Here is a 144,179-nt window from a genome sequence, read left to right as displayed (position 1 = left end):
GCACACACATGCACACACATATACACACATGCTCCAGAGAGCACAGGGGACAACAGGCATGAACCCATCGGTCTTCCAGTGGTGACAAAGGGAATGTTGTGTGCCCCACAGAGGCGGCCTGTTTTGTTCTCAGACCTTGGGGATCAGGGCCAGCCTGTGGCATGGTTCCCATGTAATGGGGATGATACTTGTGAATATATATTAAACTGGTGTGTTTTCTTTCCGATTAAATCATGGTGTTCTGTGGCTCTCCACCCATTTAATCAACAGGTTTCCATGCTTCAGGGAAAGGGAGATGCCAAAGAGAACAACCAGGTCATTGCTCAGCTTTGGCCTGCCAGATTCTTTTTTTTTTTTTTAATCCCTTGCAAGACAACAGTAGTGAACAGTGGCCTCAAAAGTGGGGTGTGCCAACACATCGGGTGAAGGAAAAAATATTAACACTTCTATTTTCGTTTTTATCTTATCCTTTAGAATGCCTATGGTGGGGGGCACCTGGATGGCTCAGTCAGTTAAGCACCTGACTTCGGCTCAGGTCATGATCTTGTGGTTTGTGGGTTTGAGCCTCGCTTCAGGCTCTGTGCTGACAGCTTTCCTGGAGCCTGCTTTGGATTCTGTGCTTTCCTCTCTCTCTTCCCCTCCCCCGGTCATGCTCTGTCTCTCTCCCTCTCTCAAAAAATGAATAAAACTAAAACAATTTTTTTTAGGGGCGCTGAGTGGCTCAGTCAGTTAAGCATCTGACTTTGGCTCAGGTCATGATCTCGCAGTTTGTGGGTTCGAGCCCCCCCATCAGGCTCTGTGCTGACAGCTCAGAGCCTGGAGCCTGCTTCGGATTCTGTGTCTCCCTCTCTCTCTGGTCCTCTCCTGCTCACACTCTGTCTCTCGCTCAAAAATAAATAAAGATTAAAAAAATATTTTCTTAATTTTTTAAAATTTTTAGATAAAATACCTATTGTGGGATATGTTTTATAAAACACAGAATACATTAGTATAGTATCACATATATAAAACCATAAACATATGTATGATATACACATATATCAAATATATACATATTCAAAAAAAGTGTTGCTTAGAGTTGTATATGTTGACTTTTACTCCAAGCCATAGGGAGAGAGAACTTAAATATTCATTCATCTAGGGGAGAAGCAGATCACATTTCCAGTGTGAGAAAGTGGGAGAAAGAAGAGGAAGAGAGGCAAATAGTGTGAGGAAGGGGGACATGTCCCACTCTCTGTTTGGGCTTGGGACCCTGTTGGGTCAGTCTAGGAGACTCCCAGAGCAGTGGGCTATTCCTTCTTTCCTCGGGCACCTTAGGGAAAGTCCGCATCCAACCTGGGTGGCCAAGGCTGACGATGGTGAAGAGGTAGGTGGGCTGCGAGAGGGTCTCACGGAGCCCTAAACTCTGCAGTTCTCTGTAAGTACTTACTTGGAACCAGTAGAGCACAGAAAGTTGAGGGAGAGTGAGAGGCCACAGAATGTTACGAACCAAATGACCAGAAGGACAATTGATGCGGGAGCCAAAGAGCCTGCTGAGACCAGCTTCACCTGAGTGAGCACTTGGCAGGCACTGGATATTCAAAAACCAGATCAAACCAGTCACCCTACAGAGAAGACCAAGAAGGACGAGGAGGATGGCTTCCAGACCCACCACCCTCATGAGGACATGTGCACAGCCATTCCCACTCGGACGCTCCTGCCACAAAATATCATTTGTTATGGGTTGAATTGCGTCCCCCACCAAATTTATATGTTGAATTCCTAACCCTTTAATAAGATTTCTGCACCCAATCTCAGTGTGGCGAGAGGGGTTTTTCACACGCCACCAAGCAATTCTCCGACACCAGCTGGGGGTCCCACAATGTAACTCAATTCTGACGCTGTCTACCCAGCGATAGCATCAGGTTCCACAGGTAAAGGGCTCAGTCCTACCAGACTGCCCTTCCTCCGATACTTCAGATGCCAATTGTAGGCCCAGGTTATCATCCGTGCTTCTTATTGGAGGTTCCAGTGACCTCCCACACACACACCACCCCACCCCCCGCTTTTGGATTTGATTAATTTGCTACAGTGGCTCACAGAACTCAGGGAAACATTTTATTGATGGAAGACATGCGTACAGTGAGGTATGAGCAAAGGGCACAAGGCTCCCATGCCCTGGCTGAGCATGCCACTGCCCTTGAATCACACCGTCCTGAACGCACTGTGAACTCCATCCTTTTGGGTTTTTACACAGGCGTCTTTACATAGGCACAATGGATTATATCATTGGCCATTGGCAATTGAGTCACCCTGCAGCCCTGCTCCTAGTGCCAAAGATGGGGGCGGGAGGGGGGCGGGGGGGGGGGGGGGAAGCAGACTGAAAGTTCCAGCCCTCAAATCACAAGGTTGGCTTTGCTGGCAACCAGCCCCATCTTTAGGTGTGGTCCAAGGTTAACTTCATTAACACAACAGAGGACACCTTTATTGCTCTCATCACTTGGGAAATACCCAGAGTTTTAGGAGCTCTGTGTCAGAAATAGGACAAAGGCCAAATATAAACTTCTTACTAGAAATCGCAGTATCACACCCCTAGTACCTCACAATGTGACCTTATTTGGAAATCAGATTGGTGCAGATATAATTAAGATGAGGTCATATTGAATAGGATGAGTCCCTAGTTCATGACTTGTACCCTTATATAAAATGGGAAAGTGGGAGACATAATCAATCCTACTAACACCTTGACTTTGGACCTCCAGCTTCCAGAACTGAGAGATGATCAATTTCTATTGTTTCAGCTACTCAGACTGTGGTCCTTTGTTACAGCGATGCCAGCAAATTAATACACCATCTTTCCTAAAGGCCCAAGGTGTGTGGGGAGAAATCTGAAAGACTAAATCTATAGCCAAGAGGGGCTGAGAGAGCCTGGAGAGATTATTCTAAACTAAAAGAAAATGAGGTCTTTTGAATTCCCTTTCAAAGAGACAAGTGGAAGTCTCTGCACCCGCCAGAGGAAATAAAGTCCGTAGAGGAAGGTAAGAACAATCACAAGGAATGTTGCCCTTTTCTGTACATCTGAGTATACTAAGATTTCCACCCAGCTCCACTCAATCTCTCAGAGATTTTGGCCTCCTGTTCCTCTGTTTCTGGGCCATCAGAGCCCAGCCTCCTGGATATTTTATGTTTTCCAGTCTGGTCACTTATGATATTATAGTCTTATACTAAATCCCAGCCTCCTTGTTCCCGGCTTAGGCCCAGGCAGCAGCTTCGTAAGTTGTACGGGGGCAGTGACCCACTGGAGCGGTCTGGGCAAGCTCACAAGATTTTGAATTTTCAGGAAGCTTAGGAGCCAGTTGTTAAATACAGGCATTATTTAAAATTAAATTACAGGGGTTCCTCGATGGCTCAGTTGGTTGAGCATCTGACTTTGGCTCAGGTCATGATCTTGTGGTCCATGGGTTTGAGCCCCATGTTGGGCTCTGTGCTGACAGCTCAGAGCCTGGAGCCTGCTTCGGAGTCTGTGTCTCCCTCTCTCTCTGCCCCTCCCCTACTCACGTTCTGTCTTTTTTCTTTTTTTTAAATCTTTTTATTTATTTTTGAGACAGAGACAGAACATGAGCAGGGGAGGGGCAGGGAGGGAGACACAGAATCCAAAGCAGGCTCTAGGCTCTGAGCTGTCAGCAAAAAGCCCAATGCAGGGCTCGAACTCATAGACTGTGAGATCATGACCTGAGCCAAAGTCTGACGCCCAACCGACTGAGCCACCCAGGTACCCCCTTTTTTTTTTAATTTTTAAAATGTTTTTATGTCTCTCTTTCAAAAATAAATAAACATTAAATTTTTTTAATAAAAAAAATAAATTACAAACACAGTGAAATAAATTGTAGAGTTTTCAAAAAGTAATAAATAGAAGCGTAGCTTGGCAGATACATTATGTTTTCTTACAAATTGAAGGTTCGTGGCAACCTTACACTGAGCAAGTCTATCAGCAGCATTTTTCCAACTACATTTGTTCATTTCCTATCTCTGTGCCACATGTTAGTAATTCTTGCAAGATTTCAAAGTTTGTCATTATTATAATATTTGTTATGGTGACCTGTAATCAGTATGATTCACTGAAAGCTCAGATGATGGTTAGCATTTTTTAGCAATAAAGTATTTTTATTTTTAGCAATAAAGTATTTTTTATAATTTTTAAAATGTTTATTTACTTATTTTTGAGAGAGAGAGCACAAGCAGGGGAGAGGCAGAGAGAGAGAGAGAGAGAGAGAGAGAGAGAGACACAGAATCCGAAGTAGGCTCCAGGCTCTGAGTTATCAGCGCAGAGTTATGTGGGGCTCGAACTCATGAACCCTGAGGTCATGACATGAGCCAAAGTCAGATGCTTAACCGACTGAGCCACCCAGGTGCCCCAATAAAGTATTTTTATTTATTTATTTATTTATTTATTTATTTATTTATCTATTTTTCTTATTTTTTATTTTTTAATTTACATCCAAGTTAGTTGGCATATAGTGCAATAATGATTTCAGGAGTAGATTCCAGTGATTCATCCCCTACATATAATACCTAGTACTCATCCCAACAAGTGTCCTCCTTAATGCCCCTCACCCATTTAGCCCATCCCCCTTTCCATAACCCCTCCAGCAACCCTCAGTTTGTTCTCCATATTTATGAGTTTCTTACATTTTGTCCTCCTCCCTGTTTTTATATTATTTTTGCTTCCCTTCCCTTATGTTCATCTGTTTTGTATCTTAAATTCTACACTAGGAGTGAAGTCATATGATATTTGTCTTTCTCTAATTTTGCTCTGCATAATACCCTCTAGTTCCATCCACATAGCTGCAAATGGCAAGATTTCATTCTTTTTGATTGCTGTGTAGTACTCCAGTGTATATATATATACCACTTCTTCTTTATCCATTCATCCATCGATGGACATTTGGGCTCTTTCCGTACTTTGGCTATTGTTGATAGTGCTGCTATAAACGTTGGGGTGCATGTGTCCCTTCAAAACAGCACACCTGTATCCGTTGGATAAATACCTAGTAGTGCAATTGCTGGGTTGTAGGGTAGTTCTATTTTTAATTTTTTGAGGAACCTCCACACTGTTTTCCATAGTGGCTGCACTAGCTTGCATTCCCAGCAGCAATGCAAAAGAGATCTTCTTTCTCTGCATCCTCCCCAACATCTGTTGTTGCCTGAGTTGTTAATGTTAGCCATTCTGACAGGTGTGAGGTGGTATCTCATTGTGGTTTTGATTTGTATTTCCCTGATGATGAGTAATGTTGAGCATTTTTTCATGTGTCTGTTAGTCATCTGGATGTCTTCTTTGGATATTTGTTTTATGCCCAATAAAATATCTTTAAATTAAGGTATGTACATTGTTTTTTATACATATTGCTGTTGCACACTTAATAGACTACAGTATAGTGTAAACATAACTTTTATATGCACTGGGAAACCAAAAAAATTCATTTGACTCGCTATATTGTGATACTCGCTTTATTTCAGTGGTCGGGAACCAAACCCACACTATCTCTAAGGTATGCCTGTATTCAAAAATCAACATTTCCTAATTATTTTGGTGAGGGAAACAAAGGCAAGAGAAAGTAGCTTAAATGAAATTTCCTTACAGCTTGTAGCCCACTGATCGACGCCTGAAACATGCAGAGCGTGACTTTCCTCAAGGAACTCATGGCTGCCTTACTTCCTTAATGTATCTGTTTCATTAAAGACTGAAATTAACCTTAACAGTTGCTAGCCTGTCAAGGTCCCGAAAGCCTTGCTTCCAAATTCCTTAGAGACTTATGCTATCCCTAACCCCCACTAATTAAAAAGCGTATGATCAGTCACTCTTCACAATCCCATGCCGCTCTTTCTGCCCACAGGTCCTGTCATAAAAATCACCTTTTTGCACCAAAACAAGTCTCAAAAATTCTTTCTTAGCTTTTCACTCATGAACCCCACTTCAAATTTCATCAGTTTCACTCTAGTTTATGATTACCTGTGCTTCTGGGGTGTCTGCGTGGGTCAGTCGGTTGAGCATCCGACTTCGGCTCAGGTCATGATCTCATGGTCTGTGAGCTCAAGCCCTGCATCAGGCTCCGTGCTGACAGCTGGGAGCCTGGAGCCAGGAGCCGGGAGCCTGGAGCCTGCTTCTGATTCTGTGTCTCCCTCTCTCTCCGCCCCTCCCCTGCTCACCCTCTGTCTCTCTCTCAAAAATAAATAAACATTTAAAAAAAAACCTGATTATCTGTGCTTTAGAGGTTGTTTGTATCTATTGCCTCTGTATGGTGGAAATAACTTTATAATGAATTGCTACTGTGCATTTCTTGCCTATTTCATGTTCAGTGAAGTCATGCTGGTAGCTTGAAATCGACTATGGTGGCAGCATTTACACCCTGGAAACTGGCAAATGCTTCAGCACCACCACCCCCTTCCAGGAGTGCCCGCTGGATTTTACCAGCATGCTAATGCATAGATGCTGACACGGGTGTCTTTGTTCTGATAAAGTAGCAGATGAACCGAAAAAAGCTTGAGAAACAACTGTTATCAGGTGTGCCCTGGTCTGATTTGGGGTTGAAACCATCGAGAAGCGATGAAAACAAACCCAGTCTTTCACAGCTCCACAGAGGAGGGAGATACCCAGTGAGACCACCCCTGTGTTCCCAGACTTGGTTGGGACCCTGAACAAGTAGCTACTGACCTCAGTATCTGTGTTCTCTTTTGCCACTATCGAAGATTCACAGTGCTGAGCGGGGAACCTCTGAGCTGGCTTCTACCGAACCATTTCTAGTCCGGCTTCCCTGCAGCAAGAGAATGAGGAAACTGAGATGGGCCCCAACCTCCAGGACCGAATCACGGCACTCTGAAATCCACTCTGTAAACAACCCTCCTCCGCTGACCAACAGGGTATTTTTACTAGCTGGCGGAGCTGAATCCTTGGGAAGACTGCTCTCTTTACAGAGTAACAGGTATAAAAATAGCAGGTGGCCCCACTTCGGTGATAAGTGCCAAGCACAGTGGTTCTGGGACCACAGCAAGTCACGGCAGCGCTCAGCGCTCTGGGGCTGAGCGGGGCTTGTAACCAGATCCGCCACTTAACCAACTATGTGGCCCTGGGCGAGCGATGATCTGTCTAAGCCTCCCATTTCCTCATCTGTAAAGCAGGGAAACAGAGACTGTCAACAGTTGAATGAGCCAGATCAAGAGATTTAAGTATATATTTTCCAGAGTTATAACGTTAACCAGTGAATGCAGCAGAGGAGAAGTAGTAGTTTACATATACATAAATGGGAAGGGGGTGTCATAGAGCTGGTGACATAATCTAAACCGTTGCTATGACAGCAGAACAACAGAATTCAAGCATATCATTTAGAGAGAAGGGGTAACTCCCAGAAGCAGTAAAAAACAGAGCAGGTAAATTAGTTACCTTTAGGCTCTGGGACTCAAGGTGGGAAGAGTCACAGCTGTTGCTTTTCATTGCTGGATTTTCCAATTTGGGGTGTTTTTGTTTTTTTTTTTTTTTTACTTCTTAATCCTATTCATGTGTTCCCTCAATTCAATTTTCAAAGAAGAAGATAGCTGTGTATTATATTAGCTAGAATTGTAGCCTCTTGAAAAGTGAGTTGATTTCATTTGTTCTTTTCTCCGGAGTTGAGTTTACATGCCTTGCAATGGGAACACTGGAAATAGTTTGTTTTCATAGTTTCTAGGCTTTGTAAGTTTCTGTAGCTCCTTTAAGTCTGGTTTGCATGTCTCTTGATTTATATGTTGGTGAATCATTCCAAATAAAGCCTTCTTTTCTTGCAGAAATGTGTGAAGAAATGGCACCGGATGATTCAGAGTTTGAAATGAATGCTTTCATCCCCAGAGCACTAAGCCGGGCGGCCGGAGTCTGCCTCGGGCTTGGTGTCTCCAGCAAACCCCACGCCCACCCCCAGCCCCACCCCCATCTCCAGGCCAAATAGGAAATCTTGGCCCTGTCAACCCCCAATTCACAGTCTTGTAAGGGGTGTTTGGAGAGGCTTCAGGAGACCCACAAACCCCCAGAATTACATACGCAACCGTGTGCTTTCCTGGGAAGAGCCTGTAGTCTTCAGAGTTTTAGTCTCCAGGACCCTAGAACTGAGGGTTAGACCCTAGAACTGTAGGTCTCTGATACTCCTGCCGAAACAAACTTAAGTGGTTTTTACACCCATAGAAACAGTAAAGACTGTGATTCTCCACCCCTCCTTGTGTTTGTAACTAGAGTGGTGGCTAACAGCTCCAACTCTGGCCAGACTGCCTGGGTTCGAAGCCTACTTCCACCGTGTCCCAGCTGTGTGGCCTCAAGCAAATGACTTAACCTCTCTGTGCCCCTCCTCTCTCAATTAGAGCATGGGGCCAGTAATCGCACCTACCTCGCTGGCTTGTTTTTCTGAGGGTTAAATGAGTTAGTACAGATAAAGTGCTTAGAACGGAGCAGAGTTAGGTGGTCTTTGGCTCATCCTCCAGGCAGACTGACAGTTCCAAGAGGTCACCCCCAGCTGAACTGTGTGGGTAAATCTTCTGTGTGCCTGCAGATGTAGGTGAAGCGCATCCTGGTAATCATGCCTTAGAAGGCCCTAAATGCACAGCTGACACCACAGAGCTCCTTGGAAAAGAGCAGAGCCTTCCAGTTGATGGACGCTGTGTGTTGAGGGGTGGGGGTCAGAGGTCGGGGTGATTCCTGTATTAAGCACCCCTTCCATGGCCTCCTGGGACCCCTTTATTTGCTGGGCTAGAATGGCTGGGTACCATCCTTACCATCATCCCATCTAACCGCCCTCTTCTGAGCTCACCTGGCCGACATGCCCTCATCCTGAAAGACCCAGCTTGAGTCCCTCCTCTGAGAAGTCTTTTGTGAGCACCTCCTCCCTGCATGAAACCTGTTGTTCTTCCTTGGGGACCCCCTGCACCCTGTGCCCCTGCGTGCCTTGCCCTGTGCCGAGCGATGTTCCCACATTAGCTCATTTACTCCTCACGACAACCCCTGGAGTAAACAGAAGAGATTATTATCCCCCCATTACAGATCAGGAAATTTAGGCTGGGAGAAACTTCTTTATAAAACATCTCTTGGAGGCCAAGACCAGGCTTCAATCCCCTTCTACAGACTTCCTCTGTTTCTACCTAATTCCAGCAGCACTTTTTTTTTTTTTTTTTTTTTTGCCATTAATTTGTTTCAAATCTCCTGTGACCCTCCTGAAGACAGATCATATCTGATTCATTTCTGTACCTCAAACATCCATCACAGTGTGTAGCACACAGTAGGTATTCAATAAATGGATGGATGGATCTTGAATTCAGGCTCTGCAAAATTTCTGCCCCAGCTCTCCCCAGATTACAACCTTGAAAAAAGGCCTCCAGCCTTGGGGCACCTGGGTGGCTCAGTCCATTAAGCGTCAGACTGTTCACGTCCACTCAGGTCACGATCTCACGATTGGTGAGTTCAAGCCCCTGTGGAGCCCTGTACTGACAGCACTGAGCCTGCTTGGGATTCTCTCTCTCCCTCAAAATAAATAAATAAAACATTTTTTTTTAAAGCTTCCAGCTTTGATCTCGTGACTTTTAAGCAATTAATTCAATAAACAAGTATTTATTTAGTGTCTACTACGTGGCAAGCAGGGAGGATACAGCAGGAAACAAAACAGCAGAACCTCCTAGAGGTGCTCGTGTTCTCTTCTCACGGACAGAACCTTCGTGGGGACCTCCTCTCGGCAGCACCATCATGATGCCTCTTGCTAGAAGACTGTGGTGAACAGTACAGACATGCCCTCTTGGAGTTCCAACCCTGATGAATATATACACGGATAGCAACAAAAAACTACTCCCACACTCAAACCAAAATACCGCCAGCTCCCAAGCAGGTTAACAGTCCCGGGGCCCCTGTGTCAGGCACAGGCCTCCTGGTGTCCTCCTCTGGGTTCACTGTTCCCACTTCCTGGGCTGCTGCTTCCCCCGCCTCCCTCCTCCCGGGTGCTGACCCAGGGGAAGAGCCTGGGCAGGTCCAGGACGCTGCCTTCTCGCCTGGGCTGCTGTCGGCATAGGGATCAGGGGGAGAAAGTGCTGCCAGGAGCGCAGGGTGGGGAAGCCAGGAGCTGAGGCGAGAGCTGGCTCTGGGTTGGTGGCAACTGGGACACTGGAGGTCACTTGCAGGGACATACTTCAGAGGCGCTGAGACTGACCAGGGGCCCAAGGTCACGGGGCTCACCACATAGGTCTTTCCTGGTATCTTCCTTACAGGCACAGATTTCTATGAAAACCCCTGTAGCTGTGGGAGGGATGGCAAGTATTGTCTCCCGCTGCAAAGAAAATCTCAGATTATGAAGGCTCCGTGCAGAGCCCAGAAGGTGAGTCAGACGAACCCTTGAGTCTTTCCTTCCAGTTGCCCCTCTATCCACCCTACAAGACAAACACAGCTGTGAAGCCATCGGACCTCCTTACACAATGCGACAGGGTCTTCAGCAGCCCTTTCTGGGTCTCCCGCACGTGCTCACCTTCCACCCGACTAACCCTGGGCACCATCGGTCTAACACCCTCTTCCACACACCCCTGCAGCTTCCGTAATCAGCTATTTTCACTTCAGTGACTCTATATACGTGCATTGGGTTACTTGGGGTGGACTTGGGGAGGCTGGAATTTAGAGGCTTCTTCACCTTCCAGGGTCCAGATCACCTCTTGATTTGGAGGTATAGGGCTGCAGCCTAAGAGGATTCTCTTATTCTATTAAACCAGTTGAAGGAGAAAGCCCGGAAGGAAATCAGAGTAAAGGAGGGGGTCACAGCATAGGTGCCTGGACGTACTGGGTTTGCCCTTACTTTTATGCAGTGTGGAGCCCCTTTACTTTCTTCCCTCCTTTTCCCCCTGAATAACGCTTCCTTGATTTTTAAGATTCAGTTTAAGGAGCCTCTTCTAAGTCACCTTCCCAGAACCCTCCAGTCCACAGTGACCTTAAGTTGCTGTGGATATGTAGCGCTGTCACTGCACATGCAGCACATTCAATCACGTGTTGCCGCTGCGTCTTCTCCTGGGTTGAAAACTGGATCTGTTCAGTTTTGGCCACTGGGGTCTGCATGGAGAATACCCTTGAGTGCACGGTCTACAAGGCAAACTCCTTGGGGGCAGAGGGCGTGCCTCTACCTCTGGGAACCTCCCTCGCCCTCTGGCTCCCTGACAGGGTACGTAAGGGCACACCTCCTTGCTGATCGATGACTGATTCAAGGTGAAAACTTGCTTCATCATTTGATTTCACTCTCGATAAGACAGGGAGGTAGCTGGCACGTTGGGAAGGTGCCCATACCTTGTCTGTTCTTTAGCTCATGTGCTGTTTCAGCAAAAACCAAGGCTGAAGAGAAATCCAGAGGAGTGGAAATTACAGGGAACACTGCTTTTCTCGGCATGTGTTCCAAAGCAATGATAAAACATCCAAGTACACTTCCATTCCTAGCTCAGAAACCACAACAGACGGAAGCAAGTGTGGGTAGTAATTAGAGGCCAAGGTGAGGGAACAGAGTCATCCATCAGGCCCTGGAAAACCTCATCAAAGGAAATCAGCAGAGAGAATAAAAGCTCCTTGGGTTTGTTTTGGAAGAAAGGACGGGGGGTTATGTCCTGGCTCCTGCAAGTACAAGAGACTTGGCACTGGCTCGGACCATCCAAAGATCAACCCAGTAATTATGTGTTGTGGGCAGGGCCAGCCTGGTTTCTCAGTGCCACAGCCACTTCCTGTGGTGGGTGGCAAGTCTACGAGGCACAGTGATGCCAAGCTTTCTCGGCTCTCTACTCTGTGGAGAAGTTAGAATAAGGCCAAAGAGCATGGTCTAGAAACACATAGGGAGCCACTGTGAAGGTCATTTGAGCAAGATGCACCAGGTTTCAACCAGAACGGCTAGCTCTTTATGAACAGAAGCTAAGCCTCGGAACGTGTTCTGGTGGCGAAACCAGTCTGGGAGAAAATGGATCTCCTGGATGAAGAGGCACTCGCAGGCAGGAAGAGAATGAGGAAGCACCTTCTCTGACCTGGGCCAGCGGACAGTGTGGCCAACTTCATAATCTTTCCCTAGAACTGTACAGAAGCATCCAGGGATTTCTGACCCTGTGAGAAGTTTAGGATCATGGTTGCCACTCTCTCCCTTAGCCCTGGTGTTGGCACCCTCTCTTAAGGGAGACGGCTTCTTTCCCTTCACCCCACCAAATCAACTAAATCAAAATGACCTACTTTGGTGAAAGTTAGTACTTGGGTACCTTCACGTACAGGAGCTTAGGGAGTGGGAGGTACCCCAGAGGAGGAAGTCGTGGTTCCCACAATTTTGGAGGGGAAATGGACTCAAAGGAGGGAAATGGCCATTGGGGATGACAGCTTTGGGAGTGTCTCTCCAAAAAGGAGTCCTTCCCAGGGTAATGCACCCCATGGAGTAACACTCCAGGGTGTCCATCCCTTACGCCCATGTGACTGGGTGGCCCAGGTCCGGGAATGAGGACCAGCCACAGAGCCCCTTTGAGGTTAGGGTCTCCAAAGGACCAACCGGAGGTCTCATTAGCTCCACCTCCGTGAAGATCGTGGAATAAAGCCTTGCCCATAGTGAGTGCCAATGATCTCGATAGGACATTTGTGCAAAATCCGCTTACCTCGTGTAAACCCTTTAAATTTTTAGGAGGTGCCCATACTGAGATGTGTTACTCAGCATTATAGGAGTTACTTCCTCACATGCTATGGTTGGCATGCAGTTCACCGACTTGGTAAAGATAGCTAGTAAGCTAGAGAACAACATGCCTGCTGTCTCTTTTTTAGTTCTCTACAGACATATGTCACCACAAAGTCTTTGAATTTTCTTTCCCAGCTGTATTGAGATATAACTGATTGAATATAAAGATGCAAAAAATTAAGCAATTAATTTAAATAATAATTTCAACAATTATTTTTATGTATTTGCTAACGTTTATATTAATATTTGTTCATGGGACAAGATCTAGAAAAACCCAGAAAATTATTAAAACAATCTCTTCATCTTTTTTTTTTTTTTTTTTTTTTAAACGTGTGTTCAACGTTTATTTATTTTTGGGACAGAGAGAGACAGAGCATGAACGGGGGAGGGGCAGAGAGAGAGGGAGACACAGAATCGGAAACAGGCTCCAGGCTCTGAGCCATCAGCCCAGAGCCTGATGCGGGGCTCGAACTCACGGACCGCGAGATCGTGACCTGGCTGAAGTCGGACGCTTAACCGACTGCGCCACCCAGGCGCCCCATTCATCTTTTTTTTTTTTAATTTTAGAGAGAAAGAGAGCAGAGGAGAGGGGCAGAGGGAGAGAGAGAATCCCAAGCAGGCTCCACGCTCAGCACAGAGCCTATAGGGGACTTGATCCCATGCCCCTGGGATCATGACCCAGGCCGAAATCCAATGCTTAACCAACTGGGCCACCCAGCTAAATAATCTTTTTGGTTAAAATAATCTTTTAGGGGCACCTGGGTGGCTCAGTCAGTTAAATGTCCGACGTCGGCTCAGGTCATGATCTCACTGTTCCCGAGTTTGAACCCTGCACTGGGCTCTGTGCTGACAGCTCAGAGCCTGGAGCCTGTTTCAGATTCTGTGTCTCCCTCTCTGTCTCTACCCCTCCCCCACTTGTGCTCTCTCTCAAAAATAAACACTAAAAGTTGTTTTAAATAATCTTTTAATCTCTTATAATTGCACAAATCAGAGTTAGCCACCACTACCTTGCTGTAAATATGCTTCCAGTATTCTCTCTGCCCTCCTTTCTACTTTTATCTTTATTGATTTATTTTTTAACTTTATCCATTTTGAGAGAGATAGAGAAAGTGTTGGTGTGAGCAGGGGAGGGGCAGAGAGAAACAGAATCCCAAGCAGGCTTCTTGCTGCCAGTGCAGAGCCTGACATGGGGCTCGATCCCACGAGATCTCATAATCTCAATCATGAGATCACGACCTCAGCCGAAATCAAGAGTTGGATTCTTAACCGACTGAGCCACCCAGGTGCTCCCCACCCCTTTTTATTTTAAAAGTTGAGATCCTATGATGTTATATCTGGTATACATCTGTGTGCACACGCACACACACACACACACACACACACACCTTTTATTTAATCATATTGTAAATACTGGCAATGAATATTTCTTCATGTACTTCTAGAACCCCTACCACAATCAAGATACAAAATATTTCCATTACCCCAAAAAGTTCTCTGGGCCCTTTCCCAGTCAGTTCCCTCAATCCCCAGCTCCAGGAAACCACCCATCAGCTATCTGTCATCATAGATTTGTTTTCCTAGTGTTCATATAAATGAAATCATACGGTATGTATTCTTTTGTGTTGCCTTCTTTCACTCAGCATAGTGTTTTTGAGGTTCATCCACATTTTTGCAGGTCTAAGTATTCATTCCTCTTGATTAAGTAGCACTGTTTATTCCATTGTACGGATACGCCACAGTTTATCAACATTCACCTGTTGATAGATATTTGGATTGTTTTCAGTTTGGGGCTACTATGAATAAAGCTTCTATGTACAGGTCTTCGTGTGGACATATGTCTTCATTTCTCTCGAGTAAATATCTAGGAGTAAAGTTGCTGGACCATAAGGTCTTATTTTAAATAATCATTTAAGTTTATATATTCCATTTATACATTTTAGGGGCGCCCGGGTGGCTCAGTCAGTTAGGCATCTGACTCTTGATTTGGGCTCAGGTCATGATCTCACAGCTCGTGGGATGGAGCCCCATGTCGGGCTCTGCTCTAACGGCACGGAGCTGGCTTGGGATTCTTCCTCTCTCCCTCCCTCTCTGCCCCTCCCCTGCCTGCTTGCTCTCTCAAAATAAATGAATAAAACTTTAAAATGTATACATTTTAAAAAGTCAAAGCGTTCTTCAAAGTATTTGTACTGTTTTATAGTCCCACCGGTAGGATATGATCGTTCCAGTCCCTCCACACGCTCATGAATACTTGTAGCCATTTGATTGTGTCATTACATATACTGGTTTTGGGTTTTGTTTTTGCCTTTTTTACATAGACTGTTTTTTTTTTAATTTCACATTCTATCATGAGTGTTACCCACGATATTAAAGATTCTTTATAAACGTCACTCTTTGTGGATGTATTATATATCATTATATAGGGGAATTGTACTTCTGTTTAGTAATTCCCTATTGGTGAACATGTAGGTTGTTTGTAGTTTTCTCCATAAATAATGCTGTGAAAACATCTTTGTCAGAATAAGTGGTTACTTCCTTAGGACAAATTACTTAAGTAATTCTTTCTAATGGTAGTGAAAAGGAACAAAATCATCTGTAATTTTACCACTTTGAGATAGCCAAACCACACCTCCAAGTAAAGTCAATTTTTAAAAAATCTACCTTGGGGTGCCTGGGTGGCTCAGTCGGTTGAGCATCCGACTTCAGCTCAGGTCATGATCTCACAGCTCGTGAGTTCAAGCCCAGTGTCGGGCTCTGTGCTGACAGCTCGGAGCCTGGAGCCTGCTTTGGATTCTGTGTCTCCCTCTCTCTCTCTGCCCCTAACCCACTCACATTCTGTCTCTGTCTGTCTCAAAAATAAATAAACATTTAAAAATAAAAAAGGTATCTTCATTTGGAAAAATAAAAAGAATCAGAGCAGAGAAAAAAATGTATTTAGGACTCTTAATACCTACTATCAAGAGCTCATTTCTGGGCATTTTGGTGCCAGGAGAAGAGATTCTAGCATTTCAATCTGCCCAATGGGCAGCTTTGGATTCTTCCAATGGAAGGGGTCCAGACCTTGAAGATAATTCCCTACAGATCTCAGAGCAAACTGTAGAGATGCTATCTCTCAAAATGTCAAGTGGAGCCCTAACCCTCTCCAGAAGAAGCGGAATGTACAAAACTCAGAAGTGAAATAACAGGCTCTTTTTTTCAGGCACTCTCATCCTCCCCTGTCAAATATATATATACATATTCTACAAAGCATTCTCATAGAATCCTCCCATTTCTGGGCTTTGGAAAGAATGCATTGCTAGACACACCCTCTCTAGATCCAGGGAGGAACTTCCTAAAAGCTGGGTGGTGTGTGTTCAAAGAAAAAAGAGGCTCTGAGTTGGACTGTTAGGACAGGACTTGACAGGCAAATGTCTCAAAGCCCCAGGCAGGTAGGTGAGCACCTGAGGAAGACTCACAGGTAGAAACCATCACTCTCAAGATGGTAAGAAAGGAAGAGAAAAACAACTTTTTTTTTTTTCCATCCAGAGGTTATAGTTATAGGAGGGTACACTCAAGCAATTCCTAGGCAGACTGAAGAAGCAACACTTGGAAAATGTGTGCCGAAGTCGCCTTGGCACTTTCTATGCACCACACACTGGATTGAGTGCCTTATGTGCATTAGCTCTAATATTTAATATTCACAGTGACTCCATGAGGTTGTTAGCACTATTAACCCCAATTTTGTAGACAAGGAAATAGAGGCTCAGAGAGCTCATGTGTGACCTGAGCCTCTCTGACCAGATCCATATTATATGGATCCACATAGCCCAATAATTCCCAGTCCTTTCCCCTTCTCCCACAGCAAGCAGCTCTCAGAAGAGTGCCCACGAATATTACCTCTGCTCTGTTCATTATATCCACATCTTCATCTACAGCTGGTCGCACTGCTGCTTTGGAAAGTATATACACCAGGATAGAACAATGAATGATCCTCCTGGGGCACCCTGGTGAGGGAGACGGCCTGTGTAAAACAAAAGGCACTGGTCTGGGGATTAGAATGGCTGAGTCCTAGCTCGAGATCTGCCATCAATAGCCTAACAACCATGGGTAAGTCATTTGACCTCTCTGGGTCTCTGTTGGTTCCTCTGTACGGGTACTGACACGCCCCCAGCATCCTTTTCCCCATTTGATGATAAGGCTTCTGTCAGGGCTCCTTGTGGGCATTGAGACTGTGTACGTTAGTATGAAACCTCTTAGAGCCCTCAGCTACTAGAGCAAACAGCCTGGATTCCATCTTCCAGCTCTGCCACTTACTGGCCTTAGTCTCTCCTCTGCAGAATGGACCTACTTCATGGGGTTGCATAAAGTTCAAAGCGACAATGCCGGAATAAGCAGTACCTATGTGTTATGATTACTGTTAGTGGCATGGAATCTACATATCCCCACACCTCAGTTGATTTTGCTTGTTGTCTAAGTCCCATGCGTCAGTTCCTATGATGAAGAAATGAATTTCAGACAGGCCTCTGGTTCTCTCCAGAAGGTTGCAAGAGGCAGGACATATGCTTGGTGCTGTTATTTAAAGGCATTTAAACCCAGAGCCACTAAGACAGCTGACTCCTTATTGAGGAGAGAGCCTCCTGCCTCTTGGTTCACTGCACAGTGATCTTATCATAGGCAAGATGCTCCCCCAGAAGGAAACAACACTAGTATGGTGTCTGGAGTCAAATTCCGTTGGGGATGTGTTCACCTGGGATCTGCAACCAGGGCAGAACCAGGAATACAGGAAGACGGGGAACAGGAGGGGAGGGCCTTCTATAGACATTACCCATCTGCTTTTCATTTTAGGGACTGATGAGACTGCAGTGTCCTTGCTCCTGTATTTTAATAAAATTGTCCCAGTGGCACATCGCCTTAAAACCTGGAGGCACATCACACTAATTCAGACCAGGTGGACTTTGCAAAATGTCAGCACTTTAGACTATTTCATTCAACTCAAAATATTTTCTAATTTCCCTTGTGATCTCTTCTTTGACCCATCGGATATTTAAGTGTGTTGTTTCATTTCTAAATATTAAGGGATTTTCCAGATATCCCTTCTAGTTTATTCACTTCTAGTTTATGATTCCATTGTGGTTAGAAAGCATACTTTGATTTCAATTCTCTTAAATTTGCTAAGGTTTGTTTTATGGTCCAGATTTTTAGTGGGGCACACTTTGTGTGCACTTGAAAAGAATGGGTATTTACTGTCAGGTGGAATGTCCTATAAATGTCAGTTAGGTCAAGTTGGTTACTAGTGCTGTTCAAGTGTTCTCTAAACTTACTATTCTACCATCTGCTTTGTCTACTCACTCCATCTTCCTGAGGGAAAAGTGTTGAAATCTTCAACTATAATTATGAATTTCTCCATTTCTTCTTCCATTTCTATCATTTTTTTATCTCAGATATTTTGAAGCTCTGTTATTAGGTACATTTATATTTAGGATTGTTATGTCTTCTTGGTAAAATTATTCTTTTATCATTATATAATGGACTTCTTTATTGCCAGTAATACTCCTTGTATTTAAAGTCCACTCCAGCATTCTTGTGATTTACTGTTAGCATGATTTATCCTTCTCCATCTTTCTACTTTTAATTTATTTGTGTCTTTATATTTCAAGTGTGTTTCTTATAGGCAGCATCTAGTTGGGTCTAGCCTTTTTTATTCAACCTGATAATCTCTCCCTTTTATTAGGGGTGGTTTAGGCTATTTACATTTAATGTAGTTATGGATATGTTGGATTTCATCTACCTTCTTGCTAGTTGTTTTCCATTTGTCACATCTTTTCTTTGTTTCTTTTTACTCTTTCCCTGTCTTCTTTTGAATTCATTTAGTATTTTTTATTATTCCATTTTACCTCCACTTAAATTTATTTATTTATTTATTTATTCATTTATTTATTTATTTATTCTCTCTCTTTTTTTTTTTAAGTAATCTCTACCCCCAACACAGGGCTCAAACTCATAACCCCAAGATCCAGAGTCACATGCTCCTCCAACTGAGCCAGCCAGGTGCTCCCTCCACTTAAACTTTTTAAATTGAAAGTGTTGCCATAAATACTGAAACCTTTTAATGTACTGAGTCTTTTTTTTTTAAAGTTTATTTATTTTTGAGAGAGACAGAGACAGTGCAGGTGGGGGAGGGTAGAGAGAGAGGGAGAGAGAGAGAGAAAATCCCAAGCAGACTCCACACTGTCAGTGCAGAGCCCAATGTGGGGCCTGAACCCATTAAGCCACAAGATCATGACCTGAGCTGAAACTGAATCAGCTTAACCTACTGAGCCACTCAGGCACCCTATACTGAGTCTCTTAATGTATTTTTAACTAGAAGTCCTTTTTATTTTAACTGAAAGAGCATAGACTTTGGAGTCAAACAAACCTTCATCTGTAATGTGGCTCCACTAACTGGCTATGTGACTTTTGTCAACTATAGGACTCAACTTCCCCATTTGTAAGATTGAAATAATCATTACTAATTTTCAGAGTACAATGAGAATCAAATGAAAAAAATAATTATGATAGCTAGCATAGGTCTAAAACATAACAAATGCTTAATTAATGTCATTTGCTTTAATTTTATTTGTTTTCTTCACACAGCTGTTTCTAAAAGAGGTTTGAATGCTACCAAGGAAGCAAATACCCGGCCTATTTCCTACCACTTCTGATATCCTTCATGAGCCCAGAGCAGACATTGCTAATCAACCACAGCACTGTTTTATTATTTTATTTATTTTTTTAATGTTTATTTCTGAGACAGAGACAGAGCATGAGTGGGGGAGGGGCAGAGAGAGAGAGGGAGACACAGAATTGGAAGCAGGCTCCAGGCTCTGAGCTGTCAGCACAGAGCCCGATGCGGGGCTCGAACTCACAAACCGTGAGATCATGACCCAAGCCGAAGTTGGTGGGTCAACCAACTGAGCCACCCAGGCACTCCAGCACTGTTTTAAATAAACTCAGACATAACATCATGCCAACCAAATGGAAAAGGGCCAAAATAGAAAACCTATCTACCACCAAAGGCTAACATATCAACCCTACTTAAAGTTGTTTTTAATACATTTATTATTGTAAGTGGGTTAAATCTCCCTTTCCTCTAACAACTTTTTATGTTGCTTGCTTAATCAAATCCTTCACTAAAGGTGTTGCAAGGGAAAACTTCAGTTTGTTCAGGTCCAGTGATCCCAAATGCTGAATCAATGAGGTTTGTATTTGGCATCTGTGAAACCAGATACCAAAGAAGAGAACAGGGTGAAAGCAGAGACATTGGCCAGACATCAGGAGCAGGACCGCAAGGCCGGCTCATCGCCTCTTAGTTTAGAGTCTGACACAAGCATGTGATGAGGGCCTGGCGTCTCATGACGGGCACCAACTATTCCTCCTGGGGCCTCGGGTGTCATTCAGCAATGGATGGACAAAGGACGATCTGTCATTTGTCATTTGATTTGAAAAAGGCCTTGACCTTGTACCATAGCAAAGCACTGAACACTCCTTGTGAGCTGCCTCTCTCCTGCCCAGCCCTGAAAATAAAGACTTCCTGTTAATGATGCTGGGGCCATTGGCCATGTCCAGAGACAAGCTAGTGCTCAGGAACATGTATGCAGCTTTGTCTCCTCAGGATCCTGAGCCTGCTGGGTGGGCACTGACTTGGTCAGTGGCACCACGGCTGCCCTTCTTGTAACCCCAAGAAGGACTGATTTATAATAGAACTGCCTTCTTATTATTTAGGAAAACATCAGTGAGAAAACAACCCCAATGTCTGAAGGGAGATTAAAAGAGGTCCCCTAACCTACTCTAAGCCCGGATCTGCAAGGACATCTGTGTTCTCCACCACCACCCACCTTGCTCTCGTTTCTTTTTTAAATTTAATTTTTATTTATTTATTTATTATTTTGAGAGAAATAGAGAGTGCAAGTGGGGGAGGGACACAGGGAGGAGGAGAGAGAGAATCCCAAGTAGACTCTGCACTGTCAGTGCAGAGCCCAACGCAGGGCTTGAACTCATGAACCACAAGATCATGACCTGAGCCAAAGTCAGATGCTTAATCAACTGAGACACCCGGGGGCCCCTACTATTTCTCCTTATTGTTCTTATTATGGAAAGTTTCACAAAAACATCCAGGGCGTGGGTGGGGTTTCTTAAATTTTCCCACATTACCATAGAGTGTTCTATACTTGCACCAATTTGAAACATAGAAATAAACTGAATGAGTGCCTTCTTCTAACATACTTCTGTGATTTGGGCAGATATTATCAGAATCCTTAGAAACAGAGTTGGAGGAAGGGCACCCAGGTGGCTCAGTCCGTTGAGCTTTCGACTTTGGCTCAGGTCGTGATCTCATGGTCTGTGAGCTTGAGCCCCACATCGGGCTCTGTGCCGACAGCTCAGAGCCTGGAGCCTGCTTCAGATTCTGTGTCTCCCTCTCTCTCTCTCTCTCTCTCTCTCTCTCTCGGCCCCTCCTCCATTCGCACTCTATCTCTCTCTCACACACACACACAAATAAACTTAAAAAAGAAACAGAGTTGGAGGAAAAAGTTCCTTCTACTCCATTTATCACAGATAAAATGTCTTACTCTGGCATTTACTATTTACTGTTTTGAAAATGATTTGGTCCAAATGTGTAAGAATGGTTAAAAATAGATGATAGATAGATAGATGATAGACAGACAGATAAATACACACACACACATACGATTCTTACTGTGAGTTTTCAGTGGAGGAGGTGCAGCTTAAACCCTTAGCCTCGGAGTTCTTGTTGCCCCTAATACTGCTTCATGTTCATGATCATTTGGAAATGTCATAGCTCTATGGCAACATTACTTAGGCAAAATAAAAACAGTAACAATATCAAAAAATCACTCAAATGTCAATGGAACATCTACTTTAAGCTGGCTGCTTTCATATGCACTCTCTCATCTCATCCTTATCAGGGTCCTCTGAGCTGAACATATTAAGCCCTTGTCCAGAAAAACTTGAGTGCCAATGAACGGCCTACCCCGAATAGACAGTTACATGACAGAGCTGGGATTTTTTTTTTTTTTAAGATTTTATTTATTTATTTATTTTTTTTAAATTTCCAACGTTTATTTATTTTTGGGACAGAGAGAGACAGAGCATGAACGGGGGAGGTGCAGAGAGAGAGGGAGACACAGAATCGGAAACAGGCTCCAGGCTCTGAGCCATCAGCCCAGAGCCTGACGCGGGGCTCGAACTCGCGGACCGCGAGATCATGACCTGGCTGAAGTCGGACGCTCAACCGACTGCGCCACCCAGGCGCCCCTTAAGATTTTATTTTTAAGTAATCTCTACACACAATATGGGGCTCAAACTCACAACCCTAAGATCAATAACTGCGTGTTCTTCTGACTGAGCCAACCTGATGTCCCCAGAGCTGGGATTTGAACCCAAGCCTAGAACCTGACTCTAAATCCAGTGTTTGTTCAACTCTTCCTTATATATAAAGAGGGGCATTACTTCCCTGAGACCACAATGTTGAAATGTGGACTTTTTTTTCTCTATTCAGGATATGGAGTCCCTACAAGTTACATGAATTTCTTCCCAACACAGAGGGCAGGAGAGGAACTGGGAGAGGCCACCCCGTCCATTCCCACGATTGGCCACTAATGGACCCCGAGGCAGGGCAGGGTGCCAGCAGAGCCAGGAAGTGTCGCTCAGTGCTATCAGCCCCTGGAGCAACAGCTCCTGTCCCCTCACGATGCCTCCTCTTCCTCATGCCGCCATGTTCCTCACTCTGCGTGCCAAGTGCGGTCCCTGGACCTGACAGAAGCTGTCACTCCTAGATCTCCTCTCAGCTTCACCTCAAGAAACACTCTCACCTCCCCACTTTCTTCGAAGTTCAGTTCAACGTCTGAGCTTCTGTGAGCCTTTGGTGATTCCCAGGCAAAAGTCATCAGTCAGGCTCTATGCTTCTACATAGCAGTTGGCATCTGAAATGTGCCATCTATCACACGATATTAAAATGAACTGTTTTTCTTTCACCCTTTTCTTGATAGACTATGCAGTCTCTAAAGGCAGGAGACAAGCATTACTAGTCTTTCTAAGGGCCTAACACAGGTCTTCAATAATGGTTACTTAAACTGAATGGAATTTAATTAAATTGAATTAAACTGGTTCATTGAGACAAAATTCAGGGAGGAACATATTTTATGATTTGTTATGAAGACTATTTGCTAATGTTTCTGCAATATCAAAAGATTAAGGAGCAAATGTTCTCACGAACATATTCAGGCTTGTAATCCTGACTGAATATGTGATTGACTATGTATATCGTGTGCAAGGCAGACACCGCTGGGTATATAAGGTTAATAATTTTGTGAGATAAGAATGTGATAGAATGAGGCGATTTTGAAATTATGACTAAACCATGTGTCCTTCACAGAGTTGACTCAAATTAGCACTACAGATTTAACCATTAGTTTGAGATAGTCTTTCAAATGCCTAGGAAGAGACTCAAGATTCACTTCTAAGAGCCTGTTCTAGAAGTTTTCCTATCCGTAGTCATCAGCCAATAACCACACACTTCTTGGGGCTTTGCATAATCATCTCATGCCATCCTTCCCATGATGTTATAAGGCTGACGCTCTTGGCCTCCCCACTACTCACATGGAAAAGTGAGGTAGCTTGAGGGAAAGTAAGGCCTGCCCAAGGCCTCACAGGGGGTAAGTGGTGGAATGGGATGTGAACCCGGGCAGTCTGGCTCCAGAGTCCATGCTCTGTGCTCTCCAGCTACGACACACCGGCCCACTAATCTACTTCAAGCAAACTCATCCTTAGACCTAGCTTAATCTGAATTATTAATATTCACCTCTTGATTTCCAGGTGTGCCCTCTGTGGAAGAGAGAAAAAGATATTCAACACTCTCTTTATAATCACACCATGAATATTAGAAGATAGTTTTTAGGCTGTTTTTGAGTTCTCTTTCTGTTATGTTTACTAATTCCATTTAGCTTAAAATGTCTCTTAGAGATTCTCCACCCCACCCCTGGTCATCTCAGCCACCCACAGTTCTCAGGGCCCACTGAATTGTTTTTAGATAGTCTTCCCAAATTATGAAGGCCCTAACTGGATAGGCGTGTTCTCTAGCTAAGGCCCTACGAAGGCCATATGTGGGAAAGTATTCAGAAATTGTGCTTATCTTCTCCACATTAACATTCCAGCATTATGTTCTTTTGTTCTCCCAATATTTTCCCTATTGCTGACTAATTTTGGAGTTGCGACCCAGCTGTTAACTTTGAAACTTTGTAACATTTTATTTTTTACTATAGTGCTTGTGAGCCATTTCTCATCTTGTATTTATGGTGCGAATCATTTTTTTTTTTTTTTTTTTTTTGTCAAGGCCAATCTAAAAGGGTCATATTGAGTTTAGTTCTCAGTGTTGGGATGTTGCCAGCTCCACCTAATTTGGTATCATCCACCAAAAGCAAGATATTTATTCTCAACTCCATCATGTGGGTCACTGAAGAAAGTATTTATATAAACCTCTTTTCCCATAAATATACTTTCCTGGTTTCCAGATAGTCTGGGAGTGGTGAACTGAGTTCACATTTTAATCTTTGCCAAGAACTGCAGTTGATTATCTAAGCATTATGCCGACTTATGAAGAAACAATCAAAATTCATTTCCAAATCTGAAGAAATACTGATGTTTGGCCACTGCTCAGTTCCTGGAGGACAATCAAAGTTGAATTTATTCTAAATACAGGAGGGACAGCAGTGTTCTTTGGAAGAAGCAAAAGCTTGGCCTCGATATCTGGAACTTACTGAGAGGTCTCTGCCCCTCATCTTGCTTCCAGAATGGCATTCCTTTTAGTTATTGCTAACCAGAGAAAATTTACAGTCTGGTAGCAAGCCAGGGCAATGATGAACTGAAGTATTGAAAGCCTTTAAACACAGGTTTTTATATTGTTTGTTTTATATCTTGTGCCCCAGAGAGGAGAAGGTAGACCTTCTTTAAAAAAATGAAGCTTCATGGCTTTTTGTGGGCTTTCCATATTTGTAGGGTGAACTGATGCATTGCTTCTGCCAAAAAAATCCCAGACCTGGCCGATAATCAGAACCACCTGGAAAGTTTGGAAAATTCACAGAGTCAACCCTTTCCTAGTCTTCCTGAATCTTCATCTTGAAGTTGGTGTTAAGAAATGGGGGCAGGGCATCCCTATTTTTTGAAACCTCCCCAAACTGATTAAATCATTTATGGTTAAATCCACGGAATGGATTGCCAAAGAGCCGTTTGAAAAGGCTACAAGTGCTGATATGGAAAGATCTCACATTAGCCATACAGAATGTGTAGTAGTATGTGTGTGTAGTAGGATTCACCCCATTGGGATGAATTTGTCATGAATATACACCTTCCACATACTTACATACATCCACCTATATGTGTATACTGCATACATTCAGGTGCTTCACCAGAAGCACCTGTCAATCAGGAAGAATGCCACCAGAGCACCTCTGCCTGGTGTAACCCCTTGAGATGACAGATCATAGGGGACAGGGAATGAAGGGAGGGACCAGGGAGTTTGGGGTCCCATGGGGGTAGAGCCAGTGTCTATTTACCAACTGACATGGAAGTATTTCAACATTTTATACCACATAAGGCTTCGTCCTGCATTTACACGCAAAAAACAAAAACAAAAACAAAAACAAAAACAAAAACAAAAAAAACAATTCTGGAAGTTTTCCTAAGAATCTGAGACCAGTGGCCTATCTCTCCATCAACACTGTCTGGTTGATTTAAGTAGACAGATAATTTACTGGGAATATACTGGGTAGAATTATCAGGAAAGCTTAGAAAACAGACAAGAATAAAGGGAGGGCAGACGATTAGTCACAACAACAGGCAAGGCCACATTCCTGCACCCAATGCTGACGCCACCCCCTCATCACTGGAGGCTGCTGCTGTCACCACTGCTACTTGCAAACTTTAGAATAGCACTTGGTGCATCATGTCATGACTATCTGAACATTTATCTGCCTCTCCCACTGGACTGTGAGCTCCTTGAACTTAGGAAGAACATCTTAATTCCTCAGTTTCCAGCCCCCACCCGAACCGGGCACCCAGTGAGCAGAGTGTTGAGTGAAATAAATGAGCAAATAAAATTTGGCTTCTAGATATTATGCTAGTACAGCAGAGTGAGGGCCATATCTAGCTGTATGTGTCACTTTATTATTTATTTACCTATTATTTATTAAGTAGGCTTCGCACCCAGCGCAGAGTGCAACACAGGGCTTGAACTCATGACCCCAAGATCAAGACTGGAACTGAGATCAAGAATCTGACCCATAACTGACTGAGCCACCCAGGCACCCCTGTATGCGTCACTTTAGACCGTTCTAGAAAATGAACTGGTGCACGTGCTTTCCCATCCTTCATTCCTCCATCGATGGTCTATCAGACGTGGCTTCAACAAAAATATTGGGTTGGGTTTCATGGTGGATTCATTCTGTCTCTTTCTTTGAATCCAGCATTCTTTTCAGCAGAGATGGTATAAACCGTGGTTCCATGAAGTGATTATCTTAATTTCAAATCTTACACCCAGCCTGAAGTGGGGCTAGGGGGTCAACTGTGCTTCCATCTCCTTTAGGACTTTTGTTTTGATTGCCTACATGCATGAAAGAATGCCCAACCACATCTCTGAGCCTGTTCTACACAAGCCACTTGAAACCAACATGGTTGCTAGAGTCCAGAATCCTGGAGAGAAGAATAAAAATAAACTGTATCTTAAGAACTGCAGCAGCTTTCATATAAAAGCCAGGAGTTGAGACCATATACCAGAACCCAGGCTCCACTTGACCCACAAACATGCTACGTAACTCTTCCAACTTTCATCTGCTTTTTTCCAGCCCATGAGAGGAGTCAGAGACTGGGAAGCTGTGAAGATAGAGGGTAATAGCATGCTAATAGCAATCACGAAGAAGAAAGTAGATGGCCTTTGTTTATTGATGATTATATACTATTCATTCACAGAAAAAGACCTAATACAATTCACTAGAAAAGATAGAAGCTCAGAAAAGTGAAAACTTACATTCACACCAAAATCTGTACATGAATTTTTTTTTTTCAACGTTTATTTATTTTTGGGACAGAGAGAGACAGAGCATGAACGGGGGAGGGGCAGAGAGAGAGGGAGACACAGAATCGGAAACAGGCTCCAGGCTCTGAGCCATCAGCCCAGAGCCCGACGCGGGGCTCGAACTCCCGGACCGCGAGATCGTGACCTGGCTGAGGTCGGACGCCCAACCGACTGCGCCACCCAGGCGCCCCTGTACATGAATGTTTGTAGCAGCCTTATTGGTGATAGTCTCCAAACTGGAAATGACCCAGATGCCCTTCAAAGGATGAATTAAATAAACTGTGTTACATCCACATCACAGAGTACTACTCATCCACAAAGGAGCAAATCACTGATACATGCAACAACTTGAATGAATTTCCAGAAAACTATGTTGAGTGAAAAAAAGCCAATCCCCAAAAGTTACATAATATATATAACATTCTTGAAATGACGAAACTATAGAAATGGAGAACAGGTTAGCAATTACCAAAGGTTAAGGAGACGGTGGGGACAGAAGAGAGTGGCTATAAAAGGGAAGCATCATGCATTCTTGGAGAGATGGAATGTTCTGTATCTTGACTGAATCAATATCAATATCTGGTTGTGAAACTGTACTATAGTTTTGTAAGATGTCACCATTGGGAGAAACCAGGCAAAGAGTTCACAGGATCCCTTGGTATTATATCTTAAAACTGCATGTGAATCTGCTATTATTTCAAAGTAAAAAAAAATAATAAAAAATGAAACAAAAGAAAAGATATAAAAATAGAAAATAAAAACCTAAGAGGTCAAAATTCTTAAGTTCTTGTGATCAAGCATTACATTTATTTCTGAGAGTTCTTGTAGCAAAAGAAAAAGGAAATCACGATTGGTCAAATATTCTTGTTTCCTCATGAAAGTAATTACAGTAAAGTTTTGGGAGACACAATCTTTCCCCTGGGAGTCAATTCTAAAAGGGCAATGAACTTAGTCTTAAAATACAACCCCAGGGCACAAAATAAATTCTACAGGTGGGGCGCCTGGGTGGCTTCGTCGGCTGAGCATCCGACTTCGGCTCAGGTCATGATCTCATAGTTCGTGAGTTCGGGCCCCGCATTGGGCTCTGTGCTGACAGCTCAGAGCCTGGAGCCCGCTTCGGATTCTGTGTCTCCCTCTCTCTCTGCCCCTCCCCCACATGCGCTCTGTCTCTCTCTGCCTCTCAAAAATGAAGAAAACTAATAAAAAAAATTTTTTTAATAAAAAAAAATAAAAAGACCTACAGAGGTGAAGCCAGCTCAGGGCTCAGGTGCTATTCCTTTTATTATTTTTTTTTTTTAATTTTTTTTTTTAACGTTTATTTATTTTTGAGACAGAGAGAGAGCATGAACGGGGGAGGGTCAGAGAGAGGGAGACACAGAATTTGAAACAGGCTCCAGGCTCTGAGCTGTCAGCACAGAGCCTGACGCGGGACTCGAACTCACAGACCACGAGATCATTACCTGAGCTGAAGTCGGCCGCTTAACCGACTGAGCCACCCAGGCGCCCCTCAGGTGCTATTCCTTTTATTTATTTATTTATTTATTTATTTATTTAACGTTTATTTATTTTTGAGACAGAGAGAGACAGAGCATGAACGGGGGAGGGTCAGAGAGAGGGAGACACAGAATTTGAAACAGGCTCCAGGCTCTGAGCCATCAGCCCAGAGCCCGACGCGGGGCTCGAACTCACGGACTGCGAGATCATGACCTGAGCCGAAGTCCGCCGCTTAACCGACTGAGCCACCCAGGAGCCCCTCAGGTGCTATTCCTTTTAATGCTTGAGGACTCATGACTTGGTTAAGGGATCCTATGGGAAAAAATGATGCAACTTCCATGGCCAGTCTTATACCTAATTGGCATAGGTGATCACCCAAAAAGTGTGGCTTCAGGGAAACCAACAAGACACTCTTCACAGCCCAGCTATGTCTTTCCAGTGTGGTGTCTGAAAGTCCATCATTAGCTATATGCACTCCTCTGGGCTGAGAATTTTTGGTCTCTGGTTTCCTCTACTGACAATTCAGAGAGCGGGCCTTGCTCAAGTGGTGCACACACAAGGGGCCTCTGAGCGTCAAAGAGACTTGGAGAAAGAATGTCACACCTTCTGCTTTCCCTGCTGTGATGACAGATGTCTCTTCTCTCTAAGGGCAACCCCCAACCTATGCTTCCCAACCTTTGGTTCTCACCTCCTACAAGTATCCCTTCTCTCTCTCCTGAATCATCAGTTCGCCCTGTGTCAGCACAGACTCGTTCTATTACCTCGGATCTCTAAAAGCCAAAGATCCAAACAACCCAACACTAAAGCTTCACCTCCTTGACAGCATCTTCCCCTAGTTCCTGCGCCATTTCTTACTTTCCCTTCACGGCAAACTCTGCACTGGCCAGAGGCTTGGTCTCCACTTTCCCGCCAGCCTTTCACTACTCAGCCCTCGTCAAGGGGGCGCCACACTTGGAGCCCACACAGTTGACCTCTATGTTCCCAACCCTGGCAGTCACCTCTGTTATTATCGTACCAGTTCGTCCTGCAGCATTTCTGCCCAGCTGCCACCCCTACTTCATGGCAGGCTCTTTTCTCTTGTCTACCATGACTTCTCTCTGTCATGTGTTTCTTCGTACCTCACTGGCTTGTGGCACATTCTGAAGGCGGGGTGAGCTGCTGGAGCATGTAAGGGATTTGCTGCGTTTTGTTTGCTGCTCCTCTGCCCCCTCTTACATGTAAAGTGTCCTTTGTCTTCTGTATCTTTAGTCTCCTTAGGTAATCTTAACCAATCCGAGAGCCATTGACTCCCAAATCTGTATTTCCACCTCAGGTCTCTCCCCAGAACTCCAGATCTCTCTATCCAAACACCAACTCATCTCCACAGGGATGACTGATTGACGTCTCAAAGTTAACAGTCCAAAAATAGAAGTGAAGATTTCTCCCTCAACCTGTTTATCATCCATTCTTCCCTATGGAAATACCAAACACCCAATTGCTCAGGCCAAAAACTTTAGAGACTTCCTTGCTCTCTTTCTTCCCTTCCCCAACAGCCAATCCATCAGCAAATCCTGCCAACTCTACCTTATCCAGAATCCATCCCTGGTCCAGCTTACCACTTTCCCTCTCCTGGGCCACCTCTGTAATCTCTAATTGACCTCCAGCCTCTATTCTCCATCCCTCCAACCCTAACCTCAGCCCATCTTCCACACAGGAGCCAGAATAATCTTTTCAAACATAAATGGGATCGTGTCACTCCTTTGCCTACAACCCTCCACCGGATTCCCATCCAATTAGACAAAATCCCTACAACCTACAAAGCTCAAACCATCTAGTCAGTCCCTGTTAACTCCCTCTCGTTCCACCCTCTGCCCAGAGAAGCTCCAGCCATGTGGAGAAGCACAGACCATGTCTGCCTCGTAATGGGAGTCATATTCTCAGAACCTGGCCCAGCAGGTGCACAGTAATTATTTGTGGATTCACAAACGATTTCATAAGACAAACATAATTCTAGACTGGTAACAACAGCTCTGTATCTTAGGGTCCTGGCTTGAAAAGCCAGCAACTATAACTACCACTCTTCCTGGTTTGCTGTGAGAACTAATGGGGGAAAAAAATTCTAGCTCTAAAAAATCCACTCAATTGTTCTTTAATGGGTACATGTTCAATGTGAGTCCTGCGATGGCAGATAGGGCTCCTCCTCACTTTCTTCTTTGTGTGCAATGACACAAGGCTCTCGAGTCCTCAAGCAAATGCTCCATTTGTGCCTTTTACATCTGCTTCAGTGTGTGATTATCATGGCATGATAAGGGATGTGGGTGAAGGGAACAGGGTGCATGTGGAGAAGGAGATAATTATTTCCAAGTGAAGCAACAGTGTCTGGGTAGAAAGCAGCAGATTTATCCAGGCGGTGGGCTCAGCGAAGCCACACAAAAGAACACAGTCCCTGAAGCAGGAAGTGTGCTATCAGCCGGATCCGCGTGAGGCCTGACCGCCTCCGCGGGCACGGTCTGAAGCGGATTCCAGTTTTCTGCACGTGATGGAAGTACTGCATTTTTCTAGTGTGTTCTTTTTCTCGAGGGCACATTTTGTTCAGTTGACAGTCTCAGGCATGCTTTAGTCGGAGCTTGTGGCAAAGGGAAAGGATCGGGGAAGAGGGTGTCACACTCCCCAGGCAACCTGCAGTCACATCCGGTAGTTCAGGAGAATTAATACCTACTCATTTATTCTCATCTCCCTTTCCATCGCCAGCTTTTCTTCCTTTTTCCATCTGTAAATATTTAAGTTTATGCCTCTAAAAAGCGGGGTGGTGGAGGGCTTACAAAACCACAGCAACATTGTTATGTCTGACAGATTCACCAATAATTCCTTAATATCAGATAGCCCCCTTAGTAGTCAATTGCCATGATTATATATATATATATTTATTTATTTAATAATTTAATTTAATATATTTAATTTAATTAAATAATTTAATATATATTTAATTTAACATAATTTATAATTTATTTTATTTTTTATAAATTTAAAATAAATTTATTTATAATTTATAAATATTAATTTATAATTAATTAATTATATTTATAATTAATTTAATTTAATATATTTAATTTAATTTAATAATTTTATATATATATTTAATAATTGGTTTGTTTAAATCAGGATCCAAGCAAGGTCCACATACTGCATTTGACTGATATGCCTAAAGTTTTAACCTAAAGTTTCCTCTTCCCTCCTTTCTTCCTCCTTGTTACTTGTTGAAGAATAAGGTACATTTTTCCATAGAGTTCCCCCATTTTGGATTTTTCTGATTGAATTCCTCTAGTATTATTTAACATGTTGCTCCTCCCCTGAATTTCCCATAAATCAAATGTTAGATTTAGAGGCTCAATCTGATTTGGGTTTTGTTTTTTTGGGGGGGGGGGGGGGTTGGGGAGAGCGGTTTGGCAGGAATATTTCTTTCTTTCTTTCTTTCTTTCTTTCTTCCTCTCTTTCTTCCTTTCTTTCTTTACATTTATTTTTGAGAGAGAGAGCACAATCAGGGGTGGGGCAGAGAGAGAGAGAGAGAGGGAGACACAGAATCCGAAGCAGGCTCCAGGCTCTGTGCTGTCAGTGCAGTGCCTGATACGGGGCTCGAACACATGAACCGTGAGATCATGACCTGAGCTGAAGTGGGACACTTAACCAACTGAGCCACCCAGGCACCCATGCAAGAACGTTTCATAGGTAGTGTTTCATATTCCCATTGGCGGCACTTGATGACTAGATATCCCTCACAATGTTAACCACCACCGGCAATCAGTGCCTAAACGCACTATTCCACGGACGTTTTGCAAGATAGTAAGATTCTAACGCTATCATTCCTTCTACATTTATCACCTGGAATATTTTGACACAGAAACTTTCCCTCATCAACTATCTGGGTTGCCCTGGGCTACACTTGAAAGAGTTCACTGCCTGCCAGGGAAACAAGGCAAACTCAGATGCACCCGCCGTGCTGCGTGGTAAGTGTTCACCAAAGCATCAGTGCGGGAGGAAGATGGAGTGAGCAGGGGAAATGAGACAGGAGCTCCTCCTCCCCAGGGTCCTCGCTATTTCTGCAAGGATGATTATGAGCTGGCGGATTGCTGAGCCCTTAAGTTTCTACTTCACAATCGAGCTTACCTGCACACTTCCCCATTTTGGACTGAGCTTTGTCCTGACTCTGGAGTTCAGCTGTGAGAACAGGAACCCACCTTACTCTTCTTGAATCCCTCATAGATCTAGCAAGGCACTGACTGCTGAGTAGGCTTTCCGTCAATGACTGACGACTGCTTGTACATTCAGGGTGCTAAACTATTTATCAATATCATAATCACCCTCCAAAGCACTTCTGAAGTATCTCTCTGGTCACAGGGCTGGATGAAATGATATAGCTCCACCCCTCATTAAGTCTCAAATCACTGCAGATTGACATGAAGGAACCTGACATTTGAATCAGCCCTAAATGCATATACAAGTACACAGACATGTTCAAAAAGTAATATGCTCCTGCCAAATTGATTTCCAGAGTATATTCCCCGTCAGTGTGTGAGAATGCCTACTTCTCCAGCCTCCTGCCAACATTAGACATTGTCATTTCTTGAAATCTTTGCTAATTCTATAGGTGAAAATGGAATCATATGGGTTCTAATCTAGACATCCAACGAGTAGTGAGAACAAATACCTCTTCATATTGGCCATTTGTGCTTCTCCTTCTGTGGCTAATTACCTACTCACATCGTTTGCTCATCTTTTGACGTCTTTTGATGTCTCTATGTGCTGCCCAATGGGGGTGGGTGTTAGATGTCACCACTATGCAAGAAATTGGGGACGCTATTTTTTAATCTATTGTAAAAAAATAGAAAGTACACGTAAGCAAAAATGTTTAAAGAAAAATCATTCATGGGGTGCCTGGGTGGCTCAGTCAGTTAAGCGTCCGACTCTTGGTTTCAGCTCAAGTCATGATCTCGATGGTTTCATGGGTTCGGGCCCTGCATCGGGCTCCATGCTGACAGTGTGGAGCCCTGCCTGGGCTTCTCTGCCTCCCTCTCTCTCTTCTCCTCCCTCACTGGCACTCTGTCTCTCTCAAAATAAATAAATAAACTTAAAAAAAAAAAAAGAAAGAAAAGAAAAATCATTCACAATCCTACTTCTCAGGCAGAATTGTTAATAATTTAGTTATTTCCTTCCAGACTTTCTATAAATATATGTGTGTTTTACACACATGGGATCTCACTATATTCAGCTTTTCTGTAACCTGGTTTCTTCATAGGGCCATTTGCAATTTCTTCAAAGAATGACAAATCAATAATACAAAGATCAAAATAGAGTCCAAGAATAGAAAAATAAGCAAAGTGTATGAGTTAGATAAATAACCAGGTACCTGAGTTCAGACTGGTTTGCTCTCATCACTCCCAGACTGGAGGTGAGGCTGGAGGGTCAGGAGTTGCTGAGGCAGATTAGAACTCCTACAAACAAGTACCTAAAAAGTGTTTTAACAAGTTTACCTGGGATCTGGAAAGCATTTTAAGATTCTGAGCTAAAAGACGGACAACTGAATTTTATCAATTAGGAAGAAACACCGAGAGACCATTGGCCTTCACCCAGAATTTATAACAAGGCGCTGTTACTTTTATTATCTGTAATACCTTAATATAGTACCTTGGGCTGGGAAATGCATTTACTCCAAGAAACAGGCATTTCTTATATTATGATTCCTGTGATAAATCAGGAAAGGAGATGCGATGTGAAGAGGTATTCACCCCTACTCTTATTTGGAAGTATAAACTAGAATGAACATACAAATCTATCTTTCACTGCCACAGAATTCGCAATGATTCAAAGAAATGATAATGCCCCAGTGAGGATTCTCAGAGATGGAGGTCGTGTGCTTTGGGACCAGCCTTCCGGGAGGAGATTGGGTAATAATAAGGTCTGGAGGATGAGTGTGCTCTTTGATGCAGCAATATCATTGCTGGGCTTTATCCTGAGAAAACCACCATCAGTTTGAGTGATAAAGTACGTATAAAATAACATAAGGGATTGGGCAAGGATACAATGACAGATTCATACCACAGACTACTACAGGGCAATGAAAATCATATTTTAGGGGACCTGGCTGGCTCAGTCAGTCAAGCGTCCAACTCTTGATTTCGGCTCAGGTCATGATCTCATGGTCATGAGGTTGAACTCTGCATCAGGCTCTGCACTGAGCACGCAGCCTTCTTGGGATTCTTTCTCTCCCTCTCTCTGCCCCTACCCTGCTCATGCTGTCTCGAAATAAACATTTAAAAAAAATAGTTCAGCTGAGTATTGGCTGCTGTAGGAGAATGTGCACCATGCATTACCACGGGAAGAAGGCGGGATGCGGACAACAGCACACGACACGACCCGGTTTTTGTCTGTGCGTATGTGCACACGGATGACTGGAAGCAGATTCACAAAACATTGGCGATAACGTTTTTTTTTCCTCCTCTCTGTGCTTTTCTAAGGTTTTGTGTTTCTTTGTGTTTTCTAAGGGTTTTTGTTTTACACCAAACAAGGTTTACTTGTGTACATTAGGGGGAGGAGGACTGATGTCATTACAAAGCATTTCTAAGAAGTATGGACTGATATGGGGCATCCGCAAATAGATTTTGATTTAAAATAGCTAAAATTTTGATTTTATTTATTTTTTTTTTTTTAATTTTTTTTTTCAACGTTTATTTATTTTTGGGACAGAGAGAGACAGAGCATGAACGGGGCAGGGGCAGAGAGAGAGGGAGACACAGAATCGGAAACAGGCTTCAGGCTCTGAGCCATCAGCCCAGAGCCCGACACGGGGCTCGAACTCACGGACCGCGAGATCGTGACCTGGCTGAAGTCGGACGCTTAACCGACTGCGCCACCCAGGCGCCCCTAAAATTTTGATTTTAAATAGCTCCAGTGTTCTGACGCTGGCCAGTGAAGGCAGGAGAGGTGAGCCCCCTCAAGGTCCTAGGCTCGGGTGGCCACTCTTGTGCCAGGTTTCAGTGTGGCCTGACTTCTCAGGGTGAGGGCCGAGGCCCTCGGCCCAGGGCATTCTCTCTTTGCTCGGCTTAGGCAGCTGGGTTAGAGGCAGGAGAAGTAAAGGAAATGAGAACAAATCCTTCTGTACAAGGAGGAGGAGGAAGGCCAGGGTGCAAAGGAAGAGGTCTTGGACACTAAGGCCCTTGGCACAGCTCACCTGGACTGCCTCAGGTGTCACCCCCAGAGAGAAAGCCACCAGCATGTGCCCAAACTCAGAGACAAAGAACAACACGAGCCCGCTGCATGACACAGACCGCTCTGGAGACGATCTGCAAATACAACAGGGGACAGTTCACCCTGTGCTCTCGGTTCCCTGAAACTGCTTGCTTTCTGCAATCTGAAACTTGTTCAGAGGCAGGAGGGGTGAATGAAAATGGCCCCGAAGGAGTCAAATTTATTTTTCTTACTTTGCATAAAAATCAGCTGGGCGATCAGAATGCCATAAACGAACTCCAAAATAGGATGATAGGGTTGGGCAGGCTGAATCCTGCAATAGTGATGTTTCAGATGCTCTAGATCCCTGGAGCAGGCAGCTTTAAAACAAAGACCAAACAGAAAAGAATTCTGCAGTCACCAGCAGAAGGCTAAGCAACAAGACCTCATCTTCCTGTGTAAAGGAGAAGTCCTCACTATTCCTGAACCAACCCCGTGGTCCAGCTCAACGACACGAGGCCTCATGGCCCCGCAGTTTCCAGGTCTGAGCACCGTGAGAACCCCTGGAAGCATTCCCTGGTACGCTCCACCCCTGTCTGCCTATCCAGACCCCTTACGTCTTCAAGACCCATCTCCGTGCCCACCTCTCACTGCCTCCACCTGATGGGCTCTCTCCCTTAAGCTCTAGTGCACTGTTTTTCTTGATTTCTGACATCCAGTCTCCTTTTTGAAACTGTATTTGTCTTATCTTTCCCCTGATGCCCAGAGAGCAACTTGCATAGAGGACAGCATGTTGTTCATCTCTGTGCCCACGAATCAGAATCCTACAGAGGTATCTGCCGAACATTTTTTAAATCGAATTTTTATTTTAGGACAATTTTAAATTTAAAGAAAAATTGCAAAGATAACATAGAGAATTCCTGTATACCTTACACCCGGTTTCCCCTATTATTAACATCTTACATTAGTATGGTATATTTGCCACAATTAATGAACCAATACTGATACATTACTATTAACTACAATCCACACCTTATTAAGATTTCCTTAATCTCTTCCTAATGTCCTTTTTCTATTTCAGGATTCTTTCCAAAATATTACATTTAAATTTTTTTTAATGTTTATTAATTTTTGACACAGAGAGAGAGAGAGAGAGAGCGAGCATGAGTGGGGGAGGGGCAGAGAGAGGGAGACACAGAATGTGAAGCAGGCTCCAGGCTCTGAGCTGTCAGCACAGGGCCCAACGCGGGGCTTGAACTCACAGACCATGAGATCATGACCTGAGCCGAAGTCGGACGTTCAACCGACTGAGCCACCCAGGCGCCCCTATATTACATTACATTTAGTCATCATGTGGCAGTTTCTCATAATTTCCTTCTTTTCTTTAAATTGAGATATAAGTCACTTACTATAAAATTCACTCTTTTAAAGTGTACAATTAAGGGATAGTATATTCATCATGTATAACCATTACCACTATCTAATGCACATTTTTATCAGCCCCAAATCAAATCCTGCCTGTTAGCAGTCACTCACCATTCCCTCCTCCCCTCAGCCTCTGGCAACCACTAATCTACCTTGTCTTTATGGATTGCCCTATTCTAGACATTTCACACCATTGGAATCACAGGATATGTGGCTTTTTGTGTCTGGCTTCTTTCAAACAGCATGATGTTTTTAAGCTTTATTCACATTGTAGCATGAATTAGTGCTTCATTCTTTATGGCTGCATAATATTCCATTGTATGGATATACCACATATTGTTTACCCATTCATCAATTGTTAGACATGTGGGTTGTTCCAGTTTTTTTAATCTATTATGAATGGTATTTCTATGAACATTTGTGTACATGTGTTTATGAAACATCTGTTTTCAATTCTCTTGGGCATATGTCTAAGAGTAGAATTGCTAGGTCATAAGGTGATTCTATACTTAACTTTTTGAGGAACAGACAACCTTTTTCCAAAGTGGCTGCATCATTTTACATCCCCACCAGCAATGTTGTGAAGGTTCTAATTATTCCAGATCCTCATCAACACTTGTTTTTGTCTGGCTTTTTGCTTATAGCCATCCCAGTGGGTACAAAATGGTATTTCATTGTGGTTTTGATTTGCATTTCCATAATGACTAATAACGTTCAGCATTTTTTCATGTGCTTATGGCCAATTTCATGTCCTCCTTGGAATAATACCTGTTCAAATTCTTTGCCCTTTTAAAAATTTGATTATTTGAGAATATGCTTGATGGAACAAACAGCAGGCTAGAAGAAGCAGAGGAATGAATTAGTGACCCCAAAGACAGTAATGGAAAGTAATCAAGCTGAACAAAAGACAGAAAAAAGAATTATGCAAAACAAGAATAGACTTAGGAAACCCAGTGACTCCATCAAATGTAATAACATTTGTATTATAGGAGTCCCAGAAGGAGAAGACAGAGAAAAGGGGACAGAGAATTTATTTGAAGAATACCTGAAAACTTCCTTAATCTGAGGAAGGAAACATATCCAGATCCAGGAAGCACATAGAACTCCCAACAAAATCAATAAAAGCAGATCCATGCCAAGACAGATTATAATTAAAATGGCAAAATATAGTGATAAGGAAAAAATATTGGGGCACCTGGGTGGCTCAGTCAGTTAAGTGTCTGTCTCTTGGTTTTAGCTCGGGTCATGATCTCATGATTTGTGGGATTGAGCTCCATGTAAGGCTCTGCACTGACAACACAGAGCCTGCTTGAGATTTTCTCTCTCTCCCTCTCTCTGTCCCTCCCCTACTCTCATGCTCTTTCTGTCTCTCTCTCACACAATAAATAAACTTTAAAAAAAATATTAAAAGCAGCAAGATAAAGACATATACAAAGGAAACCCCATAAAGCTGTCAGCAGATTTTTCAGCAGAAACTTTCCAAGCCAGAAAGGAGGCATGATATATTCAAAGTGATGAATGGGAAAAACCTGCAGCTAAGAATACTCTATACATGCACGCTTGGGTGGCTCAGCTGGTTAAGCATCCGACTTCGGCTCAGGTCATGATCTCACAGTTCGTGGGTTCAAGCCCCAGGTCAGGCTCTATGCTGACCACTCAGAGCCTGGAGCCTGCTTCAGATTCTGTGTCTCCCTCTCTCTCTGCCCCTCCCTGGCTCACGCTCTGGCTCTCTCTCAAAAATAAACAAACATTAAAAAAAATAAATAAAAACAACAACAACAACACTCTATCCAGCAAGGCTATCATTTAGAATAAAAGGAGAGATGGTTTCCCAGACAAACAAAAACTAAAGGAGTTTATGACCATTAAACCAGCCCTGCAAGAAAAACTAAAGGGGACTTTTTGAGTGGAAAGGAAAGACCAAAAATGGCAGTTTGAAGGTCGGAAACACAAAAGCAGTAAAAATGAATATTCTATTTAAAAAATCATTCAAGGAACTCACAAAATAAAAGAGTATAAAATAAGACACTATATACCTAAAATGTGGGAGGAGAGGAGTAAAGAATGGGCTCAACCTTAAATGACCATCAAATTAATAATATAGGCTGCTACGTGCAGAGGAAGTTATAAACAAACCTAATGGTAACCACAAATCAAAAACCACTAATAAATATGCAAAGAATAAAGAGAAAGAAAATAAAATAAATCACTAAAGAAAACCAGCAAACCATGAAAGAAGAGAGGGTCAGAGAAAATCTTCAGAAAGTAATAAAATAGCAATAAATACATATCTATTGATAATTACTTTGAATGTAAATGGACTAAATACTCCAATAAAAAAACATAGGGCAACAGAATGGATAAAACACAAGACCCATCTATTTGCTGCCTACAAAAGACTAATTTTAGACCTAAAGACACCTGCAGATTTAAAGTGAGAGGGTGGAGAAACATTTATCATGCAAATGGATGTCAAAAGAAAGCCAGAGTACCAATACTTATATTGGACAAAATAGACGTTAAAACGAAGACTATAACAAGAGTCAAAGAAGGACACTATCTAATAAGGGGGACGATCCAACAAGAAGATGTAACAATTATAAATATTTATTCAACAGAGATCTGCTTGGGATTCAATCTTCTCCCTTTCTCTCTGCTCCTCGTGAACGCACATGTGCTCTCCCTCTCTCAAAATAAATAAACTTTAAAAAAAACATAGGGGCGCCTGGGTGGCGCAGTCGGTTAAGCGTCCGACTTCAGCCAGGTCACGATCTCGCGGTCCGCGAGTTCGAGCCCCGCGTCGGGCTCTGGGCTGATGGCTCAGAGCCTGGAGCCTGTTTCCGATTCTGTGTCTCCCTCTCTCTCTCTGCCCCTCCCCCGTTCATGCTCTGTCTCTCTCTGTCCCAAAAATAAATAAACGTTGGGAAAAAAAAAATTAAAAAAAAAAAAAAAAACATAAAGCAACTAATTGATAATACAAGAGTAGTAGGGGATTTTAACACCCCACTTACATCAATGGACAGACCATTTCAACAAAATCAACAAGGAAATAATGGCTTTGTTTCCTTTTTCTTTTTTTTTCAAAGTTTTATTTTATTTATTTTTTTCAACGTTTATTTATTTTTGGGACAGAGAGAGACAGAGCATGAACGGGGGAGGGGCAGAGAGAGAGGGAGACACAGAATCGGAAACAGGCTCCAGGCTCTGAGCCATCAGCCCAGAGCCTGACGCGGGGCTCAAACTCACGGACCGTGAGATCGTGACCTGGCTGAAGTCGGACGCTTAACCGACTGCGCTACCCAGGTGCCCCAAAGTTTTATTTATTTTTAAAGAGAGAGAGAGAGAGAGCAGGGGAGAGGCAGAGAGAAAGGGACAGAGAGAGAATCATGAGTAGGCTCTGCATTGTCAGTGTGGAGCCCGACATGGGGCTCAAACCCATGAACTGAGAAATCATGACCTGAACTGAAACCAGGAGTCAGATGCTTAACTGACTGAGCCACCCAGGTGCCCTGGAAAAAATGGCTTTGAATGACACACTGAATCAGATGGATTTAACAGACATATTCAGAACATTCCATCCTAAAACAGAATACACATTCTTTTCAAGTGCACATGGAACATTCTCCAGAACAGATCACATATTAGGCCACAAAACAAGCCTCAACAAATTAAAAAAGATCAAAGTCATACCATGCATCTTTTCTGACTACAACACTATGAAACTAGAAGTCAACCACAAGAAAAAATCTGGAAAGACCACAAATACATAGACATAAATAGCATGCTACTAAACAATGAATGAGTAAACCAAGAAATAAAAAAGAAATTAAAAAGTACATGGAAACACAATGTTTCAAAACGTTTGGGATACAGCAAAAGTGGTTCCAATAGAGACTTTATAGCAATACAGGCTTATCTCAAGAAGCTAGAAAAATCTCAAATAAACAACCTAACCTTACACCTAAAGGAGCTATAAAAAGAACAAACAAAACTTAAAACAAGCAGAAGGAAGGAAATAATAAAGATTAGAGCAGAAATAAATGATATGGAAACTTAAACAAACAAACAAACAATAAAATAGATCAATGAAACCAGGAACTGGTTCTTTGAAAAAAGATCATTAAAATTGATAAACTTCTGGTCAGGCTTATCAAGAAAAAAAGAGAAAAATCCCAAATAAAATCACAAATGAGAGGAGAAATAACAACCAACACCACAGAAATACAAACAATTACAAGAGAATATTATGAAAAACTATATGCCAACAAATCGGACAACCGAGAAGAAATGGATAAATTCCTAGAAACGTACAACCTACCAAAACTGAAACAGGACAAAATAGAAAATTTGAACAGTCTGATTACCAGCAAAGAAATTGAACCAGTATTCAACAATCTCCCAACAAACAAAAGTCCAGGACCAGATGGCTTCAAAGGCAAATTCTACCAAACATTTAAAGAAGAGTTAATACCTATTCTTCTCAAAGTATTCCAAAAAATAGAAAAAGAAGGAAAACTTCCAAATTCATTTTATGAGGCCAGCATTACCCTGATATCAAAATCAGATAAAGATACCACGAGAGAGAGAGAGAGAGAGAGAGAGAGAGAACGACAGGCCAATATCTATAATGAACACAGATGCATAAATCCTCAACAAAATAGTAGCAAACCAAATCCAACAATACATTTAAAAACTCACTTATCACAATCAAATGATATTTATTCCTGGGTTGCAAAGGTGGTTCAATACTCAAAAATCAGTCGATGTGATACAGCACATCAATAATAGAGAAAGAATAAAAACCATATGATAATTTCAATAGACACAGAAAAAGCATTTGACAAAGTACAGCATCCATTCATGAAAAAAGCCCTCTGCAAAGTAGGTCTAGAGGGAACATGTCTCAACATAAGAGAGGTCATATATGAAAAACCCAGATCCCTGATCCACAGAAACTGTGAGACAATAAATGTTACTCTTTTAAGCCACTATGTTTTGGGGTAATTTGTTTCACAGCAATAGGTAACTAATACAGTTAGGAGTACTCCCCTCCTCGCTTCCCACTGCTCTGATCCTGTGTGCCTTCGAGTCTTACTTCCTCAGGGATGACTTCTCCTTCCCCTGCCCATTTCTCACATACCATCAAGTCTCTGGTTACACACTCTTGGCATTCTTTTTCTCTTGTGCGGTATTCATCCCCACTTGATGAGTTCAATATCTGAGTATGTTTCCCGTCTGTCTCTCCCCAAGACTTGTTGGTTCCAAGTCAGAGCTGGCTATATTTTTTCCACACTGAATTCCTAGCACCAAACATGGTACCCAGCACAGAGTGGGGATATACCAACTGTGGAATGAAAAAATGAGTAAACAAATGAAGGAATTGATAAATGATGTACACCAAAGCCTCGTTCAGAAGGGAGGTAGAGAAAAGCCTAACACCCTAGGAAAGATAGTTATAAAAGTCTCATAATTCCCAGGTTTTATTTTAAAATATCAAAAACTAGGGGCACCTCGGTGGCTCGGTCGGTTAAGTGTCTGACTTCAGCTCAGGTCATGATCTGCTGGTTCATGAGTTCGAGCCTCGTGTCAGGCTCTGTGCTGACAGCTCAGAGCCTGGAGCCTGCTTTGGATTCTGTGTCTCCCTCTCTCTCTTCTCCTCCCCTGCTCACACTCTGTCTGTGTCTCTGTGTCTGTCTCTCTCTCAATAATAAACATTAAAAAAATTTTTAAACATTTTTAAATATAAAAAAATAAAAACCAAAAATAAAACCATGTCAACATATTCTAGATAGAAACTTGTCATGACGGAGTGTATTATAACCAAATTCTCTACGTAAAAGTCCAACAAAAGTTAGTTCATAGCCCGCGATTTTGATAAAAACTTTGCAGTTTTAATGGGAGTCGTCACCAGAATTGACTTGGATGGTAAAGAATAACAGCATGAAGACAGAGGGTATGTTGAAGCCATCCTGCGTTAGCCATAGGCTGGAGTTGATGTGCCTCTGCTCTTGACATTAAATCTGGGGAAGGTGTCCAGTTTTCTCTGTGAAATGAATGCATCTTTAGCTAAAGGCTAACAGGAGGATTTTTTTAAATGTTTATTTTGAGAGAGTGAGAGAGAGCACATGTGCAAGTGGAGGAGGGGCAGAGAGAGAAGGAGAGAGAGAATCCCAAGCAGGCTTCATGCTGTCAGCACAGAGCCCAATGCAGGGCTCGATCTCACAAACCTGAGAGATCATGACCTGAGCTGAAATGAAGAGTCAGACGCTTAACCAACGGAGCCACCTAGGTGCCCGAGGAGGATTTTGAAGCTTGAGGATAAACTTTGTAACCACAGAAAGGTTAATTCAATCCAGTTGTTTTAACAGGTGAAACTCCTACAGGACTTTAAAATGGTAACATAGAACCAGTGGCTCTGTATTCCACATAGTGGAGTGCTTTCCCGAGTGATTTCTAATCGTCGTCTGCCAGATAACATCCAACTCACTCCCTAGTGGACATTTAGCTGTCCTTTGCATTCTGCTCCACTGTGCTCTTGCCTTTCCTCACAGGGCACACTTTTTCATCTCTGTGTCCTTGCACACGTTCTTTCTTGACCGGAAGTCTCCCTTTAGTGTCACCCAATCCCTGCAAAGCCAAATTTGAGTCAGAATGCTCCCAGTCCCCCTAGAAGTGATTGTTCTTCTGCTCGGTCATCTTAGGGCACTTGGTTTTTATCTCTTTCATGGCCTCTAATACATTTAAAATTGTCTTGTGAGCAGGTGTGTATTTTATTTATCTTCTCTACCATCCAGACCTGAGGATATGGTCTCTGTCTTGATGATCCCTTTTCCCTACATAACCCACCACAAGGCTTTGGATGGAGCACAGGCTTTTTTGTTTTTTTTTTTTTAATGTTTATTTTTGAGAGACAGAGAGAGACTGAGTGAGAACTGGGGAGGGGCAGAGAGAGAGGGAAACAGAATCCTAAGCAGGCTCCAGGTTCTGAGCTGTCAGCACAGAGCCCCAACACAGGGATCGGATCCATGAACTGTGAGTTCATGACCTAAGCCGAAGTTGGACGCTTAACCAACTAAGCTATCCAGGCACACCTAGAGCAGAGGCTCAATACATATTTGTTGTCAAATGAGTAAATGAGAGAATGAATGAAACGTATATGTTAAAAGGCTTTGAAATGAACAAGATATACTTTATATCTCAACGCAAAAAATAATATAGCCATCGAGATTTAATTTTAAAAACGTTTTATTTCCCTTATAAAATTTCATTTTCAAATGTACCAGATACTCTCATAAAATAAAAATGAACTTAGAAACAAATAAACAGAATGTTTATTTTTTTAGGTGTTTTATTTATTTTTGAGAGAGCACAAGCAGGGGAGTGGCGAGAGAAAGGGAGACAGAGGAGCCGAAGCAGGCTCTGCACTGACAGCAGCAAGCCCAACGTTGGGCTTGAACTCACGAACTGCAAGATTGCGACATGAGTTGAAGTCGGATGCTCAACCAACTGAGTCACCCAGGCGCCCCCTAAACAGACTGTCTCTTCACTAGTCTACTAGAACACTGGTTAAACATTCTAATACATTACTCTAAATAGTCACATAGAAGCCAAGGAAGTAACTAAATAACAAAGCAAACTAGTAAATATAGGAAAATGAGCTTTTCAAGAGCTTTCTGAAATTTCTTTTAATAGTCCACTGTTGAACTTTTAACAAAAATAATTTGAACAATTTAAAAAGCGTAATAATAATAAATATTAGTCCTATATAAAGTGATTAAGTTGAAGTAGTTTACTTCAAATGCAGGGACTTAATTACAGAACTGGAATGTACCAGGTTATTTAGGGAATGTTGTTTGAGAGGACAATGTTCTCGTGACTAAGTCCAGTGTATCCTGGATCCTCATGTTATTTCTTTCTATCAGGGAAGAATGTATCCCAGACATTCTTTTGTTTTCTTCTGGTTCAAGGGGGAGGAGGGTATGGGGGTTGAACTGACATCGAGGCTCCCCCAAGATGCCAACTCTGTGAAAAGAATTATTGGTATAGCTGAAGCAGTGTGGCCAAAGAATGAGGTGTATGGCTGTGGTTGTGTGCTTGCGCGTAAGCTACACACATACGCACACACATGCACATATTACACACACACATAGAAGTCTTCCCTGTTTCCATGAACTACCACTGTGATTTTAAATAGGGGTCCAAAAGCAGCCCACAGTAAGATTTTGTAATGGTTCTCTTCACACTTACCAGAGATATGTCTTCTAATGGGAAACCCTCAGCTTATGGAGTTTGCTACTCCCTCCTCCAAATGAGAACTATTTGAAGGCTAGCATAACTTTCTAGCAATGTTTTCTAGTCTAGATGGGTGTACCGAGAGCTGCCTGGGAAAGGAAGCAGGTAGAGAGGGGAGGGGGTGGGTAGGAAGGTGGTGCTTTCATCTTCGTTCAACTTTCTGGCCTTGGCACGGCGTCTAAACCCCTGCCCCTCCTAGCCCAACCTAGCACACAACCCAGGGCTCTCCTTTCTCTCTCCTTGGACCACTTACTTTGGCATGAGCACAGAGTCCAGACTTTCCATGTGCTCTTGCATCAGGGCCGGGAGTTTGACGACTCCTTGATGATACTTTTTCTCAAAGATATTCTGAGCTTTTTCTCTGAGAGATGGCAGCAGAGTAGACATGACTGGAGAGCGCATGTTAATGGCTTTTTTAATTGCTGGGCGTTTCGCCATCATTCTCCTGGGTGGGAAGAGGTAACATTTAGGTTACATCATCCAGTTTTCTAGAAATGTTCTTGAGCTTTGGAAAGTCAAAATGTCATACCTGAATTGTACAAAAGTCATGCATTTCTTTTCCCCTCCTGATTCTTCCTCCTCACGCTTCCTCCGAGGAATGTTGAACATATTGGTACGAAAGAGCCTTCCTATTTCTTCCTCAATCTCTGTGAAGTGTTGACGTCGGAACACAATCCAAGCTACATATGTACAGAAAGTGTAAAAGGACTACAACAGAAAACAGACAAGAATCACAGTGCATAGCTATGGTGGTAGGAACTCTCACCTGTCTATAGAACATTGCTAAGCAGACACGAACCCAGATAACCCAATTTCTGCACATTCCTGAAAAGTGGTGGCAAATTACACATGTACTCACCTTTGCAGGAGGAAAATTTAAGATATGGCATATAGCTTGTTAGCATCCTTTGAAGAAAAGATAGTCACTAAAAATAAGTGCCTGACACATGGCTATTGGTTCTTGGTCTACTTCATGTTTCATATAAAAGGGAAAAGCCCCAAAAGGTAACTGACTCACCTCAAAGAATTTCCAGTCTTTCTGTGTATCTGATATTTTCTCCCTGCAATACAAAAAAATCACAACTATACGTGGAGAGGGAAGTTCAATCTTTCAGCGATCTAGGCAAGCCCCTATCTTCAAAAGGATCAATACCTGTGGCCCCAAGGCTATTTAGCCGCATAAATGCTATCAAAAGGCATTGATGAATCCCAGTTATCTTTTTCTTCAACTTCTTAGGTTATCCAGATCAACACCCAATGCAAATTCAGGATAAACAAGACAGCAGGAAATGAACGTTTTTTTGGTGATGTGAGCGTCGGGGAGTAAAGAGAGCGGGAAGGTGGTAAGGAGGTAACACGGGGTGTTACTAGGTAGGGAAATAAAGAACTAGAGGGTAAAGCTAAAATGGAGAAAAAGACAAAGAATCAAATCTTAAACAAAAAGAAAATGATAAAAAAATATTTTCAAAAATGTCTAGTCGACTGGGACAGCAGTGTGCTCTTCCTTCTAGATGCAGTATGCACACTGAGCCTTGTCTCCTAAAGGCAGGCATCTGCTCAGGAGTCCTTGTAACACAAATTCAATGTTAAGCATACTGTACTGACATGGGCATGCTTACTGAGCTTGGCCCCCTCCCTAAGATGGGCCATTCTAGTTCTGATTCCCAGCCTGAGGAGAGCAGGCATGGCCGGCGGAGGACTGGAGAACTGATGGAGAAGCGCCGTGCACCTTCGATCACTTGATCCCTCAAGGGGGCCGACGCTAGACCCAGGCACTCCAAGGCTGATTCTGGTCTCGCTTCTGCTTCTTGCTTTCAGAGCCAGAGACTCCAAGGATTGGCCCTTGTTATCAGACTTTCAAGAACCGTCCTGAACTCTGGTGGTCTGGGCCAGAAGACCCAAACCCCTCAGGACCTCCAGCCTTCTCACGGGGACTGCATGATCCGTGCGAGCCTACGTTAGCCCTCTATTTGAGGGAAACACTGAAGAAGTGGTTCAGCTTTTACCGGGGTGGACCCCTCCCCTCCTGCAGCATCTTCATTCACACACTGGTTTCCTCACGTGCAAGACTTCAACAAGGAGCTAAGGCAATAAACACAGTGAGCGTGTACGAAGTACGGACTATGTGGCAAGCATTATGCTAAACCATTTAAGTGATCATATTTAGTCCTCATAAGATCCCTATGGTGTAGTCAGCATTATCATTCTCACTTTACAGCTGAGAAGACTGAAGTCCAAAGACATATTTAATTAGGGACAGAGTCTGTACTAGAACTTGGGCCTGTCACAGCTCCACAACTGTCCCTGTAACCAGAATGCTAGAGAAAAAAGCTTTTCCTTTAGAATATTTTGCAGAATAAAAACGTTAAACTACAGAGCCCAGCACAAGCTTTCGGGACAAGCCTCAGCGTCCTTCTGTGCCACCTGAGGCCCCCACCTGACAGGAGTGCTCATGTGGCATTTCCCCCCTTCCAGGGCCTCTGCCAGCTGAAACCAGACACCCTGCAGACAAACCAACCAAACTCAGTTTCTGGAATACCAAGTCAGCTTGCCTTCTGGGAGAAGACTGAGAGCAGCACTTGCGTTTGTACAACTCAAACAAGCACCATCTTAGTGAGGTTTTGAAATGACACAGAGATTGCACAGGAAACACACACTTTCTCCTCTTTTCTTTTCTTCTTCTCTTTTTAAAAGTTAGAAGAGAAGGTACCATGAACCTCTTCTCCTTCCCCTCAAGTTGCCATAAAACTGGGACTTCTTCTCCCTTAAAGCCTAAAGCAAACTAATGTAGCCTACACTGTGGAAATCAAGTACAAAATGTAACGGGCTTCTTCTTACCATTCTGATTTAGCTCCGCATATAAACCTGAAATGAGTCCAGGAAATGGAGGCAGAAAATGAGCACATTTGGGAACCTCCTAGTTTGATCTGCAAATTCATCTCTTAGTGAATTTTGAGTCGTTTTTCTTTTCAATTTTATTTCATAATTTTTATGTTAGGTACATAATAATTATAAATTGATTATAAATTTCAAATTTTACTGAGTATTAATAACAAATTTAAACACTCCAAATCCTCAAATTGAAATAGGGTCTAAAAAAATTTTTTTTAATGTTTATTTATTTTTGAGAGAGAGAGAGAGAGACACAGAGCATGAGCAGGGGAAGGGAAGAGGGGCGGGGGGGAGGACACAGAATCTGAAGCAGGCTCCAGGCTCTGAGTCGTCAGCACAGAGCCCAATGCAGGGCTCGAACTCATGAACCATGAGATCATAACCTGAGCCAGACACTTAACCGACTGAGCGAGAGAGAGGGGGAGGGAGAGAGAAAGAGAATCTTAAGCAGGCTCCACACTCAACATGAAGCCCAATACGGGGCTCAATCCCACGACCCTGGATCATGACCTGAGCCGAAATCAAGAGTCAGACACTCAACTGACTGAGCCACCCAGGTGCCCCCACAAATGTAATTTTAAAATTTCTGGTAGCCACAGTAAAAAGAAACATGTGGAATTAATTTTAACAATACATTTATTGTATCCAAACCCTCAAATATTATCATTTTAATATGTAATCAATATTTTAGAATGATTAATGAGGTATTTCATCCATTTTTAGACTTTTCTGTACAGTGTATGTTTTACATTTATGGCACCTTTAAATATGGACCAGCTACATTCCAAGGGCTCAACAGCCACATGTGGCAAGTTGCTACCAAGCTAGTCAGCAAAAATGCTGCACATTTCACCTGCGAGGGCAGGCTCCAAAGGAAAGAGGGGAAAGCCAGCTTGGCGATAAATCCACAGATTTTCAGTGGCCTATTATCATGCTTTCTTATTCCTTCTTGCTACATTAGACTCTTAGCACTAAGCCAAAATGAAGAAAATAGATCATATTTTTAGTCATTCCTGGAAAAAAAAAAAGCCTAGGGCGAAACCTAAAGGGTTCCGGTCCCAAGAGAAGAAAAGTTATGATTCCCACTTATGTCATGTTATGTTCCCATTCCCCGTGCTGCTTTGGGTGAAACTGGGTTTAAATGAGGGTCAAGGGTTAGTCTGCACAAAGGAAGAGAAATATAAAAGGAATGTATTTGGGGGGAGGGGAAAGAGGCCTTGCTGCATGTGACTGGGGGGGTGGGAATAGGGAATGGGGCTTAAGGATGATTTATAGACTGAGCTTTAATGAACCCCTTTCTCCTTATGCTCATCTGCACACCAGCCTCTCTGGTCAGCCATGAGGTGCCAGCTGCAAAGGAGGGAGGTGGAAATCCTAGGGTACAGATGGGGGTGGAGCCTAAATTGGCCATAACCAAAGAATATGTCTAATTCTATGGCGGGAGCCACATAGAGGTTTTCTTATCTATCCTGGAAAACAGAGATCTTTTACTGAATATGTTCATCAAAATCGTGCCAAAGCCTGCTCGATATCAGGATTTTACAGATGTATTTAGAATAGAAAGGCATGTCCTCCTACTTCTCAAGAAACATGAAAGCACAAAATTAACAGCCTCCAAATTGCTGGTTCCTCTGAAGTCTTTAATTTAACTCCAGAGACAAATAGTGTAAGATGTCCTAGTCCAGTATTAAGTGTGCATATATTAGACAAAAAAAAGTCAGAAAATACACATGAGGATGTTCTCATGAGAATATGAACTTATTCACATTGGAAGTGAAATAAAGATATGTTAAAATCAGGTAATCACTCTTTACTGGCAAAAACTGTCCTCATCTTCTACATAAAAACAGCCAAAGGGGCGCCTGGGTGGCTCAGTCAGTTAAGCCCGTCTTCGGCTCAGGTCATGATCTCCAGTTTGTGAATTCAAGCCCTGCATCAGGCTCTGTGCTAAGAGCTCAGAGCCTGGAGCCTGCTTCCGATTCTGTGTCTCCTCCTCTCTCTGCCCCTCCCCTGCTCATGCTCTGTCTCTCTGTTTCTCAATAATAAATAAACATTAAAAAAATAAAAAATAAAAAAATAGCCAAAGAACAATAAAAACTCCACTGGAGGATATAATCAACACCCATGGCCAATTAACAACTTTTACTGGCAAAAACATGCTATAATTTGGGGCGCCTGGGTGGCGCAGTCGGTTAAGCGTCCGACTTCAGCCAGGTCACGATCTCGCGGTCCGGGAGTTCGAGCCCCGCGTCAGGCTCTGGGCTGATGCCTCGGAGCCTGGAGCCTGTTTCCGATTCTGTGTCTCCCTCTCTCTCTGCCCCTCCCCCGTTCATGCTCTGTCTCTCTCTGTCCCAAAAATAAATAAACGTTGAAAAAAAAAAATTAAAAAAAAAAAAAAAGAGGCAAACAAAGGATATTGAGGAAAACAGATTATAGCATGTTTTTTTTAATTTTTTTTTTCAACGTTTATTTATTTTTGGGACAGAGAGAGACAGAGCATGAATGGGGGAGGGGCAGAGAGAGAGGGAGACACAGAATCGGAAACAGGCTCCAGGCTCCGAGGCATCAGCCCAGAGCCTGACGCGGGGCTCGAACTCCCGGACCGCGAGATCGTGACCTGGCTGAAGTCGGACGCTTAACCGACTGCGCCACCCAGGCGCCCCCTTTGTTTGCCTCTTTGACCTGCATGGAATCTGTTATGTGAATGGTGGGTGGTAAGCTCTAAATGGATTCTTCTCCAAACTATCTGGCAGGCAGGAGAAAAGCAGGTGATGTTGCAAAAAGACCAGCACCTCCTAGTGATTAACTCGTAGTAAACTAAGGCAATCACTATCTTTCAAACATAATGAGTTCTTTTAAAGGTTGTATAAAAATTAGATTGTAATAAAAATGTACCATTCCAAGTATAATAACTTGGGATGCCTGGGTGGTTCAGTCAGTTAACCATCTGACTTCGGCTCAGGTCATGACCTCGCAGTTTGTGATTTTGAGCCCCGCACTGGGTTCTGTGCTGACAGCTCAGAGCCTGGATCCTGCTTCAGATTCCGTGTCTCCATCTCTCTCTGCCCCTCCCCTGCTCTCTCTCTCTCTCTCTCAAAATTAAACATTAAAAAAAGAGAATTTATCTTAAAAAAAATAACTGAAGTGTAGGTTCTATATCCACAGAACTAAAAGATATGATAAAATCTCTAATTATGATATAATTATTTATAGTTTGGGTTTTTTTATCTCAAAATCAGTCTGTACTGCATGCACATGTGCTTTTTTTTTTTTTAATTTTTTTTTTTCAATGTTTATTTATTTTTTGGGACAGAGAGAGACAGAGCATGAACGGGGGAGGGGCAGAGAGAGAGGGAGACACAGAATCGGAAACAGGCTCCAGGCTCTGAGCCATCAGCCCAGAGACTGACGCGGGGCTCGAACTCCCGGACCGCGAGATCGTGACCTGGCTGAAGTCGGACGCTCAACCGACTTGCACATGTGCTTTTAAAGAGTAAACATTAAATATTGGCAATTCAATTATTTTTTTAGAGTAGGTGTTTTTTTAACTTTGTTGTGGACTGAAGGTTTGTGTCTCCCAGCCCCACCCCCAAATTCATATGTTGAAGCCTTAACAACTCCCATTGTGATAGCATTTAGAGGTAGGGTCTTAGTAATTAGGTTCAGATGACATCATGAGGGTAGAATCCCCATGATGGGATTAGTGTCAAGAAAAAAGGAGGCACCTGGTGACTCAGTTGGTTAAGTGTCTGACTTCAGCTCAGGCCTTGTGAGATCAAGCCCTATATGGGGCTCTCTGGGCTCTCTGCTATCAGCATAGGGCCCGTTTCTGGTTTCCAATCCTATCTCCCTCTCTCTGCCCCTCCCCTGCTCTCTCTCTCAAAAGTAAATAAACACTTAAAAAAGGAAAGAAGGAGAGACCAGGGCTTTCTCTTTCCATCAACAAGGGCCCAGTGAGAAGGCAGCTGTCTGCAAGCCAAGAAGGGGGCCCTCACCAGAACTCGACAAGGCTGGCCTCCTGATCTCGGACTTCCAAGCTTCAGAACTATGAGAAAATAAAATTTCTGATGTTTAAGGCATTCAGTCTGTGGTAATTTGTTATGGCAGCCGAGCTGACTAATACAAACCACAAATTCTAGTTTTCTCAATTTGAAGTGACAATTTGCAGACAGAAGAAATTAGAGTAATGATGAGAAAAAGAAATTTTACAAGTGATTGAAAAGGAAATTGGAAAGCTGATGATGAACTTGTATGACTTTTGAATAGCATCAGAAACAAGGGCGTCTGGGTATCTCAGTTGCTCACGTGTCTGACTTCAGCTCAGGTTTGTGTGTTCAAACCCCACATCAGGCTCCCTGCTGTCAGCACAGAGCCCGCTTCAGATCCTCTGTCCTCCTCTCTCTCTGCCCCTTCCCTGCTCTCTGTCTCTGTCTCTCTCTCAAAAATAAACATTTAAAACATTTGTTAAAAAAAAATGTCACAAAAACAGACACTCAGATCAATGGAACAGGATAGAGAACCCAGAAATGGACCCACAAATGTATGGCCAACTAATCTTTGACAAAGCAGGAAAGACTATCCAATGGAATAAAGACAGTCTCTTCAGCAAGTGGTGCTGGGAAAACTGGACAGCGACATGCAGAAGAATGAACCTGGACCACTTTCTTACACCATACACAAAAATAAACTCAAAATGGATGAAAGACCTAAATGGAAGACAGGAAGCCATCAAAATCCCTGAGGAGAAAGCAGGCAAAAACCTCTTTGACCTTGGCCACAGCAACTTCTTACTCAACACATCTCTGGAAGCAAGGGAAACAAAAGCAAAAATGAACTACTGGGACCTCATCAAAATAAAAAGCTTCTGCACAGCGAAGGAAAACAATCAGCAAAACTAAAAGGCAACCGACAGAATGGGAGAAGATATTTGCAAACAACATATCAGATAAAGGGTTAGTATCCAAAATCTATAGAGAACTTATAAAACTCAACACCCAAAAAACAAATAATCCAGTGAAGAAATGGAAAAAGACATGAATAGACACTTCTCCAAAGACATCCAGATGGCCAACCCACACATGAAAAAATGCTCAACATCACTGATCATCAGGGAAATACAAATCAAAACCACAACGAGATACCACCTCACACCTGTCAGAATGGCTAACATTAACAACTCAGGCAACAACATATGTTGGGGAGGATGCAGAGAAAGAGGATCTCTTTTGTATTGCTGCTGGAAATGCAAGCTGGTGCAGCCACTCTGGAAAACAGTCTGGAGGTTCCTCAAAAAATTAAAAATAGAACTATCCTATGACCCAGCAATTGCACTACTAGGTATTTATCCAAGGGATACAGGTGTGCTGTTTCAAAGGGGCACATGCACCCCAATGTTTACAGCAGCACTATCAACAGAAGTATGGAAAGAGCCCAAATGTCCATTGGTTTATGAATGGATAGAGAAGATGTGATATATGTACATATATATGTGTATACACACACACACACATATATATATACAATGGAGTATTACTCGGCAATCAAAAAGAATGAAATCTTGCCATTTGCAACTATGTGGATGGAACTGGAGGGTATTATATGCTAAGCAAAACTAGTCAGAGAGAGACAAATATCACATGACCTCACTCATATGAGGACTTTAAGATACAGAACAGATGAACACAATGGAAGGGAAGCAAAAATAATATAAAAACAGGGAGGGGGACAAAATATAAGAGATTCTTAAATATGGAGAACAAACAGAGGGTTACTGGAGGGGTTGTGGGGGGGGGGGGGATGGGCTAAATGGGTAAAGGGCATTAAGGAATCTACTCCTGAAATCATTGTTGCAGTATATGCTAACAAACTTGGATGTAGATTAAAAAAATAAATTAATTTTTTAAAAAGAAATTTAAAAAAAGAAACAAGGTATAAATGTTCAAATAAACAAAAATTCTTAACATTTTCATGTGTAAACACATAAACATCAAAAGGAAAGCAACAAACTAGAAAAACAAATAGGAAATCCTTGCTACATGAAACATAAATTATACAAACACCCAGTTTCTAGTTGATAAATGGTTAACACTAGATGAGGCAATAATTAATCTTAATAATAAATATAATAATCAGGCAATAAGTTATTTTATCCAGAAAAAGAGCACAGACTCCAAACTCATGAAAGATATTCAAAAGTCAAATAGCTGTAAGCTTTTTATACAACTGCAAGCTATCAAAAAAATCAAACTAATAGAGCTAGGTACGCTTGCTGCTGATGGTGATACAAAATGGTTTAACTTTTTTGGAGAACATCTGGCAATATGTAACAAGAGCTAGGAAACTGTCCATGCCTTCTAGGTAAATACATTCTGGGCAATAAGCCATAAATAAATAGCCCAAATGGACAAAGTAGTTTATGTAAAGATGTCCAATGCAGAAATATCACAAAGCAGAAAAACTGAAACCACATAATAAGCACGCACAGAAGGAATGGTGAAACAAACTGGTGTATTACACGGTAGAGTAACTATAGTGGCTATTCAAAGTGGTAGGTGAAATTATGTAAGCAGAATAAGAGAATAAGGGACACAGAAAATATAGAACATGAACAAAGCATATAGAAATATCTGTATCTTGACAATGTGGGAAATGCGGAGAGAAACCATGAATTGTGTTCTTTGCCTATGAAGTTAAAAATAAGAGTTCGAGGGGCGCCTGGGTGGCGCAGTCGGTTAAGCGTCCGACTTCAGCCAGGTCACGATCTCGCGGTCCGGGAGTTCGAGCCCCGCGTCAGGCTCTGGGCTGATGGCTCAGAGCCTGGAGCCTGTTTCCGATTCTGTGTCTCCCTCTCTCTCTGCCCCTCCCCTGTTCATGCTCTGTCTCTCTCTGTCCCAAAAAAAAATAAACGTTGAAAAAAAAAAAAAAAATTAAAGAAAAAAAAAAAAAAAAAAAAGAGTTCGGGCCACGGCCGTGGTATGGCCCTCGAGCCTGTTGTGAAACTGCTCAGAGGAGGAGATTTGGGGGGAGGGGGTCGGTGTTTAAGGATCAGAGTTTTCCCTCCAATGCCTCCCAACTCTCCTGTGATAAGATGCTTTTAAATTTTAATTACAGGGGCGCCTGGGTGGCGCAGTCGGTTAAACGCGTCCGACTTCAGCCAGGTCACGATCTTGCGGTCCGTGAGTTCGAGCCCCGCGTCGGGCTCTGGGCTGATGGCTCAGAGCCTGGAGCCTGTTTCCGATTCTGTGACTCCCTCTCTCTCTGCCCCTCCCCCGTTCATGCTCTGTCTCTCTCTGTCCCAAAAATAAATAAACGTTGAAAAAAAAAAATTAAAAAAAAAAAAATAAATAAATAAATAAATTTTAATTACAGAGGGGTGCTTGGGTGTCTCAGTCAGTTAAGCTTCTGACTCTTGAATTTGCTCAGGTCATTATCACATGGTTCATGAGATGGAGCCCCAAGCCAGGCTCCGCACTGACAGTGTGGAGCCTGCTTGGAATTCTCTCTCTGCCCCTCCCCTGCCTGTGCATGTGCACATGCACACACACACACACACTCTCAATATAAACTTTAAAAGATAAATTCTAATTACAATAATATATAAACTGTCCTTCTAAGGCACAGATCAACTCCCCACAAACAGCATCATCTTATAACCCCCACCTTACTAGCTTGCACCCACTACTATTGCTACAAAATGAGCAGCGGAAGAGGACACACCCAGGGCCCCCTGGGACACCGGCTCATCACCATGGGGACCCTGGCCGGCCACAGGAAGCCTTCCAGGTTGAGAGCAAGATTCTACTGAGCCAGTATATGCTGAGAGAAAAGTCTTTTAAACCTAAGCAGTGTCGATTCTGAGGTTCTTCGCATACTCACTTGGCTTTCTCAAACGAGACATCACGTGTGTTTGGGGCAGAGTCTCACCTGAGCCCAATTATTCTGTACAACAGGGAAGGAAACTTTTGCAAGGGCTCCAGAAGTCAAATGTAAGGGGCTCAAGGATATGGATATGCACACACGTGGAGATCTCACGAAATCGTAAGTGTGCACTTACTTCCCGCAGCACATGTGATGCTTATCAGGCATTGCCAAGCCCAGGACAAGGACGCAGTACTTCTGTGCCAGGTAATTCTGCGCTGCTTCTAACTTCCTTATAACCAATTCCATCTCCTTCTTCTCTACAAGGCCCCTAAAAAGAAAACAATCATTTGGATTAATGTTGGCAAATGCCAACAGTAATCAGCGAACAGTCAGAAGTGTGAACTGTTTTGAAAGAAATAACAAGTGAGTCAACACATGTCACTTACCTTTTCATTTAGCTGATTTGAGCTATGGCAGAGGGAGGGCTTTGATAGTTATCATTGTAATTAGCATCTCAGGTTCATGGTGAATTTTCACTTTTTTACAGATTCTTTATGCTATGTATTTCTAACGTTACCTACAGGCAGTCCTAATTTATACCAAATAGCCCAGCAGCCCAACTAACAAATTACCTATACTGGTTTCTGAGGCAGCTGGCAGCACATTTTCCTGCTGTTTTGCTGAAAGAGCTACTGGAGACTCTCCCAGGGCAGCTTCCCCTGGGTTCCTGATGTTACAAGGAAGTGTGAAGGCTCAGTGTTTGAACCACTCAACGTTTCCCTACTCGGAGTTCTGCGTTTGCTGAGGAAGCATGTGTGGACCACTAATCTGGGAGCTTTGGCATCAATTATAACAGCCTCGCTTCCCTGTGAAAACACTGCCCCAGTTCCAATTGAATTGCAAATGAACATTCCAAAAGACAACCTGTTACAGCATGTCTGGAGCCTAATTTTAGAAGTTTGTGCAGTACAGTATAGTACGAAACAACATTACTCACAACACATTCCAATGATTGCTATTGAAAAGTGCAGTGTCACTGGCTTTTTATCTGCCTTTTCATTTTCGGAAAGATTTAAACCCAATGAAATGCACCCTAAACAACAGGGACGAATTATTGCCCCTTCTGATGTTAACTACAAGCCTGACTGACCACATGAGGATATGCTGTGGAGGAAGGGGTTTAAGGATAATAGAGATATTTCAAAGCACAACACGTTATCACATGTGATCAGAAGGCTTGTGAGTCACTGGAATAAAATGAGTTTCTGGAATAAAGTGAGTTCCCACTTGAAATGCCCCAATTTCAAATAATCCAAACACCTACACCCACACCCGCTTGCACCTCGATGGCCATGACTATGCCCACCTCCCTGCTTCCTTCAGCAGCCTCCCAGCCCAACCCTTTTCCCCCCAACTTTTCCAGAGCTGCCAGTAGCTAATATGCCTCTTTTGCTGTTGAAAACAAAACAACAACAACAAAAAAAATGCCTTGAAAACTTTTAGGCCAATGGTTCCAAAGCGAAATATATGTAAGAATTGCCTGGGATACTCGCTGAAAGTACGGATTCCTAATGCCATGCCCTCTCCAAGATCCTGACTTAGCAGGTCGGGGTAGAGCCTGGCATTTAAAACAAGCCCAGGTACAATCCTTTGGGAAAAAATTGATAATAATTTCATACACCATACAATTGATCATAACCTTGGGTCCAATGATCTCTCTGGGAAATTTATCCTTCTTAAAAAAATTATCCAGGGGTGCCTGGGTGGCTCAGTCAGTTCAGTATCTGAATCTTGGTCTTGGCTCAGGTCATGACCTCATGGTTTGTGGGTTCGGACCCTGCATCAGGCTCTGTGCTGGCAGTGCAGAGGCTGCTTGGAATTCTCTCTCTCTCCCTCTCTCTGCCCTTCCCACACGCACGCTCTTTCTCTCTCAAAATAAATAAATAAGCTTTAAAAATTATCCAAAATTAAGGGGGAAATCTAATGCATGAAGATATTCAATAATCATTCAATTATTATCTATTTGTCCATTAGGAAAACTGGCAACTCCCAAAAATCTATAAAATGGAAGGGAAAAAGTAGTAATAATGCAGACTGTAGTAATACAGCCAGGTGCCACTTAAGGACTTGACATTTATTAACTTAACATATGAGTCCCCTAGGATTTATGCCAGCACCAAAGTCCATACCCTTATCCAGTATATGTGCTATACTGCCTCGTAAGTCAATCAGTCAATAACACACATTAGCTTGATGGAAAGTTATGCCACCATTAAAAATTATAATTATGAAGATTATAATAACTTGAAAAATACTTACAATGTTCTAAAAACTATATAATTCGGGGGCGCCTGGGTGCTTCCGTCAGTTAATTGTCCGACTCTTGATTTTGGCTCAGGTCATGATCTCGCAGTCTGTGAGTTTGAGCCCTGCTAGCAGCGCAGAGCCTACTTGGGATTCTCTCTCTCTCTCTCTCTCTCTCTCTCTCTCTCTCTGCCCCTTCCCCCCTGCTTGCTCTCTCTCAAATAAATAAACTTTAAAAAAATGAAAAACAAAAATAACATAATTTTGCCTTTGCTCAGAAGTCACAAATCCTAAGTGTAAACGGATAAACTCTGCATAAGAGAGCTTAGCTGACTGGTAGGGGGTGTGGACACACCGCACAGTGGCTTAGGCACAGGCCTGGGAGTTAGATCTGGGCTCCCATCTCAGCTCCACTACCAACGAGGCATGTCGTCTCCAGCCAGCCGCTTAACCTCTCTGAGCCTTGGCTTCTTCATCTGTAAAATGGGGAAAAGGCTCCTTCCTCTGGAATCGGGACTTTGAGTCGTCTAAACCCTGCAAAGGATGTCTTTGTAGCCCTTTCAGCTCTCCCCTCACAGGCTGAAGGCTTTCCTCCCACGTGGCAGCCTCTGGTTTAAAATAATATGCATTATCTCATGTAATCTGGATGATAATATCTCATGTAATCTGGATGATAACTCTGTAAAGTGGATACTACCATTATCCCTGTTATACCTCACTAGTTTGACCAAAATCAATTTTTTTCTTAAAGTTATTTAAGTCCAGATATTTCAATACAATCCGTATTTCTACTATAGTAAGTAAACTAATTACTGGAGGCCTGAAAGTGAAAAGTTATTCTAATTATTTCAGAATCACACCATAGAAGCAATCTGTTTTTTTTTTTTTTTTTAATGTTTATTTATTTTTGAGGGAGAGAGAGAGAGCAGGGGAAAGGCAGAGAGAGAAGAAGACACAGAATCCAAAGCAGGTTCCAGACTGAGCTGTCAGCACAGAGCCTGATGCGAGGCTCAAACTCAAGATCTGTGAGATCATGACCTGAGGTGAAGTCAGACACTTAACTGACTGAGCCACCCAGGCACCCCATGGAACCAATCATTTTAAGACTTGGATTTTTCTGTCATTCTGTAACTGATTCCTTCTAAAAAAGTCTACCTTATACCACTGTACTCTAATATGTTTTAGTGTATTTTAAAAAAAAACCCAAGAGACCTTATTTCTCTGTTAATCTATTTCTAAAATGAAGAAATGAAAAAAAGGTCTCTGCCAGAGCAGCAATAACTCTCAGAATTAGAAAACACCATATAAAATATAAGTGAATGTACTGCCACAGTCTAATAAGTTCTTTTGGGGGGACGATAAGACCCCTCAAACCTTCTGAGCCTACAGCTAGCTGAGCCCTTTTGCTTGCCACCACAGAAACCCTTCGTGAGCTCTGGCCACTCTGCAGTGAAAGCAGCCTTGAAATAACACGGATGTGGTATATTTTGATGGCTTCACTGGACCAGCAGTGTCTGAATTATTTATTTGGTTTTTTACAAAACTGCTGTCCAGATATATTTATCTATCCATAAAATGGTTTTCAAACTGCTTGGTTGTACACAAGGATTTTGCATTTTAAAAACATTCCACAGCAACAAATTGATGACTCTAACAGCATTTCTAACAGCTAAATCATTGGGTTGATTCCACACATACTGGGGAGGGCAGCCTGGGCACTTGGAAAGTTCCACGGTTTGCAAAAGGTCACCAAGCCTGAGAGGCATTGTTCTGCTCCGGACTCTGAGTTCCCAGATTCTTGCCCCATACAGCTCTGAGCCACCTCTGCCTAAAGCAGTGAAATTCTTCCTACGTAGCCTAAGAAATCTTGTTTTCTTCTGTAATATGGAATATAATTTTGGTCATATCTATTAATTTTCTTAATTCTTAGTTTTTTTCATTAGATGCTTACAAAAGCCCTAGCAGGGCTTTTAAGCATAAAGCAGGTTTTAAGCATAAAAAGCATAAAACCAAATATCTGCATCTGCACTGTCCAACATGGTAGCCATGAGCCACGTGTGGCTACTAAGCACTAACTGTGGTTAATCTGAACTGAGGAAATAAGTGTCAGATTTCAAAGATTTACTACAAAAAAAAAAAAGAAAAAGTAAAGTATGTCATCAATAACTTCCTAACATTGACTACGTGTCTCAATGATATTTTTGAGTCACTGCATTAAATAAAATACATTATTAAACTTAATTTCACCTTTATCTTTTTTAAGATTTTTTTATTTGTAAGTACTCTCTAAGTCCAACATGGGATTCAAACTCATGACACTGAGATCAAGAGTTGTATGCTCTACTGACTGAACCAGCCAGGCACCCCCGCCTTTATCTTTTATGTTTCTTAAATCTAGCTACTGAAAAAATTTTAAATTACATATGTGGCTCTCTTTATATTTCTACTGGGCAGTGCTGGTCTATACTATCTGGAATATTTTGTTGTTAGAATAACTATTTGAATTATTCAGTGAGCTTTAAAAACTAATGAACTCCTCCTATGTAAATATTTTAGCATACTCCAAAAATTAAAAAATTTCCATCATCTCTATTACTCAGCCATCAAAAAGAATGAAACCTTGCCTTTTGCAATGATGTGGATGGAGCCAGAGTGTATTATGCTAAGCGAAAGAAGACAGAGACAAATACTGTAAGATTTCACTCATATGTGGAATTTAAGAAACAAAACAGATGAACATACGGGGGAGGAAAGGAAAAATAAAATAAGATAAAAACAGAGAGGGAGGCAAACCATAAGAGACTCTTAACTAACGAGAACAAACCGAGGGTTGCTGGAAGGGAGGTGGGTGAGGGGATGGGCCAAACGGGTAATAGGCATTAAGGAGGGCACCTGTGATGAGCACTGGGTGTTATACGTAAGTAACGAATCACTACATTCTGCTCCTGAAACCAATACTACACTGTATGTTAAGTAACTTGAATTTAAATAAAAGCTTGAAAGAAAAAAGTCAGTTTTATTACTGAAAATGATAAAACTTTACAGTGCACTGCAAAGTCCTACTTACACCATGCAGCTTTTGGGTTTCTTTTCCAGGGCTATTTTTTCCAAGTAATGAGATAAATAGTACAATAATGCCATGAGGAAATTGTCCAGATTCTTATTCCTATGGGGAGAGTTAAGAAAGAAAGAAAGAAAGAAAGAAAGAAAGAAAGAAAGAAAGAAAGAAAGAAAGAAAGAAAGAAAGAAAGAAAGAAAAAGAAAGAAAGAAAGAAAGAAAAAGAAAGAAAATGAATGCTGACATATTTCAAATATAAAACTTCTCATAAAAATACATGGGCACATGACATAAGAATAAATAGAAGTACATGTTATCATGCCTATTACACAACTAATTTACCATTTAAAATTCTATCTACTGGGGCGCCTGGGTGGCTCAGTCGGTTGAGCATCTGACTTCGGCTCAGGTCACGATCTCATGGTCCATGAGTTTGAGCCCCGCGTCGGACTCTGTGCTGACAGCTCAGAGCCTGGAGGCTGCTTTGGACTCTGTGTCTCCCTCTCTCTCTGACCCTCCCCCATTCATGCTCTGTCTCTCTCTGTCTCAAAAATAAATAAATATTTAAAAAAAATTTTTTTTAATAAATAAATAAATAAAATAAAATTCTATCTACTGAGGCACCTGGGTCCAACTCTTGATTTCAGCTCAGGTCATGGTCTCATGGTTCCTGAGATCGGATCCCAATCTGATCAGCAAGGAGCCTGCTTAGGATTCTCTCTCTCCCTCTTTCTCTCTGTCCCTCCCCTAGTTGCACAGTACACTCTTTCTCTCAAAAAAAACAAACAAAAAAAAAAACTTAAAAATTCTATTATACTATTGAAGATGTAAGAAATCGGATTTTTGTAACCAAAACTTTTTGGGAGGTCACACACTAAACTATAGTTTTCTTTATTAATTACTTTTCATTTTTAATAAGTTTTTATTATACAAATAATATTTTCCCATTCTTTAAAAAATTTACAGAAATGTGTAGAGTAAAAAGTCCTCTCCTCCCTTGCTACTATCCTACTTCCAAGTGGCAGCCGCTGCCAAGAATGGCCTGAATCCTTTCTAAACTTTCCAAAGCATAGACAATTACATAGAAGGTCTTCCCCCACCAACACACCTACATACATACATACATACATACGCATGAATATATGCCTTAAATTTTTCTTTGGTAACAAAGAAGATAACGCTGTACACACAAGTCTTTGCAACTTGCTTTTGTCACTTACCTGCTTAGCATGGACCTCTTTCCTTGATACTATGGATCGATTTTCCTCATTCTCTTAAACAGCTGGGTAAAATATTCTATAACTCACAATTTATTTAAATAGTCCTCTATTGATGGATATGTAGGTCTTTTAGAAATGTTATCAGTACTGCTGCAGTAATTATCCTGATGGCCACATTTCTGAGTAACTTCCTCGGAGTGAAACTGCTAGGGCATAGTGTAGAGCACATTAAAGTTTCATGGTTTTGCTCGAGGAAAAGGTTGCATTGATTCACAATCTAATTTGTTTAAAAACTACCGTGGGATGCATGCAGCAAAGGCAGTCCTACAAGGAAAAATTAGAAGCCTTTGTCTTCTTTCTAAATACTCTTACAAGATTTTTGCTACTTTCTTTCTAGCAAGTGGAAATTCTTACTGACATTCTTTCTTCAACTATACCTTGACAACAGGATGAACGTGAGCACTGCAGATTTTTTTTCCACGACATTAATATGTCCCTGTCCTAGGGTGGGTTCTCCCAGAAACAGACTCTGAGACAAAGACGTGGGATGTGCGCACAGGAAACATCAGTTGTGGGGTAGGGAAGTGAGACAGGAAAGGGAAGGAAGCCCACAAAGGGGGTGGTTAACAAGTTGGTTATCCCCGTGGACAAATGTAGTTCAGTCCCGGCGGGGAAAACTTCTCAGAGTTATCTTGACGGATGAAAGTTAGGATCTTTTTCTACCAACACTCCCTCCTCGCACAGCACTGACCGAATGGACACTGACTCCCTAGTGCTCCCAGCTTGCCCTGTCGTCATCATCGGGAGGAGTGTGCCCCTGCTGTGGAATAAAGCCTAAGGTGTTTGCCACAAACAGCCTTCACTAAACGTAAGGGAACCTGGGAGGGCTGCCAATCGTTGGGAACTTCTCACTGAGCACGCACAAGTGCAGCACCCTGAGAAGCATCCTCCACCCACAGGCATAGGGAGACACAACAACTTCCGATTTCATATCTGAGGAAACAGGCTTAGAAAGGTCAAGAAGCTTCACCCAGAGTCACACACCTGGTACTTGCTGGGGCTCCAAAAACGGAGAAAATGGGTCTTTAGTAAACGAGTATACCCTCTTACTATTATATAAACATAATGTAGTCTCTATGGGACTCTTGACAACATGCTATCCATTCTCCTTGCCCTAGGGCTTTATTTTGGGCTGCTGTGACTTCTGGCCTCATCGCTTTGGTCTCAGTCTGAGGGGATGGCTTGCACAGAGCCAGTCCCACGCCCTTTCTCCAAAAACCAGATTTGTTCATCATTTATCAGGCGGAATTACTTTGAACTAAGGATAAAAGATATAAAACGTCTCATGAGCACTACATACCTCATAAATGTTGTAAAGGAACAGATCCGCTGCATCTCATTATCTTGTAGTAAAAACAAAGCAACAACTGAAAGGAGCAAAGATGGACAATTGAAAGAGGGACAGAGGGACAGACGGCTGCCTCAGAGGTTCACCCCCCATACGATATGTGTGGATGATGAACCAGCTACTCACATTTAGCATCATGGAGCGTCACGTTGCCCTGCTGACCTCGCTTCTCTAAGGCTTTAAGTGACTTATCGTCTCTTGAAGCAAGCTTTTTATCCGTCAACCTGTTTTGGAATGGAACAGCCTCTAGCAGTGACTTGAAAGATTTCAACTGCATGTAATTGATCCTGAGATGCATGAGGCTTTTACTATCAAGTAAGGAGAGCCTGAACGTCAAAACCCAAAAATGGGTTTGGTTTCATGTAGGAGAATTTTGGAATGCATTTTATTAAACATTATATTTACCATGCTAGGGTTAGGAGAAATGCACACTACCTGATAGAAAATGTAAATGCCAATTCCATCCAAAACAGATCATTTAGAACATCTATTAAGATCATGTATTTATGGTGCAGCTACCATATTCAGATTAAGAAAAAAAAAAAGTACAGGGGCGCCTGTGTGGCTCAGTCAGTTGAGTGTCTGACTATTGGTGGGGGCCCAAGTCATGATCCCAGGGTCATGGGATTGAGCCCCGTGTTGGGCTCCACACTGGGCATGACGCCTGTTTGAGATTCTCTCCTTCTCTCCCTCTGCCTCTCCCCTGCTCACTCCTATGCACACTCTTTCTCTAAAACAAAGTAAAAAAAATTTTGCTTAAGTATAAAATGTTGAAAATTTGCTAAGAGCCAAATTATCACCGGGATACATTTACAGGGGCTGGTATAACTCCTCCCACAATTGTCAAATAGCGCATGTTCTTTCCTTAACAGGTATCTGCATTTCAACCTCAGATAATGGGAATGACATTTTCTTAGAGTTTGTAAACACTTGAGTCATTTTGTTAAGAGGTGCTATCAGCAGCACTGCCACAGTTGGGAAGTGAAGGTACCTGTCTGAAGCCGGACCATCAATTTCAACAAAGTGTATTGCTTTGCCTTTCTTTCCTTTTTCCTTGAGTTCTACTGCAGGTGTAAAACTGTAATAGAAATGAGAAAATTAGGAACCGAACCTTCCCATGAAGACTGATGCTATCACAACAGTAATTCATGGCATCTCAGGACTAGCATATGTCATGAGTGGAGTGTGAGGAGAATCTTGGGCACAGAGGTCTCAATTCATGTATTTACATATGGAACAACCATCTAGAAAAAAAGATGAACATTTCAGGCTTTATATTCAGCCTCTACGTATCAGCAGCCTCCAGAATACCACCATACACGAAACATTTCATTCTGAAGATGTTGTAGTAACTTCACAAGAAACAGAAAGCTCACAGTAAGTTTGGAGAGATGTTTTTATTTATTGAGCACTTGTGCACCAAGTGCTTTTAGGCACAATCTTACTCAGTCCTCACAGCAACTCTATGATTACTAGTATGATTACTATGATTACTAGTATGATTACTCTAATATTACTCGTATAGCCATTTTTACACATGAGAAAAACTGAAGCTCAGAAAGAGATAAGTAGCTTGACCAAGATCACTTAGCATGTGTCAGAGCCTGGATTGGGGCCCAGGATCTCTAGCCTCAGAGCCATGTGCTTACCTACCAGGCAATCCGGCCTCCCGAGCAGCATCTCAGTTGTCACTGCTGTGGACTCTTGTAAGGGCCTTGACTATTTCTTGGGAGGTATTGGGACCCTTTACTTAACTCAGGGTGTCTTAAACTCTATAGTTGTACAAACATTTACTAAGCAGTAATGGGGCTAACAAGGGACCACGACGGAGCAACAAACATATACTATGAGGCCACACTCCGTCACACATTGCTCTGACATTGAAAATAAAATGGTGGGGCGCCTGGGTGGCTCAGTCAGTTGAGCGTCTGACTTCAGCTCAGGTCATGATCTCGTGGTCTGTGAGTTCGAGCCTCGCGTCGGGCTCTGTGCTGACAGCTCGGAGCCTGGAGCCTGCTTCGGATTCTGTGTCTCCCTCTCTCTCTGCCCCTCGCCTGCTCATGCTCTCTGTGTCAAAAATAAATAAACATTTTTTAAAAATTTATTTTTAAAATAAATTTTTTTTAATTTATTTAAAATTTTTTAAATAAAAATTAGAGGAGGGAGGGAGACAGAGCATTAGAGACAGAGCATTAGCTCCGTCAATTAGAGAGGGAGACAGAGCATGAGTAGGGGAGGGGCACAGAGAGAGGCAGACACAGAATCCGAAGCAGGCTCCAGGCTCCCAACTATCAGCACAGAGCCCAATGCGGGCTCGAACTCACAAACTCCGAGATCATGACCTGAGCCAAAGTCGGATGCTCAACTGGCTGAGCTACCCAGGTGCCACCCCCCTCCCCACCCAGAAAAACGTTTTGTAGACCAGCAGGATGTAGTTCCTGCCTTATAGAGCGTGCATTTTCTCAGAGAATTGTGGGGTCTACCAAATACACTGGTTTGGAAACCCACCGTGGATTACGATTTTTATTTTTCCGCCTGAAACAATGCCACAATAACACAACCCAGAAGCCTAATCTCTGCCCACAGTTTCTTGTCTTTCTGCTTACGTGTAGGTGTGGTAATGGAAGCACATTCCCCCAGACTTTACTCATTCTCTAAAGATGGATATCAATCATATATATTTTCTTTATCTCCCTGTCGACACAACAGTTTTGTGTGTGTTTTTTAACAGTTGGGTGTTTTTGTTTTGTTTTTTGACGCAACAGTTATAAAACAACTTCATCTGAAAATTTTCTGGGATTGATGTTACTCACAAAGTAATTATTTTACAGAAATACCTCTCCATGGGAATAATAAAGTTAATCTGTTTGACTCTGTCTTCTTCCCGGAGTTTCTGCCAACCTCCTAGCAGTGTTCAGGTTGTAGAAGAGGTTAGTTCCTAAAAGCATATACATCGTGTCCCCGCAAGGGAATGATTCTTTGCATTTTTCAACTTTTTTTTTTTTTTTAAAGATAATTGGCACCAGGGGCGCCTGGGTGGCACAGTTGGTTAAGCGTCAGACTCTAGGTTTCGGCTCAGGTCATGATTTCGCGGGTTCGTGAGTTCAAGCCCCATGTCAGGCTCTGTGCTGGCAGCATGGAGTCTGCTTGTGATTCTCTCTCTCCCTCCGTCTCTGCTCCTCCCCCACTTACAATGTGACTCTCTCAAAATAAATAAGTAAATAAATAAACTAACTAACTTAAAAAAAAAAAGACAATTGGTACTGAGTTGGTCAGTGGACGATTTCTAAGGTTTTCATTATTTCTGGTGCTCCTCTTATCCCTGGTCTCCAAGGATTGGGTATGCTGGGAAGGTATGCTGAACTACTGAGGGCATGGATGGGTAAAAAGAAATGGAAGAATAGCAAATGTTGATGGTGGCTACTGCCAAAAAGAGACAGGGGATCAGAAAGGGGCAGAGAGGTGAAATGGTGATGAAGAGATCTACCTTCCAATCTGTATACTTCCATATTGAGTTTTTAAACAAGAACATATTGACTTATTACCTGCATAACTAGGAAAAAGTTGACAGAGGCACATATAAAGAAACACTATATGGTTGATATGTTATATTGACAGACCATTTAGATAGTCTTTAACAAAATAATCAAATCCCCCAAATATCCTGACATTTTCTAATGGCTCCTTGAAGCCGTTTCTCCTTGCTAGATGCCTTGTGCAGATTAGTATCTCCTTCTTTCATATAACCATCCTAAACAAGGACACAAAGTTTTTTCACATTTTTCCTTGGATCATCACATGGTTTTAGCCACTTACAAGCCATTGTCTGTTAACTTTCCTACCCACGCTAAGGAAGTCACAGGTCACCAGCCCTCCCAGGGTTTCTCTTCTCTAGAAGAGAAGATAGATATACCCAATAAATCTGCTGTCTCCTGCCCTTTTCTCAGTCTTATCCCTATAATTCAAAGCGTCCTGCCCTATTTGCTTGAGATGATTTGAGATGAGAGCACCTTAAAATAAGACACTGAGTGCCTGTCCTTAGCCAATAGTCTGACATGTACTGCTAAACCTCTAGTCCTTATTCTCTGACCTTCGGACATGCCTTCCGTACTTCACACTTGTCTGAGAGGTATTTCACTTGACTGAAGTCATTCTCTACCTCAGCTCTTGGGAAGGATTTCTCTCTGTTGAGGGCCCTGCTGTAGCTCTACAGGCAGCCTACGCTCACAGTGCATTTGAAATCACTAGGAAGTGTCACTAGTAGTAACTAAAAGCTGTCCTTTGAATTGTACCTCTGATTGGCTGCCGAACAGCAGTCTGAGCTCGTTCTGTGCCCTCCCGCGGTCTCCACCTGGCAACCCAGTTAGAATCTGCGCCTTCTCAGACCACATTTTGTTACATTTCTAATATTACAACATAATCATGTCATTTCCCTTTGCCCTGAAATAAGTGAGGAAAAAAAGAATCTTATTTTCCCCTAGAACCCACCACTAAAATGCAGAGGGTTGAACCACTCTTGGCTTCCACACAAATTAGAGCTCCTCAGTTGGTTATCAGACTCTTCTCTCAGGCCATTATGAAAGATGAGAGAAGTTCAGGGCTTCTGGAGGTATAGTTTCCTCAGCTGTATGTCCTCAGGGGAGTCAATGACCTTGGCAAAGACTCATGCAAGCAAGCTGCTGGTTCTCTCCCAGCTGTGAGTAGAAGGGGTAGGACTGCTGACACTATGTCAGGGAGAAGCCTGCCTCATGGGACAACCCAGAGGTGGCCTGTGAAGAAAGTTATTCCCTCTTTAAGAAATAAGCAATGGGGGCGCCTGGGTGGCTCAGTCGGTTGAGCGGCCGACTTGGGCTCAGGTCACGATCTCACAGTCCGTGAGTTCGAGCCCCGCATCGGGCTCTGTGCTGACAGCTTGGAGCCTGGAGCCTGTTTCAGATTCTGTGTCTCCCTCTCTCTGGCCCTCCCCTGTTCATGCTCTGTCTCTCTCTCTCTCAAAAATAAATCTTAAAAAAAAAATTAAAAAAAGAAATAAGCAATGGGCATGCATGCTGATGAGTTATGCAATACCCTCATTTACTCCTCACAAGGCATTATGATTTCATTTTATAGACAAGGGAACCGATAACTAGCGAGGCTAAGTAACCTGACAAATGATAATCACCTAGCAAGTGGGAGAGCTAGGATTTGAACCCAAGTCTTCCTGCAAACCACTCTTTGAGGTCTCTTCCTTAACTGCCTATTAAGAAATAATGCCTAGGGGCGCCTGGGTGGCGCAGTCGGTTAAGCGTCCGACTTCAGCCAGGTCACGATCTCGCGGTCCATGAGTTCGAGCCCCGCGTCGGGCTCTGGGCTGATGGCTCAGAGCCTGGAGCCTGTTTCCAATTCTGTGTCTCCCTCTCTCTCTGCCCCTCCCCTGTTCATGCTCTGTCTCTCTCTGTCCCAAAAATAAATAAACGTTGAAAAAAAAAAAAATTTAAAAAAAAAAAAAAAAAAAAAAAGAAATAATGCCTAGGGCACCTGGGTGGCTCAGTCAGTTGAGCGTCCCTCTCTTGATTTCAGCTCAAGTCATGATTCCAGAGCTGTGGGATCAAGTCCTGCTTAAGATTTCCTTCTCTCTCCCTCTACCACCCCCACCCCTACTCGTGCATTTGCGCGCTCTCTCTCTCTCTCTCTCTCAAAAAAAAAAAAAAAAAGAAAAAAGAAATAATGACCATCCTTTCCCTACCCATTACTGTGCGTCCATTTCTTGTGTGGAGGTTATGGATATCCTGTTTTATTCTGATACAGTTATCCCTCTTGGGGTATTGCCAGTGACAGAGAGAGCAAGGTCTTCTCTGAAGGGTAAGATTTCCAATGCCACAGAGGGAAGTCAAACTTTCACTCTTCACAGATGACACGATACTCTATATGGAAAACCCAAAAGATTCCACCAAAACCTGCTAGAACTGATCCATGAATTCAGCAAAGTCCCAGGATATAAAATCAATACACAGAAATCAGTTGCATTCCTATACACCAATAATGAAACAACAGAAAGAGAAATCAAGGAATCAATCCCATTTATAATTGCACCAAAAACCATAAAATACCTAGGAATAAACTTACCCAAAGAGGTGAAAAATCTATACATTGAAAACTATGGGAAAAAAAAAAAAAAAAAAAACAACTATGGAAAGTTTATGAAAAAACTGAACACAAAAAAAAAAAAAAAAAAAAGAAAAAATATTCCATGCTCCTGGATTGGAAGAACAAATATTGTTAAAATGTCAATACTACCCAAAGCAATCTACATATTCAATGCAATCCCTATCAAAATAACACCAGCATTCTTCACAGAGCTAGAACAAACAATCCTAAATTTGTATGGAACCACAAAAGACCCTGAATAGCTAAAGCAATCCTGAAAAAGAAAACCAAAGCTGGAAGCATCACAATCCTGGACTTCAAGCTGTATTACAAAGCTGTAATCCTCAAGACAGGATGTTACTTGCACAAAAACAGACACTCAGATCAATGGAACAAAATAGAGAACCCAGAAATGGACCCACAAACGTATGGCCAACTAACCTATGACAAAGCAGGAAAGACTATCCAATGGAATAAAGACAGTCTCTTCCCCAAATGATGCTGGGAAAACTGGACAGCAACATGCAGAAAAATGAACCTGGACCACTTTCTTACACCATACACAAAAATAAACTCAAAATGGATGAAAGACCTAAACGTAAGACAGGAAGCCATCAAAATCCTAGAGGAGAAAGCAGGCAAAAACCTCTTTGACCTCAGCTGCAGCAACTTCTTACTCAACACATCTCCGTGTTGCTAGAGAAACCAAAGCAAAAATGAGCTATTGGGACCTCATCAAAATAAAAAGCTTCGGCACAGAGAAGGAAACAATCAGCAAAAGTAAAAGGCAACCAACGGAATGGGAGAAGATATTTGCAAAGGACGTATCAGAAAGAGTTAGGATCCAAAATCTATAGAGAACTTATCAAACTCAACACCCAAAAAACAAATAATCTAGTGAAGAAATGGACAAAAGACATGAATAGACACTTCTCCAAAGACATCCAGATGGCCAACCGACATATGAAAAAATGCTCAACATCACTCATCATCAGGGAAATACAAATCAAAACCACAATGAGATATCACCTCACACCTGTCAGAATGGCTAACATTAACAACTCAGGCAACAACAGATGTTGGTGACGATACGGAGAAAGAGGATCTCTTTTGCACTGCTGGTGGGAATGCAAGCTGGTGCAGCCACTCTGGAAAACAGTATGGTGGTTCCTCAAAAAATTAAAAATAGAACTACCAGGGCACCTGGGTGGCTCAGTCGGTTGGGCTTCCGACTTCAGCTCAGGTCACGATCTCGGGCTCCGTGGGTTCGAGCCCCGCGTCGGGCTCTGGGCTGATGGCTCAGAGCCTGGAGCCAGCTTCCAATTCTGTGTCTCCCTCTCTCTCTGCCCCTCCCCTGTTCATGCTCTGTCTCAAAAATAATAAAAAACGTTAAAAAAAGAAAAAAAAATAGAACTACCTTACAACCCAGCAATTGCACTACTAGGTATTTATCCAAGGGATACAGGTGTGCTGTTTTGAAGGGACATATGCACCCCAACGTTTAGGGCAGCACTATCAACAATAGCCAAAGTATGGAAAGAGCCCAAATGTCCATTGGTGTATGAATGGATAAAGAAGATGTGGTGTGTGTGTGTGTGTGTGTGTGTGTGTGTGTGTGTGTGAGATGGAGTATTACTCAGCAATCAAAAAGAATGAACTCTTGCCATTTGCAACTATGTGGATGGAACTAGAGGGTATTATGCTAAGTGAAATCAGTCAAAGACAAATATCACATGATTTCACTCATATGAGGACTTTAAGATACAAAACAGATGAACATAAGGAAAGGGAAGCAAAAATAAAATGAAAACAGAGAGGGGGACAAGGCAAAAGAGACTCTTAAATATAGAGAACAGAGGGTTGCTGGAGGGGTTGTAGGAGGGGGGATAGGCTAAATGGGTAAGGAGCATTAAGGAAGACACTTGTTGGGATGAGCACTGGCTGTTATACCTAGGGGATGAATCACTGGAATCTACTCCTGAAATCCTTGTTGTACTATATGCTAACTAACTTGGATGTAAATTTAAAAATTAATTAATTAATTAATTAAAAAAAAAAAGATTTCCAGTGCCACTCATTCAGGAAAGAAGCCAGGAACTGAAAGGTTGAGAAGAGTAGATACCTGAATGCAAATTGAATATATGATGATATAAAGAAATTACCATTTCCATTTGTAAATGCATAAGTAGTAAGGTTTATTTTTTAAGAGAGTGCTTATTTTTTTAGATAAAGACTGAGATATTTATAGATGAAATGATACGATGTCTGGAATTTGCTTAAAAATAATCAAGAGGTGGGGCGCCTGGGTGGCTCGGTCGGTTAAGCGTCCGACTTCGGCTCAGGTCATGATCTCACGGTCCGTGGGTTGGAGCCCCGTCAGGCTCTGTGCTGACCGCTCAGCCTGGAGCCTGTTTCAGATTCTGTGTCTCCCTCTCTCTGCCCCTCCCCCGTTCATGCTCTGTCTCTCTCTGTCTCAAAAATAAATAAACGTTAAAAAAAAATTTTTTTTTAATAAATAATCAAGAGGTGGAGTAGATGGGTGTGGATGATATGAAGTGGATCTTAATTTGGTGACTGTTCATGCTGCATCATGGGAATGTTGGAGTTCATTATACCCTTCTCCCACTTTTGTACATCCTTGAAATCTTCCATTACAAAAAGTTTTTTGGGGGCACCTGGGTGGCTCAGTCGGTTGAGCGTGGGACTTCAGCTCAGGTCATGACCTCGCACCTCTTGAGTTTGAGCCCCACATCGGGCTTTGTGCTGACAGCTCAGAGCCTGGAGCCTGCTTTGGGTCATGTGTCTCCATCTCTCTCTGCCCCCTGCCCCCACTCATGCTCTGTCCTGCTCTCTTTCAAAAATAAACATTTAAAAAAAGTTTAAAAAAATTGTTTTAGTGTTTATTTAGGTATTTTGAGAGAGAGACAGAGAGAGCAAGCAGGGAAGGGGTAGAGAGAGAGGGAGAGAGAGGATCCCAAGCAGTCTCCATACTGTCAGAGCAGAGCGTGACATGGGGCTCAAGCCCATGAACCACGAGATTACAACCCGAGCCAAAATCAACAGATGCTTAACCAACTGAGCCACCCAGGCACCTCTCTTCCCATACAAAAAATTTCAAATGTTACATTTACCTAAAAAAACTTTAATAATGCTGTAAGAAAAAAAAAACTAGCAAAATCAGACTTGCAAGGATTTTAGTTATCGGAGTTACCAGTCACACTGAAAATCAGTTTGAAATATACTGCAAATTAATTTCATTTACAAAGAATATCAGTAAGTAAAAAGTATGGTCCACCTTCATCAAAAAAGAGAGGACTGAGATGGCCTTTAAATATACATGAAGATTGAGAAAAGAACATTTTGGCACTTAAAATTTCTACCCACATTATCTGGTGTTGTAACATGTATTTAACTTGTATTCTGACTCCATTATCGTGGCGGGCTAATCCCAAAGCTCTTTCTGTCCTTCTCACTGTCTATCTCACACTCACTGAGTGTGATATTTGGGGAGCTAGACAACAAAATTTTGTGACACATTTGCAGACAAAATTTGAGATCACCACTTTGGAAATGACAAACTACACAGCAATACCGAAACAAACATTCTATAAAATGTAACATTTGATTTTTTAAATTATTGTTTAATTGCCATCAAATGTCATTTTACCTATGATGTAACTATAAACTACATCTGCTTAGCCTCTCCTGACCTCCAGGCCCATTTGTCCAACAGCCTAAGAGACATGTGCATGTGAACGTGTCATAGTAACCTCAGGCACATCACAGTTTTGTCTATTATTCTGCATACAGGAGAAGGGCAATCGCAGCCACCCCATCACCCAAGAGAGACACTGGGAGTCAGCCTAAGCACCTCCTCTCCCTCTCCCTTCACATCTTATCCATTCTGTCCAAAATCCTGTCAGTTCCACCTCTTAAGTATTTCTTAGTCCTGTACCCTTCTCTCTATTCCTCCTAACGTGGACTTCGTGCTGACTCATGGTTTCGTACCTGGGCAACTATCTGTAAACCTCCCACAGCTAGCTTTTAAACTGGTCCCCTGCCTCTAGCCTTCCTCTACTTGAATCTAGTTGGTGTATTGAAATATTAAATAAACATCTGGTGAGGGCCTACTCTGTGAAGTTCTACAGACAGCTCCTTCAAGGGACACAAAGATGAATAAGACAGTTCCTGCCACTGAGGGGCTTACAGTCTAAAGGAGGGAGACACTGTCTATGGTGGGAAGGGCTCTGGCATCAAACTGTGGTTCAAAATGTCAGTTTTGCTACTTACTGGCTGTAGGACTTTGGTTCAATTGCTCAGTCTCCTGAGCCTTATTTCTTCACCTCTAAAATGGAGATAATAATAATGCTCACTTTCCATGGCTGTTTAAGAATCAGAAAACATACAAATGTCGGCCACATAATAGGCACACAGCATGGCAGACAGTGGCTAGTATTATTAGTTTAGTGATGCACTTAATAGAGTCAGTATTTTCTCAATGGAGATTAAAACCAGTTTTTTCTAATTTAATAATTTTACCTTGTAGAATTGGCTGTCTATTGCGCAAGTATAATACGGTCCCATTAATGTACAATTATATTTCTATAACTCAAAGAGGCAATTTTATAAAGCAGTTAAGAGTATGTACCCTGAGCCAAACAGACCTAGATTTCAATCATCTTAGTCACCTGTGAGCTGTGTGATTTGGCCAAGTCACTTAGTTTTCCTCCAATTGCTTAACCCTTTGACTTCAGTTTCTTCATCTGTAAAACTGGATGAACATGCAGCTTTTTGAAACGGTTGGCAAACTGATTAGCACAGTGTCTGGTCCATAGGAAGCAGCTGATAAATGTTATCAGAAAATGATATCTGGACGGCTGCTCACCAAAATGGTTTTCTCTAGATGGTTGGATTTCAGCAGTATTTATTTTGCTCATTATATTCTTCTGTATTGTTTTTTTTTTTTTTTACTCCGGGCACATGCAATTTTTATAAAAGCTACAATAAAGTTTTAATAAAATTTACCTTCTGAATTCAAGAGTTCTGGTTTCATCTTTCCAGTACCACATCCCTAATCGTAATCCCAATTGCTGTAAAATGAAATGATTGCAGCAAATATAATTAAAAACTCAATTTACAATACACATGGCATAATGAGCTTTTAACAATTCCCACTAGCCGCTCTTTATTCAATAAAGATGTAGTATCTTCAAGTGTTGTGGGGTTGGTTTGTTTTTATCTTGAAGCCAGGATTTTACCCATCTTGTTTTCAGATGTAGTTTCGGTAGAAGAGAAGGGAGAGAGAAATAAGGGAAAGAGGAGGAAAAGGAAGGGAAGGAAGGAAACTTCTTCACTTAGCCTGCACTACTGTCTCAAGGCTCATCATAGCAATTGACCGAAGAACTGCGACTCAGACCACAATAAACTGATGCCCAGGGCAGCCTCAACAGAGGAGTTAAGACACCCATAACAGGCAGGGGAGCCTGCTCGAACCGACCCCGCCCAGAGGAAGTAGGCAAAGAACCAGCTTACTTTTTCAGTAGTGGTAGCTTCCAACCCACCAGCCTTTTCTTTCCGCGGATCGCACCCCCCGCCCCCCCCCCCCCCCCCCCGCCCCGAGCAGGACAGCTTCCTGCGCAGGAAGGCTATTTCTTTTGCAACCAACAAATTAGAGGTGGTGAGGTGGAACTTTATGAAACATCTAAATATCCCGGTGAGGAGCCAGGATTCAATTCTGCCCTTTGGCCGAGTACACCTCCATAGTTTGGGTTTCGTAGGCACAGCTGCCCACATCTCTGAGTGCCGCCCGGCCGGAGCTGAGTCGGGGTGGAGGGCGCCCCGGGAGCTGCGGGCTGGAAGGAGGCGGCAGGGCCGGCCTGCCCCTGCCTCGGGAGTGGGGGCGACCAAGGAAGGCTGCGCTTACCTCCGGCGAGGAAGCCCCCTGCCCCTCTGTCCGCTTCCTCCGGGAATAAAGCTCCGGCACCGTCACCGTCACCTGATGCATGGCCTCTCCCAGCCAGCCCCTCACTGTCGCCCAGGCAACTGCGCGCTCGCGCTGGGCAACCATGGCCGCAGGGCGGAGGGCGGGGGGGTGGGAGGGGGTGGGGACCCTGCTTCCGCCGCGGGCTCAGCGAACGCAGCGGGCGGGCAGAGGGGCCGCGGCTCTGCGAGGCTGCGCACGCGGTGCGGGAGGCGCCTCCGCCCGATCCGGCCCTCGCGGGGCTCCATCTACTTTCTACCTTTGCCGTGGCGCCTTTTTGGCGTATCCGTGGTGTAGCTGCCCAGGGTTTATTTCTGCAGGGGTCGATTCTACCTGGCCTTCCAGCTGTGAGGCAAAGCACTGAATTGTCTTCGTTCGTAATTGGAATACCAAGATCCAGTTTCATAGGGAAGATCCCTTTGTCCCGATTTACTCGCACTAAATTTACTAGCACTAAATTTCAAATCCAGGTTGGGATTAAGTCGATGGGGGTGTGGGGGGTGTGGGGGAGGTTCAGGGAAGGATGCGTGGAAATCAGGTTTCTTAACTTGGTTCTACTGCATAACTAGATGTGTTGACCCAGGGCAAGGCAACTCTGAACCTCTGTCCGAAGATACCCAAATCAGGAATTAGGAGGATTTTTAAGGAGGAATGTGTATAAAGCACCGCCCTTCTGAACTCAAAATTAGTGTTGCTCTAAGAAAACTTGCTTCGTGTCCATGAGTATTCAATAACATTTTCACGTGTCCGCTTTTCACTTTTCAAATCATGTGTCTTCTAATTCCTTCTTGCAACCGAGTAGATACGCAGACGTTGGTATTTTTTTTCCCCTTCCAACACTGATGTAAGCAATGCTAGATGTCACTACATTATTGAGAATGCCTAATATATTCTGCCTTTGTTTTATCCCCGTAGCCTAATACGATTAAGAGCTCCTCAGTAAATAGTTGGTAACTTTACTCCCATAAATTTAAAACGTATGGCAGTAGCCATCCCACTGCTTCCCCTTACCTCGCCCTCCCAGTCTACTTGATAACACAATCACTGGTTCCGGTGGTATAAAACTGTAACCAGCTAGATTCATGTTCCACTCCAGTCCGCTGCTGTTCAGATTATATGGAAACCCACCTATCCACTGGCAGTGGGGCTTTGAGGCTGTGGCCTCAGGACTGGCCTATTATATACATGGTGAATGGCTCACTTGAAATAGGAGTAAGAAAACCCCAGTCACTAAGAGTTTTTCATCTAACAATGTATATCACTTGGGGTGGGGAGGACAGAGAGAAATGAGCTGAAGCTCCACAGAAGTCTGAGAAACACCAAGGACTCTGGGTAGAATCCATTCACCTCACAACCATTATCAGGAAGACCACACTTCAGTCAACCTCTTCAGTTTATCCCAGTGAATGAAGAAATGCAAACGGAAAACCAAAGACCTTTTATACTTCACCATAGATTAACTTCAAGCTGTCTAATGTACAAAATTAAGGTAAAAAATAAGAGTTGAGAACTCCGATGATCTACATAAAAGGAACATGACAAAAAATTTTCCCTTTAAAAAAACAATTCATGATGTTATAAAGTAGGGATAAAGGCACTATTCTAAATATTTAACAGTTTCAAGTGTCCTGTGAGGGAAATTGTTTTGTTTTGTTTTGTTTTGTTTTGTTTTGTTTTGTTTGCCTAATGAAGAGAAACTTCTCAAGGTCATGTAACTAAGAGCACGTAAGATAGAACTAAATTGCTGATCGCAGATTTTAGGCCAAAGACATTAACTGAATATAATGTATACTTATATATGAAAAAGTCATAATGGAGAGATTTTCAAAGTATTATAATTCTACCTTTAAAAACTAACATGTGAGGGGTGCCCGGATGGCTTAGTCAGCTGAGCAACAGACTCTTGATTTCAATTCAGGTCTTGCTCCTAGGGTCGTGGGATCGAGCCCCAATTTGGGCTCTGCACTGAGTATGGAGCCTGCTTAGGATTCTCCCTCTCTTCTTCTGCCCCTCTCCCTTCCTCTAAAAAAAGAAAAAAAAAAGATTTTTGGGACACCTGGGTGGCTCAGTTGGTTAAGCATCCAACTTCAGCTGAGGTCATGATCTCACAGTTTGTTTGAGCTCTGCCTTGGGCTCTGCACTGACAGCTCAGAGCCTGGAGACTGCTTCAGATTCTGTCTCTCTCTCTCTCTCTCTGCCCCTCTTCCACTTGTGCCCGCATGCTCTCTCTCAAAAATAAACATTAAATAAAAACTAACATGTAAGAAAATAGCAATTCCAGTATTTGAAGATCAACTCCATTTTTGGTTGCTTATTTCCTCAATCTTCAATTCACAAACAACCTAAACTGAAAGAGGAAAAGAACCTATAGCTTCTTAATTTGTTCTGAGGGAAAGACATTTCAACACTAAACATCACCCTATTAAATCTCAGAAATGCATATACTCTGAAGTATTCCGAGAGCTATCTCAAGAATAAATATTGGGCTCTTTTTCTAAGATCCATAATTTTTAAGGAATGTATCAACTTTTCTGTATCTAATTTTAATGCTTAAGGATAACCCTTCAAAACCGTTTTCTCATTTCTATTTAGACATTATACAGAAGCAATTGAATATTCCTTAACCTAACCTAAACTAGGTTGTTTAGGTTGTTGTTCCTTAACCTGAACATACATATTGCCTTAGCAATTGTCTTGTGATGTATGGATTTGAGATTCTTTGAAACTTTAATTCCAGTGTTCAAAAGCAAGGGGAACATGCCTCACAGCACATTATAAACTACATTCAATTCATAGGATAAAGAAATTCTCATTAAGTCTCCCTGATATATCATACAGGTGATACATTAAATATCCTATTATGCATGCTAAGTTTAAAGATGTGAACAGCATTAATACCTCCTCATGAGGGTGCCTGGGTGGCTCAGTTGGTTAAGCATCCAACTCTTGATTTCAGCTCAGGTTGTGATCTCAGGGTTTTGATCTCGTGGTTGGTCGTGGGATCCAGCCTCTCCTCAAGCTTCGTGCTGAGCATGGAGCCTACTTGGAATTCTCTCTCTCTGCCCCTCCACCCCTCCTCAAAAATAAACTTAAAAAAAAAAAATCTCCTCATGAACAACCATTAATTACCACTATACACATCAAACTAATGCAATAAAAAATTTAGAGTAAGCTTGTTTTGAAATTTCTGGGTCTCAAATCCTGTAAACAACCTGCTAGGTCTTATTTTGACAGGTGTTTAGACTTACTGCCTCAAAACAGGAACTATATTAGTCAGACATTCAGGTAAGGATTTAAGTGCCCATCTGAGAAATGTTTTTAATCCCTTAGCATTCTGTATGTACTGCATTAGCCTTAGACATGACTAGTCCCTAGTGTAACACTACTTTCAAGTTCAAGTGATGCTAATTATTCCTTAAACTGTAATTTAGCCTCATTCAACATCAAGTACTTTTTCCATTGTCATTTGACTATGGCTGATCTAACATCTGCTAAGGAGTTCCCAGGAGTTATCCAGTTACCGGTTTCAAATGACCCATGGAAACACTGAATGGCTAGTTTGGTGCCTTTATCTTTGCAATATTCAGATCTAGATAAATTCGAGAAGACAAAATTAAAAACACTCAAGAAGGCTGGGAGTTTTGCAAATTACTTTTCAGAATAACAGAAAATGCAGTATCTGCATACTGATATTTGTGTTATGGCAAGTTACCAGAGGCCACGCCATAGGATAGTCAAAGAGACTACCATTGGTCATTTTTTCTGATACTTTAGAAACTAATTTCTAAAGAAAGGTCTAAAATGAAACATACTATTACCAAATTGCCCTTTTGCACTTACAGAAAGATTCCATTATATTTTGAAGTTAGAGCAAGGGATAAGTGCTTTCAACAAATAAAGGACTAAGAAAAGGTTAATAGAATGAGCATTAGGTTGGAAAAAATTCATGTTAAACATCACTCTAATGCTAGTATTCACCTGATTCTGTTAGTACTAAGGTAATTTGTCAAATATTTATGTGATGCTATCTGTAGTTAAACACTCTTAATGCCTCCTTGCTGAAAACTTTCCACCAATGTGGCATTGACATTAAAATACCTGAGTTACCAGCTTTTCAGTGTAAAGAGCAATTTCCTTAAATATTTTTTAAGTTTATTTTGAGACAATTTCAATATTGCCTTTTTATTTCACTCCCATCCACTCAAATGACTTTGCTTAAAAAATTAAAAAATAAAACTTAATGTACATACGAGTCAGCTCTTGTAGGTCAGGCTTATTATAAAGCTCAACATTTTTAGGCTAATTTGTTCTCTAGTTTTTATATTATTTAAAATATTAATCTCTCTACATGATACAGAAGGGTCCACTACTAAAAACGTAGCTTCTATAATTCACTGTTATCTTATGAACAACATGGAGCAAATCTACATCACTTGAAAAGAGATATCGAAGTGTCTATATGTGATGAACACATTAGGTTAACTGTGTTTTCCAATCAGATTTACTGAATGTTTCCCAAGTTCCCCTTAAAGAGAATAAATCAGAACAAAGCAGAAGTGTCATTCCGCTAAAAAATACAAACATGAACCCCCTTCTCCAACGGATGTGGATTTTAAAGCTTAAGCCCAGGATAGTGGATCCCAAAGGGTTACAATATTCTTATCTGTAACAATCTCAAATCAAATATATGAGAAAATAGGTATGTTGTGTATTAACAAAACACAGGACTATCTTGCACTTTTCTCTTTTAGAAAAGAACTCTATTCTAGTGAGTTAAGGCAGGTATTGCAAAAGCATTAGGATTCTCAAATCAGAAAAAAAAAAAAAAAGTCTTTATCTCCCTCTATCCCCCAAGTAATGGTAACTATTGAAAACACAGCCTTATTAGCTCACAAGTTGAGCTGTTTCACTAGAAAATTAAAGTTAAAAACAAGTTTGACTACATTGGACTCTAATATTAAGTGGCTTTGAAGTTTGCTCTGCTGGCTCCTGTTTCAGGCACCTGCATGCACAAAAAGCAACTTGTTCCATACTAAGGCTATTGTCAGAGGACAACTCCTGCCCCAGTGTTTACTTTATACTTAACCCCAGAATATAGTTTGTATTCTGCTGGAATATTCCGGTGGATTTTTACTTGAACACTTAAGCCAAGCCTAAGGAGTCTGGGTACACTGGGTACACCAGACCTGTCTGGTTTCTTTATTAAAAGGAGGGAGCAAGTTTACCCAGATCTTCTCCTCTTAAATTATTGGTAATTCAAAGCAGGAATCTCATCTGAGAATTAGACAAGACTGACTTAGACACACGTCACCTCATACTAATCTCCTTAAGACCAACATGTTTAAAACTGTAAGAAGGGAAAAGTAAAAACTCCAAGACAGTAATTTTGACATCAATTTCAGCTTTACTTTAAATTTGTATTTATGCATTTGTTTGCAAAAAGTATGCCTGTCCTTAACGTTACTAAACGTTCATTTTAATCTTAAAGTAGTACATAAAAATAAACAATTCAAGCTTCTATATGTTTTATTGTTACCAAGCTTCCACAGAACTTGTGTGCAAACTTCAGGTTTCTCATTTCAAATAAATCTCCATGCACAAACTAAGCTACTCAAAAATGCTCAAGTCAGCAAACACCCAAAATGCGTTAAAGAGAAACCTCAAATAATGGTTTTAAAAATCAAACTGTAGAACTAACCTTTTATAATTAAACTAAGTTGTTGCACCCTTCCTTTTATATGCATACACGGGCTAAAGACTTCCAGCAACAGACCTCAGACTTGGCACAAAGGCATTTCAAAGGGGGGAAAAAAAGAGAAGAAAAAAAAAGAGAAAGGAAAAGAGGTTTACGCTGACTCGAGTGCAAGCTTAGTCCACTTCCTCGATGGTCGGTCCCCCGGAGGCTCCAGAACCGCCGCCGCTGCCGCCGCCGCCAGGACCGCCTTGGTAAAGTTTGCTGATGATGGGGTTGCACACTCTTTCGAGCTCTTTCTGCTTGTGTTCATACTCATCTTTCTCCGCCATCTGGTTTCTGTCGAGCCAGTTGATCATCTCCTGGCACTTGTCGAGGATCTTGTTTTTGTCCTGCTCGCTAATCTTGCCCCTCAGTTTCTCGTCTTCCACCGTCTGCTTGATGTTGTAGGTATAGGACTCTACCGCATTTTTGGCGGCGACCCGGTCACGATTGGCCTCATCTTCCGACTTGTACCGCTCCGCTTCCTGCACCATCCGGTCAATGTCGTCCTTGCTCAGACGACCCTTGTCGTTGGTAATGGTGATTTTGTTTTCTTTACCGGTGCTCTTGTCAGCGGCGGTGACGTTGAGGATGCCGTTGGCGTCGATGTCGAAGGTTACCTCGATCTGGGGGACCCCGCGGGGCGCGGGGGGAATCCCGGTCAGGTCGAACTTGCCCAGCAGGTTATTGTCCTTGGTCATGGCCCGTTCGCCCTCGTACACCTGCACCAGCACGCTGCTCTGGTTGTCAGAGTAGGTGGTGAAGGTCTGCGTCTGCTTAGTAGGGATCGTGGTGTTTCTCTTGATGAGCGGGGTCATGACGCCGCCAGCCGTCTCAATGCCCAGCGACAACGGGGTCACGTCGAGCAGCAGGAGGTCCTGCACGTTCTCTGACTTGTCCCCGATGAGAATGGCCGCCTGCACCGCGGCTCCGTAGGCCACCGCCTCGTCGGGATTGATGCTCTTGTTCAGCTCCTTGCCGTTGAAGAAATCCTGCAGCAGCTTCTGGATCTTGGGGATGCGGGTGGAGCCGCCCACCAGCACGATCTCCTGGATCTGGCCTTTGTCTAGCTTGGCGTCACGCAGAGCCTTCTCCACCGGCTCCAGGGTTCCGCGGAACAGGTCAGCGTTGAGCTCCTCGAAGCGGGCGCGGGTGATGGACGTGTAGAAGTCCACGCCCTCGTACAGCGAGTCGATCTCAATGCTCGCCTGCGTAGACGAGCTCAAGGTGCGCTTGGCGCGCTCGCAGGCGGTACGCAGTCGCCGCACAGCGCGCTTGTTGGGCCCAATGTCCTTCTTGTGCTTGCGCTTGAACTCCTCCGCCAGGTGGCTCACCATGCGGTTGTCGAAGTCCTCGCCGCCCAGGTGGGTGTCGCCGGCCGTGGACTTCACTTCGAAGATGCCGTCCTCGATGGTCAGGATGGACACGTCGAAGGTGCCGCCGCCCAGGTCAAAGATGAGCACGTTCTTCTCGCCGCCGGCGCAGCCCTTCTTGTCCAGGCCGTAGGCAATGGCCGCCGCGGTGGGCTCGTTAATGATGCGCAGCACGTTGAGGCCCGTGATGGTGCCCGCGTCCTTGGTGGCCTGGCGCTGCGAGTCATTGAAATAGGCCGGGACCGTGATGACCGCGCTCTGCACCTTGCCTCCCAGGTAGGCTTCGGCGATCTCCTTCATCTTAGTGAGGACCATGGAGGAGATCTCCTCCGGGAAGAAGGTCTTTATCTCTCCCTTGTACTCCACCTGCACTTTGGGCTTTCCTCCCTCGCTCACCACCCTGAACGGCCAATGTTTCATGTCCGACTGCACCGTGGAGTCCTCGAACTTCCGTCCGATCAGCCTCTTGGCGTCGAAGATGGTGTTGGTGGGATTCATGGCCACCTGGTTCTTGGCGGCGTCGCCGATGAGGCGCTCGGTGTCGGTGAAGGCCACGTAGCTGGGGGTGGTGCGGTTGCCCTGGTCGTTGGCGATGATCTCCACCTTGCCATGTTGGAAGACCCCCACGCACGAGTAGGTGGTGCCCAGGTCGATGCCGATAGCCGGGCCGCGGGCAGACATCCTGACTGAAAGATAGGCAAGCGACGTTAGGCGGCAACACCTAGGACAGAAAACCTGCGGCGTCAACTAACGGTCGCCTCGCACTAGACACCGCGAGCGCAGACACCGTCTCCCACTCCCCCTGGTCGGCTCCCTGCTCTTATAGCCGCCTCCCTGCCGCCTTCTGGAAACTACCGGAGCCAATCCGCTCCCAGGACCGCCCGCCACAGGCTTGCCTGGGTCGGAGTGACCCGCCCGTAGCCCAACAGATTTCTAGTTGGGTGAGGGGCGGGACCCCGGCCGGCGCTCAGAGGCGGGGGCGGCCGTTATGCAAATGAAGCCCCCCCACCGGGTCTCCCCAGCGGCCTCCAGCCGCCCTTCCACGCGCGCAGCCACCCGCTTACGAGCGTTAGGCTCGCGCCCCCCGGCCAGGTGTAGGCGCTTTAGTTCGTTCTTTGCCTTTCCTAAGGCGGGATTCGTCAACGTCCGCTGGATTGGCAGGGCATGCAACCAATAAGCAGCTCGGACTCCCAAGTGGGTGGGGAAGGGAAAGCTGAGGCGTGGCGCAAGGAGGAGACGCGGAAGCGGAGTCGGGAGAGCGGCGCCACCTGAGCGCTTCGCTCAGTTCCTGAGACCTTAAATGCGTCTCAAAGCCGAGTATCCCAACCAATCTAACACGCTGGGGTGGGGGCAGTTCCTTCGGAGTTGGTTGCTCTAAGAAACTAGGTCCAGAGCCGGGTTTTGTTTTTTTTTTTTTTCCTCCTGCGCCCTTCAAACGGAAGGGACTGGGAGTTGGCGTGGCCTGGGCGTGAGGGCGGCTTCCTCCAGCGGGGACAAAAATGACTTTGAAGTTCCTGAGACGGGACGTCGGCCTCCTGGAATTTTACTTTGCGTGCTTCGCAGCGTCTCTGTGGGTGTGAGCGCTCGATAAAAACCGCCTGGCGGGCGGGACAGCAGTAGCCGGCCGGTGCGACCTGAGAGGCCGACGGTTTTTCTGCCCGCGCGCGGGCGGCCTGCACAATTGGAGATCGGGAAGCGGCTGCGAGTCGTCCTCCCAGGGTTTAAACTTTCTCCACCTCGCTCTCCATTTTTCCTGCTTGTCCTGCCTCTTAGAGCTCCCTGATTTCGTCTCCCGGTTCTTTCCACTGCTTTCCTTATTTTCTTTTTCAAGTGCTTTATTCCCCAATTTGAGTTCTTCACCGGAAAAATCTATAAATTAATCAAAACCTGCACCTTGAAGCACCACTAAGTAACTTAGGCTGACGCCCCCCAAGATTCTCTCATCCCCAACGTGAGCTTGCGCTGGTGTTTATGACCGAGTTTTGTTTATGACCCAGCTCAACTGAAATTGTTTTCTTTAGCTATGCTGACGTTACATTAGAGACCTAAACCCTCAGAGTAGGTAGGTGAAAAAGGAATGTAATTCATTCTGTTATGTTTAAGAGGAATTTGAGAATGGGTCTGGAAGTACTATCTAGCACCAGCTGCTAGGAGGTAGAAGCAGACCCCTATATTTGGACTCTCGAAGGAAGACAGTAACCAAACTGCTGTCACGAAAACAGCGGTAACACTTCACATTAGGGGGGAAAGCTAGAGACATTCAACGAGCTTTAACAGATACCTACTATGCGAGAGTACAAAGACAAATGAAATGGGCTGTTTTTATGAAGTTAAGGCTCTAATAAAAAGATAAACGTAATTTGAGAGAAGTGCTATGGGAACACAAAGTAGGGGAACATCCGAACAGCGCAGGGTGTGTTGGTGAGGGCTTCCTGGAAGCGATGGCACCGCTGAGCCAGGCGCTCAAGTTTGCCAGCAAAGAAAGGAGGGAGGGCCTTCTTTCCATGCGTTGTGGCATGGGCGGAGTTATGAGCAGCGTATGCTGAGGCAAATACAAGTTCTGGACAGAAGATTAGTGTCACTATAAGGAGAGGGACACAAGCACCAAATAGTCTCTTCGGGTGGACAGGATACATTTAGGAGCTTTACCTGTCATGATTTTTTTCCTGAGGCCATGGGAAGGGGGATCCAGGTTTTGAAGGAGGCTGGTAGTATATAGCCCCTTTCAGATTTGGGTGAGACAATGCTGGAGAGGAGTTTTTGCCAAAAACACAAAACAGAACAAAACAAAACACACATAGCTATCTGTGACCAAAAAGCAATGCTGACAGAACCCTATAAAATCAGTCAATGAATATTCCTTTCTTTTATCTACTTGTGTATGTCATTTCCAATTTTAAAAAATACATCTGCTATTTGTTAGTCTCATGGGTTACAGAGGACACTGGTTTTAACCACAATTCCCATCTCTTTTTCTATGAAAGAAGTTGATTTGGGACTAGGAACCCTTTTAAAGAAAATATTAGGGAAACAAAATAAAACCAAAAAGTTTCTATTAAAGTTGTCTTGAATTGTGAGTACAGACCTCTTGATTTTATTCTTGGAAATGTTTGCCTTTTATGTAATTAAAAGGGGAGAGGGGAATTAGGGGGCTGGAAAGCAATACAAATTCTTTGTGGAACTGATGATACAGTGTGATTGAGAGACAGGATCTCCGCTACAACTGTGAAAGCAGAAAAGAACAGTGAGAAACAAACTCATCAGATCTCTCGTGTTCAGACAGCCCTCATACACTTCCTTCAAGCAAAGCAAGGCTGCAAAAAATAAACATGCTAGTTCTTACAAGCACTAAAATTGCAGCTTCAGGAAGAGAGAGGTTCTTTTGTATAGTAACTATGTACTGTATGCATAGTTACTATAAATAAATCCTGCAGTCTAACTCCACATTCATCTTTAACACTGCTTTCCAAAACTACAATTTTATCTGTATTTTCAGTATTTATATATACTTTTTCTGCTCTTCTTACCTAGTATATCGCTGTTTTATACTTTTTTTCAAGTAAATTCTACTCCCAACATGGGGCTTGAACTCAGGTCCCTGTGATCAAATCACATGCTCTACCAGCTGAACCAGCTGGATGTCCCTATGTTTTATACTTTAAATGGCATCTGAGTTTTTCCCAAATAGACATAGTATTTGCATTTTGATTTTATATGAAATAAACATTTGTAGTCCTAGAACATTGTCATATATTGACTGTTCTCGGAATTTTTATATTGTTGCTTATTTGTATTGATTTTTTTTATTTGTTCTTTTCTCTTTGATGATTGTGGCTCATAATTCATTTAAAATGTAGCCCATTAAAAATGATCAAATTTGCAAATTTATAATCAAATAATATTCATCAATGCCAGCAATGGTGCAGCCAAACAGGTAAATGCTGCTGGTGGGAATATAAATTAGTACACTCTTTCTGGAGGGCAATGTGACAAGATTTTTTTCTTTACCTTAAATATGATCATACCCTTCATTTAGCATTACTCTTTGTAGGGTTAATCTTAAGGAAATAATAGAACATACAGGTATATTATTTGTAATAACAACAATAATAAAAAGGAAATGGCTTAAATATCTGACAATAAGAAAATGATTACATGAAGTGTAATACATTCCTATGATGAATTATTATGTAACCATAAAATTGTGTACAAGAATTTTTAATGACATAGGAAAATGTTCCTGGTATAGTTAAATGGGAAAATAAGATATAAGACTTTTGTATCCTATTCTGTATGTAGGGTAATCTTACATATATTGAAAATGAATCAAAATTGATTAGATGGTAGGATTGTCAATAATTTTTCTAAATTTTCCTGTAATTTTACGAGGATTTTTAAAGCTTGACTATTAACATTCAATTGAAACAAAGTTTGGTAGTTTACTATTTACATAGAAATTATTATTGATTTTCAACAAGGGAAAAATCTGTTTGGCAGATTATAAATACTGGGGTGTTTCAAATATTTTTAAAATCCAAAAACTGAAATTCTACACAGTCTGGAAAAAACAAGAGCTTCAGCATATGTCAAACCCTCTAATTAATAATCCCCACCACCCAGAAGAATACCTGGAACACAATAGTGATTCACTAGCTCAGTGTTTATGAAGAGTGGCCTGAGGCACATTATTTAACCAAAAACTGGGAAATAATAACTTCATTTTTTTTCCCATATAAGAAGAAGATTCTCTGCCTCTCTCTTACATTTCTGTACTAAATAATACTACCAGGACCAAAAATTGAAACAAATTCACATCTGAAAATACTCTAGTACAAGTACTCTAGTACGAGATACAAAGATGAGTAAGATTAAGTCTAGAACTATGTACCTGGGTAGTCAGGCCTGCCCTAAGGAGACTGAATAAGAAGAAATTTTTCCAGAATTACCGGGGGGGGGGGGGGGGGGGGGGGGGGGAGGGGGGGGGTGCGGGGAATCCTCTCAATCCCTACACAGACACAACTTTCATAAAGGTTGTGGATTGTTTTGAGGAGTTAATGTTGGCCTGAAGAGAAAGTGGAGTAGGTAGCAGCCTGTAATTTGAGGGCCTACGAGCAAAGTGGAGCTGAACTGGTTATTTAAGATCTCTATAGGGGCGCCTGGGTGGCTCAGTCTGACTTCGGCTCAGGTCATGACCTCATGGTTTGTGAGTTTGAGCGGACAGCTTGGAGCCTGGAGCCTGCTTTGGATTCTGTCTCTCTCTCTCTCTCTCTCTCTCTGTCTCTGTCTCTCTCTGCCCCTCCCCTGCTTGCCCTATGTCTCTCTCCCTCTCTCAAGAATAAATAAACATTAAAAAACAAAACAAAATCTCTATAAATACTTCCATTTTATAGTTCATCGGAAGTACCCTGTCCCCAAATTTTTATCCAATCACCTGTCACTGTAGGAAAAATTTCACCATTTGCTCTTTTAGTCTTAAAAACCTGAGTCTTTAAAAGTTACAATTAAACTGCAGATACACTGTGGTCTGGAGGAGGACACTTCCTGGTATGGAAAGCTAAGACCTGCACCTGGAAGAGAGTCTTTTCCAGAAAAGAAGTGAATCTGTGACAATAACACTAACTGGGCCTTACTTCAGTTCTGTACAGTGCTAGCTTCGAGGATAGAATCTTGTGGAATAGTCTGACTGACCCAATATTGTCGTAATTGTTAATACTTAACTAGATTCTGTGCAATTATGGCAATCATCTTTGGGAACTGGACTGCAATGAAGAAAATACACTTTGCTGATCACTTTGGGGGATGGGTGCAACTTTCATCTCTTAAGCTGAACATAGACAAAATGAATTATATTGGTAAGGAAGTTATTTCTCTGAATACATTGTCATTTTGAAAATTAACCCTCTGAAGGAACTAAATACTATGTCAGTGCATTTTTTTATAAATGATTATTTCTTTTTTTATTTTATTTTAGAGAGAGAGAGAGCACGAGCGGGGAGAAGGGCAGAGGGAGAAAGAGAGAATTTTAAGCAGGCTCCATGCTCAGTGAGGAGCCCAATATTATGGAGCTCCATCCCATGACTGTGGGATCATGACCTGGGCCGAAATCAAGAGTTGGACGCTCAACCGACCAAGCCACTCTGGCGCCCCTATTATTCCTTTTTATATTATGAGGAAACCTAATTGATTTTTTGCCATCTGTGTTTGCCATAAGATAGTACTTTTCTAATCATTCTATATAAAATAATCCAGGATTTGGCAATAAGAACTTTTTGTAGTTTTGCTTTGCATGCTTTTTTTTTTTTTTTTTTTTTTTTTTAAGATTTTAAGTAATCTCTACCTGCAACCTGGGGCTCTAACTCACAACCTTGAGCTCGAGAGTCGCATGCTCTACAGACTGAGCCAGCCCGGTGTCCCTGCTTTGTGCACTTCTTAAGCTGCTCAGGAACACAATAATTAGCTGTCTCCGATATTTTATTATTTTTGTATTAGGGAATGGATGGGGTTGATAATAATTTTTCAGACAAGTAATTCTGTAAAAGAGCCAGGCTGAAGAAATACTGTATAAATAAAAGTAATATACAGACAGTTTAACTTCTGAACATAGAGGAGGAAATTTTATTAGGTCAAAGCAACGGATTAAAATATGTAACAAAAATTTTCCATGTAACTCAGTAACTCCATTTCATACTAACATACAGAAAATAATCACATTATAGAATGCATTTATATCACTTATAATTATTGTAATTCATTACAGTTATAGTTTGGTACAGTCAAAATTTAAGCCATATTTCTTTTCTAAATCTACTTCTACAGTCATTATTTGTTGAGTCTCTACTGTGTCGATCTGGCACCTTTAATTACAGGTAATCTTTTATCTTGTCTGTTTCCTGCTTGTTATAAGTCTGCAGGTTCATATGCTTCCCAAGAGATTAGCTATAGTTTTTTATTTTTTGTTTTTTAGAATCTAACACTTTTCTAAACTTAACTTCTCTTAAAGCAGTTGAATTCGTATGAACTCAAAGTCTTTACTTCTCCTATCCCTTCAGGCCCCTATACCCACTACCACATTCTAATTAACTTTCATTCTAATTAACTTTATCTAAGTTTTTGTTAGTCTAATTATTAGAAGGAATATTCAAGTTATCATCCCACTTTATAGCTAGAGATTTTAAATGACTTAACTTTTGCACATACTATTATATATACTCTAAGTTAGATTTCTTTGTGTAATTCTTTACTAAAACATTTGAAGCAATAGGCATAAAAACAAAATAAGCATTTCTGGAAATATATAACATCAGGATATTGCATAAGAGACAATAATAATAAATAATGAATTGGATAGACAGTTAAACAAAAGTAAAGCTATGAGTATCTCACAATAAGGAAATAGCATGGCTGTAAGATTCATATGGTTAAGAAACGTGTGTATGAGCATATATATATATATATATATATATATATATATATAACACAAAGTATTTGAAGCCAGGTTAAAATCTCCTCAAACATTTCATTTCCCGGTGAAAGGTGTTTTGTTTTGTTTTTTTCTTTAACACATCAATCATGGTTTCACTCAATACTTAGTTAAATTTTATCTTGAAATTTGAAAGCTGAGAAATATGGTATTATATGTTAATACTGAGAATAAATATTTAACAGAAACTCATTCTACCTTATTAGGTTATATTGCTAAATTCAGAAGAAAATAATGTGTCTTAAGATAACATTCTTTTTGTTGTCTGTGATTTATGAAAATCTACTATTGAAGAAATAACCACTTCTGGTTTTCCTTTGAGTTAACAGGCTTAAAGGGAGCTTCATTAATATTAATAATCAAGTTTGTGACGAGTATATACAGTGAAAAAGGAGGAAGGGCAAATGTTACATTACAACAAGTAATAAGTAGATTATCGTTTCTTGTTAAAAAATTGGTCTCATTGTTTTTTTCTCTGTACCCACATCTCTTTATTTATACTCTAAACTGTAGATTTTGGAGTGTAATTTTTTTAATTGTCTAACTACATTTCATAATATGTAAACTGTGATTGAGATTATTTTAATTTTAGGATTATATGTGTTTACACAGATACGTTATTATCTCTTTATAATATATTTATGGTAGCCTAGCAACCCCTTTTATTTTAGAAGGGACCATGGAAGATAATTAGCATATAAAGTCTCATTTTAGTGTAGCTTTAACCACTGATGCCATATGAATATTCTGTTACTTTTCTTTAGCAGATTTTCCACAAATACTAGGAGAGTCACCGTGAATCAATTTTGTCACAGCAAAGTGATTCCAAAGTGATCTTTACTGAGTTTTCTTGGATCCTTGAAACTGGAACCTTTGGGATTGATGAGGTTTGTCAGGAAGACAGAAAAGATGGTGTCACTTCAGATCTGATATTCCTGGGTCTGGACTTAAAGATTATCTGTTGAAGATTGATTCTTCCCCATGTCCTCTCCAAATTCAGATCTCACTTCTCCAGAGGTTTAGAAGGCCCTATTTCACCACTGCCACACAGAAAAAGACAAAACTCAAGAAAAATAATATTACAAGTTGACTGCTCTACAAGATACAACATAATTCTTAGGTCAGAATTTCATGGCTTGGGGTACTAGGCCAGCATAATATTACTAGAACAAGGGATGGAAGCAAAAGCATAGTTCCTGGGACTTAAATTTATTTAATTTCTTCCTTAATGTAACTCATTGAACCCTTCAAATACAAGGTGTTCTTACTACTAATACAATTCTTCAGCTTTAGGGGCACCTTTTTTCTTGTGATTTAAGCTAGAATGGGTAGGACACACACAGCATGAAGAGTAAGAGGTCAGCCAGGTAGAGGAAAGTAGGGAGAAAGGAAGCAGTTAAGAGGTCTTTCTTCATTCAAATCAAATAATTTTACAATGTGCTTTAACCTTTTTTTAAAAGTTTATTTATGTAAGTAATCTCTACACCCAAGGTGGGATTCGAACTCACGACTCCGACATCAAGCACCACATGCTGTACTGACTGAGCCAGCCAGGTGCCACACGATGCATTTTAGCTTGTTAATAGCAAATCTCTGATTGGAAGATCTATCTAACAAATTTAAAAGTTCATGTTCTCTTTACTGAGTGCCTTCAGCCATCACACTAACATTGTTTTCTTCAAATATTAAATGTTGCACACTCTGCAAACAAAAATAAAGTACACACATGAACGCTGAGAAGGAGCTTTCCTTCAAATTCCTCAGTTCACAACTCTCCTAAACTGCCTCAGTGATTCTGGGTAGAATTGTATTTTTTGCAACAATGCTTTACCCTATGTTTTTTTTAAAAAGAGATTGTCTCTTAAAATATTTCCTCCCACATCAGGGAATGCATAAGCATTTGAAAGAAAAGATGGCCTTCATAATCTGGATGGAATTCTATTTCTGTCATCCAAAAATGAGCTTTGCTGATTCTGACTGGTATTAAGTACAATAAAAACAACATAGTAACTTTTGAAATAAAGCTTAAGTGGGGGCTTCCTAGGCTGTCCTCTTTAAACTATTCCTTTCTCACATAGGTAAGTACAGAGAGTCATGCAACTTTTCTCACATAAAATTGTTAATATTCCTGATTCTGAAATGAAATGTCTTTTACATATTTGTCATCCCCCGGCCTGAGAGTTTCCTGTGACGTAATGAAATGTCTTTTACATATTTGTCATCCCCCGGCCTGAGAGTTTCCTGTGACATCTTACTTGGTCACAATGATGATGAGTGTATTGATACATTCGATTCAGAGCCAAGTACTGCACTACAATGTTTACACCATCTTTTTTGTCAACAAATGAGTAAGATAATGAGAAATTCTAATGGCTTCCTGCCCCCTAGTGATCTATGGTAGATTTTGATAGAAAGGATGAACAATTCTGTCACTACCAATGGACCTCAGTGATTTGGTTCTCCTGGATATAAGGAAACGATTTAAGCTTCTTAATGATAAAGTCAACTAAGCACCTGAATATAAATATGTAAGTGGTAATGAACGGGTTCAAAATTAGCATGTTTACAAGCTATTATCATTTAGTTTGTATTTACCAATACTCACAGACATAAAAGTCCTTGCATTTTAAATCCTTGCATCTTTGCTTCTTGCCAGCATATAAATTTATAAGTAGCTAAATTTCATCTGGTTTTAGTATAAGACTCTTCTGATATGTTACCAAGTAGTATGTCCTTGAGTTTGCTAGAAGGCAATGAAAGTGGGCCACCTGAGTAATTATAAAGGCATCATCCATGAGTCTTCACCATCTTATTCTCTTTTCACTCAAAAAATAACATTTGGCAGATGGTAGAAAGACCATTAAAGTAGTAGGTTTAATACAGTAGTAGTAAAACCTATTGTATATAGCTTTTAGAAATCAGGCAACAGACGTATCAAGTTAAAATCAGATTAGATTGGGAGGGGGATTGTTTCACTTAAACCATTAACTGTTCTTTTTTTTTTTTTTTAAGTTTGCCGCTAGGTTAGCGTGCATAAACAGCTGTCGTTTCCTGAAACTGTCTTTCATTTCTTTTATGAGTAAGACTGTGTTTATAAGTTTACACTAATATTTTTGGTAAGTTGAACTATAAAGAGAATAAGCAACTTTTGATTTTAGACCAACTTACATTACTCTATAATCAAACCAATCACACTATGCCAATTAAGAATTTTTTGTTTTTTAGCCAAAGACATGAAAATTTTCTTATCCACATCATCTGTTAAGGCAAAAAGAGGAAACTAGTTATTCTGGGGTCCTGGCTTTTCTTGGGAATACTTTCAAATGGCTGGAATTATTCAACTCATCAGTCTCATAACCAATAAAATGGTGATTGCTTGGAGATGAAAACATAAAGGCCAGGAATAGGGAAAATAGAAGGGGAAAAAGTTACAGTAGAAGTACAGAAGTGGAATTCAAATTAAATTTTAATTGGGCACTTACAATGGGTCTTCCCAAATGGCTGATTATACCACTAAAGGTTTAAGTTTAAATAAAGGAAAATTAAAACATGTCAATAGTCAGGATTTATTTCTAAAACATCACTCTGAATGTGACCCATTCAAATAAAAAGTTTTGTGTCCAACTGATATGTTTCCACATTATTCAATGCATTCATTAAGTACCTTACCAGGCACAGCAGATCACAGGTGCAACATGGAGCACAGAGTTTCATAGGAGCTTTATCACACGTGTTCCTAGGCTGAAAAGGGCCTCTTTCATACTTCTTGGTAGGTGAGGTATGTGGCTGAGTGGTTAAGTACACGCATGGAGAAATCAAATAGGTCTAGGCTCAATTCTAGCTCTTGTGGTTAATTTCTGTGTGATCTTAGGAAAAATACTCAAGTCTCTGTGAACCTCAGTGCCCCATCTGGAAAATCGAAAGAATACTTACCTCATAAGGCTGTGAGGCTTAATTAAAATTGTGCCTGTAAAGCACTTGGCGGAGCATAAAGAGCGCTAAGTAAATGGACGCCAGGATTACTAAGGGAGACCTCTAGGATGGATGGATCAAGGGCTTCCTAATCTGGGCGGCACCTTCATGCTCTTGAACACCCAACAGCACCCTACTTGCTTCACTTTGCTGGCATGCATCCTGTCATCCTGTTCCCTACACCTCAAGAATCAAGGAGATGGGGGGCATTCCCCAAGGATACGTCCCCACACAGCTTTTTGGCACCCTGGTGGCCTAGGCATTGTACTGCTACGCTGCCTGAGGAACGCTGGCATTTATCACAGACAAACATTTGTTACAAAGGAGGTGGGGCCCAGTGAGGAAAGATGAGGAACTGATCAAGTAGATTCATGGAAAACAAATTAATTTTAACTCACAAAACCCATTAAAAATCAAGAAACACGCCACACTTCTTTACTCCCAACAACGTGTACTGATACACATTTGGGTTTTCTTTTGGTTGGTACTAATTCACCTTTTTGTTAACAACGACAAGTTTTATGTTTACTTTGTTAAACTGATTATGAGGGGGGATTTTTCCAGAGATCTATTATATATGGAAGTTCCTTAACTTGTGGTATAGAGGAACGAGTATTGTTTAACCAGGGAGAAAGTTGCCAACCATCACTAGCCTCTCTTCCTACTTTTTTAGAATAGAAAAGTTAGTATATTATCTCAAGCATTTAGGCATATCCTTGGCATGTTCACAGCAATTGTTTCACTAGGCATTTTATCGCTGTAATTATTTTAATGTATCAGTATTATTTTAACCCACCAAAGTACTTCAATCTCTACTCTCACCTAAGACAATCCCAAATGTTTATATTTTATTCAACTCCTACATCTCGTTCGTGGTTTTATTTTCAACTACAGCACTTAAATACGATTTTTCACGTCAGTCTATTATTTTTCCTTTTGATTGGTGCTCTGACTGCCCTAGCAAAGTTTGTCCTTATTTTAATTCTTTTAGTTCTATAGCCCCTAGAACCCCTGTTCTTTCTTCTAAGTTTTGTCCATATTCGAACTTCATACATTAAACTAGCCTTGTACCATTTTACGCATGAGAGTCATTTGCCTCAATAGTTTTACTTTAAAAATATGGGTGAGATTAAGACAGATTTCTGAGTCCTACTGCACTGCCACCCTGTTGTGCTTCGTTAATCTGAGATTCTTAGTGGTGCTTATTACAGAATTATAAACATCCAAGTTGCACCGTAACCGGTGACAAGCTTTGATAGGCACGGACTCCATTTCTCTAAGATGTCTCGCTGAAGAACAAAGGCCCTTTAAGCAAGACTCTGTTTGTGAGACACGAGATTCCACAGATACCTGTCTAGATTTTGCCTTCGTTTTTGGATTCGGAGCCTAATTACATAAGTTGTAAAAGGCAGGAGGAGAAGGTAGCTTCCACAACCTCGATTCATTGCCTTCACAGCACGGAGGGCAAGAAGCAATAGCAAGGAGTTACAGCTCTGTAACCCCAGGAAAGGAAGTCAGAGGAAACTGGGTTGGAGAGAGGTGTCAGACATTTTTCATTCCCCTTAACTGTAAGAGGCAAGTAGCTTTTAAATGTACTCTCTGCCTTAATGAGGGAAATTTGTACACTATACCCACAGGAGCCTGTGCTGCCCTATAGCTGGTTCCAAAACAAAACAAAAGTTGTTCTGAGTAATATGGAACTGGAAGGACACATGGTGAGGTGGGGCTTCGCGAAACCATAAACTTCTCAGTTATGTAAAGTTAGACATTATGTTCAATGTTTATATATTTGCTTGCTAATTGTTGGCTGTCGGTCCATGTCAAAACATTAAATTAACCCTCCCTTTTCCTAATGGAATAGACAATCCTTTTTTACAGCACGGGAGTATTTAGAAACCACCCTATTCTTTAATGGTGGGAAGCCACTGCAATCGATTTTGGTGGAGATCATGGAAAAAAGTGATTCCCCCTAAAAATTATGTTCACTGAGATACTCTATCAATAGTCTGGAAATTTGTTGAGATTATCTTATCTCGTTACGCAACCCTCTGACGGTCTCTGGGTTTGTTACAGAGCTTTTATCAGGTTCTTATCAGTAATATATACACCATATTTCAAGTGGCACTCCAGATTTAATTCCTTGATAAACTACTGTGTCCAAGACTTAGCTGAATCACTTTTCCTGCTTTTTCTGCTAGGTGGCTTAAAAAAAAAAAAAAAAATTCCTAACTTCTTGTTTATCCATTAGTGTATTTCCCCCGTCTCTATTTCCCATTATTTTAATACCACATGCCACCTGCACTGTCCCTCTTCTTACTTATCCTATTCTTACTTGTATCCCCACAAATCTCCGAGTTCACACTGTGCTCCAGTACTTCCTTCTCTTTCAGCTAGATCTGTGTTCGTCAGTGTTTCAATTCTCTTGGCAATTTTTCCTTGTATGCAAATTGTATAGGAAAATAGGACTTGCATAGCTTAAAAATCTGACGTAAGCAAAAAGAGCAATGCTGTTAAGTTACTGTGCATAATTACAGAATTATATGTTTAAATACAGACGTCACTTAAAATCCCTTGCGTTATGAGAAGGGTATGACAATGCAAGTAATTCACATTAAAAGGCATTCTATTCGGTAGATGTGTTTATTGGTGTGTCGGCTGTGCCAGTGTTTTAATTCACATGTAATTCAAGGTAGACCCTGTGTCAGCAACAACTAACAATGATACTCCTTTAACTAAAAATGATAAGCTATTTCTACTTATATGCTCTGTGATTATTTTATAGTCCTCAAATTTTGTAGTCCTTTACAGAAAAAAATAGTAATAAAGCATGGCGATAAACTGCAATTTGCCACAACACGTTTCCTCCAAATCTTAGTATAAAACACAAGACATTTTTTTGCACACTCTACTTTTATAGAACAACCAGGTTTGTAATTGATTTCTTTATTTTATTTGATTTATCAATATACATGGCAGCTTTCTCAAATCTCAAAGTTAAGTTCCAAAAGTATGTAATTTTAAAGATGAAAAATCATTTTCCTTTAGATGTCATATTCCTAGAGAGCTATTAAAGTCTATTTATAAACAAAAATAATTGATAAACTAATACACTTTAGAAATCAGAATATTTTAAATTATTTTAAATGAATACAAGATATGTCTTTTTAATTAACTATCATAGTTAAATTTAATATCACAAAACAAAATGACATATCCCCACTAATTTCTCCAGTGGGGTAAAGTCATTGGATTTTACACTTAATATAAGTTTTAAATGTGATTATTAAATGATAATATTTTATCAATTATAGGAAATATTCATTTATAGGAATTTCCTTAGGTCCATCAATCTTTTTAGGCCAAGTTTGAGCCCATGTCAACCTTCAAGTTTAGAGTCAATGCACCTAGCCTGCCTAACAAGCATGTCAATTAAAGAATATGGATTTCATTGATAAAAAAAAAAGGGGGGGGGGGAATAAACAGTAGCTAAATCACTGTTCAACTTACCAAAAAAAAAAAAAAAAAAAAAAAGCTAATAGCAAATGAGATAGTTTCCAAGAATTACTTTAAAAAGTTTTTTTAAATAAACACAAATGGCCAATGATGTTGGATTTAAAATTTCACAGGATAACCTTACAAAAAAAAAAACCCACATAGAAATAGTAAAGTCATCACCTTATGATAAAAAAACTAAAGTTTAATAGTCATTGAAGGGGTAACAACCACTTGTAGTCTACATTGAAAAGTAATTTTAATCATAGCTAAAACAAACTAAAATCAAAGAATTCTATGAAGAAATAACAAAAATGATAAACATTTAATAACATCTAAAATGTAGATACTTAAGATCCTAAACAAAAATATTAAAGGTAAAAGGGCCTTGAGATCTTTCTCCAACAATTCATCTTATAAAATCAATTTCTAAATAGCTCATATCCTTTGCTTTGGTGTTTTGTCTGCTATCAACTAAACGTGAGTACAGTAGAAAATCACTTATGTTCTTTTCAAATGCTTGGCATTATAATGTGATCTCATATCTTTCCTCAAATTAAATTTGGCTCCACATATTCCACATGTATACAGATGAACATCCATGTGCTGTTCCAACTGTTCATTATTTGGGAAAATCTGAAAGCAGACCTGGCATATAGTCTCACCAGCAGATAAATGAGAAATCATATGCCGTACATGGTCATGTTTTCTGAAGTTTCCTTGATCACAAATGGAACAGACATACCTGGCCATGCCTTTGTGCATATCATTGTGCAGTCGCAACTGACGCTCTCTTAAAAACTGCTTTCCACATGTCTGACAGACAAACTGTTTCTCCTTGGTGTGAACAGTGTAGTGTTCTCTTAAGTGGCACCGCTGATAAAATCCTTTTCCACACAGATTACAAAAATGCTTTCGTCTGTGATCTCTCTCGTTTTCTTCCATGATGGCACTCTTAAACACATCTTGGTCTAGGCAGCTAGACATATGTTCAACCACCAGGTTCTCAGTTTCAAAACGCTGGCCACAATTCGGACATCGGAAAGGACAGGCAGAATGTTTAAATAACTGCTTTTTTTGGATACTGTTTATCTGGAAATGATTGTCCCTGAAATCATCCAACATTTCAACAAACATATCTCTTATTTCTGACTGCTCATCAGGGTTCTCTTCCATGTCCATTTTCTCCTCGGCATTTCCTAAGCCATTCATGGTCAGATCTTGGGGTTCTCCACATCTCTGCGCATGTTCCTGAAGCTGTCTGCCCTTAACAAGGATCTGTCCGCATTTGCCACACGCACAGATATTTTCAATGTGTTTGGCTAAGTAATGGGATGACAGGTCCTCCTCGGTGATTGTGAGTCCGCACAGCTCACAAGACGCATTTTCAGTATCCTCTTGTACCGGACTGCTGTTGTTAGGGGGCCTCATACTTTCTAAACCTCCTCTTTCTTCAGCACTTATTGACATCCGAGGTTTTAGAGTTTTCCTACCACTTTTTTTAATACCGATCTCTTCTTCAACATAGTATCTATAAAATGGCTCTTCAGGTTCATCTTCTAATTCGTCGTTGTCCGTGGATTCGTTACAGTCTTTATCAGTAACTTTAATGATGTTAAAGTCTTTCAGTTCGTCTGTAGGAATATCTTCTGGCTCCATCTTGATAATGATTCTTTTCCTTTCAGCAGCTCTGCTTTTTTCTTCGCCGGCTAGCTCAGACTCCACGGTGCTACTTTTTCTGCTTCCAGGGGTTGAAGTCGAATCCTCGGCCGCCTGGCTCGGGTCTCCTCGGTATTTGTCCGTCTGCGTAGAAAATGTTTTAGAAGAATCCTTTTCACCAAACTCAGCTTTGATATTACTGTCTTTTCCATCTCTAAGATCCACTATTCTGTGGTAGGATCTTGTGTTTTGGTACGAATGTCTGTTAGTACAGGTTAGCACATGCTCATCTAATAACTTTTCACAGCTAAAGCCAAATCCACAGCTGTCACAGGTAAAACTCCGTCCAAAGCGTCGTGACACGCGTTCTTTTGGAGTAGATAATTTGGACACCGAACTTTTTTTACAGACATCAAACAGTGGTTCCGGAAAATTACCCAATTGTAAAGACTCTTCATCGGGCTCTCTGTTATGTGGTGTATTTACGGTTGAACTGGGTTCTGCACACCACCTATTGGCCTCACTGCCATTTCTAGCCACTGTGTCTTCATACATTCTTACCCCAAAGATCATTTTGCTGTTCTGTTTGCTAGAAGCAGAAGATGAACACTTGGAACTGGAACAATCTGCATCCTGTATGTCTTCTAAGCAGTCAGGAACATTGTACAGCTGTAGATAGTTCATTGCCACTTTAAACTGCTCAAAACTAGAGGGAGCAGTCATGATTTTGCCTAAATACATAAACTGCAGAATGAGATCAAAACACTCGGCGCTAATTTTCATGTTGCTGAGATTCAGTTGCGCAGTACTGTGCTGATGGTTCATGAAAAACATTCTAAAATAGGAGCTACAGGCAGCCAGAACTGCTTTGTGTGCTTGGAAGTAAATGTCATCGATCGCAATACAACAGTCACAGAGAAAACCCCATTCCCTTTGGTTGTTTAGCTGCTGAAGGACGTAGCTGCTGTGGCTGGGCTTTGCCATCTTCTATTAATTAGAGACCTATGTAAAACAAAAATAGTAAAATCAGACGAGATACCTTTAGAAAGCACCTGAAGAAGAATAATTTTGATCACACTTTGTGACTTGTGTGACTTCGCTATTATAACAAAGGTATACATAGTTTTCCATTCCAGTGTAGTAAAACTCAATAATATATACCTGAATGCTTTTTTAAATTTGAAGATGAAGATAGCCATTTATTCAAGCTTCCCACTTTGATTTTAAGAAGCACAATGGGGGCACCTGGGTGGCTCAGTCGGATGAGCATCTGACTCTTGATTTTGGCTTGGGTCATTATCTCATGGTTCGTGGGATCGAAGCCCTCAGCGCGGAGCCTGCTTGGGATTCTCTCTCTCTCTCTCTCTCTCTCTCTCTCTCTGGCCCTTCCCCACTCACATGCTCGTGCTCTGTCTCTCTCAAAATAAATATTTTGTTAAAAAAGGAAACCCAAGCTAAGGTATCAAAAACAAAAACCATCACTTTGGTTTCCTCAAACTATGTTGGGAGTAACATTTACTAGATTTGAAAGGAAAAAGTTTAAAAGCACCTGACGGATACAAACAATGAAAGTAAATAAAATAACAACTTAAACTGAAAGTTCATAAACTAAACTACAGAGTATTAAAAACTTGGGTAACGGGTATTAAGGAATCACTGCTCATATTTAAGTGTGTTGAATGTATTTTGGTTAAAAGAGTCCCTATCTTTTATTTATTTATTTATTTAAAAAAAAATTTTTTTTCAACCTTTATTTATTTTTGGGACAGAGAGAGATGGAGCATGAATGGGGGAGGGTCAGAGAGAGGGAGACACAGAATCTGAAACAGGCTCCAGGCTCTGAGCCGTCAGCACAGAGCCCGACGCAGGGCTCAAACTCACGGACCGCGAGATCATGACCTGAGCCGAAGTTGGACGCTTAACCTTCTGAGCCACCCAGGCGCCCCCCCCATGTGTTTTTTTTTTTTTTCAACGTTTATTTATTTTTGGGACAGAGAGAGACAGAGCATGAACGGGGGAGGGGCAGAGAGAGAGGGAGACACAGAATCGGAAACAGGCTCCAGGCTCTGAGCCATCAGCCCAGAGCCTGACGCGGGGCTCGAACTCACGGACCGTGAGATCGTGACCTGGCTGAAGTCGGACGCTTAACGACTGCGCCACCCAGGCGCCCCAAGAGTCCCTATCTTTTAGATAAACACGCTAACGTATTTATAGATGACATGATGTACCCTAAAGTAGGCTTGAAAAAAATCCAGTGAGGTGGGTGCGGGGGCTATAGGTGATACAAAATGGGCCATTTATTGGCCATTTATTTTTGTAGGTTAAAAAAAAAATTTTTTTTTAATATTTATCTATTATTGAGAGACAGAGAGAGACAGAGCATGAGTGGGAGAGGGGCAGAGAGAAGAGGAGACACAGAATCTGAGGCAGGCTCCAGGCTCTGAGCTGTCAGCACAGAGCTTGACGCGGGGCCTGAACTCATGGACAGCAAGGTCATGACCCGAGCCGAAGTTGGATGCTCAACTGACTGAGCCACCCAGGCGCCCCCCACTATAAATATTATTAATGTAGTGAGTTGACCTTGGGTAAAGGAGACAAAAACATTAAAAGCACTAGAAGCCCTATCCATTATATTATAAAACTAAAATAAGATCCAATTTTAGCCTCAATTTTTTTTTTTTAATGGGGGTGGGGAGTTGGGGGGTGCGGAGAGTGCACACAAGCAGGGGAGCGGGGCAGAGGGAGAGAAAGAGAAACTTAAGAAGGCTCCAAGCTCAGTGCAGAGCCTGACAGGAGGGCTCAATCCCATGACCGTGAGATCATGACCTGGGCCGAAATCAAGAGTCGGACGCTCAATCCATAGCCTCAATTTTTAATCTGTATACATAAACTTCACTATCTTCTACTTAAAAACAAGTTTCTATACAACCCGAGCATAAAAAGAACATTTAACAAGCTGTTCAGAGACATTAAATGTTCACTCTCCAGTCCCCAAACCCTTCAATCCTTGCAATGGTAATTAAGAGGTATCTACAGTTTATTTCCACTTGCTTTTTATCTGTTCTTCACAGATCATATCTGGATCACATGCCCCTTTTCCCCACTACCTAAAGACCCATCCCTCCTCCTTCTTCCTGTTCTTCCTGCCTAATGACACAGAGTTGCTTAGTCAGGGACATGCATCTAGTGAGTCTAGTAAAAAGACGGTGGCTTATCATGAGGACTAGCGCCTTCTTAAAATTGCAACCATTGTACCTTTTTGTAAGCCAAATCAAGCATGGCAACAGGCACAATATTTCAACCTTCTATAAGTCAGGTATCTATAACCAATGAGGAAGCATGCTTAGTATGTACCTAAATACAAAAAGGAATATATGCACAAAGATATCCATCAACATGTTATTTATAATTTGAAATGTCTGGTAATAAGGGAGTTGCAAGTGAACCCAGGTAAATCTGCTATCTAAAATTAAAATTCACTGTCGTGTGGCCTTTAAAAATTAAATTAATGAACGAAGACTGCAGAAGAAAATGAGTAAGTTTCCAGGATGGAAAGTCAAGTAAATAAACAAAGGATATGAAATTATGTAACAATAACAATTATATAAAACAAATCCAAACAACAATGTCTTATTCAAAGGGTGAGAAACACACACACACACACACACACACACACACACACACACGTTGATCCCAAGCCCATTTTTTGTAGGATGAGTTTTTTTTGTAAAGAAGCTTTAACTTTATTGAACTCACAGCTTCTTAGACTTATTTATTTATTTTTATTTTTTAATTTAAAGTCAAGCTAGTTAACATATAGCGTAGTACTGGTTTCAGGAGTAGAATTTAGTGATTCATTATTTACACTTAACACCCAGTGCTCATCCCAACAAGTGCCCTCCTTAATGCTCATCGCCCATTTAGCCCATCCCCCTACCCACCACGCCTCCACTAACCTTCAGTTTGTTCTCTATTTTTTTATTTAAATCCAAGTTAGTTACATATAGTGTAACAATGATTTCAGGAAGAGAATTTAGTGATTCATCACCTACATACAACACCAACGCTCATCCCAACAAGTGCCCTCCTCAATGCCCATCACCCATATTCCACACCCCCATCAACCCTCAGTTTGTTCTGTGTATTTAAGGGTCTTTTATGGCTTGTCTCCCTCTATGTATTTATCTTATTTTTGCTTCCCTGTGTTTCCCATGTTCCCCATGTTCATCTATTGTGTTTCTTAAATTCCACATATGAATGAAATCATATAATTGTCTTCTCTAACTTATTCCACTTAGTGTAATACAGTCTAATTCCATCCACATTGTTGCAAATGACAAGATTTCATTCTTTTTAATTGCCAAGTTATATTCCATTGTGTGTGTGTGTGTATACACACCCTATATATATATATACACACACAATATATATTTATTATATATTTATTATATATATATATGTCACATCTTCTTTATCCATTCATCAGTCCATGGACATTTGGGCTCTTTCCATACTTTGGCTATTGTCAATAGTGCTGCTCTAAACATTGGGGTGCATGTGCCCCTTCGAATCAGCACTCCTGTATCCTTTGGATAAATACCTAGTGGTGCAATTGCTGGGTCGTAGGGTAGTTCTATTTTTAATTTTTTTGAGCAAAGTCCATACTGTTTTCCAGAGTGGCAGCACCATAGAATGAGATTTCTAGGTCTATAGTCATTTTGTAGGATTCATAGAGAACTTTAATGAATAATAAAGAGAAAGGGGCAGAAGGATACATGTTATCTCAAAAACAATTCTCCTAATAAGAGTTGTTAAAAAATGAAACAAACTCTTTCGGATGATAACAAATGCCCTGCACGGAAGAGGGATGAAATGTCGATGAGGACGGGACGGGACGGTACAAGGAAAAGAACACAGGCTCTGCGTCAGAGAGAGCTGAGTTCCAATCTAGCTTCTCCGCCTTTGGTAACTTATTTACCCTCACTGGCCCCAAATTTCCTGAACTTTCAAAGTGGGGATAATACGTCAAACAACAATATCACATACAAGGATTCATAGAAACAATGTGTAAAGTTCTTGACCGGTGATAACTAATGGAAGTAACACGGCAGTGGTGGTGGCGGTGATGCATATTCTAAGCAGCAGGATCTAAGTTTGACTAGTCAGCTAACCTTAAGGTTTCCTTCCAAACAGTAGTCTAGTAGGAGGAACACCAGCAGTTAATCTGTGAAGACGTGCAGGTTTTTCATATCCTGTGCTTAATATAATGACATAAAGGCATTAGGGGCGCCTGGGTGGCTTGGTCGGTTACGCGTCCGACTTCGGCTCAGGTCATGATCTCACGGTCCGTGAGTTCGAGCCCTGCATCGGGTTCTGTGCTGACAGCTCAGAGCCTGGAGCCTGTTTCAGATTCTGTGTCTCCCTCTCTCTCTGCCCCTCTCCTGTTCATGCTCTGTCTCTGTCTCAAAAATAAATAAACGTTAAAAAAATAAATAAATCAAATAAAAAATAAAAAGGCTTCCTTCCAAACAGTAGTCTAGTAGGAGGAACGCCAGCAGTTAATCTGCGAAGACGTGCAGGTTTTTCATATCCTGTGCTTAATATAATGACATAAAGACATTGGGGGCCCCTGGGTGGCTCCGTGGGTTAAGCGTCCGACTCTTGATTTCGGTCCAGGTCAGGATCTGATGGTTCATGGGGTTGAGCTCGGCGTTGGGCTCTGCCCTGAGAGCGAGGAGCCTACTTAGGATTCTCTCTCTGCACCCCCTGCCCCCCCCCCGCCCCTTCCCTGCTTGTGCTCTCTTTTTCTCTAAATAAATAAATAAATAAACTTAAAAAAAAAAAAAAAAAAGAGCTGAAAAGTTCCAAGACCTCTTCTAATCTAAATGAAAAGCAGGGTTTTTTTTTTTTTTTTAATTCTTTTTAAATGTTTATTTATTTTTGAGAGAGAGACAGACCATGAGCAGGTGAGGGTCAGAGAGGGAGACACGGAATCCGAAGCAGGCTCCAGGCTCTGAGCTGGCAGCACAGAGCCCGACGTGGGGCTCGAACCCAAGAACAGTGAGATCATGACCTGAGCCAAAGTGGGACGCTCAACCGACTGAGCCACCCAGGCGCCCCTAAATGGAAAGCAGTTTTACGGCCAGCAACCAGAACTGTTGCAAGTACCTCCAAGACCAATATGATAGGCACCTCTCTAGAGAAAACCAGATTCAGTGAAGTTAGTAAAAATGCATCCGTGTTAATATAAACACTACACTAGAACAAGAGCACCAACAGCATTTGAACGCACATTTGTCAATGCAACAAATATTCCTTGAGTGCTCTGGGGCACCAGGCACTATATAAAGTACTGAGAATCGGCAATAGCACAGGTATTCTGCAATCTCAGGGATACATTGTTGAGAATTTTGGCTTTTTCTACACTAGTGACTTCAACACATATTCAGTAAAGTACCTTCTCTATGGAAGAGAGCATCATGCTCTTGTGGAGAGAACACAGGACTCTGGGTCAGAAAGGCATGGGTATGAACCCCACTGTCTTCACAGGTCTCTGCATTCCTACCTTCCCCTCAGAGAGCTCGAGGCCAAACAAAATTCATGCTAAGACTACAGTTTCTAGGCTGACCTAGAATTGTAGTTTCATCAATATTATTATGCAAATATCCACATTCTGAGTAAAACTAACTTTAAAAAGTAGAGTAACTTTAAAAAATTTTTTTAAGTTTATTTATTTATTTTGAGAGAGAGAGAGAGACAGAGACAGCATGAGTGGGGGAGGGGTAGAGAGAGAGGGAGAGAGAGAGAGAGAGAGAGAGAGAGAGAGAGAGAATGCCGAGCAGGCTCTGCCCTGTCAGCACAGAGCCTGATGGAGGGCTCAAACCCACAAACCATGAGATCATGACCTGAGCCGAAACGAAGAGTCGGATGCTTAACTAACTGAGCCACCCAGGCACCCCAAAAGTAGAGTAACTTTTTTTAAAAATTTTTTTTTACATTTATTTATTTTTGAGAAAGAGTGAGACAAAGTGTGAGCGAGGGAGGGGCAGAGACAGAAGGAGACACAGAATCCGAAGCAGGCTCCAGGCTCTGAGCAGTCAGCACAGAGCCTAATGCGGGGCTCGAACCCACGAACAGTGAGATCATGACCTGAGCCAAAGTTGGACGCTCAACCAACTGAGCTACCCAGGCGCCCCAGTAGAGTAACTTTTAATAACAATCCTTCACATATTAGTACCAATAATTTTGTTCTTATCACACCTCACTTATTACACAGAAAAGCTTTGAGAAGGCTTAATAACACCAACAAAACAACACCAAAAAACAAAAAAACAAAAAAAGAAGAGAGGTGGGGCATGGAATCTGGGGTGAAGGATCTAAATTCTTGTGAGACTTTTAGCTTGTTATCTATCCCTTGAGAATACTTTTTGCATTAAAAATTTAAAAACTCATTCACTTATTCTTTTAATCTTTTCTTATGTTTATTCATTTTTGAGAGGGAGAGAGAGCGGGGGAGGGGCAAAGAGAGAGGGAGACAGAGGACCTGAAGCAGGCTCCATGCTGACAGCAGAGAGCCTCATGTGGGGCTTGAACTCACAAACCACAAAATCATGACCTGAGCCAAAGCTGGATGCTTAACCGACTGAGCCACCCAGGTGCCCTGATTTTTTTTTTCTTTTTTTTTTAAGAGAGAGAGAGAAAGTGAGCAGGGGAGAGGGGCAGAGAGAGAGAGAGAGAGAGAGAGAGGGAGGGAGAGAGAGAGAATCTCCAGCAGGCTCCATGCTCAGCATGGAGCCCAACACGAGACTCAATCCCATGACCCTGGGATCATGACCTGAGCCAAAATCAAGAGTCAGACCCTCAACTGAATGAGCCACCCAGGCACCCCCTTTCTGAAAATATTTTTTTTACATTCATTTACAGTAAATTTAATTAATTAAAAACAATTTTATTCAAATTCCAAAATACGTTTTCTCCTTTCAGTTTTTTTGATATTAATAATGCTACTAAAACTTGGTTAACTTTATATTATAGTAAACCTTGCAAACGTTTTAAATAAAAGGATTGCTTATATCTTAGCTGTTCTTATTTTCATTTATTTTTGTAAGTTTTAATTTTAATTCCAGTATAGTTAGCCTACAGTGTAATATTAGTTTCAGGTGTACAATGTAGTGACTGAATATTCCATACATCACCCAGTGCTCATCACAAGTGCACTCCTTAATCCCCATCACCTATCACTCATCCCCCCCATCCACCTCCCTTCTGGTAACATTTGTTCTCTATAATTGACAGTCTGTTTCTTGGTTTGTGTGTGTCTTTCCCCCCCTGCCCTTTTCCCACTTGTTTTGTTTCTTAAATGCCACGTATAAGTAAAATCATATGGTATTTGTCTTTCTCTGACTTATTTTGCTTAGCATTATACTCTCTAGCTCCATCCACGTCATTGCAAATGGCAAGATTTCATTCTTTATGGCTGAATACTATTCCTTTGTGTATATATACCACATCGCCTTCATCCTTTCATCAATCAATGGATACTTGGGCTGCCCCCATATCTTGGCTATTGTCAATAATGCTGCTATAAACTTGGGGGTTCATGAATCATTTTGAATTAGTGTTTTTATTTTGTGTGTGTAAATATCCAGTGATGTGATTACTGGATTATAGGGTAGTTCAGTTTTTAACATTCTGAGGAGCCTCCATCTGTTTTCCACAGTGGCTGCACCAATTTGCATTCCCATCAACAGTGCAAGAGCGTTTAGCTCTTCTTGTCTTTATAACTAAATCTGTGATTGCTTATATTATATACTAGCTACATCACTAGTGAAACAAATTTATTACAGCTAGAAGTCAAGGGCTGGGACTGAGAGCACAACTTCAAGTGTGATCCAAAGTCAAGAGTTCTAAGGCCAGATGGATATCCGTGCGCATGCAGTGCTCCAGGAAAAGAAAGAAGTTAGGTGATGCGACACATTTTACGCTGGATTTTAAAATTTTTAGTTTGAAAGTTTCATCTCAAATTCAAAAACAGCCGCCAAGCCCAGTAAGCATATGAATTTAGATATTCACAGATTTTTAGAGTTTAGAGACTTCTAATCTGATCCAACATTCTTATTTCATAGAACAGCAAAGATCTCTGACTGTTAAACAGTGTATCAAGGGGACAGTTAACCGTGGTAAAGTAGGTACTAGGATTAGGATTACAGAACAAGGACATACGACCACTCAAAGGGGTACGAACCACTTGTAAAGGGCACTAAGTGCCCTTCTGCAAAGAACACTCAGCAAGGACTGGGCATGAGTCCCTCATACAGGATTTACTGGCCAGGCGCTCTTGCACAAGTGACTACCCACATCTGAACTCCACCTGTAATGCTGTTTTATTTGTACACGTGCATCTGGTCTTACTCAGTAGACTAGTGTCCCCTAAATTATACTGTGCAAGCTATTTCAGTAAATTTCTCACTGACATAGGAAGGTATCAGAAATACTTTTCCTTCATCACTAAATCTCTTACACTGGGAAAAAAGTTTTGCCGAAAGTTTTTTTGCTTCCGCCTTAGTCATGTGATAACTGAAGAACCTATAAATAAGCATATAAACTGAATGAAGGGGCACCTGGGTGGCTCAGTCAGTTAAGGGTCCAACTCTTGGTTTCGGCTCAGGTCACGATCTCAATCTTGTGAGACTGAGTCCCACATTGAGCCCCGCACTGGGCGTGGAGACTGCGTAAGATTCTCTCTCTCCCTCTGCCTCACTCTTGCTTGCTCCTGCTCTCTCTCCGCCTCCCCCAAAATTAACTAATTAAAAAAATAAAGTGATTGCAAAAGTCACTTACAGTAATTTTGGAGTGACTCCTTCTGTAAAGCAAATCATCTTTTTATAATGTGTGCCATAGGCCACGGAGGCCTCCCCAGGGACAGCGTGCATTGCCTCAGTGAGAATCTGCAGTAGAGTCTAGCATCAGACTCTCGATTCAGTGCCCCCATCTCTCAACTACTAACAATTACCTCTGGATCTCAAAGGTCATTTAGGTATATACATTCATTTCCTCATACCTATTTCCGTGTCTTCTATGATTGGATATATGTATAGGGATTTACTTTGAGGGTTATAGGCTATCCTTTTAAAAATCCTGAAATGAAATGAAAGGGCTCTCTCATGTTAATAAAGCAGAGTATCAAGAGTGTATTGAACATCTACAACATTCCTAACATTGCATAAAGCATCGAAGTAGAGGGTGGAAAAGGAGGGTCAACATAGAACTAATTACAAATGAGGTGTTAAATTTTAAACCAAGAAACAATTTGAGAATAATTACTAAATCAAACTGAATAAAGTTCAGCAAGAGTTGGAGGGGGGAATAAAAGCATGATTGTACTACCACAGCGGGCGTTAGGAAAGGTGGAAGCTTTGAGTGAGGACCTGATGAGTGAGTAGAACAGAGAAAAATAGAGAATAAGATGAGAGGCATTGCCGGCATCTGCACAAGGGTGGATGTAAATAATTGGAGAGGGATACAGAGCAGCACACACGAAAGCATGAAGATGTAATGGGACGGAAGACAGGTACACTTCACCAAACTAGTAAATGGAGGTTTTGAAGGCAGAGTGAATGACAAGTGTAACACAACAACGATAGGAATAGCCAACACTTGCTAAGCGCTCCTATCGATGGCCAGGCTCTAGTCTAAGAGAAAGAGAGAGAGAGAGAGAGAGAGAGAGAGAGAGTGTGTGTGTGCGCGCGTGCGCGCAATGTTATATAACTTCTGTAAGGCCACAGAGGACCTGGTGAGATGAGAACACAGGCAATGTGACTCTTGAGCCTGAGATCATGGCCTCGATGACTTTGCCACCTGTAAAAAATAAGGTCACCCTGGTGAAATCCTTTCTTGGAATACCATTTTCTAGGGTATAGAGTCCAATCTCTAAATTTAAACTTAATGAAGTTCTTTAGGTTTTCTTGACATTTCCAGGCAGAACCAGTCTTGTAGATGCTCGCAAAGGTAAAAAGTTTCACTTCAAGGCACTTACATGACGGACACGATCAAGTTTAGACAATTTTATTCACTTTTTAGAACAGGCATTCTGGCTGGCTATTAGACTGTAAATTCAGTACTTAGCACAGGAAGTTCTGAAATTATAATTGGGTTATGTTCCAAAACTTTATTTTTAAGTTAGTTCTTTGGAACTTGAAACACATATTCCCATAGAAACAATGCTATAAATGGTGAGTCAGTTCTATGCTCACACCCTAAAGTCTTTTAAAACCCTAATGGCGCTTTACATTAGTCCCAACAGTGCCAGAGCATGACTTTTATCATTTACACTCACAGAGGTATCATACAGCAATGCATACTACACTGAACCCGAAAGGCTAAGGATGAGACTTCAAGGCTCTCATGCTCCCTGTGCCCAGCACACACGTCCCTCACATAGTTGGTGCTTAATGCATGCTTGGTAAATGAAAGTATTAAATAAGAGCCCAGGAAGCAGGCACCAATAGGTTTGGATACCAACTCTACCACTTACTTAGCTATGAGGAAACATCTTTACCTCTCTAAACCTGCTTTTCTCATCTATAGAATAGGGATAATCATACTCCTTACGGGATTCTCATACAAATTAGAGACCAGGGGCGCCTGTGTGGCTTCAGTTGGTCAAGCGAAGTGACCAACTTCGGCTCATGTCATGATCTGATGGTCCGTGAGTTCGAGCCCCACACTGGGCTCTGTGCTGACAGCTCGGGGGCTGGGGCCTGCTTCAGATTCTGTGTCTCCCTCTCTCTCTCTCTGCCCTTCCCCCACTCATGCTCTGCCTCTCTCAAAAATAAATAAACTTAAAAAAAATTTGCTTTAAATAAATCAGAGATGACAATTTCTTCTTGTCTTTTCAGTCAAGCACAATACAATTTTTCTTAAATATTAATGTCATCATTGTGAACATACTTCATAGAATTTTACAAAGCGATCAAGTTCAACCTGATGCTTTACACAGGAGAAAGCAAAGTGAGGCCCTAAGAGGTTAAGAGACATACTCAAGATCACCTCCAGTTGTAGTGGCTGACAGCCAAGGTCCCCATCTCCTCAATCCTGGTCCAGGGCTCTTCCTCCTGTTCTGCAACCCCGAGTGCAACACCAACTACCTCTCTGCCCTATGCTCTGCATCAGTTGTGTTTTGCTAAAACACAGCTGTTCAAACTGGCAAGGGTTGTTTGCACCTACACAAAATGGCCTCAAACTGTTGTGCTTTTGGAGGTTGTGGTTTGCTGGCTGGTTAGTATTCTGTCTTGCTTGTCAAGCCAACAGCTATCACTTCTAAAACGGGTGCTGATCTCCTGCTGCCCACCATTGCAACCCGTTAGGGGTTAAGAAATTAGACAAAAACTCATTGAAACTGAATCTACATAATTTAATTTTCTGAGAGGACCTAAGGGAAATGTTCTGTAAGATAAGGGTTTAGTTCCTGCACTTTGTTTCATCTATTTTATTTTTTAATGTTTTTATTTATTTTTGAGAGAAATAGAGTGCAAGTGGGTGAGGGGCAGAGAGAGGGAGACACAGAACCCGAAGCAGGCTCCGGGCTCTGAGCTGTCAGCACAGAGCCCGACGTGGTGTTTGAACTCATGAACCGTGAGATCATGACCTGATGTTTCATCTATTTTGATCGCTCATAGGCAACAAATTGCCATTACTCTTGTTTCTGGCCAGGGCACTGGATAGTGAGGTAGCCAACCAACTAACTTCTGAGTAAGTGAGTTGTTCCTAGGTCTAGGAAATAAATTTGTCCACACAGAAAGCAAATGGAACATAGTGGCTTCTGGAATACTTCTCTCTCCCTCCAGAAGTAGAAGAGGAAAAGTATTTACTCCAGGCCATCTCTACATTTTGATCTGTTCATCTTAAAGAGGCAACATGGCATCTTCCGACCACTAGAGGGCACTGTGTGAACAGCAGGCTTCTCAGCAAAAGGCCGCTTTTACCAGGAAGTCACTTTTTGCACGTGGCATTGGTATTCTTGGTAATTTTAGGGTTCATCTTTTAGAACTTATATCTGTACCTCTGTGACTTTGGGGACCCACCTAAATCTTCCCCTCCCCCTTGTATTCTCTGTCTCAGCAGGCACTGCCATGCACCAATCACCCAGGCTACTTGCCAGTCACCTGGGACTTCTCCCACCCTTAAGAGTCAACTGTCGAGTCTCACCAATTTTCTAACTGTTTCTCAAATCTACTCCTCTATTCCATCCCTACCTTCCCTGCCCTCCTGAGGTCTCTATCATCACTCCTGAGTTATTACAACAAACGATTCATAAAGAACACAAATCGTACCATCTATGCCTCCCTTCACATATCCTCAGGCTAAAAAGTAAAAACTCCTTAGCAAAGCATACTGAGCCGTCCATGCCCACCCATCTAGTCTTATGTTTGGCTACTTCTTGCTTCAAACTCCATTCTCAAGCAGCACAACACTGCTTGTCCCCCCACTCCTCTTGAATGTATTTCTTACCTCCATTTTTACTCATGCTGATTGATTGGTTCTTCTGCCTGAACCTCCCACATATCTAACAGTGTATCACCTCCTCCAGAAAGCCTTCTGTAACACCTCCCTCTCCCACTATTTTAGGTTTTGATATTACTCTGTATCATCTCCTTATTTTGCACTTATTACACTATGTTTTAATCATCAGAACAGCAACATAAAGTAGGTGTTAAAAAGCACAGACTAACCAGATCGCCTGGGTCCAAATTCCGGCTCTGCCACTTATTAGGTGTGTGACCTTGAACATGTCCATAAGCAATCTGTACCTCAATTCTCTCATCTGAGAAGGGATGATAATCCTTCCTAGTGTTTAGAGTTATCACAAGGCAGTGGCTGTCACAGAGTAAATGCTAAATAAGAACTGGCTACCGCAGTTATCTGTGCGTCTGTCGGAAGGTCTCCCCACTAGATTAGGAGAAGCAACCTGAAGACAAGGCCGTTAGCTTGTTTCTGTGCAACATAGTAAGTATTCACTAAGTGCTGCTGAATGAGCAGCAAGAGAGGCAGTTCTAGAACAATGGGAAGTACTGGCCAGGCTTCCTCCCCCCCCCGCAGATCCACCCGACTTTTCAAACTGTATTGTCTCCAATTTCTCCACTTATAACCCCATTTTTCTTGTTTAAGTCCAACCAAAACCCTGAAAAGTTCACTCTTACCTAATTAAAAGTCCATGAAATGAAACCAATAAAAAAAGTATCATAAAAACTATGTTCATTCTAAGAAGCTTAACTCCCTTTTTAAGTATTAAATCTATTTAAGCTTTAAGATTCTCCTTCATCCCAAAGGACCTACCACAGCAAAGGCCTTCGTGCTTTCATGTATGTAATTCCCTTTGCTTAGAACCTTTTTGATGTCCAGTCACTCTTTTGGGAATTCTTTTCCTGATCCTAGGGTAATGCAAAATGCAGATGCCCTCTGTTCTAAAACAGCCCCTATCTACAACTATAGGATGCTGTGTCCACCACACTCTCTTGGCAGGGATTACAATTACAATTATATAATTTTGTTTTGCTGTAAGCTCGAGATCAAGGCACTGTCTTCGTCATCACTGTATCCTGACCCCTAAGGATTGCCTGGCATTTAGTTAATATTCGATCAGTCTTGATTGAATATGTTGAAGAAGGTAAATTTTATTTTGCCTATCAATTTGTGGTTGTTGTTGTTAGTAATTTCTTCAATGTTGTTGTTGTTAGTGATTTCTACAATCATGGGGCTTAAACTCATGACCTGGAGATCAAGAGTCACATGGTCCATGAACTGAACCAGCCAGGTGTCCAATTTTTTGTATTATTTCAATCATGGCAGCTTTTATATAGTGGTGAAAAATTTACAAAGCAATTTCCCATACATCATACAACTGATTCTCACAACAATCCTGAGATAGGTATTGTTATTATCCTCATTTTCTGAATGTTAATGGTTGATATTCAGGTGCTCACCTTGTAAGTAGGATGTGGGACTCAAACTCTGAAGTCTTGCTTCAGGGCCCTAAGTTTCAGCTTTTATAAACCGGACAACACTCGGGGCGCCTGGGTGGCTCTGTTGGTTGAGCGACCGACTTCAGCTCTGTTCATGATCTTGCAGTTTGTGAGTTTGAGCCCCGCGTCGGGCTCTGTGCTGACAGCTCAGAGCCTGGAGCCTGCTTCAGATTCTATGTCTCCCCCTCTCTCTACCCTTCCCCTGCTCACAGTCTGTGTCTCTCTGTCTCTCAATAATAAATAAACGTTAAAAAAAATTTTTTTTTTAATAAATAAACCAGACAACACTCTCTCCATGGCAATGACTATTAACTGAAGTGCCCCTTTGAAACATGCTAAGCCTCCCAGTCACCCACTCTCACATAGCCCCACATTGTAGGCAGAACGCCCTGCCCCTTCCGCATCTTCTCTTCCATCTGCTGACTCCCACCATCCATCAGAGCAAGCCCCCCCCCCCACCCCAATACTAAAGACATACAGTGGGGATGGAGCTCTTTAGTTAGCTCTAAAAAGGATTATGTGTATCTCACATAGACAACAAATGGAAAATCTGGTTGGGGCTTTAATGCTTCAATTTCCCAATTTTATTTGGAAAACGATTTTTTAATGTGTATTTATTTATTCTGAGAGCGCAAGTGTGCACACATAAGTGGGAGTCGGGGAGGGGCAGAGAGAGCGGGAGGGAGAGAATCCCACGTTGGCTTGTGCTGTTAGCACAGAGCCTGAGGCAGGGCTCAATCTCATGAACTGTGAAATCATGACCTGAGCCAAAATCAAGAATCTGATGCTTAACCGACTGAGCCACCCAGGTGCCCCTGAAAATGATTTTACACTCAAAGTAGTGTAAAAAGACCAGTGTCCCCAACACTATCAAATAACCAAAGGTGTGATTAAACTTCTATGTACTTCTTTGGGGCTTTGTTTTCAGAGCATCATCAGCTACTTCACATGCATTCTTCTTGAATATGCCAGGCTAAGTCATAAATGACTCTGGGCTTTGACTAAGAGCTCCTGTAAGTTACAAGCCACAAACAGAAGTTAGAATCTGTATTAAATATGTACCATCTCCTTCCATGCCACATCTAAAAACTGTAGTCATGAATCCCCTTCTTTGTTCTAATTCTCTTTCCTTGATGTTTGGCATGCTACCTCTAGGTACTATTCAAGGGGAACCCCTCTCGCCATATCAGCACAGGAACATCTTGGCAGTGGTCTTCATGGCAAATTCAGCTACTCCTTCCCAACTACAAAATTATGAAACTCTCTACAAATATGAGGCTTTTGGTTTTGTTTTATTTTTTTTAATGAGTTTGGCCAGTATAAATCAACCCATCAGAAGCTGGACATCAACATCAGCATGAAAAAAGTGTGAGAACTAGCTTACCACAGTACAGTAAGTACTTCGTAAGGACAAACCTAAAATAGCAGCCCTGTTATATTTAAACGCTCACGTCTGTTACTTGATCATAGAATTTTAAACCAGTCCAAAGCGAAACATTCCCTTTTTCTCCACCTAGCCAATTCTCACCAACCTGAGTAGTGAACAGAGAACATAAGGCCATGAATCATCACAGGCCATCCTTAGGCAGGGTTCTGAAGCACACACAACAGCACAGTTATGATCAAATGTTGCCTTCTCTTGTTTTAAACAAGGAATTGACTGTTAACAGTGATTATCTCTGGGGAGTGGGAATCAAAATGATTTTTGTTTTTGTATTTTATGTACTTTAGTATTGGCTGAATTTTTACAAACAGCATGGATTTTATAATAAGTATTTCCATTTTGAGAAAAAAATAGGCACGAATCACTTTTAATTTGGTTCACATGAAAGTACATAAGAATAACAATGCCAATATTTCAGGGCAAAATACATTAGCACAAGAAAAAACAACAGGAGAAAACATCCTATACAGACCAAAGAGCCCTCTCAAACAGATGTTTTTCAAACATACCTCAGTTGTTTTAGAAGACAACAGATTACAGCTTAAAAATAAAAATCTATGGACACTTTTCTACATTTGTATCCCACAGGGTTTCCTCCCCCTTGGCCTAGAAGGTTAATAGGAAAGGCTTAGCACTTTCCTGGCTGGAGGAGGAGAGGCCTGAAAGCAGGCACTTCTTTTCTCTTGCACATTAGGATATGAAATGTTGCTGCAAGGAACACAGAGACACTCTGAAAAAGCTCCATGAACTTATCATCCCCAGAGCCTGGCAAAAGAAGAGAATAAGGAAACAGTACAAAAATCTAGCCGTTAATGTGAAATCAAAACACAAGGTCAAGAGCAAGTGGCTGAGGCTGTATCCATGCCCTGCTGAGGTCCTGGTTAAATATGGTTTCTTTTTCTCTGACAGTGAGGCACCAGGGCTCCCCCACTACTTCCCCAAAATAGGCCATCACACTGGAGTGGGAAGAATAGAAAGGCTTCAGAAAACGCTACTCAACTTGAGTTATTCTATACTGTGATAACTTGGTCATAATGGAGAAATCTCCTAAAATGAATATAAGATGTTAAGTAAAGGCTCTACATGAGACTGTCTTTTTTATTAATCTTTGAAAATAGTTTCACATCCACTATGCTTCAATTTTCTGAGATGAGGAAGCCCCTATCTAGCTCCCAAAGCCATTCAGTTATTACTGAGACTTTATCAGATATCCAGCAAGTTAATCAAAAGTAAAAGTTTTGAGGTTGGAATGGCCAGCTATCATTCAACCTTCATGTTTTTGTATCCCAATTCTCCCATCATATCCACTTGCACTGATAAAATTTCATAGAATCTAATTTCTTCGTTTCTAAGAAGGTGGTGATTGCTTTGAAGTTAACATGAGACCTGCATCCTTCACCAATTCTGCTCCAAAGTGACTTGAACTTCAACTCGGAAACTGATTCTAAGTCGCCTCAAAAAACCTGGAACCAGTCCTTGGGTTGGAGAAAATTGTTCCTGTAATAGTTTTCCTGCCTTGAGACATGCTGTATGGAAATATACTTAGGCCAATGGAGAATCTGCGCGTACCTACCACGCTGAAGCTCGATTTAGGAGTATTATTACACACATACAAATGCCCTACTGTCCCCAGAAAACATCAAGGACTTTCATCAACATCTCCCCGACGCTCCCAATTTGGAAAAAGGTCATGTCAACCTTTCAGATCATACAGACACGTTGCTTAGGTAAAAAAGGGAGTCTGAGAGTGTGGCTGAGCTCAGACCCAAGCCTACATATTTTAGTGGTAACGACTCCCGATCTACACCCAACACATTTACCGAACACTAACAGAACTTCTAGCAAGCGCCCACCACTGGAATCGAAAGCACTTTCTTCCCAGGAAACACATCTTTTCCATTGAAAATTCCCAAACCCGAGACCCACTACTTTTTTGCTGAACAAAAAGCGTGTGTGCCGGCAAGAGGGGGGTGGAAAAGAGCGTGGCAAGAATTTGCACGGCTCTTACGCCTCCTCCCTCGGAGCGCGCCCAAGTCTGCGGCCTCGGGCTCCGGGACACTTCCCCTCCCACCCGCCGAGGAGCCGCAGCTGTAAGTTGAGAGAAGCGGGCTCTGGGCACGTCAATCAACCGGGTCCTCCCGCCTCCCGTCTACACCTCCCCTCCCCTCCCCCCCCCCCCCCCCCCCAAGAAAAAATAAAGGCAGAGAAAGAAAGGGAAAAGAAGGTAACTAATTTGGGAACTAGTCTCCGCCGGGGCTTCGCCTCCGACCCAGGGAGGCCGCAGGTCCCGGACGAGGCGCGCGGGCGAACGGCGGGATCGAGCAGGCGGCCCGGCAGTCGCCAGTCGCCGGGTCCTCGCGGCGCGTCCTCCGCGCTCGGGATCCCCGCACGGGTCGGCACCGCTCCGGCACCGCACTCCGCCAGGCCGGCGGCCCGCGTCCTCCCGCCCGGGCCAAAGTTGCGCAAATAGCCCCACAACTGGCAGATACTCACCGGCCGCAGCAGGAACCGGGGCTGCGGAGGTTTTAGGGAGTTTAAGGCAAATCAGCCACGGGAAAGGCGGGCGGAGGCGAAGGGGCCGCGAGCTGCAGTGGCGGCGGCGCGCGGCGTTCGGGCTGGGCTGCGCGGAGAGGCTCTGGCTCTGCCAGGGACTGTGCTGCAACAAAGGACTTCCGCTGCCGCACAGCCGCGCCTGCCGCACCGCACTGAGCCGGCCCCGCTTACGCGGCGACTCCGGGTCTGCCCACCAGTTCGCTGCGGCGTCCGCCAGCCTTCCCCTCCCTCTCGCCCGCCCACCCACTCCGCCGCTGGCTGCTAGGGGCACCCGCGGTCGCCTGTTTGTTTGCAACAAGTTTCTGCGTCGGGCTCCGGGGAGGCTGGCGCAACCCGCACCGCGGGGGCCGGCGCGGCGGCGGCGGCTTTACCACCCCTCTAGCCCCTCTCCCAAGGGTAGGCTTGGGACCTCCTCCTCCTCCTGTTTGCACAGCTGGATGGGACTGGGCTCCTCCCGACTCCCCAAGGGCAGGATGCTGTTTTCCCACTCCGTCCAGATGTCAGACCCCTGCCCCGGAGGGCTCAGCAGCTGGGCCTCCCCTCGCGGTTCGTCCCCGGCGTTCTGGGGGCGCCGGCACCCTCGCCCTGTCCCGTGCGCCGCCAGTCGGTCCGGGGTCACCCATTCCCCGCGCTCCCCCCACTCCGCCTGCCATGGGCCTGTCCGCCTCTGGCCTTGAGTCACTTCCCCCGCCATGCCCCACCCCGCCCAGCCCGCCTCCCCCCGCACCCCCCCTCAGGCTCCAGCGGCTCGGCCTCCTTGGCCCCGCGCCCCCACCCCTCTTCCCGCGAACACGCGGGCGCATCCTTCCCCACCCCCACCCCCGAACTGAGGTAGTGCTGTGCTTCTGCACACCCTGGGGAAAGTCCCCGGGTCACGCGGTTGTGTGTGGGGAGCCTGTGACGCTCAAGCTCATCTCCACGCTTCCGCCTACAGAGTCACGACTGAGGACCGTGGCGGAGGTGCCCAGAGCGCGGGGCCGACCCCCGCCTAGCCTCTTGAGTAGGCAGGCGGGCGGGCGGGCGCGCACGTACGCACGCACTCTTCTGCCCCCGCTCTCCTCGTTCCCCGGCTACCAGGCGCGCGGTCACGTGGGCCCATCGCGGGGCGGCCGGCGCGGGAAGCCGCGCGAGAGCGGACCGTGGGGTGCGTGAGCCGGCGCCGCCGCGTGACGTGCGCGGCGCGGGAGCCGCCCCTCCCGCACGGTGGAGCCGGCTGGCCGCCGCGGCGGCGTCTGGGTAAGCGACGCGGCCCGGCCCCTGTGGGCTGCTCCGGGCTCAGTCCCTCCCGCCGCGAGCCGCCCGGGGCGGCGGCCTGCAGCTGCGCCGGTCGTGGGACAGATGCAAGTAGCTGGGGAGAGGGGTGTTCTGGTCCGTTTGACATGTCAATCAGGGCACAGGAGGAAAATGGCAACCGCGAGGGAGCGCTGGGCCGAGGATGCCCAGAACCACCCTTCGCTGCCCGCAGAAGGCGGCTGTCGGGGCCTGACCCCGCGTGGGAACCCCCGCCAGCAGGCCTGCGGCGTTCCCCGGGCGGCCGCGCGGACCCTTCTCGCAAGTGGGCGGGTCTCATGGTGCAAACTGCGAGACGCTTCGGCCACTGTCCTCTCCCTCCCCCACCCCTGTTTGTGATTACCCCGTTTCTAGGGCAGGAAGTTCCTCCCCCCTTCATAATTCATTTCTTCCTTTTTTCGGATTATATTGATTTCATTCTGAGTAAATCCAGTTTTTCTTTTAAAAGTTTGCCCCATCATTCACTGCTTACCTAGCACTTGTTATTTGGAAAAATCAAGCTGCTTAGGCAGCACCTAGAGCTGTACTTGGAACTTGATAGTAGCTGATGTGTTTCCTAAAGTAACGCCCGGTTCCCCCGGGGAATTATATTTGGTATTCGTTCTCTTGAGACTCGGGTCTTTTGGCAAAACTGTTGATTCTCACAGGATTTTGTCAAGCGTGTAAGGTATACGTTGGAATGACATTTTAAAGCTGCAAGGGGCCTTAGAGGAAATCCAGTTCATCCCTCTCATTTTACAATCAAAGACACCCGGCCTAAAGAACGTGTAGCTTGATAGAAGCCCTACATCTTTTGAGTAACTGGACCGTAGGGCTCTAGGCCTTGATTATTGGGCTCTCCACCACACCAGGAGCACAGTGCCGGTTTAATCCACTCACTGTAGAGACTGTCTGCCAGAGGTGATATACTTGCCTTGATTCAGATTATTGAGAAACCAGGCTTGGCCATTGTGTGATGGCTCTGTTATTTTAAGGAATGGGGTTGGCATTATCTCTAGGTGAAATAGACTCCCTATGATGTACTTTGGGGCTCAAAGCCTGTCTCCAAAATTCAGCCGTATTATCTGCAAGAATAACCAATGTTTGCAGCATTGGTTGCTTCCTTAGGTTAAGGCATCAAAGATCCATTTAGCAAGCAATCTGGATGTGTTTTGGTTAAGGGTAAACTATCCATGATCAGAAAACAGTCCCTTAATAGGGCGTAGAATACTGGGATAGCACGTGTAATAGATTCATTTTGGTTTTGTTTGTTTGTTTGGAATAGATTAGTTCTGATAGCTGGGAGGTTATGGGAAACCGTGGAAGGTCACAAGGATGGTTAGTGACAAAGCAGGGAGGGGCCTCACATGACTTGCTATACCTTTTTGCCCAGCCCTTCCCTGAATGTCTTATTTGGAAGCAGTGGATATGGATTCTCCTCAGGTTGTTCGCTGTTTACTGAGCACCAGCAGTGGCTAGCCCCTTTCATAGATGAATTTTGAGTACTTAATAAAAAAGGAGGTAATAGTGTTTCTATGTTACAAGCGAGGAAACAGACTTAGAGGATTTACCTGTCTTCTGTGATACTGTCATTTACAGCAGAATTCAAGGCCAGATCACTTATCTCACAAGTCCAGTCAGTGCTCTTGTGCATTGTATCTTGCTACGACTTCAAGCCAGGAAAAGGATGAGAGAATCGCCTGTGGCTGATTTATTGGCGCCTGTGGTTGCCCAGAGAGGCTGAGCAGGACTTTCAGCTGCCCTCTTTGCCTTAGAAAATGGAGCTGTGTGCTTCCACCCTATCTCCTGAGGGGAATGGGCAGGAGCCAGGCTGTCTAGCTGGGGAGGAGGGGCCCAAGAGTCTTGGCCGTAAAATATCCTGGCAAAGGCAGTGCTGGGAAGTGTTGCATAATGCCCTCCCCACCACTGAACCAAAGTGATTTATTTACTATGGCCCATAGGTGGTGCTTGACCATCTTGTTACAGAAAAACTTGTCTTTTTTTTTTGTCATAATAGGGCCAGAACAGAGTTGGGGTTTTAGATTATTGCAGGGTTTTTTTTTTTTCCTCGTCTTAAAAAAGCAGTGCAGGTGCTCTTATCTTGATAAATTATAAAGTACTTGTACACCACTTCCTGTGCTCCGTTTTTGCTTATTTATTCCAAATTGCATGCGAACGTCAGTCTTTTGAGAGAAGAATGCTAAGAAAAGTACTATTCCAGTTGATAGTTATCAGCGCAGGTTATGGAATCAGACCTAGCTCTTGATCCCCGCTTTATACTATCTGCTAGTTGTGGGTACTAAGTCTAGGTTTTTCCTCATCTGTAAAACGGAAATAAAAATAACGCATAGCCAAGGTGAGGACTAAAAGGGAGAATGCACATAGAGCACTTAGCACAAGGCCTTGCATATAGTATTTACTCATTATAATAGTAGCTACTTTAACTAGAACAGTATTATTTTTTCTAGGATACTAAAGATATTGCTACTTGAACTTGTTTAGGGTGAGTGGAGTAAGAGGAAAGTATTTGAAACAAACATCAGTTTTAGGATTAGTAATTTATTCACACATCTGCTTTCCCTTTGCCAGTAGGAATTTTTTTTTAATCTTTAAAAAAAAAATTTTTTTTCATGTTTACTTGTTGTGGGGGAGGGTAAAAGAGAGTGGCACACAGAATTCGAAGCAGGCTCCAGGCTCCCAGCTGTCAGCACAGAGCCCCATGCGTGGCTTGAACTCACGAACCCGAACCCGTGAGATCATGACCTGGGCTGAAGTTGGACGCTTGACCAACTGAGCCACCCACACACCCCTTTTTAAATCTTAATTGAAGAAAAAAATGTTTATAGTATTGTTAGTTATTTTTGAAATTTTTCTAATTCATTTCTTCCCTGTACTTATCAGTCATATAATGACTTTTGGTTCCTTGTGAAAAACTCTAGGCACTTTAAGCAAAATTAACCCATGTGGATAATATGTTTGTGGAACGTTCTGTAGCAAAGGAAGTACTGGTTCACCTATATTCAGAAGTAATAATTATTCTTGTTTATACTGTATTCTAGATCTGTACTAGCATTGTCGTTTTCCAGCTTTCTGCTGTCCTTTGAGTAGCTTTTTTTTTTTCTTTCAGAAATACAGTCATTATTTTTTTAGTGGACTAAGAAGACCGTTTATTTTCCTTCACAGGGTTCTGATTTTTTTAAGGTCCACTAGCTGTTTGCATTCACCAGTATTAGCATTCATGTTTGCCTGGTGCTGCGGCTTTATCAGGCATCCCACATGTTGGTTAGATGGGGGTTAGAGATGTAGTAGGCTGGCTGGGTCTGGCAACAGGCGGGAGGCCCCAAACTAACGTTTCCCTGTTCCGTTAAAAGTTTCTAGAGCATAACTGCTCTTCCTGTGTCTTCTACCGTGTCTGCTTTTTACCCTTTTTTCTAATATTTTTAGTGATTTTCATAAGCAGATCCTAGAATTACTGTACGTTTTATCTCAGTATTTTCAGATTTGTGATTTCCGTATCATTTTCAGATATTATGAAAATAGGCATAATGGTGTCTGAGAGGACATACCTCTTTTTCCTAAATACTTCTTTAGAAGAAGTCTGGAAATGATGTGTTCCTCCTCTGCCCCCAGTGCCCATTCTACTAGTTTGGGAGCACTTTTGTTTCTTAGGACCTGGCTAATTTTTTTGTTTAACATTAGAAGTACAATAGTTGATTTTTCATTTAACGTAATTGGTATAATTCCCACATTTTGAGAACTTCTTGTAAAATGGCTTCTTTTTCTCTGAAATTATAGAGTGAAATATTCTCTTCGGGTTGCTTGGTTCCCTTCTAATACAGTGGTTCTTAACTGAGGCATCATATTAGAACTACCTGAAGAGCTTTTTAAAAAAGGATCTGAGCCTCACAGCAATTCTCTTTGGGTTAGCGTGGAGTAGAACGCAGGCATCAGTACAGCCCCTGCATTTTAAGTTTTACAGTACAGTCAGTGATAAGAGCTGTTCCATGATAAAATGATCTCTGCAAACATTCCTTCTCTAGATTATAAACTGTTACACCTCCACAGTCATGTGAAAGTACCATTAAAAAATTAAAACCATTGTATAAAGTCTGTTATCACTTGGCACTTTGAATATATCTGCTTTTATCTTTGTATTTATAGCCATGAGTAAGTATCTCAAAAAAGCTGTACACATTCCTCTGCCAACTTTTCTCTTTGTCTATTAATTTTAATTAATAATAAAGTCACAATGGTAGGAACCACAGAGAAAATATCTAAGACTGTTTATTTTCTACGGCAACAGATGTCTTATACCTATGTCTCTTTTTTATTAAAGATTCATACAGCCTGAGAGAATGAAAAGCTGTGTATTCAAGGATATCGTCTATCGTCTGGCTACCATAGATCTGAGAGTCCAGTCTAATACAATAAATAGTTTTTAAATAAACGAGAATAAATAATATAAAATAAGTAAAAACTAAAAGATGTTAAATGTCAGCTAACTTTTAATTAAACAAAAATAGATACTGGTATAAAGCTGTTCTCGTTTACTTAGTTTGAGCTAATCCAGAGTTACTGCAATTGAGTTAGTAAATAAGATTTTGTAGTTTTTCTTAAATATCAATACTGATTTTATTATTACAGTATAAATACCACTTTGATAATAGATAAAGCATCTTAAGAGGAAGTACTCTTTCATTTTGACTATGGTATTTGTCAATTTAGTAAAATGTATAAAATTACTTTTCTGCAACCTCTCTCACATCTTAAAATTGCCACCCCAAATTCATTTTTTATTAACTTTTTTTTTCCCTCCCAGAGGGAGGGAGGGAGGGAGAGAGAGAATCTTAAGCAGGCTCCATGCCCGGCACAGAGCCCTATGCAGGGCTTGAGCCGAAGTCAAGAGTTGGACACCACCAACTGAGCCACCCAGCTGCCCCTCCACCGGAAATTCTTAAATGTAACTTCTAAGATCTTTCTGCATGCATAGAAAGCTTTGGCTGTTCCACATAGTAGAGAAAATAGAATTGATGGTCAAAGAAATAATGAGCAAAGGCTATATGAAAAGCTTAGCCAATAATTTGCAAAGTAGGTTGCATTAGTAAATGTTTTTAATAACTCTGTGGTGGATTGGCTATACTGACATGAGATAAAATCTGGTTGTGTTGCCTTGAAACATCAAAGGTCTATTATTATGCAAACAAGTTTGAATGAGCCTATTATGTATGTAAGTTGTGGTTTTGTTTTTTTTTTTTTTTAACAGATCTGAGTTTTTTTCATTTTATACACTTGGAAAAATTTCCCCCTTATTCAATTCAATATATTTGCAAAATCTGCATCAGTATGTATGTTAAAAGTTTTACATGGGGGTTTTAAAGGGCATGAGTTTAAAGTCAGACTTGAAGGGTGCCTGTGTGGCTCAGTTGGTTGAGCATCTGACTTCAGCACAGAGCATAATCCCCCAGTTCATGGGTTTGAGCCCTATATTGGGCTCTGCTGACCGCTAATGGCTAGAGCCTGCTTCAGATTCTGTGTCTTCCTCTTACTCTGCCCCTCCCCCGCTCGGGCTTTGTCTCTCTTGCTCTCAAAAATAAATAATAAACATTAAAAAAAAAAAAAAAAGGAATTGTCCTTGAGTAACTAATTAACTTTAACAAAAAAATAAAAATAAAGTCAGACCTGAAGTACTGTCAGTTAATGGCTAATTGCCTGACATCGGGTACCTTTCCTGCCTTCCCTAAGCCTGTGCTTCCTCAACCATAAAATGGAACCAATATAGTACCTGCTCTACTACCTCATAGGATCAAAAAAAGATAGCATAGGGCAGAGATTCTCAAATTATGGTGCAAGGACCCCCAGAGGTTCCGGAAACCTTTTCAGGATCTACAAGGATCTTGCTTTTGCAAGGCTGAAATATCTTACTATGCTTGAATCAAAACAACATGTGGCAGGGGCACCTAGGTGGCTCAGTTGGTTAAGCAACCGACTCGATTTCTTCTCAGGTCATGATCTGACAGTTTAGGAGATTGAGCCCTGAGTAGGGCTCTGACCTCAGAGCACACGGCCTGCTTGGGATTCTCTCTCTCAAAATAAATAAACTTTTTTTTAAAACATTTATTTATTTTTGAAAGACACAGGGTGCAAGTAGGGGAGGGTCAGAGAGAGAGAGAGAGAAACACAGAATCTGAAGCAGGCTCCAGCCTCTGAGCTGTCAGCACAGAGCCCAACACAGGGCTCGAACTCAACAAATCCTGAGATTATGACCTGAGCCAAAGTCGGACAAGCAACCAACTGAGCCACACAGGTGTCCCAATAAATAAACATTTTTTTTTTAAGGTGGCAACAGATTATGTGAACAGAGAAGCAATGAACCCAGCTGTATTTTTTACAGCCAGGCATCAGAAGATTGTTAACTATAAAACAATGTTACCCTTCCACTTAAAAAATACATGTAGTTATTTTTTTAGAAAAAGTATATGTTAATATATAATGGGCTTACTGTTATTTTAAATGAATTAAAATTTTTAAAATGTCTCCCTTTTGGGGCACCTGTGTGGCTCAATCAGTTGAGCATCTGACTCTTGATGTTGGCTTAGGTCATGATCCCAGGGTCATAGGATTGAGCCCCACGTTGGACTCTGCACTGAGCATGGAGCCTGCTTGGGATTCTCTCTCTCTCTCTCTCTCTATCTCTCTCTCTCTCTCTCTCTCTCCCCCCCTTCCCCCTCTCTCCCCCTCCCCCCTCTGCCCCTCCCTTGCTCACATGCTAACACATTATGTCTCTCAAAAAAAGTCTCACTTTTAATTTTTTATATGGTAAATATTGATAAATATAATCCACATAAACAACAGCCTTTTGCAGTCCTTAATAGTGTTTAAGAGTGTAAGTGGATCTTGAGTGCAGGACTATTTAGAACTGATGAAGGGTGATAATGGCTGAGTAGTTCCTGTTGGGACAATTCGGAAATAAAAACTACATTTGACCCTTGCACTGAGTGGGGATTAGGGGTACCAACCCCTCTGCAGTTGAAAATCTGCACATAACTTGACTCCCTGCCCTCAGCTTAACTGCTAAGAGCCTGTTGTTGACTGGAAGCTTTACTGATAGCATAAACAGTGAACTAACACATTTTTTGTATGTATTATATGCTATATTATAATAAGGTAGAGAAAAGGAAACTTATTAAAATCATAAGGAAGGGGCGCTTGGCTAGCTCAGTCAGTAGAGCGTTCGACTCTTGATCTCGGGGTTCTGAGTTGAAGCCCCATGTTGGGCCTAGAGCTTACTTTAAAAAAAAAAAAATCATAGGTCAGAGAAAATACATGTACAGTACTGTACTGTGTTTATGGAAAAAAATCCACATATAAGTGGACCTGTGCAGCTCAAACCAGTGTTCAAGGGTCAACTGTATGAACTTGAAAAAAAGCTTTAGAAACTACCAGATGGCATTTGAAAGTGACAAAAATCAGGCAGAAACTGGAATAAGGTCTATACTTGGGAGAAGGGAACAGCAGTGGGCACATTTCCATTTCTATGGCTTTTATCCTGAGAGAAGACTCCTGTTGGTGACATGAGGAGATGGCTAAAATTAGGTTAATAACCTGTAATCTTACTTGCTTGAAGAAAAGAGGACAGAGTTCAGGGTGATCACACAGCTGGGAAGAAAAGGAAAATTCCAGAAAGGATGCTGGGAGGACCCCAAATACTGTATATTACTCAGCTTGAATCTCTTGCCAATCCCTAAACTTAGATATATGTGGAGCAACCCCCATTCGGCACACCTACTGCTGAAAAAACTGAACCAGAGGGCAGGCAGAATTTGGAGTTTAAGTCCAACCAAGTTAATTATAACAACAAAGCAAAAACATCAATGTGTTTTGGAAGAATATTACAGAATCTAGAGTCTTTACTGCAGTAATCACAGTGTCTAGGATATTGTCCAAAATGAAACAGAAAACTATTACCCTAATTAATGAAGATTGATTCCAAGATGACCCAGAGGTTGGATTTGGCAGAGAAGATTTAATGTTTATTTTTGAGAGAGAGACACAGAGCACAAGCAGGGGAGGGGAGGGGCAGAGAGAGGGAGACACAGAATCCGAAGCAGGCTCCAGGCTCTGAACCAATAGCACAGAGCCTGACACGGGGCTCGAACTCACAAACTGTGAGATCATGACCTGAGCCAAACACTTAACTGACCGAGCCACCCAGGCACCCCTGGCAGAGAAGATTTAAAGCAGCTATTATAACTATGCTCAAGAACATAAAGTAAAGTGGTAATGGGCAAAGAAATAGGAAATCTCAGCAGAGAACCAGACACTAAAAAGGAATGAAATGAAAATTTAAGACCTGGAAATATATCTGAAATTAAAAATTCGCTGAATGAGTTTAACAGAAATGACAAGAGTCCATGAATTTGAAGACAGGTTAATAGAAAGTATCACACCTAAAAGAGAAAAAGAGATTGTTTTATGTGAAAGTTCTGTATGAACTTCATCACTATATGTTAGCATCAGGGATTATTACTCTAGGTTTCTTTCAAGACCTAAATTCAGCTCTTCCCTTTGCATATGGACTAACTTCATAGTATGTAAATCAAAGCCATCTACAGACTACTCTCACATTCTCCCCTCACCTCATCATCTCCTTGCCACCATCAGAAAGAAATCCCTCTCTTCTCTGTGGCTGACTACTACACTTAAGACTTCTGCTTGTGTTCCTTCTGGCTTCTAGAGACTCCACCCCTCTTCAGGCTGGAAGTCTTCTCCAAGCTGAAGCTGCCTATTCTCAGTGCCCTATCCTATCTGTACCTACCCTTTATGACGTGTGCTTTCTAACATCCTCTTGCAGTGAGATATTTTGCTCTTGCTGCTTTCCCATTGTCAAAGGTCACCAGAAACCTCTTGGTCCCCACACTTGGGGCATTTGTAATAGGCCTCATCCTCACGTTTGTCTGCAGCATTTTCCACCATGGAAAATGGAAGCTGTTGGGCTCCCCCAGCCAAGGCTCTTGCCTTTCCTTCACCATTCCCTTATATAAGAAAATATATTTTCTTATTTCTCCTTTTCTTCTTCTTGTGTCTTTTCTGTGTTGTTCAAGGATTCATTCTTAGCTTTTTTTCCCTCTTATTTCACTCAGTAGTCCCATCCACTCCTGGTGGCTTCGGTTGTGTAATTACTGAGGCCCTTCTCTCTCTGTCTAGCCCCGATCTCCAGAGCCCCAGTCCTCATGTTGTCTCATTGATCACCAAGCATTTCTACTCAGATGTCCTAGCGTGAACACCTTGAACTATGTCCAAAATGAAACTTCTCTTTTATTAAGACAGCTTCTATGCCTCTTCCCCAGCATTCTGGGACCCTGCCTTTGTATTGACACCTGACAGTTATTCTGCAAATACGACCTGAAGGGATGAACGAATTCTTCCAGTGACCCAAGCTGGAATTCTGAGACTCACCTTTGACTTGATATTCTCTGTGGCTTATCACTTCCAACCTGCTGCCAGGTCATGTCAGTTCTGCGTCTGGTGCGTCTTTTTTTATTCCTTCATTCCCACTGCCATTACTTGGATATTACAGCAGACTCCTTGCTGGTCTTTATTTCTCCATACCTTTCCCTTGCTAATCTTTTTTATGTATTGTTACTAGAGCAGTTTGACTAACAGGCCTCCACACTGATGATGATGATGATGCTTGGTATTATGGGCCCCACTACTTTTAAGTGCTTATATGCATTATCGTATTAAATCGATATAACAATCTGTGAGATAGATAGATACTGTAATTATCCATCCATAGTTTACAAGTAAAACCAAAGACCAGAAAGTTAAGTGTCTTCTCAAGATCATACAGCTAAATGACAGAATTGAAATTTTAATCCAAGCTGTCTAATTCCAGGGTCTGAGCTTTAACTACTATGTGTTCTCCCTCCAGCAAAAACGTCTTAACAGTTCATCTCAAACACAACTGGAGTACCTTTCAGTTTTACAATTGGTACCCTGTGTGAGCTAACCACATCTCGTTAGTCACTTACTTTTGGTTTTTCTATGCCCGACTGAATTCTTCAGTTACCTGTATATTCACACTCTTCCCTGTAATTCTATTCATCCTATTTTTTCTCTGCCTGGAATGCTATGTTCATCCTCTGCCTGTCCATCTAAATAATGGCTTATTTTCCATTGAGTCACCTGCTGTTGATCCCTGCCCACCCCCCCATAACATGTTCTCTGAACTGCTCTTATGACATTTATCACTTTTACTTTATATCATAATTATTATGTTTTATGTTTTGTCTCCCCTATTAGCCTGCAGTCTTGTTGATTGCAGTATCTGTAATTTTTTTTTCTATCCCTAGGCCTTGTGTAATGCGTGCTTTCAAATAATTTTTTCTTTATTAAGTTTCTCTTCAAAAAAAATGTGTTCAGTAAGTGAAGAATTTAACTGTTACTCATAGACGATTAACCACAACATTTTTGTGTATGTGGCTTTTTAGTGTGCCCTTTCTCATTTCCATGTGGTTCAATAGCTCATTATACTACTGCACTATATATAGACAGATAGATATAGATCTGGTGAAAATGTTTATGATCTGAGGTTTTGTTTTGCTTTAAACAATTTGTAAGGCTAGTTTAAGCTACTTCACTTTGAACCATTCATTGAATCTAAGACACATGTTTTTCACATGGTGAAATCTTCAGTATACCCAGTTTTATTTTGGTGTTTAAATCTCTCTCTAAATTGGTGGAGTTTAGGAATCTGGGTAATGTAGCAAATACAGTAAGTAGTGACTTTTAGTTAAATGGCCTTTTGGAACAATACTTACAATTTGGATTTTTATTGAGGCTCGGGTCTCTGTAGGTTCTGTTATTTTCCTTATTTCATTACTGCTTACAGGCTTTTAAAATGAGATGGCAAGGAGTAAGAGTTTTGTTTTCATTTATTTTTTAATTGGGGGAGGCTTAGGAGAAACTTCTATGTGAGTAAGTAGAATTTTAAAAAGCAATTTATGAATGTAGAACTAAAAGCAGCAAATTGCAGGATTCCTAAAGTACGCTATTATTTACATACACTTTTAAAACATGCAAAATAGTACTCTCCCTTCTTAAGGGATATGTACAGATGCAGCAAGAACATAATGCTGTTACAAGACAGTCATAAACACCAAAGTCAGGATGATGACTGCCTTCAGAGGCAAGGTAGGAGGTAGTGCAGATGAGGGAGAGATGGCAGGGGGTCTCTGCCATGTTTGTAACGTTTACCTTATGTGCTCAGGGGTGGGTGGCTGCGTGTTTGTCCCATTGCTCTCTGTACCTATTTGTCCATCTGAAATACTTCATAATTTTTTCTTTTAAAGTTTATTTTGAGAGAGAGGGAGAGGGAGAGGGAGAGAGAGAGAGAATCCTGAGCAGGCTCCACACTGTCAGTGCACAGCCCGATGCGGGGCTCAAACTTACAAACCGTGAGATCATGACCTGAGCCGAAACCAAGAGTCAGAAGCTTAACTGACTGAGCCACCCAGGCGCCCCAAGGCTTCCCTGTGTGTCTTGATGTATAACCTGACCATTCCCTAAGCATCTCCAGTTTGTGGGTCATGTTCTCTCTGAAAGGTGGAAAGGGAGGACATTTGGGCTCGGGAGCCCAGTACCTGGGTTTGAATCCCCCACTCTCCCACTTACTAGCCATATGACTTGAGTCCGTTTATTTTGCAATGATTCAGTTTCTTCATCTGTAAGGTGCATTGCTTACTCCCTTTCTTGTAGAGTTGTATTGAGAATTAAATGAGTAGAAAGTTCCTAAGGGAAAGGAAACACCGTTAAGTGTTAGCTGGTTCTATTATATAATTGATCACTCAGCTGTCTGCTGCCCAAGCTGCGGCCAATCTCCAGACAGCTAACCCCACACTTTCAACGCTGACCTCTTTGACTTTGGTCTCTGGCTAGTGAGGAAACTTCATTCTCTTTTGCAGAAATTGCTCTTTTAGAGAAGGTTTTCCCAGCTTGCCAGTGATGACCTTCGTACCCGGCTGCCTTCTCCTTAAAACACTGGTGGCTGTCTACACGGTTGGGGAGGAGGTGGTGAAGCGGGGCCTCCCACCTACGTGTAACGACAGCACTCAGTACCCTTGCTGCTCACACTGCTCTCCCTTGCTGGCAGAATTCTTCTGCGTGTTCTTTCTCATGCGTGATTTTTCCCAGGACCAGTGGTCCCATTCTGTATTGTTTCTTCAGGAGCCTCCATACTTGTATGTATGTCTGAATCCAGTTAATATCAGGGTATACGCTCTTTCCCATAGGGTTCCAGGCCCCATGTAAATCAGGGGATGTGGCTTAGTATCTATTTTAAGGGCTCCTGAATGTACTGTGACTGACACATTTCCCAAACATTGTATGATAGTCAGGAGGCCAGTGTCCCCTGACCACATAGAGGATTCCTAAGGAGCAGTAACACCTCTAGCCCAGCCAGGACACTGTTAAGTTATTAACAGTTATGGTTAACATTTGAATAGCAGTTTCCATCACGAGGTGGTTGTCACATAACCTCACTCATTTAGCTCTGAGGAATGGGTCAGCATCTCAATCCCATTTTCCAGTGAGGAAACAGGACTGGTAACGTTGAGGTCAGATGGATTAAAAAAGGACAGCCTTCCTTTTGCTTCTGTGTCACTCATACCAAGCCACCCTCTTACCAAATGAAAAAAGACCATATTTTACCGTTTTCGAAGAATTGGTATTTTCATAAGGAGGGGATTTCATGTTAGCTAGGTTTGGGGTGAAATTAACAGTATTAAAAACTATTGAATAATCTCATTTAAATTTAGGTGTCCTTGTACTCTAGATGTGTGTGAACTGTAGCTAATTTTGTAAAAAAAAACAAACAAACAAAAATTGTGCTTTTTCTCAGAGCCACAATGGACACAGGTAGCCATAGCCTTGTCCTCCTGCAGCAGCTGAACATGCAGCGAGAATTTGGTTTTCTGTGTGATTGCACAGTTGCTATTGGAGACGTTTACTTCAAAGCCCACAGAGCAGTGCTTGCTGCTTTTTCTAACTATTTCAAGATGATATTTATTCACCAAACAAGGTAAGGATGTGCTTTTGTAAATCAGAAGAATTTTAAATATTGTGATATAGCTAAACCTTATTGTAACATCATTTGGGGATTCTTTGTCATGGGGTCACCTTAAGAAATAAAAAAAAGTTATGTATTTTTTTTCTACACATCCAGTAATTCATCTCTGTGTGTAGGATCCATGGTGGAAGGTAAAAATGAAAACAGTAATAGCTAAAAGTTATTGGAGGCTTATCCCATACCCAAGCACTAAGTATTTACCTAATGTACATTCTACTGTTATGCACACTATTTTATTTTAGTTTATTTGTTTATTTATTCTTTTTAAAAAATTTTTTTTCAACGTTTATTTATTTTTGGGACAGAGAGAGACAGAGCATGAACGGGGGAGGGGCAGAGAGAGAGGGAGACATAGAATTGGAAACAGGCTCCAGGCTCTGAGCCATCAGCCCAGAGCCCGACGCGGGGCTCGAACTCACGGACCGCGAGATTGTGACCTGGCTGAAGTCGGACGCTTAACCGACTGCACCACCCAGGCGCCCCTGTTTATTTATTCTTGAGAGAGAGAGAAACAGAACACAGTGTGGGGGTGGGGGTGGGAATTGTGGGCAGAGAGCAAGGGAGACAGAATCCCAAGCAGATTCCAGACCATTAACACAGATCCCAATGCGGGACTCGAACTCATGATCTGTGAGATCATGACCTGAGCCGAAATCAAGAGGCAGATGCTTAATCGACTGAACCAGCCAGGTGCCTCTTATCCACACTATTTTAGAGAAAAGGAGACTGAGGTTGAAGTAAATAATTGGTCCATCCAGGATTATAGCCCCCCAAAAAGTTACACTCAAATGCAGATACGTGTTTTTAAAGATCCGTGTTCTAACCCACTAAGTTTTTGATACCTGTTCTGTAGCACTTTCATAGCAAGGCCTTAATGTCATAGTTCTACCCATCTTATATTCCATACTATAGTTCAAAAGTCATTTGTTTCAAATACTATTTTCAAAAAGTGCTTTGATGTTTTGAATTTAGGTTATCCCAACATGATAGGTATGTAGGAAGAGGGCAGGAAAGTGGTATTCAGATTCTGAGCTCTTAAAGAATAGCTTTAATCCATCCTCGATTGAAAGGGATAGAATTCTCTAGGTTTTTTTAAAGGACCGTGCATGAAATACTAGGAGTCTAGCCTCAATTACACATTTTTATTTACCCATTCATTCATTCAAGTATTTATCAGGTACTTAATGTCAGCACTGTGCTAGACCCCAGTAACAGGCTAATTATGCTCCCTGCCCTCAAGGGGTTAATAGTCTCATTGATAGTGCACGTAAAGAAAATAATCGCAGTGTAATTGATCTGTCTGTGCCTCAGTTTCCTTCTGTGTAAGACACTGGCATTGTATGTGTACTCACCCCATGGTGTTGAGATTTAAATGGATTAATAATATTAAAATGCTTGGAACGAAGCTTTGCACTGTCAGCTACAGCTATCAATAATTAACGTGATACGTCTATAATAGAAGTGTTGTAGAAGGTAGAGTGGAGTGTCAGCAGCTCTATTTTGAGGAGGTTGGAATAGGCTTTATTGAGGCCCTGTATCTTGAAGGATCAGGAGGAGTTTTCCGGATGTTGTAGAGGAATGCAGGAAGGTACGTTGCAGGCAGAGGGAAAAGTGCACGGAAACATAGGCAGATATGAACCAGGCTAGTACATTGAGGAAACGGAGTACGTCAGAATGACTGGAATGCATGGCACAAGGAGGGAGGAGGTTGGAGGGGAGGACATGTCATAGTTAGGGTCAGTGTCGAAACTGGATTAGAAACAGTACCTTCACATCAGTCTCCTCTAAGAGCTGTGAGTTGGTTCAGCTCCCAAAGCGCCTGTTGTGTGCCAGGCACCATGCACGCTGAACTAAATCCAAGAGATGCAAAGGTGTCAGGCCTGCTGTCGGTATCTCTGTTGAGCAACTAAAAATCCTCAGTTAACAGAGCTCTGTACCGATATAAAAAAGCCCTGCCACAGACCCTGGAAGTGGGTGGGTGAGAGCTAAGAGTGAAACCCAGGAGGGAATCCCGAGATACGGGGACTAAAGAAATGGATTGTCGCTATACTTACTAACACCCAGTGCATTGTGAAGCATTCACAAAGTTTTGCTTCAGGGAAGGTAAGTCCGTTGACTGATTCTGTTGTTCCTTGACATCCAGCACTTCCCTCAGGTTCTGTTTATCCTCATCTTGCAGGGTGTTTCCCAATTTCTTGTTCACTCATTATTTCCACCTATTATCTGAATTCTAGATTCATATCTAAAAATTGGGCTTGGGGTTATTTTGAAGTTTTTCAAAGTTATGCCTGTATTCATTTGTGATGTAAAGACTAGATGTGCTAATATAGTTAGGAAGCCAAAATAAGATTAGTGCTATTTATTTATTTATTTATTTATTTATGAGAGAGAGAGACAGAGAGACAGAGAGACAGAGAGACAGAGTGCGAGCAGGGGAGGGCAGAGAGAGAGTGAGACACAGGAACTAAGCAGCCTCCAGGCTGTGAGCTGTCAGCATGGAGCCTGATGCAGGGCTCGAACCCACGAGCCACGACATCATGACCTGAGCCGAAGTCGGATGCTCAACCGACTGAGCCCCCCAGGTGCCCCTGGGATTAGTGTAATTGAAATCCTAAATATTGCCAATTTCAATAGATCCTTTTAAAATTTTTAATATTTTTTATTTTGGTAAAATATATATAACATAAAATTTGCCATTTGAATCATTTTCAGCATATAATTACTGGCATTAAGTACATTCGCAGCGTTGTGCAACCATCACCGCTGTCATTTCCAAAACTTTTCATCACCCAAAACAGCAACTCTGTGCCCATTAAGCAATAGCTCCCCATCTCTCCCGGCCCAAACTGCTGGTAACCTCTAATCTACTTTCCGTCTCCATGAATTTGCCTGCTCTAGATATTTTTTATAAGTGGCATCCTACAAAATGTGTCCTTCTGTGTCTGGCTTAGTTCACCTACCAGACGTTTTCCAGGTTCATCCATGTTGTAGCAGGTGTCAGAGCTTCATTCCTGTCTCTGGCTGAGTAATAGTCCTCTGTACGGACGGGCCACATTTTGTTTATCCAGGCACCTGTTGCTGGACACTCGCATTGCTTCCACCTTTTGGCTAGTGTGAATAATGCTGCAGTGAAGACTGGCGTGCAGGTGTCTTTTGGGACCCCATTCTCAGTTCTTTTGATTATATATTCAAAAGACTGGTAAGTTCCTTAACAGCAAGGGACCTGTTTTATTCATCACGTTTCTACTCCCTGGAAGCTTGTATAGGGCATATCACTTAGGAGTCACTAAATGTTGAACTCATCAGAACATCTGTGTGTGTTTCTTAACTTTAGGCGGTAGGTTGAAGACATGAAGACTTGTTGCTGGGCCACAGAGCTGGTGTATAGTGAAAGTTTAATTTTCCGTTGATATGTTTCATCAAGGCAGATTGCTAAGTTTGAACTTCTTGGGAAGAAATCACGTTAGCCTTAGACTGTATGCTGCTACCCAAAAGGCCAGCTGGTCATTTCATTTTGTGCGGTTCTGTTTTTTGTTTTTAACAGTGAATGCATAAAAATACAACCAACTGATATCCAACCTGACATATTCAGCTATTTGCTGCACATTATGTACACGGGGAAAGGGCCAAAACAGATTGTGGATCATAGTCGTCTGGAGGAAGGGATTCGATTTCTTCACGCCGACTACCTTTCTCACATTGCGACTGAAATGAATCAGGTGTTCTCACCAGAGACTGTGCAGTCCTCCAATCTGTATGGCATTCAGATCTCAACAACCCAAAAAACAGCTGTCAAACCGGGGCTGGAGGTCAAAGAAGCTCCTTCCAGTAACAGTGGCAACAGGGCTGCTGCGCAGGGCGACCACCCCCAGCTGCAGCTCTCTCTCGCTATTGGGCTGGATGATGGCACTGCTGATCAGCAGAGGGCCCGTCCTGCTGCCCAGGCCTTGGAGGAACACCAGAAGCCCCCAGTGTCCATCAAGCAGGAGAGATGTGACCCAGAGTCTGTGATCTCCCAGAGCCATCCCTCACCCTCAGCGGAGGTGACAGGCCCCACTTTCACCGAAAGCGGTATCAAAATACACTTATGCCATTACTGTGGGGAACGTTTTGATTCCCGTAGTAACCTAAGACAACATCTCCATACCCACGTGTCCGGATCCCTCCCGTTTGGTGTCCCTGCTTCCATTCTGGAAAGCAACGACCTTGGTGAAGTGCATCCACTTAATGAAAACAGTGAGGCTCTTGAATGCCGCAGGGTCAGCTCCTTCATTGTCAAGGAGAATGAGCAGCAGCCTGACCACTCAAACCAGGGTACCACCGAGCCTCTGCAGATCAGCCAAGTGTCTCTGATCTCCAAAGACTCAGAGCCAGTAGAATTAAACTGTAATTTTTCTTTTTCAAGGAAAAGAAAAATCAGCTGTTCCATCTGTGGTCATAAATTTCTCCGAAAAAGCCAACTGCTGGAACACATGTATATACACAAAGGTAAATCTTCCAGATACAACCGATGCCAAAGGTTCAGTAATGCGGTAGCCCAGAGATTTCAGCCGTACTGTGACAGCTGGTCTGATGTCCCCCTGAGAAGTTCTTGCTTGTCGCAAGAACAGTTAGATTCATCCTGTGCCTTAGAGTCGGAGCTCACACAAGAAAGTGTGGACACTATCCTTGTGGAGTAGCAGTTTCTCCTCCATAATTTTTATATCAATTCTGAAAAAAAAAATCCACATGCATTTTTTTATTCATAAACTCTCTTCCTCCTCAACGTCTGTTCACTTTTTTCTTTGCCATTTATCCATAGTTTTAAGGTGGTATATATTAGGTCTTATTGTAAGGTATGTTATACACATGGCTATTAAAATGTAACCTTCAAGTAGAGCCATGAACCGTTCATAAATCGCAATTACGAAATCAGAAATCAGTGTAAGAATTATGGAACTTTAGAGTAAATATTTATAGAATTTCTAAGTAGAATCAGTAAAACCAAATTGAAAATGAAGTCAATGAAATTTTTTAAAGAATACTCCAGACTATCAGTTTTGGCTAATTTTTCACATGAATAAGCCACTGTAAAGACTATTTAAAAATATTTTCTGGGGCGCTGGGGGGGCTCAGTTGGTTGAGTATCCAACTTCGGCTCAGGTCATGATCTTGCCATTCTGAGTTCGAGCCCCACATGGGCTCTGTGCTGACAGCTCGGAGCCTGGAGCCTGCTTCAGATTCTTTGTCTCCCTCTCTCTGCTCCTCCCCCACTCATGCTCTGTCTCTCAATAATAAATAAACATTAAAAATTTTAAAATAATAAAAAACAATAATAATATTTTTTGCCACATAGGGAGTTAAAGTTATTTCTAATGCATAACTATATAATGTATAAAAATTTTGTTTTAAGGCATAGCTATAATAAATCATGAGTAGTTTTAAAATCACTTTTTACTTATTAGCTCTGCAGCATCTTGCATGGCTTTTATTTATTTTTTCACATTGAGCATACCTCTTTGTTAATGAAAAATATTTTAGTGAAAAGAGACAAATGGAGGAGATTCAAACAGTAAAACAAAATCCTAAGCAGAGAAACAGAAATGTTCATACACCTAGATAAACAGAGCTTCAGACAGAACTGCCTTGACTAACACCAATGTTGTTACCTTAATCTAGAACGTTTTCTTAAGGATCTTAAGAGCAATTTGAGATTTTTTTTATAACCAGAGATTTACATCAGCTTAGAGAGGAAAATGATAAAATACAAATTGTCTTTCTACCCTCAGCGCCCGAGGATTTTCTAGGCTGCCTAAGTTGATGTTAATTTTCTCTCACTTGCAGAAGTAGTTTTTCAGTGACACAGTTTTCATTTTTTTCTGGTCCATAAAACTAACAGTACACACAGTGTCCTAGAACTATGTCTAAAGTCCATGATAGCTTTCCCTTTGTGAATAACCTTAGCTCCCTTTTATCACAGTGAAACATACAAAGCTAAAACACCAGAAAAATTAAAACTGATGGGCTAAATGGTAGATTGTCCTGCTTTATGTAGCTGGAGAATAGCTGGTCAAACTTCACCACAAAGGATAGATCTAAACTGTTTCTGAAATGTTTAAATTTCAAAGATTAGTCAAGAATAACAAAGCAGAGAGGCTTTAAAACAGCCTCATCTTTTTTGTGTGTGCTGCCCTGTTAAATTCAAAGCCTCACAGACATTTTAATAAATCTGGCTTGTGAGGCTTACAATTTAACTGTATACAGAAACTCTGAGCTCCTTTATTGACTGCATCCTTCTGAAGACATCTCCTGACAGCATCAGAGTGGAGTCAGAAGGGAGCTGAAAGAGTAATCCAGCCCATTCTAAGGGCACAAAGGTTTTCTCTGGGTAAACACTGAGTTTAGGTGACTTATGAAGTGGTAAGTTATTCTTGAAGGCTGAATGAAGAAACTACTGGGCATCGTCTAAGGCAGTAGCGTTTCTCCCTCAGACAAATGACTAAAACTTCCTGGGGTCAAGATTGTTATGTGTTGAGAATAAAATCTAACTAGCTGTTTTTATAGTAGCAGTTACGTTGGGAGTGGCTAAAAACAAATGTGTTGCTCTTGGGGGTGAGAACTTCATCTAATCTTAAACCTAAGTCACTTAAACAATGATTCAAACTTTTCTGCCCTCAAAGATTTCATCTCATAGGGTGAACACACATCTTAACATCGATTTCCTGTATTTTAGGCTATTCATGATATACTCCCCGGCCTTCTTCAAGTAAAATTTTATTTTTCTCACTAGGATGACAGTTTTTCTGATTTCTTCCTTCTTTGTTTTCTTCTTGCTCAGTCATTAGTCCTTGACACAAGAAGTGCGTAGCTGAAGGGTGGGATTGCGGGTGCGTATGAGTTGAGGTGTAGGGTAGCAGTTCGGGGCAGAGTCTGGAGAAATTGTGTTTGCTTGTGGCTGATTGGCCACGGCGGACATTAATTTAAAGCTGAAATATATTTATACTTATTAGATGTTAAGAACATAATGGTTAATTGTATTTTTGTTCTCATTCATTTAGTTCCTTTTAATGTTAGAAATTCAGAGCAAATGTTCTTTCTTGTAGTCTTCATAATATTCTATTTTAGGAAGTGGGAAAATGTTAACTCCATTTTATAGGAAAAAAGTCCCAAAAGGTGGGTTGCAGAGAATCAGTGAATAGTGGTGTGGGAACTGACCCCAGTTTAATTTTTTTCGTTCATTCAACGGGCATATTTTAAAAATAACTGTTACACGTATAATTAATACTGTGCCCTGAGTGTATTTTTTTAAGACTTGATTCCTTACTAAGAGAATCTACTTTGTATATATATATATATATAAAAAAAAGGTTCTTTCAGCTAAACCCTTTAGTTTTGACCTCATCATCTGTAAAATGAGCTGTAATCTTAACCATATAATGTGGTTTGCATGATTACCAAGCTCTTAAAACTGGAAATGCTAGATGCACCTTAATTAATGTATGAGGCAAATACCAAGCAGACATTTTCTTCTTGGATCAGTTTAGGATTCTCTCTTCTTTCCACATCCTACATATAGTTGTTTTCTGGAGAAAAACAGACTTGTTTCAGTATTTGTCCCTATTAGCATATTGTCAGAACTCTGGTACTCATAAGTGCAGTTTGCCTTATAAGAAAACCAAAATTTCTTGATTTCTATATCTTGAGATTATTATTTCTTGCTCTGTTTTTCTGATTTCTCACTTGTAAAGTGGACATAAACAATCCCTACCTCACAGGGGTGTTGTGAGGAATTGTGTTAAGTTCTCTTAATATTATTAATAAAAACCAACCATATAAAGAAAACTACATATATTCTATAGCTAAACCTTCAGTATTCCAACCTGTAAACTCTAGAATGTCTTAGAAGCGGTCATATACTATTTAATATTCAATAATTTTTTGACACAGTTCTTCCTTTTATTTTTTAGAAATACTCTAGAAACGGCAACGTTGCCAGAATTCCATTTCTATTGTAGTTTAATCAGTAGTATTTCTCTTTAGACTTTAGGAAGGGGGATATTCGTTCATCGGCATTATTGGGAATAAAACCTTGCCAATTTCAGCTTCATGGAAAGTTACCCCAAACATATTGTTTACACATGGAAAAAAAGAACAAAAGCAATGGAGAAAATATCATTTTCGTTTCTTTGCTGTAGGTCATCTAAAAAGTACATGGAGACAAGAAGTAGAGTGGGGATAATAACATAGTTATTCATTACGTTCTATTAAAGTAACATTGGAAAGGCCTCACTTTAAACTGAAGGAAGTACCTATTAATCATGGAAAAAGATAGTCTGGAAAATGGTGTAATTCCATTAATGTTTATCTGCCCAGGCAAATTCTTAGTGTTGTAACCCAGATCCTTGATAAGTGTCATTTTTTAGTAGTAATTGAGGTAAAATAAGCCACACGAAGAGTTTTCATAATGTAATCTGTGTCTTTGTATGTTTTACGTTAAATGTAGCTCTAAGGGATTTTATTATAATTAATTTTTAAATTCCTAAGAGTGAAATCTGTAAATGATTGTTCTCTGCTGTACTTCTATGTTTGTATGGTTGGACTTTTTGAAAACTGGTGAGATTATACGGCCCCAAGCCTGGATGTCTTAAATACAAGGAATCACCAACTGCGATTTTTGTCTTCAAGACCTGGAAGAACCCGTTGTGCTGCAGCATGTTTCTGTGCCACGCTCGACTGCTTAGTAGACAACTGCTGCGACGCATCTGACATTAACTGCCATTGGCTCTTCCATTTTGTGCCAAATAAAGTCATTTAGTCAGCGTAGATCAAATATGAACTTAAAATAGTTTCAAAGAAACTTGGAACTCAAACACTTGTGCAAGAAGAAAGGCCCACAGAAGAAATCCTCCACGTACAAGTAACACATGGCAAATTCAGGAGACCGCAGAGAATAGTACATTGTATGGTTAAACTCTTCCCACCTTACGCACCGTGAGTTTGCTTCCGACACATTAATTTAGAAAGTTTTGTATCCTCTATTTGGAATGAAAACAGTGGATGTCATGTATTTTATCACGACCAATAAATTAATGTGACTTGATCATAAACAAAACCTTTTTTAAGTGCGGCTTATAGACTGTTCTTATTTTACAGCAGTGTCTGCCGAGTGTTGTCATCCTAGCACTGGGGTAAGTAAGTCTGTGCCAGGGACCATCTTGGATGTGTAATGCAAAAATGCATCAGTGAGCCCAGGTCTTATCAACCATAACCTGTGTTAATAGAAGATTGGTGTCCCAATCAAATGCTTTCCAACCGCCATCTCTGGAAAGAAAGGTAACGTCTAGCCATTGCCCATAGTTCCCTGCTTTGCTTCTTTCTTTCTTCCCTGTTTCCTGTATTTTCGCTAGTAACCTAATGTACAACAGTGGTTCTCAACCAGCATGTATTACTCAGGGTTCTCCAGAGAAACAACCAATAGCGTGTAGTACAGAGAGAGAGAGAGAGAGAGGTTGATTGATTATAAAGAATGGATTCACAAATACGGAGGCTGAGATGTTCCAAGATCTACAGTTGGCGAGCTGGAGACCCAGGAAAGCCGATGGTATCATTCCAGTCCAAAAGCCAGCAGGCTTGAGATCCACAAAGGCAGAAAAAGACCAATGTCCCAGATTAATAGGAGAAGTTGCCTTTACTCTCAAAGGGTCAGCCTTTTTGTTCTATTCAGTCTTCAGCTGAATGAGGGCCACTCACTTTAGGGAGCGCAGTCTGCTTTACTCAGTCTACGGATTCAAATGTTTATTTCATCCAAAGACACCTTCACAGACACACTCAGAATAATGTTTGCCCAAATATCTGTGCACCTGTGGCCAGTTGACACTGCCAGTTAACCATACACAGGGTGATCCCCCTTTCCCTGGGGACATTTCACAATGTAGAGATGTTTTTGGTTGTCACAACTGGGTTGGGCTGGGGAGGGGATAGTTGCTACTGGCATCTAGTGGGTAGAGGCCAAGGATGCTGCTAAACATCTCACAATGCAGGAGGCAGCCCCCACCCCCACCTCAAATAAAGAATTATCTAGCCCAAAACATCAACAGTGCTGAAGTCAACTAATCCTGGTCTAAAAGCTGAAAGTAAGTTTTGTGATGGTTGTCAAGAGCTAAAGGAATACTTACCAAGTATGAGTTGCGTTAGTTCAGAATTAAACTCTCTTTGTATTATCTTCTATCCCAGGTCTTAAAAAATAAAAAAAAATGTGATTAAAAATCAGCTGTATTAAGCAACAAGGCAGTTTAAAATCTATTCACATAATGTTTGAATTAAACAACCATGTCTAACACGGTCTCTTTGTGAAATTAGCATGTGATCGTGGGTTATAATTTGTGTAAATTTTTAATCTGGCCAAAAGGTGGCACCCGTGTATCTTTTAGAAATCCATTTTATATGACACTCAAATCTGGCATCACTATTTGTTTAATTCACTAGTACTTAGCTACTGCTGGGTCTTATTTAGTCATGACTAATAAGAATTTTCCTGGAATTCTATAATATGTTGGGCACCTCTGTATTTTGACATCCCTCTTTAATCAAGAAGCTTCCAGTTTACGTGTAAATATTGCAACAGATGGGTTTTTTTTTAAATATAACACTGTGACTGTTACATTGAGCTCATCTGAGGATTCTTCTAAGTCTTTAACATTAAGTCCTTGGCATTTTAGTCCCCATCAACATTTGCTTTTCTAACCAGACTTCAGACTCAGTTTTTGGTGTCCTGCCTGGTCAAGAGATAAATCCAGGGACATATGAGTAAATATTCCTTTGCTTCTTGCCTCCTGTTTCCTTACATTGACATCCTGTGAGATTGGCCTATAATTTTCTGGAATTTCCTTTTTATTTTTTTTAATGTTTATTTATTTTTGAGACAGAGGGAGAGAGAGACAGAGCGTGAGCAGGAGAGGGGAAGAGAGAGAGGGAGACACAGAATCGGAAGCAGGCTCCAGGGTCTGAG

General features: G+C 42.0%; 4 protein-coding genes and 1 non-coding gene across 16 annotated transcripts; 2 read left to right on the top strand and 3 right to left on the bottom strand.

The window, feature by feature from the left end:
• Window positions 1–30,417: 30,417 nt before the first annotated feature.
• PPP1R36 (protein phosphatase 1 regulatory subunit 36) lies at window positions 30,418–76,231 on the bottom strand. 4 transcript variants are annotated; one of them, XM_045451231.1, is made up of 12 exons: window positions 76,014–76,224; window positions 75,116–75,180; window positions 64,956–65,042; window positions 64,091–64,188; window positions 63,917–63,983; window positions 61,346–61,444; window positions 56,168–56,302; window positions 46,241–46,283; window positions 45,752–45,930; window positions 45,476–45,667; window positions 35,760–35,885; window positions 30,418–30,963 (listed from the first exon to the last, which is right to left on the bottom strand). In XM_045451231.1, the coding sequence occupies exons 1-12, from the start codon at window positions 76,155–76,157 to the stop codon at window positions 30,843–30,845; spliced, it is 1,356 nt and encodes a 451-aa protein (XP_045307187.1). In that variant the 5' UTR covers window positions 76,158–76,224; the 3' UTR covers window positions 30,418–30,842. The 4 variants fall into 4 exon arrangements, with proteins under 4 accessions (XP_045307187.1, XP_045307190.1, XP_045307191.1 ...); XM_045451234.1 differs by lacking the exon at window positions 61,346–61,444 and having other exon boundaries at window positions 76,014–76,230; XM_045451232.1 differs by lacking the exons at window positions 30,418–30,963; window positions 35,760–35,885 and adding an exon at window positions 44,596–44,952 and having other exon boundaries at window positions 76,014–76,203.
• Window positions 76,232–81,454: 5,223 nt separating this feature from the next.
• Window positions 81,455–84,263, bottom strand: HSPA2 (heat shock protein family A (Hsp70) member 2). Of its 3 annotated transcripts, none has more exons than XM_045451217.1 (2): window positions 84,242–84,263; window positions 81,455–83,898 (listed from the first exon to the last, which is right to left on the bottom strand). In XM_045451217.1, the coding sequence occupies exon 2, from the start codon at window positions 83,856–83,858 to the stop codon at window positions 81,939–81,941; it is 1,920 nt and encodes a 639-aa protein (XP_045307173.1). In that variant the 5' UTR covers window positions 83,859–83,898; window positions 84,242–84,263; the 3' UTR covers window positions 81,455–81,938. The 3 variants fall into 3 exon arrangements, with proteins under 3 accessions (XP_045307173.1, XP_045307171.1, XP_045307172.1); XM_045451215.1 differs by having other exon boundaries at window positions 84,033–84,254; XM_045451216.1 differs by lacking the exon at window positions 84,242–84,263 and adding an exon at window positions 84,074–84,095.
• A 4,638-nt stretch (window positions 84,264–88,901) lies between these two features.
• Window positions 88,902–88,970, top strand: LOC123584735. The gene has a single exon (XR_006705680.1). It is a non-coding gene; the product is annotated as a small nucleolar RNA SNORD2 (small nucleolar RNA).
• Window positions 88,971–89,763: 793 nt separating this feature from the next.
• On the bottom strand, window positions 89,764–118,851 carry ZBTB1 (zinc finger and BTB domain containing 1). Of its 4 annotated transcripts, XR_006705091.1 has the most exons (4): window positions 118,738–118,851; window positions 98,867–100,782; window positions 93,263–93,400; window positions 89,764–91,697 (listed from the first exon to the last, which is right to left on the bottom strand). XR_006705091.1 is itself a non-coding variant. In XM_045451214.1 (3 exons), exons 2-3 carry the CDS (start codon window positions 100,762–100,764, stop codon window positions 91,661–91,663), a joined length of 1,935 nt encoding a protein of 644 aa, XP_045307170.1. In that variant the 5' UTR covers window positions 100,765–100,782; window positions 118,738–118,851; the 3' UTR covers window positions 89,764–91,660. The 4 variants fall into 4 exon arrangements, 3 of the variants coding, with proteins under 3 accessions (XP_045307170.1, XP_045307167.1, XP_045307168.1); XM_045451214.1 differs by lacking the exon at window positions 93,263–93,400; XM_045451211.1 differs by lacking the exons at window positions 89,764–91,697; window positions 93,263–93,400 and having other exon boundaries at window positions 97,256–100,782.
• Window positions 118,852–119,609: 758 nt separating this feature from the next.
• ZBTB25 (zinc finger and BTB domain containing 25) lies at window positions 119,610–142,283 on the top strand. Of its 4 annotated transcripts, none has more exons than XM_045451226.1 (3): window positions 119,611–120,033; window positions 132,965–133,144; window positions 136,737–142,283. In XM_045451226.1, the coding sequence occupies exons 2-3, from the start codon at window positions 132,972–132,974 to the stop codon at window positions 137,869–137,871; spliced, it is 1,308 nt and encodes a 435-aa protein (XP_045307182.1). In that variant the 5' UTR covers window positions 119,611–120,033; window positions 132,965–132,971; the 3' UTR covers window positions 137,872–142,283. The 4 variants fall into 4 exon arrangements, with proteins under 4 accessions (XP_045307185.1, XP_045307182.1, XP_045307183.1 ...); XM_045451227.1 differs by lacking the exon at window positions 119,611–120,033 and adding an exon at window positions 120,034–120,137; XM_045451229.1 differs by lacking the exon at window positions 132,965–133,144 and having other exon boundaries at window positions 119,610–120,033.
• The last annotated feature ends 1,896 nt before the right edge of the window (window positions 142,284–144,179 follow it).

Source organism: Leopardus geoffroyi, chromosome B3 (assembly GCF_018350155.1).
Source record: "Leopardus geoffroyi isolate Oge1 chromosome B3, O.geoffroyi_Oge1_pat1.0, whole genome shotgun sequence".
NCBI lineage: Eukaryota > Metazoa > Chordata > Mammalia > Carnivora > Felidae > Leopardus > Leopardus geoffroyi.
Note: the sequence above shows the minus strand (reverse complement) of the source record. Positions and strands in the feature narration are given on the sequence as shown.

Coding starts and splice junctions, on each gene's coding strand:
- PPP1R36 (XM_045451231.1), bottom strand. CDS start 76,157: ATGGTTGCCCAGCGCGAGCGCGCAGTTGCCTGGGCGACAGTGAGGGGC. Junction 64,189..64,955: donor GATGGTCCGGCTTCAGACAG/GTACCTTCACTT, acceptor ATTCCAAAACAG/GTTGACGGATAAAAAGCTTG. Junction 61,445..63,916: donor TCCTTTACAACATTTATGAG/GTATGTAGTGCT, acceptor CTCTCCCCATAG/GAATAAGAATCTGGACAATT.
- HSPA2 (XM_045451217.1), bottom strand. CDS start 83,858: ATGTCTGCCCGCGGCCCGGCTATCGGCATCGACCTGGGCACCACCTAC.
- ZBTB1 (XM_045451211.1), bottom strand. CDS start 100,764: ATGGCAAAGCCCAGCCACAGCAGCTACGTCCTTCAGCAGCTAAACAAC.
- ZBTB25 (XM_045451226.1), top strand. CDS start 132,972: ATGGACACAGGTAGCCATAGCCTTGTCCTCCTGCAGCAGCTGAACATG. Junction 133,145..136,736: donor ATATTTATTCACCAAACAAG/GTAAGGATGTGC, acceptor TGTTTTTAACAG/TGAATGCATAAAAATACAAC.